The 144,179-nt window shown below is 35.4% G+C and overlaps 1 pseudogene across 1 annotated transcript; it reads right to left on the bottom strand.

Annotated features, from left to right (window-relative positions):
* Positions 1 to 34,811: 34,811 nt before the first annotated feature.
* Positions 34,812 to 80,506, bottom strand: LOC149568305 (uncharacterized; annotated as a pseudogene). The gene is made up of 3 exons (XR_016362538.1): positions 80,269 to 80,506; positions 35,518 to 35,823; positions 34,812 to 35,373 (listed from the first exon to the last, which is right to left on the bottom strand). The product of XR_016362538.1 is annotated as an uncharacterized LOC149568305 (transcript).
* Between the last annotated feature and the right edge of the window lie 63,673 nt (positions 80,507 to 144,179).

Here is a 144,179-nt window from a genome sequence, read left to right as displayed (position 1 = left end):
ATATATATATATATATATATATATATATATATATATATATATATATATATATATATATATATATAGTTAATAAATATTTATCAATAAATAAGATTAAGAATAATATAAGAATGAATATTCGACTCCTAAACAAATGAGCTAATCCGATAAGACATAATTTTGTTTGAGCTCTCCATTTATCCCTAAAATATACTAAACAAATATCTCTAAATAAATTATAACCAAAAATCAATGACCAATCATATCATTTATCAAAGAACGTGATTGATCTGACGATCTCATGTACTATAAATACAAGGCATCGTTAGGACAAAATATTATCGTATCAAAACAAGAGAAATAAAATGTAGTTGTAATAAGAATGCAATTTAACTTTCCACCTAGTAGAAACTTGGAAAGTAAAGAATATAAAAAAGAATAATTAAAAAGAAAAGTAGGCGGCCTTATTGGCTCAACCTATCCAAGACTCTCACACGGATTACACTACATCAATGGTGTGAATAACTGGTCACTTTTCAAGTCCTCAACCAAAATAACATGGAAGTACGTTTACATAGAGGAGAGGATCTAGTACTTGAACGTGTTCCAATAGTTGTGAAAGAAATTGTTGAATTGATACCTACACTTATTGACTTAATGCCCAATTTTATTGACAACATTGTACCAATACTTGTGACTTTAAAGTTGTTAGTACAATGTTGACTACCCAAAATTGAATAAAATGTACCCTTAGTTATAAAAATTAACTAATGATGTGATACCACATCAGTTGTTCAACTATGTGTACCCTTTATGCACGATTATTGGTCTCACTTTTTATTTGGGTTGTTTTGAACAACTTTGCAAAAAGCATGTTGATGTGGCATCATAATGGGTGATGTGGACTTGAAACCTTAGTTATAAGTAGGTGACTCACCAAGTAAGTTGTTGTCAAAAAATGGGAATAATTTGAAATTTTTTACGTAGGATTTTGATAAGCACAAAGTTAGGGTATTCAAGTACTCGGTCCTCTCCCCTGATGTCGTGGACCTCTAAGTGTTTGAAGGGAGTTATGGATATATGTATATTTAAGAATATAATAAATATAACCAATTAATACTTTAAGTATTGATCTAAATAACAATGACAAGTAATTTATACTACTTTCCATAACTCATCTTAAAATAGAACTACTTTATATATATTTCTAATAAAATATTATTACTTATCGACTTGATCTTTTCACATTATTAAAATATTTCCATTGTCATCATTATTTGATTTCTAACTAGAAGCATACAATGTTCCCAAGGAGGGGCTTGTGTAAGTCCAATCTAATTGATCTTATCCCAATAGAGGGTGGGGGTCAATGTCCTATTCGTGAAATGGTCTTTGACCTATAAACTTTGAGGGAGTCCATAGATGATGTCTAGGAAACTTGGATAACATCATCATTCTTCATTCTTAAATCCAAACAATAACATCATTTGAGAACTGAAATGACTATTATGAATATTACAATTTAATTAAAGATATAAATCATGATGGACAAAGAAAGGGGACTTTACAAGAAGTTAGGGTGGCGAGGTCCTTGGGAGAATTCGGTTAAAGATTTATTTTAAGGATGGCCAAGAATGATTGATAAATCTACTTTACCAAGTGTGTCGAGGATCAATCCATCCATTGTGGTGTGGGAGAATTGGAAACAAAGGAATAGGAGGACCTTCATGGATAAACATGAGTCTTTGAAGTCCTTTTTTGGGAGGATAAATCATTCAATTGAGGAGGTGTTAAGTGTTGTGGTTTCTAGAAATAGTTTGTGGGAATCAAAAGTAGTGAAAAGAGAGAGGTGGATTGCCCAAAAAAGGATTGGGTAAAGATAAATTTTGATGGTGCAAAAAGAGGGAATCGGGGACCATCAAACATGGGAGTAATTGTGAGAGATTATAATGGGGAGGCAATTGTAGTGAAGGCCAAAAAGCTAAGGGAACAAACAATATTACAAAGGAAAGTGGCATTATTAGCAATCAACATGGAAAAGAAAGTTGGGATAAACAAGCTCTACTTGGAAGATGACTTCTTTATAATTGTGGATGTCATAGAAAGGGAAAATAATTTAACTGTTTGGTGTTTGGGGAACTTCATTGTGTAGATTAGGAAGGAATTGGAAGGTATGGAAAATTTCATGGTAGCTCACATAAGGACGTAAGGAAATATAGAAGCATATGTGTTGTCAAAATGGGCATTAGGATTTGAAAATGAAGATGAGGTAAGAATGGAGGTTTTTAATGATAGATTTAGATAATTATTTTTTGTTGTTCTGTAGCCAATGGGTGGGTTTCGCTACTACTTTGGCTACTTTTATGTTAAGAAAATAAAAGATAAATGTATTTAAAAAGGATATCTATTTTTTAAAAATTCTTTGTAATTTTCAATGGAGGTAGTTGTTAACACTGCATGGAGTCCCCAATTATTATAAAGAGTGATAAAGTTTAGGAGTATTAAATATTAATTCAAAAAAAAACGTTGTGACCAAAAAATTAAATGCACTAAGAGAATGTCAAATTCAACAAGTAGTGGAGATTGGAAGCGTTAAGTGGAAATGATGGTTTAAGTGCAGGAAATGGCAACTTAAATCTTGTTTTTTTAATTTCCAACATTACCGCATTTACGAGATGAAACTATGGGTGTCAAGAAGTCTCTGTGGGGAGTCTATTTACATGTATCAAGGCTTTCCTTTAAATCTCTTCAAAGTAAAGTGTGAGTAGAGAAGTGTGGTGTAACAAGACTTATTTTTTGAAGAAAGGTTTAACAAAGGCCTTCTTCACCTTTGAAACTGAGACATATCAAAAAGACCTATTTGGCCTAGTGGAAAACAAGCATTCAAATCTCCTTTTACAATGCCCAACACAGGAGGTTGTAAGGGCACGTAAAAATACTTTGGAGCCTCTTTTTAAGGAAGCCAAACACAAATTCAAATTCATGTTGACATTGTCGCAATGTTCATGCCTTGGGGGCCCAAAATAGTGGAGAGCTCTCAAGAAGTATACTAGGTGATGAAATCTTTGTTCCCAGCAGACTTGCTACTAGGGATGGACTCTTAACTTGAATGAGCTTTCCCAAGGTTTAGGTTTTGACTAAAGAGAATTTTATGAAGATGATGCTAAGGGAAGAGAGCTTTTTCACTTTCCTTCTATCTGGTGGCCAAAGCAGGTGAATAGAGTGGCTTACAAGAACCAAATAGCGAAGGATCAGGCAAAGCCCAAAATGGAAATTCTAAGTTTTCATAAAAGTAAAGGGAAGAAAAGGCAATTGGACTTCCTCTGGCATTTCCTAGATGACAAGGAGAAGGAAAACTATGGTGAGTGTAGTTTATCCAAATAACATAGAAAAATTTACCATTGTAAGGAAATTTTTTGGGAAGAAGGGACTTACACAATGTTAGCGCATAGCAGAGATGACTCCTAAATTTTGATGGCGACAAATGAGATGCTTGAAGAATGTGGATGGAACATTTAATGATTGTGTGTGTCACAAAAATCTGAATATATTAGACCTTTTAATTTTGTATTATTAGTTTTTTCATGTCGAGATGGGCTTTGGGTGGCTTGGGTTTTTCTTGGGAAGAATTCTGTAGTGATTTAACATAAGTGAATTTTATGTAATTAATGAATATTTTTATTAATAAAAAAAATTATTTATTGATTAAAAAAAGGCTTTTTCATTTTGTTGGGTTTTTATCAAAGTTTAGCCGACTCACAATTTGTGTTAGCCTTGTCAAGTCATGAGTTGCGTCAGCCTTGCTGAGTTTGAGTTTGGGAACTCTAGTTTAGTGCCTAGCCCATGATCAAATGTGTTGTGTACCTTTTGTAATATGGTCAAGAAGTGAATGAGTGAGTTGGTTATCCATTCATTTAAAGGCAAAGTACTAATCAAACAACAAGAATGTAATGTCATGGTCTTCTTGAATAGGTGAAAATAACAACATAAATTTACATTTTTATGCAAAATATGGGAAGGGTGAAACACTTTGCTTTTGGAATTTAATGAACAAAGAGGAAAATAATAAGTTTTGTTTCAGTAAAAGGATAAATTTGTCTAACTTCAAGAAAAATAAAATACAATTGCCAAGGGAAACAACCTGCTTCTATTATCAAATACATGCTCCCCGAAATAGTTGATACAAAACTAGGCCATGTGCATATTATTGATTTTTGGAAGATGATGAACAAAGAAGAAAAGACACATTTGGCTTAGAAAATATTGGATAGTGATTTAACTTATGTCCCAAGGCACCCATTAGCAGTTTAGTGTCCCAAATTGGTTCTTGAATGCACAAAAGCATATAATCCAGACACTAGGGAGATCAAAACACCTAAAGGTAATGTTATAGAAAAGCTTGATCTCATATCCATTGCCATCTCTTTGAAGTTACTAATCAAAGAGGAGTTTATGGATATTTCTAAAGATTGTTGAGGATTATTTTGATCAAAACTAGAAAAGAGTCTCAATACTATAGCTATGGGTCAGTAGGATGCACTAAGGAAAGGCCAATCATGACTACCGAAGAGACTTTGCAAATCTCTCTTCGTGGAAGAAATTTTAGACATAATTATTCTTCTTAACCAATTGATTAGGAATGAAAATATTGAGAATAAAGTGGATGTTTTTATGTTTCAACATAATAAGTGAAAGTAGACAGTTCATAGATTGGTGAGAGATTGTCAGCACTATTCTTCATAATCAACTAACACAGTTTGAGATCAATCAGAGGTTTCATATGCCTTCTTACGTCGTGTAAGCTATTGCAAGCATGAAGGCAAGGCTTGGTCTTAACCCCTAGAGATAGTACAATGAGACGGCTCAAATTTATAATTATTACACCCATTTTTAATTGAAGCAAAGTAGTATGCATTTTCGTAGGGTAATTGATGATTTTATAATGTTAACTATTTAGGAATTCCAAGGAAGCATTGGTCTTACAATATTTCCTGAAGCAACTAGCCTAGTCTGAGAGTATGGGAGTTACTTCATAAAATTCCCCTACTTTACTTATATATGCATTGGACGTTTCCAAAATGCTCAGTCATGCTACCCTTTCATAGATGATAAACTTGTGTTGACAGAGGTTTACAAGAAAATTTGTCAAGTTAATAAGAAATATCAAAATAAGCGAGTGGACCCCATCCCTTTCCCAATTTGTAGAGGAAATTACAGATATAGTTCTTAATCCAATGCACAAAATAGAGGGATGTCTATTGTCAAAACTATTCTCTACTGCTATGATGCAAGGTTCCCACTTGATAGTAAAGGATATGCCAAGGATAGATTAGAACTTCACTCGGGATACCTTTACTTTCCAGCAATGTCCAAGATTAAGAGGAAGATTGTGAAGATGATTTTGAGGTTAGGAAAAGAGATTGGATGAGGTTTACTATTCAAAAAATCATAGCTTTCAAGCTAGGATGGGATTTGACAGGTACACATGTAGATGGATCAGAATAAATTGATCCATATTCCTTTGAAAAGATCCAATTATTGCAGTTGTCTTACATGAATTGGACCCTTCCATAAATTAGGAATTTAAGAGAGAACCCTCTATGTTATAGAAGGAACAAATAGGTTTCTTAGAGAGAAAGTCAAAGAAACCATGACTACAAAACTAGCAAGAGGAACTCTTCCTGGAGTAATAATGCACAAAAAGGTACATCTAAGTTAGCATTACCTCATATTGTATCTACCACTACTAACTTTCAACCATGTGAACAAGGCAGAGGTAATGATGAAGATCCTAGCAGGAGAGTAGACCTTGCTTCACTATGGGGAACCACTCCTATGGTCAAAAAGAAAAGGTCCAAAGCCAAAGGAATGACTCTAAAGTTGATACTAGACATGGTAGAAAAGGCTCGAAGATGACTTCTTTTCCAATCGTCATTTATGAATAAAATGATCCAATTGTAGACAATGAAGTTGTTCAAGTTATCTCATTTGTTCATTTAAATATTTCTACAACAATTCAACCATCTTTTCCCCCACGAGTTAGGCGAGTTGGTTTGAGGTTGTGGGTAGAACCCCATGGTCTTGGGTTTGAGTCCCTGCCCATCATTACCCCACCACGAAAACTTGGGAGAGGTATTAGTTATCCAGTGGCCGAATGGATTAGTCTTGCCCCAAGCTTACCCCATAAAGAGAACCCGTTGGGCTTGGGTCGCGAGGATACCCTCTAAGAACAAAAAAAAAACCAAAACAAAACAAAAAAACAATTCAACAATCTTTTTCAATGCTCTCAACTTCTTTGCTCAAGCAAAAAGCTTAGAGAGGAAAACAAAGAGAGTTATCCAATTGGAAACACTCAGCATGGATGTAGATGCTAATTTGGTACATAACGAGGTAAAGGTAAGAAAACTAAAGTGGATTCCAAACTAGTAGTGAATCAATCTATAGGAAACCTATTAGCTGAAATTGCACAACCTATTATAAAAAAATGTGTAAACAAAGCCAAAGAATTTGATTTTAACATATCACAATTGTTTCAAGATTCTCATTGTTATATCTTTCTTGTCCCTTTGTACAAGGTTCCAGGTCCTTTCAAAACCTATTTTTGCTTAATCAAAACAATCCTATGTAGTTATGAGATTGATGAATATATATATATATATATATATATATATATATATATATATATATATATATATATATATATAGTCATCCCCTGCTCTTGCAAAAAAAAGTCATCCCAGAACTGCCCCTCCTGGAAACTTGGGCTAGCATAATGTAATTGTAAAACACAAGATAAGATAAGATAATGATATTAATGTCCGACAAAAAACCATAGACTAGAAGATACAATAGGGCAAAAAAGCAACCTAGGGGAAGCACCAAACGATGTCTGAAAAAGAACAAGCAACAAAACAAAGAGAGGAAACAAGAATGAACAGAAGAGAGAAGGACTAGATATCCTTTCTCGGTACAAAGAAATACATCACTGAAGGATAAGACCCAGGGAGACCAGGGGCCCAAGCCTGAATACAAGTAGCATTGGGAGTAGAATGTTGTTGCATAATGAAAATGTGGTGTGGTATAATAGATCTAGTGTGTCCTGATGCAGGTATATCCAGCAGTCGCTTCTTACCCTTGGAGGGTGACAAGGGGGAGAAGAAGGTGGTGATGAGATGATCTCAGGCCTAACTCTAGCCCAAACCCCCATGTGGGTTAACCCTATTCATGGTGGTGTACTATTTGTATATGTCAAGTCTCACATACCCATTCAACTCAGCTTGTGAGGAGATCAAATGAGTGGGAGCATCCAATGAGAAATGGTATGGAGGGAGATGATCAATATCGATCCCAATTGAGCTAAGAGAGGCAATGGGTTGGGTATACCAATCACAAGCTCTAGGTCTCAAATCAAAGCTAGTGATATTAATGGAGGAGGAGCATGGGAGGTAGGAGTATTTGTGGCAGTCATCCACGGAGTCAACAAAGCCCCTGAGGCACTAGAGAAACTAGATCAACTTGAAGATAGCCTGAAGGGATGGGCCCCGAACTCAGCAAAGATAATACTATGCGAGGTGTACCGGTGACATTTGATGATCCTAAAGGTGTCCAAATTTTGGCATCCATTTTTAAGAACAGTAAAAGGCAACTTGAATTCAAAAAATAAGAATATGTGGACTTGGATGAGATGGTGTACAGTGCTCCATGTACAGGTGCAGCAGAAGAGAAAAGAGTCCAACATTTTTTTTTAAAAGGAATTGATGGAAATCATCCTCATAATTATTAAAATATTAATATCTAAATATACTAAAGGAGAAAACCTTCAGCAGTGCAAGATGATGTTGATGTCACAAAAATTGAAGAAAAATTTATATGTAAGGCATGTTCAAAATTGTTTCAAATAGCAGGCAGTCAAGGTTTCAGGTGCAACTCTTATTGTATTTCTTGCACCAATATTGCAACAATGGAAGACAAAGATTTCTCACCATACAAATAAATGATGAAGGAAAATTTTCGAAACTGATTCGTATTGCACTAGACACAGAAAGAAATAAAGAAATGTGATCAGAGTGAACAAATAAGTCATTGAAATATCCAAAAAAAAAAATAGGAGTGATGTCAGTCTTAAATACATGGCAGAGTATCTACCTAGCATAAACATGGAGCAATAGATCATGGGAAAAGGCCATTGGAAGTTATTGTTGTAGGAGAATATGTGTATAGTTCAAGATTATATCACCTGAATCTAAAAGCAATTAATATATCATTATTCTCACCCAGATGGAATGATAATACAAGTTTGAGTGGCACGTTCTTAGCCCACAGTGACCTACAAATATATATTTATATATATATATAATCACAGCATGTTGACAGAACTGGCTTGTGCAGGTATGGAGCACATGATGATGATATCTTCACACCTTATCGATTGCAATTCAAAGCCATAGGTGTGGGGAAGTACACACAAAATAATCTCGACAATGATATGTATGAAGTCAAATATGTTGAACCACTTCAAATACCAAAACAATAAAGAGCCCCGAATTGAGGACAAAGTATAAAGTTGATTGCAAAATGAATTACAACGATGTTACACAACAATAATTTGCAGATGGCACCAGCCCGAAAATACTTTGATGGAGTATGTGCGACTTCAAAACTATTCCACGGTATTCGACTGATGTCTATATCCGTTACGAAACACGGGGAATGTGATTATGTTCACTCGATAATAAAAGAGTGCTCACAAATTAAACATTTGGGTTTCTGGACTCAAATAAAAGTTAGGATTATATTATAAACTAAGTTTAAGAGCCCGCACTAATATAATTATCAATCAGTTATTTATTATGGAGCGGTATGTTTCTTAGAGGCAACCTTTCATCCTTTTTCCCTTTTATAAATAGGAGATTTTTTACTTCAAAATTCATTCACAGATCTGAACACATTCATACACTCTGAAGAAGTATTTTATATTTATTTATTGTATGGAGGAATAAGGGGCTCATTACGACTTTGTAATATAAATTCTATTATTTTATTTTAATAAATTAAAATGTTCTTTGTTTATTATTAAAGCCGTGGAGATTTAAACTACAAGTGAATCATCCTTCGTAATTATTTTCTGAAATTTTGTATACAATTTAAATTCAGATAAATGGACATGGTCATTTAGCATTTTAAATTGGATCATCACAAATATTGTGAAATATATAGTTGTTTCTGTACTTCTGTCCAGTTTGTCTCCCTACCAGAGGAGTTAAAATTCAATCTAGACTAATTTAAGATTGTGTATATATTTGATTTGTAGCATCTTGATTATTTAATTGTTGGCAGTAAAGTACGTAAAACATTATAAAGTTGTATGTGAAAATTCATTGAAGTTGCCTCTATTGCCCAGATGAGCAGAAGCACTGGTCTTTTTATTATTGAAGTCAAAAAATCTATAACTTCCTTCCTACAAGCATCGAATTAATTATTATTCAATTATAAAAAACATTCAACCATTATCCAACATCCAGTTTTCATTTTAATTGAGTTTGAGGACATTGCCAGCCGAAGAACTCCAAAGTTTAAATTCGCTTTAGAAAATCTTTGAACCAAGTGATCAGGTTCGAGGAGAAGGTCTACCCGACTATGTGTAGCGAAGCCTGAAGTGTAGGGGAATTAAGGTGATTCTCGTCCGTTAGCCAGAACTGATTGTGGAATCCTATCATAGAAGTGGCAAGCTCTTGGATTTCCAACCTGCGATTTTGGGAACTAACAGATCCAACAAAAGAGAAGGGTCTGGACCGACTCGATTGATGCCCAGTTAGAGTCCAGAAGCGAAGGTCCCCAAACCATCAAGCTATAAAAAATACTATCGGTTTGACCAGAGAGTCCAAAAGCGATAACTTGGACTCAGTGTCCTGAAAGTGATGCTGGAAGCACCGTCTCTCCAATAGGGTGAGGGAGCTCATCCCTTTGGCAACCTTGGGCAAGCAAGCTAGTCTCATGTTGAACTGGGGGCCAAAGAACTTAACCCCAAGCTAAGTGTATGATGAAAGAATCTCAATCTCTTGATTCTGAAAGGTAAAGCGAAGATGAGAGGTCTTCAAGCAATGGAAGACCATGACCTAAGTCTTTCGCAGGTTTACAACGAGCTGGAGACAGACACAGAAAGAGGCTAATCCATCAATAAATCTAGTGTAAGTAGCAACCATCTCTAGGGAGGGAGGTCTCCCTGAGAAAGGTCTCAAGCTCATCAACTTATATACCAAATAAAGTGGGGATAGAGGGCATCTTTGTTTCACCCCAATGGAACTGTGAATCGGATCAGAGAAACCCTTAGAAGTCTGAAATATGCCCACCATTATCTCATCTAATCTCATGATCATTGTCAAAAGAATGTTTGAAATACCAATGGCTCTGAGCCTTTGGAAAAGGGCTCCACGAGGAACAGAGTCGAAAGCCTTATGGAAGTCTACGAAATAGTAGTAGACTTTCATAGCACGATGTTGAACTTCCTCAATGATAGCTTGCAACGTCAAGATGTGATCCATAGTATGATAATTGGTACGAAACACGACATGTCATCTAGCACGATATTGCCTCCTGTTGAGGTATTCGGACAAGATAGTGTTCAAAACTATGGCATAGAACTTGGTAAAGGTATGCCCAATCATGATGGGTATGTAGTTGTCGGGGTTTGAAGCCAACCCGGACTAATAGATGGGATAAATCATGTGTCTGGACTAGGAGTTAGGAAATCCATTGCAAACCACTCTGTTGAGGAGTGTCGGAAGAAAAGAACAAAGGATTGAAGTACCAAGCTTCAAGAGCTCTACCTGAAAACCTTCCTTATCATAGCCCTAGTCCATCTTATGATTCTAATGGTCTCACTAATGGTGGAGGAAGTGAAAAGATGGCAATGTGTGGAAAAAAGGGTGAGTGGGTAGCTGGCCAAGGATATCATAGAGGGTGGAGCTATGGGATACTAATGAGTGCCAGTCGAGGGTAGAAGGCGGGGGAGTGTGGTGGGGGAACAAGGTACACCATAAGGTTTTTGGGTCACAAGCGAGAGTGTCACGAAGAGATCTGCACTGCAAGGCTGCAAAAACTCGCTTCTTGAAGCGAAGAGGGCAGTGGTAAGAAGAACGTAACAGAGTGTAAGAGGGGGAGTGTGTCGTGAAGGAAGCACGCAAGGAGCGGTGGAAAGATTTATAGTCCCCGTCGAACCATGAATTCATGGGGCAAGAATTCCAGCTAGTAGGGTTGTAGTGGGAGAAACTGCAATGGGGGATGGAAAGGAGGGCGAACTCCCATAAAGATGAGGAAATGAGGTCAAAAAGACAAGCATGGGAGATAACCAACAAGTTGTCAAAGGGGAGAAGTCGTATGAGGTGGAGGGTGAAGAGGTAGCAATTGTAATCCGAGAAATGAAAAGTGGTACTAAGGCCTAAGGATAAGGAATGGGGGTGAAGTGGGGGTTGGGTTCGGGGGGCAAAGCAGACTAGGAGACTGAGGACGATAATGAGGCCAATAGGTGAAGAGCTCAGATTCTGAGAAGCAAGAGAGGCCATTCAATATTAGCAAATTGACCAATTCACAAATCTAGAGGAGATGCAGCCACAACATGAGAGAGGCCCAAGCGAGTCCTAATAATCTCTCTGAAGACCAACGGTGGCTAAATCAGTTTCCCAAGTACAAGACAAGTGTGAGGAATGGTCCTGGAGAGGGGTCTAAAGATCTATAGTTCATGCATTGAAGTCTCCTAGGATGATGATGTCACTGAAGCCCAAAAACTTGGCGATATACTCGTGCAAATCAGAGAAGGGGTCTCCATCAACCGAGTCGTCTATGGCATAAGGAGAGGTGGTCTGAGGAAAATAGCAAACTGCAATAAACATGTCTCTAAGACGGTGACCAATATGAGCAGTATGGCTGATCTGGATCCACATAAACCTAGTTGCAATGTCAAAATGGACCACTGTCGTGACACTAGCAAGGTCATCTCTGATAAGACAGGCAACACCCTTGGAGCCCCGAACAACACCTAGCGTTCGAACCTCCTCTCTACAAGTAGATAGCCACTAATAGTCCAAGAACTCGGGGAGAGGGTGGACCGAACTCTCATGAGTCTCCATAACCACCAAAATATGTGTTGAGCCAACTGCATCTAAGAGCAAGTCAGGTAATGACCAAAGAGTTGCACTACCATTCTAGTGCTTAGTTGACATGGAGAGAAGTAGGGAAAGGTTCTCTCCCATGTGACTGCTAGTGTGACCATCATTTGGCTAGAGGATCTTGTCTCTATTCCTATCCACTGGGGGGGAATCTTTAATGATAGCCCTAAGGTTTCAGATCACTACCCACTTCTCATCTCCTCTAGCCTCTAAAACTAACCCCCTAGAATGTCTCAACTCTGCCATCTACGCTCTAGTAAGATCCTAATCCAAAAAGATCTTTGAAGGGAAAGGAAAAAGCTCCCTTCTCGACCAAAGAACCCATAATCTGTCAGAGAGTGAGAGGATCTACAGACAAAGATATCCATCTGGTCCCATCCAACAATTTTCCAAGGTGATATCTATGATGCTTAGCTACTCCATGAGAAAATATTGCCCAGTTGTCAACGGATCAGTGGTAAAACTAGGGAGACCATGAACCCTGAGGTTAAGTTTGCAAGACTGTCTCCAACACTCCTCGGTGAGCTACCCCTTGACAATCTTTTTGACCCCCGCAAGAGGGTTAGAATTGAGGGTGGTGCACACTGACGCCCATGACTTGACCTTCTGCTCAGTCTTGAATAGAAGTGTGTTTAGCCACTAGTTCCCTCTATTGTTCCCTGAAAGTGTCCAAGTCCCCAAGTTGTTCTATGACCATGTCGAACTAAGTCTTAATGACAGTAGCGTTTGAAATGAGAGTGGTTGAGAACGAATCAACCTAGGTTTTCAATGTAGCAATAGTCTCAATGAGTATGAGCATTATTTCATCGATTCAAGATTAAACACCCAATCGATTAATTTTTGAGAGCGATTAAATAGAGAGACAATTGTATATTTTAGTGCTATATTATCCTTCTCCACTTTTGTTAAATGGTCAATAATCTACTAAAGTACGACTCAATCAAGTGGGGGATTCATTCCATCAAACAGTCGACGAGCAAACCCCAACTACCTGTATGTAGATTTAGTACCTTGAATTTTCTCGGGATGGATGGAAACCCTTTTACACAGAGCGCCTGCAATTATTATGACTAGAGAGCACTACTACAATCCTTTAGTTCACTGTGGCTCCATTGTAGTGTGGGTCACAAAAATTCTTCACCTAAAGCTTGAGACGATATTGAAAACCAAATGCAATGCCCCTTCCAATCGCAGTCGCAGAGAAAACCTAAGATACCTGTTGGGAATTGTCTGGTCTTAGAAGTGGCGCAGAAACTATTGTGGATTGTTGCACCAAGCCACCTCAACCCATAGCACTCCTCATTAGACAAATATTCATTTTTTGCATGATATATTATCGTACAATGAATAAAAGTTTTTGTTTAACTAAGTAAACCCAACCAAAAAAGCTTTTAAAACATCTAAGGCTCTCATACCAAGTGATTCTATGTTCCAAAAAAATTTCATTCCTAGTTACCATTGTTAAGCACAGCATGATAGAAGCAAATGATACACATTGTCACTCTAGATATTCAAAGATAATAACTCCTAATAAATAACATCAAAATAAGCTTGATTGAAAACATGATCTCAATATCCAGTTACCATTGTAAAAACCATTGTCTCTTTGTTTCAAGCACGAGAAAGAAAAAGATTCACATTATTACTCTAGATATTCAAAAATAACAATTCCTAATAAATACCATCAAAATACGTTCAATGAAAGACATGGTCTTCATATTTACACAATTTTTAAAGAGAGAAATTATTTAGAGATCTACATATAAAGAATTTTTACTTTGTTCATATAAAAAGTATAGCCTAAAATAACATGATTTTTTATTTGTATCTATCATAACTAAACACACACACAAAAATTAAAAATCTAAATAAACTATATATCAATATATTAAAATAAAATCTATATTTATATTTATTATTTACTCTCATACTAGCTCAATGTATCACAAATCTAACTTCAAGAGATATGTACAATTCTAAGAGGTATTCATTTCATATTTATTCTTATATCAATTTTTACTCTTCATATGATATATTTTAAGACATTTATGAAGTATGTAGCTCATAAATAACCTAAACAATATGTATGGTTTCACAGAACATCGGGTTTATCTTTTGTAAGTATATATTGATTTATGTAGTATCACAAGGTCTAATATATTGTATAATTTCTAACAACCTTGTATATCTCTATTCAAGATTTCTCTATTGCCTGATATTACACAACCCTTTGCAACAAAGGATAACAATATATATATATATATATATATATATATATATATATATATATATATATATATATATATATATATATATATATATATATATATATATATATATATATATATATATATATATATATATATATATATATATATATATATATATATATATATATATATATATGGTAGTATAATTCTACTTTTTGTCCTACTAGCATTCGGTAAACACCCCTATATTATGTTCTGAAATTTCAAGGCCTTGGAAATTTCTCAACAATGTGGCTCATACACATGTGCCACAAGGTAGTCCTTCTCTGTTGAAAGCATATGATTCCCTAAATTGGGAATAGTATAATAATTGCATTCTATGATACTAGCATTCTAATGGGGTAGAATTCATAAATAAACTTGCTTACAAAAAATTACGGCCCTATCTACAATCTTGCATCTGATTCTTTTTTAAAGTGCCTAGAGCACATCATTTAGTTTACGTGAAACACATAAGATCCACATCAAACTAATAATACATGCACACCACTCAAAAGGTATATTTTTTCTTCGTCTAAATATAACTATACTTTAAATGATGATTTCGAGAGAAGAATTGTTTTCCAAACTTATACATTCTCATAATCAAAGTCCTCATAACATAAGAAACACTTTATTTTATAAGTCACAAGAAGAAACTTCCTAAATCAATCAACCATGCAACCTCATGCATACATAATATAGAGTACAACGATAATGTCACTACCATCATAATTAGAGGCTCCTAATTCTTAATCAATGTCAAATCTTTTTTTTTATTAATCTATAGTTAAAATACTCAACTTCTTCCCTTACTCTTAGTACACTTTCCCTTCATCCTTCCAAATACCTTATTCTTGAAACAACCTTTATAACCATTGAATCATACTAGATAGGTTCTAAAGTTTCTCATATCAACTCATTTGGGTGTACTGCATCCATCACCTCATCAACAATAATTTATAAGGGAATCTTAATTATTGCATTAATCATTTTTCTAAAAAACATTAGGCAAATAAAATAAGGTCCTCTTCTTCCATGTACAAATTCATAAATGTTAGTTGTCTTAACTCAAAATCACCTAATCTTTTCATATAGAATACACAAGAACAACCTAATCTCATCTTATAGAATACATAAGAACAGACCAAGAGTATTTCTTTTATGTATTTTTGACACTAAGAAGATATAATGCCTAAAGTATGCATACTAAAAATAATAATTTCTTTGGAATTAGAACTAGAACATCTTAATTTTCATTTTCTAGTTTCTTATATAATTGATTATAATCTAGAGTATATACTTTTCTGTCTATATGATCAAGATATTTTCTTTCTTCAAAAGTTTTCAAAATCTATACATATAGATATACTTCTAATAAAGGTGCTAACACTCTCCCATCACAATGAAACGAATGCAAAAACTAATATTCAAACAACAACATAAATTATAGAGAAAATTTTCACAAATCACAAATTTATCGTTAAAAAACACCAATGATCTCTTTATATGCACCAAATCATAGATCAATTGTAAGTGTATAGAAATTGTGATATTGCTATCAGGATTTAACTGTATGATTTCGAGTCAAACTCATTGACCCATGTTTCATGAGTAGTGATTCAACATGAATCCATCTCTCATGAGAATAAATGGAACACTTAGCACTCATTGGATCTAGGTGATGCTCACAAGGGGATCACCTAGATCCAATGAGTGCTAAGTGTTCCATTTATTCTCATGAGAGATGGATTCATGTTGAATCACTACTCATCAAACATGGATCAATGAGTTTGACTCGAAATCACACAGTTAAATCCTGATAGCAATATCACAATTTGACTTGCTGTGGAAATTATCTCCTACTTATCAGTATATAGAAAGACAAACTTAATGAATTCTAATCTTGAACAAAAAAATTCAACAAATATGAAGACCATTGATGAAGGTTTCACTAATTCAAAGAATAAGTCAAACAAACTATATAAATTCAAAGATCTACACAAGAAATGTCACAATTCAATGCACATAGGCAATCAATATTTTAGAATTTCCACAAAGTAATCTAATTGATCATCCAAATTTGATTGAGTGTCACTCCTATGCCAAAGCATACGGGGGACAAAAAATGCCAACCTTTCCCCATTCAGTTAATTACATACTCAGACTTCAATTTGGTGTGTGCAAGAAGTTGAGCACGCTTATAGAAGCACTTTTACACTTAGTTGTCCTTTTTACCCCCTGAAAATCAGCTCTACAAAATAGGATCACGAAAAATAGAACAAGTTCACATTTAGGTTTGGACTCCCAAGCCATAAAATTAGATCAAGGTCACGTTCTACAAAAATGAAATGTGACCCCATTATTAAAAATATAAAAAACATGAAAACATGAATGTGACCCCGCTCTACAAAATGTGGCCCCATTCCATAAATGTGGCCCTCTTTTATTAAATTTAAATTATTGCCCTAGGAATAGCTTCAAATTTTGGTTTGATAAAAGACTTGGTTAATTGAATCATATCTGTGAATATAGTTTAACATGCACCATGGAGGTCATTTTAATGTTTAAACAAAATACAAATTTTGGACAAATATCTTAATACATTTTCTACATAATTTTGACAAAAAAACACCCATTACAAATGAGACAATGCGGATTCAATATATGCAACTTGTTTTTAAATTTGAATGTATTCTATTTTTCAATTACTTCTACTAAAACAAGTGTACAAACTTCAAATAACTGACTTTCTTATTTTAATAACATTTTTGTTTCAACAATTTTTGAAAAAAAAACACTATGCGACTACAAACAATTTTATGGACGACTACAAACAATTTTATGGACATTTTAAAACAAAAACAAAAAGGGTAAGTTTAGGTCAAATTATGCTTGTCATACACGAGGAGTTTTAAAAACAACAATTATGCCCAATAAAAAGTTAATAAAAAATACGTATTTAGAAGTAAGTTACAAAATATATATAGTCATCAATCTTGACTAAGTTACATACCATTTCCCAAAAGGATTCAAAGAAATAATTTTTTTTAGGCCAAATGGAGCTCCTATTTGATGAGGTGGACCCTATTTAGTTTTATAATATCTTAGAGTTTTGGCAATGATCAATATCTCCTATATCTACACATGATGCTCATACTCCTTGACGTCAACCCCCACAAAGCTCTATAAAGTCTAATAGAATCAATTTTTGCAACAACAAAAAATATATGGCATAAATTGCACGCCATGTCAATGAGGAGTCAATTTTGGGTAGCTTACTCTCTGCTTCTTGATTTAAATTCTTAGGATCAAATATAGTGTTAATAAGAATCTCAAACTCTCCTATTGGCTCCTCCATGGCAGCATTCTACAATGATGTCACTTCTCTTAAAATGGCAACTAATATAAACAAATTCTTGTACAAGGTATCCTATTGTCTTGTTAGCATCTTATAATTTATCAAGTTCCTTAACGTATTGTTGCAGGACATTGTGCCTCCATATGAGGCTTTCAATCCATATGATATATTGATTGTCTTGGGCTTCTAAGAGTATATTTTTAGCCATGCTTGCAATCTCTTGGAGCTTACTGATGGTTCACTCATGAGTAATATATTCTTTCCATATAGCTTCACTCTTAGACCTTGCACCATTTCAAGCCAAGATGAGCCCTTAATATGCTTTGTGTGTACTATCAATTAAAGTACTTTTTCCTCAATCTTCTGAATCCAACCCTTGGTCACCTGACAACAGTGACAATCTTCTTGCATTTTCAAAATTGTTTCCATGTTGGCATCCCCTCTAGGATCAAGAATTGTGTTTGAGAAACTAGGTGCATGTGTTGTAAGCTTTTAGAGGCATATTAAGCAATCAACCAGTACCCCAACCATCATTTTCAATTAAGCTTATATACTTATTCCTCACTGTCATCTTCATCAATTTGGTGGCTATTACATTGAAATTATACAAATCTACAATATTTGTTGGTGGACCCATGTCAATACAAACCAAATTGAAGTACATTTAAATGGCTTGGCTTGGATCTTTTTGGACAGCAAGGGTTGCAACTTCCAAACACGAGATTAGAATTGTCATCATCCATTATCTTAGTGGTAGTCTTAAGCTTTTTTATCTTTGATCTTTGGTACACCAGCAAATTGCAAAAGTTGTTGAACAGCATTATCTAGTAGCACTTTGAAAAATTCTAACTACTACTTTTTAGACAGAGAATTTTCTAGCCTTGATGGTAAGGACAATGTTTGCATTGCATTCTTTGCAAAGTCAAATGCAAGAAATTGTTTGGTTTTAATGACAAGACTTCCTCTGGCCTTATGTGAATTGACTTACAATTCTTGACACTTTTATCTAGACCAGGGCTCAATAATGCATGTGATCCTCTAATCTCACTAACTATAGCATTTCCTTTATATTTATTCTCCTCCTTTTGGGGCTCGTATTCTCCTCCGCTTGCCACAATTATGTGGATTGGGGCTCACTACTACACCTAATTCTATAGTCTCACCAAATATAAAATTTCCTTTATTCTCCTCCCCTTAGGATCTCAATCAACTCTTCTCTCTGTTGTCTTGTTGTTGGTGAATTTGAAAGTTATGAATGGTTTATCCAACATAACAATGTCATCTATGCTAAGGTTTGTCATATACGTCAGTATAGTCTATAAAAGGTGAAATATGTACCATTAAGATTGTTTTCACTAGCGATCTTCCTAATCTCGCAGCAAAGACCCATATAGATTGCATTTGGGATCTCAACTCCATTAAAAAATTCAAAGGGGACTCATATTCTTCTCGTTTACTTGTCTTGTCTCTTTGAGTGTTCAGTTTGGAGAATTCTCCTTGCATCTTCTCGAGACGCCCATTTTTGTCATATGGTTTTATCCTCTAGTTTTTGTTTGTTGAACTATATTAGTAGTAGAAGCAACGACATTATGGAATCCTATGGGACTAGGATTACTTTTGATCCCCTTTATTTTTTGTTTTTTGAGTATGTGTTGTATTCTCTCCCCTTCTTTTTGGCAACCCAAATCTAGGTTATCTTCAATACTTTAACAACTTTGGCAAACGAGTCATCATCTTCAAGCAAACTCCAATCAATGGAGGCTAAAGGTTGTATTTTAACAAGAGTTGCATACACAAGGTCAACCAAGTCAGGTCCATCATCAACAATCCTTACTACATCACATCCCAACTTGAAATCAATTATCTATTTGACGCTCAACCTCATCCACACTCTTTGTGAACTGTGTAGTCATCTAAGAAAATGATTTCATACATAATTATCAAAATGCAACCTAAGTTAATCATATGTGGAAAATCAATATTTGATCGTGTCTTTAACAATGTTTAGCACTCCAGACTAACCTTTGCATTTATAAAACCCTAGTACTAGGAACTGGATGCAAGATTTCCTCTTCTTTGAATAGAACTTATTAACATTACTAGTTATCTGCACACTTCAATCCAAATGAATTTATCTTCCACATACTTGGGCATCTTCTCAAGGAAAACATTGTAGCCCCCTATCCTAAAATAGGTGAGTTTGAGGATAATGAATGAAATAACTATCATATATATCTACCAACACACTTGCTTTTGGAGATAATCTTCCCCATAAATCCCTATTAACTCTTGGGCTAGTTGCATAGTGAATGCATTATTCACTCTTCTACAATTGGCATCGCTTTTTTGCAATCAAAATATTGGATAAAAATAAAATATCTAGACATCATTGTCAAAATCCTCCATGTAACGAAGTCCAAGCAAGTACCTTGTCTAGGCCAAGGCATATAACAAAAACGAAGGCATGTATAAAGGCTTGTGGAAATATAAATGGGAGATCACCTTATGCAATTGGTTGTTAATCAATCCAACCCAATCTAACTATTGCTCCTCAAAGTAAATGATATTACGAGGTAATTGGTAAATACTTGTTTTTTATTAACAGAGATCAAGAGGTCAATTTATACAAAAGAATGATCGTAAAGAATAGAAACATTTTATTCTAGAGAAAGCAAAAAACGAAAGCAAACTGAAGCTTAAGATATTTACAAGATAATCATTAACTAATAATAGATGACTTATCTATTATTGTAACACCCTCCCTTAATGGTTAATCTATCGAACACACTAAGCTGTCCTTTGAATTTGACAAACTTATCAGGACCAACAGGTTTGGTGAGAATATCCGCAGTCTAATCTATGGTAGGAACATACTGAAAATCTATAGTCTCGTCTTCAACCAGTTGTCTTATGTAATGACAATGAACATCCACATGCTTGGTTCGTTCATGGAAGACTAGATTCTATGCTAACTTGACAACGCCTTTGTTATCAAAAAATAGAGTAGTCGGTCCTGCTAGTGACATCTGCATATCCCCAAGCATACGATGAAGCCAAACAACTTCACATCCTGCCTTAATAGTCCCTCTATATTTAGCCTCTGTAGAAGAGAGAGAAACTGCCTGCTGCTTCTTGCTGGTCCATGTGACTGCACCGAATCCCAAACTGAACACATATGCAGATGTTGACTTTTTATCATCAACAGAGCCTGCCCAATCTAAATCTGTGAACCCACTGAGTTTAGGATTAGAACTCCGAGAATACAGAAGTTCATAATCTGAAGTACCCTTCACATAATGAAGCACACGCTTTGCTGCCATCCAATGATCAGCCTTAGGAGCTATCATAAAGCGTGAAATATAGCTGACTGCGAAGCTGATATCAAGCCTAGTAGCAAAGAGGTAGATGAGGCTGCCTACTAGTTGCATGTATGTAGTATCATCAACAGAAGGACAATCAGACTTTGTTGATAACTTGAGACCTTTCTCCATAGGTGTAGATGCAAGTTCGCAATCCTGCATTCGGAATTTGTCTAACAACGCCCTGGCATATTTGGACTGAGAGATGAATATACTAGAAGATTGTTACCAAACTTCAACACCTAAGCAATAATGCATGAGCCCAAGGTCAGTCATATTTTTGTTTGATTCCTTTAATCAAAGATGTCAAACTGCCAATGATGATCAAATCATCCACATAGATAACTAGAAGGATGATGTCATTGTCAATAGCCTTGATGTACATATTTGAGTCTGAAGAACTCTTGAAGCCTTGATCACTGAGGTACTTATCAATCTTAATGTACCATGCCCGAGGGGCCTGCTTCAAGCCATAGAGAGCTTTTAGCAATCTCTGAACCTAGCGGTCTTTACCAGCAACCTTGAAACCAGGAGGTTGCATCATGTAGACCTCTTCATGGAGATCACCATTCAAGAAAGCACTCTTTACGTCCATCTGATGGACCTTCCAACCAAACTGTGATGCCATGGCTAGGACTAATCTGATGGTGTTCATCTTTGCAGTAGGAGCAAAGATCTCCTCATAATCAATGCCCTGACGCTAAGAAAAGCCCTTCACCACTAAACGAGCTTTGTACGTATCCAAAGTACCATCTGATTTGTATTTGATTTTGTAGACCTATTTGCAGCCAATGGGTTTCTTCCTTGGTGGAAGATCAGAATGGACCCAGGTGTTGTTCTTTAGCAGGCTCTGATGTTCAGATGTCATGGCTTGTTCCCACTCTGGAATTCCTTTAGCCCCGGAATATGTTTGAGGTTCAAACACATTGTGAATGTTGGCCATAAGAGCAAAGTTAACAAAATCTGTAGTTTTGCTCTTTTTTTGAGCAGCTCTCCCATCAATGAGCTCATCATCATGAAGATCAGCAAGTGTCTTAACCCACCAATTAGGCCGAATAGAAGAATGACCAACAGTAGTACTAGGAGATGCTTGATCAACAGGATCCTCATCAGAAGAAGTTAGATCAAACTTAGGTGAAGCATCTACAAAGCGAGGTGATCCTACAAGAGAAGTCGGAGGTGTCTGTACAGGTATCACTGGAATAACTGGAGCTGCAGGAGCTACTAGAGCCCTCCCATCAGGTGGACCTAATGGAAGCAGAACTCCCAAATCATGAGCCTGCATAGGCTGGTTTGTTGGATTAGGAACAGGAGAAACAGGCATGAATGGTCCTTGCTACTCATCAAAGACGACATCACGACTGTTTATGAGATGAGATGTCTCAACATCAATCAGGCAGTAGGCTTTGTGAAGACTACTATATCCAACAAGCATCAGTTTCTAACTCTTGGCATCCAACTTGGTGCATGAAGCATCAGGGATCCAAACAAAAGCAAGAAAGCCAAAAACATTCAAGTGATTGATTCTGGGCTTGCAAGCTGACCAGGCCTCTTCCGGAGTTTTACCTTTGACTGCCACTTTGGGTGATCGATTCAACAGATAAACTGCAGTGTTAATTGCTTCTACCCAAAACTGCTTTGGAACATGTCTGTGTTCGAGCATGGAACAAGCCATCTCAGTGATTGTCCTATTCCAACGTTCAACTACACTATTTTGTTGTGGCGTGTGGGGTGTGGTGAACTGACGTTGGATGCCATGTGTATCCAAAAAGCTGGAGAAAGCATTAGAGCAAAATTTCACCCCATTGTTTGATCTAAGAGTAATAATAGATTTCCCAGACTATTTTTCAACTAATGGTTTAAACTTCTAAAATACAGTAAATGCATTTGATTTCTTTTTAAGGAAATACACCTACATTTTTCTACTAAAATCATCTACAAACAACAAAAAATACTTCGACCCAAGAACAAAAGGAGTGGCCATAGGGCCACAGATATTGACATGAACAAGTTGAAGTACCTGAGAAGCTCGCCAAGAATCGCCACTGGGGAAAGGTGTGCGATGTTGCTTCCCAGCCTAACATGTGTCACAAACTCCAAGGTGTTGAGTCTGCATCTCTGGCAATCCAAGAACAAGCTCATCCCGAGCAAGTTGTGAGAGATAATGCACATTTAAGTGCTCATATCACTGATGCCAAAGTGAGCTGACAGAAGATTGTCGAGCAACCATTGCTAAGTCCTGAGAATCACCAGAATCAATAAGTCTGAAAAGACCATGATCCTCAAGACCTACTGCAACAGTAGACTTAGTCGCTCGATCAGTGATGGTGCACTGATGTAAACTGAAGGTGACTGCCAAGTGTGGAGAATGTCGCAGCAACTGACTGACTGAGAGTATATTTAGTTCCATCCCTGGAACGTAGTACACATCAAGGAATATGAGATTCCTCCCAAAAGACTAAATCTAAATGTTGCCTTTACCGATAACCATGTACTCTTCTCCACCACCAAAAATAACAGAATCTGAATAAGGTTGGTAGTCAGTAAACCAATATCTGTCATGAGTGAAATGTCGAGAGGCACTTGAATCAATGTACGATGCAAATGACTTCACATGATCTGTGGGTCTTTTAGCCATGAAGGCGTAAAAGGTAGATTTCGCCTACTCAGCATGCTCCACATTGTTTGCTTTGGGTTGCGAACCTGATTGCTTAGATTGGGTAGCTAAGCATTTTCGGCATTCAACCTTCATGTGACCAAACTTGTGGCAATAGTTGCATTGAACGTTCTTCTTTCTGGAACCATCAGATGGTGGAGTATAAGACTTCTGCTGAGATGGTTGTTGAAACTTGCCCTTATCCTTTTGAAAGGATTTCATAGCAAAGGCTTGCTCAGTGGAGGTGGAACTAAAGCTGCTATCGAAATGTTGTTTCCACCGATCTTGCTGAAGCAGAAGTGTGCAGAGATCAATGTACTTCAGATCAACACTAGTAGATGTGATGTTTAAAGTCTCGATAAAATGCTCGTAGGATTTTGCTAAATTCCGAAGAGTGATTACCACAATATCTTCTTCCTCCATCTTGCAACCGATGGCAAGTAGTTGATCACGAATTTCCTAAATCCGATTCAAGTGTGCTTGGAGCGTAGTGCGCTCATCCATAACAATAGAAAACAGAGTGTTTTTCAAAAAGAAGGCTCTGCTCTTGTCAGAAATCTCATGAAGACCTTTCAGATGTGTCTAGATTTCGGCAGTTGTCTTGCTAGATGGAATCTAAGAAAGTTGATCATCAACCACAGATAATTTGAAAAGCATCACTACCTCTTGATTATTTGAATCTCATGTATCTTTATCAGGGCCCAGAGAAGTCAGACATTGCGTAACACCCATAACAAGTTGATCGGTGTTCCAATTGTCAAAGATTGCGATGATGCGCTACTTCTAGGTTCCATAATTGCGGCCATTGAATTTGGAACTATGCTCGAGCAAAATATTTGTCAGAGATGCCATGGCACATTTTCCAATGAGAACTGTGAAAATTTGTGAAGGCATGTTCTTCTAGGCAAAAATACGAGAAAGACCCAAAAGAATCAGAGAGTGACCCAAAAGAGAGCTCGAAATACCCAAAAGGAATATGTTGTTATTTTTTGGAGCTCGAAATACCCAGTTGAACTCTCGCAAAACCCACCAAAAATCTACAATCAAAAAAAATTTCGAACTCAAAAATTAGGGTTTCGAACAAGATATCAGTTGGGGGCCAAGGGGGTCAAAAATAACAAAAAATGGTGTTTTGCAAGTCAAAAAATGCTCGTTTTTCTTCAGACCTAAGGCGTTTTTGCATGGACAATATAGACGAGGAAGAATGGACACTAAACAAGCAGATTTTGCACCCTTAAAATTGTGATTTGATAGCCTCTTGAAAAAAAAGGTGAACGGTTGCCACAATTTGTCAAAAACGGCCTCAACAACAGCAAAAGCTGATTAAAAAAAACTGTGATTGTGGAGATGGAAGTAGCAATTTTATAGAGGAGTTAAAAACTCGTGAGTTGCAGACGTGTCTAGTTTCGAACTAGACGAAAAAATGTGCGATTTGCAGAAAAGGTGAGTTTGAAACACAGTCTCAAAAACCCTAGCCCGAGGGTGTGATCAGATTCGAAGCTGGCAAGACAAAAAATCCTAGGCAAATTTTTAGAGAATTTAATTTTAAAAAAATTGAAAAAATTTAAACAAATAATTTCAAGAAGAAATTATAAATTTTTTCGAAAAAATTTAAGTATTAGCTCTGATACCATATTACAAGGTAATTGGTAGATGCTTGTTATTAACAGAGACCGAGAGGTCAATTTATACAAAAGAATGATTGTAAAGAATAGAAACATTCTATTCTAGAGAAAGCAAAAAACGAAAGCAAACTAAAGCTTAAGATATTTACAAGATAACCATTAACTAATAATAGACGACTTATCTATTATTGTAATAAATGATTTGCATAAAGAAAAGCATCCATTCATCCAAATTTAATGCACTGAATTCCTCATATAACATGTGCGACAATACAATAACATCGATAATCTCTCCCTTCAATTGTGACTTGTGTGTAGTCTTGGAAGTTAGGATTAGCTTCTTCTTCACACAGGGAACCATTCTTTTGCTATAATATCCCTACATAACTTTGCTCATACTAAATTCACATTGTGATAAAGAGGGTTGCCAATGTGAGCAACCCTCTCAATTAGGCAAACAAACGCAAGCATGGATCATTAAATTGCCACTAGAAAAGCATTCACTTCCAATAGTCCACTTTCTACCAATTTCAATGTAATAGGGTGTTGATTAGGGTTTTTTTTGCTTCTCCAAAATTCATCCAAATTTATATACCCTAGCCTCATGTCACCTACTTCTACAATGTACCATCTAGAATATTTAAATGTTTGCAACCCAAATATTTGAACTTAACTTTGTTGAAAGTTAATAACAATTTCATCTGCAACTAATCTTCAAGTGAAACAACCCTAACTCTCTTACAAGTAATACAACAAAAATCAATGGTACTTACTCCTCAATGTAGTGATGGTAGTGATTGTCGCTCAAAAATTTGAAGTAATTATTTTGTCTAGGGCTTTGCTTCGATCCACGCCTCATTCTTCTCAAGCAATCTTTCCATTGTGAACAATTAGGGAAATAAGTATCCTATTAATGCCTGCATTTTGTTCTCATGCTTTCGCTGTCATAAAATGTGTTGAACCCAAGAGTCACGTCACTACTTTTCTTTGAATGAGTTTGAATTGGTTCGTTGAAATCTACCTTTGATTTCAAAACCATATTACATTTTGGTTTGTCTCCACAAGCAATACTTCTTATACCTTTCATCAAACTTTTGCATTTTTACCATTAGTTCTTGAAAGGTAGTCAAACTCCAAAAAGGTTGAGTACTCTTTCACAATCCAAAAGCATCACCATAATTTTCCATCGTACACACTTGTTGCAATACAAACATTTTGAAAGTCTATTGGAGTTTAGGCGAGTTATGACAACCACTTCAAACTTTGGCACTACTTTGTACACTAGAGTGAAAGACCATTTGGAAGAGACTTAGGCATCACATAAAAAGTTCAAGTTTGCGTGTGGGGTTCCAAACGAAGACTAAGTACTAACCTGAAGATTTCACTTGGACCAAAAATAAAGTTTTGAAAGGGTTGTGCAAGTTGACGAGACTTTTAAAGAAAAAGATACACACCGACAATCTTTCAAAACTCGGGAAATGAAGACCATGACTTAGATGGATGGTATGAATAGACCCATTGGAACCCAAAACAATTTCCTAACTTAGGCTAAAATCCAACGACCTGAAGATAATTACATAAGTGTTGCAAAAAATTACTGCAATTGAAAACTTATACAATGGGGCATTCAGAACTTTCATAGAGGGGTAATTTTGGGAAGGAAATTCTCTAGCAATGGATTCCTTTTTTAAAAATGACCTTTGATGCTTTATTTACACCTTAACTTATATTATTTTTGCATCTTTAACATTTTACCAAATATCCATCATTTCCCTCTTCGTCTTTCTCTCAAAAGTATTCATATATTACAGGATTGTTATATAAATTTGATATAAAATGCATCATGTTATAAATCAATGATACTTTGTTACAATTCAAATATAATGTGTTATTTTTAAGCATTTATAAATATTTTTTATACCACTTATTTTAAACTATTCAAATGTTACAGAATTTGTATTAAATTATGTATATAAAGATCTTACATGGATAAACACTACGCTGAGTTTAGACTTTTCTTGGTGGGAAGTAAGTTTGCTAGCAAATATAATCATAACAGTTTGAAATATTTTCGAATCAAAAAGATCTTAATAAGAGGCAGGAAAAGTAGGTAAATAAGCTGCAAGCTTACATTTTTTACATTGAATAATACTGATTGGAAACATCAATTATTCTTGAATATGTAAAAGACTCCACCACTTTACAAGTAAGTATGAAGTGGCGAATCAGCCAATCTAGTATATAGAACTTTCATGATGCTCCCTTAACTGGTCACCAAGGATATTTAAGACAGGAAATTTTTGAGAAAGGTTCTCATGGGAAGGGCTTAAGGGTGATGTCCTTAAGCCTGTTACAGAATGGGAAGTATGTCAACAAAACAAGAATGAGCATACTTTTCCTATAGGTCTGGCGAAAGGAGCTGTGAAGAAAAAAGGGTTACCATTTTTCATATGTTTTTAATCTAAGCAGATTTGAGAGATATTATTTCTCACAGAATATAAACTTTTCAGAAATACCAATTTCGAGTATGAAAATGCTCCTAGCTGTATTTGATGATTTAATCTTGAACCTACAGTTGTGTCAGCAAATGAAGATTTTCCATATCACTACTTAAGATACATTTTGTTACATATTATGACACGCTTTAACATATTTTGGCAATGTTTGAATTTTCAGCAAGCATAACAGTGCTACCAAAGCTAGTCATGCTACCTTTTACAAGTCATACACCTGAAACTGTAAACTACATTAATTTGATGGGGTCGAATCTCATGTTTTTCCTTCACTGTATTATACCATTTACTGACTATACATTTTTTGGGAGTCTGTGAAGAGGTTGTATGCTTTGGAAGTTGGTCGCATGTCCACATAGGGGCGAGTGAACCCATCAAAGGGATCAAAGCAGTATGACTTGGTGGCATTTACAATTTAAGGATCATTAAACATTCCAAAATCATTCAGGCATGGAACATTTGTGCATTTAGTGTTGCAAGGAGGTCATACAGTGTTGTACTATGCCTTGGCAGTTCTGATTTTAAGCTGTTACTGCTGTTGGGTGTTGCTCAACGTCTTAAACTGTCTTTAAAATATGCTCTTCAGTGGATTTCAGTTTGTGCGGGGGGGGGGTGAAGGGTTGGGATTTGGGTGGAAAGGGATTGTATCAGCATTTTGGTGTGTTTGTGATTGTAACAGACCTTATCAGACCAAGTCATCAGCTATTAAGAGTGATATCAGTCTGTTATCAGCTGCATACTATTTCCCTTTTGAATCGTGTGCGCATGTGTAGTAAACCACAGACATTTTTATATTATATGTTAGACGGTTTACCACCAAAAGTTATAGAATTTTCCCATTCAGCCCATTTGGCATGAACAAGCTGGCATTAACAACAATTTTGGTCTCTGTCAAGCGTACAAATTCTATCAATGGCCTGCATTACATACACAGTCCGCAAAAGAGGTGTTGATAGCCTGGCCTTTCCACTTATGTGGCATTCTACATAATCTGCTGAAAAGGTATCAATCAGGTTGGCTCTTTCACCTATGTATTCCAGACTGATTGCTGCCATATCTTTGTAATTGCAATCATTTAGGTTGAATTGTGTGGTTAGAGGCACCGTACTCATCTCTGATAATAAACAAATAAATGAATAAAAGTATAGTGGGTTGGTACGTGAGATTCCCAGAAGTGAGGTGAGCAAGATACAGGAGACCAAAAGTGCTCAAATTAAATACATGCACAAATATTGGATCTGCTGCCACAGAGATCAATTCTCTTATTCCAGATATTATCCCAACAGTTGCAAATCGAAATGTTGAATCTGATATTAGCCATCTGGTAGGGTGTGAGCCTTAGTCACAACATCAAATTCAAAAATAGCATCCATCAGAGAATATTCAACTCTAAACCAGTGTTACCCCAAGTTTCCGGAATGGGCATGGCAGGGGATGGTGGGGACAAGCTTCCTGGACAAGATTTTACCAATTTTAGGGACGGAAAAGGGGACCGCAAAAGGGACGGCTATATAACAATAGGGAAAATTAAAATATATAGAGAAATTACAAATATTCATATGAAATCATGGATGAAGCATGTGCTTATACATAATAGAACCTTAAAAATATAAGAAATAACAGAATTTATATGCCAAATTTGTGTTACTTTGAGAATCAAAGTCAAATTTTCTCTAGAAATCAAAGTCCAAGTCCAGTAGCCATCCTTTGTCCAGTCCCTGGGTAACAGTGTTCTAAATATATGTGCTCTCATCCTTGAAGAAGAACATCCAATAAACTCAGAATCAGCAAAAACGGTATGCAGATCAGCACAAAGTAGAGAGGGATTTTGAGGTTGATGACTAGGTGTACTTGAGATTGCAGCCCTATAGGCAATCATCTCTTAAAAGAAGTGGTTTAGATAAGCTAATACCACGATTTTATGGTCCTTATCAGATTGTCAAGAGAGTTGGAGATGTAGCGTATGAGCTGTTATTACCAGCAAGTAGCAATGTACACAATGTTTTTCATGTCACCCGGATAAAGAAAGGTTTGGGACATATTGTTACTCCATCCACAATATCACAACCTTTGGATAAGGAAGGGAAGTTGATCTTAATTCTAAAGCCATTATTGAGACAAGGGAACGTACTATTAGGAAACATGTGATTAAAGAGACTTAGTGAAATGGAAGGACTTATCCATGGAAGATGCCACTTGGGAAAATGAGCAAATCTTGATGCATCCTTGATCTGAAATTGCTTAAGGGCAAGCAATTTTGAGACAGGAGGATTGTAATGTCCTGCCTAACCTATAACCTACATGTTACAAGACTTGATTAAATGCTAATCATCCTCTTAAGCATTTAATTGAATATCTCGTATTTATCTTACAAGTTATCAAATTTTACATCTAAAATGTAAAGGCGAATATTAACGTTGAATGTAAGAGGGAATAAAAATATATTAGAGGAATTCAAGAGACTCGGCAGTTATACTTGGGAAGGATGTTATCAGAAGGTTAGAGGAATCGTGGGACTCAAATGGGAGGAATACCAAACTTCTGAGTTTTTTGTAAGTTGTAGACCCATGGACTAGTTGTTTCCTCTAGAGGACTGAATACTTCAGCAGAGCATCATCTTCAAAGCTGAGAGATGTCTACAGAGTGGTTATTGAATGCATTCTTGTAAGGCGTGGGGGATTTCCAGCTAAGGAGTAGTGTTACATGTCTTATTGCTGCATATTGAACCTTATTACAAAGATTACCAGGTTCTTTATATTTAATTGTAATTTCCAATATTGTTGAAACAATAATGCTGTAATAAGATAGTTGGAAGTTGAAATTCAGTATTCGGCATTCCTAGTGGAAGTAATTCAATTGTTGCATTCCAGTATTTGGGATATTTAAAAAATAACAGAAATTGTATATGCTGAAAAAAAATTACAAGATTGCAAGACATTTCAAAACAAAAACAATATTATCCAGCATTACAATAGTGTGAGCCAGTTGGGTTCGTTGCAACAAAAGATCCAATTTATAGCAAAGGAACGTCAAACATGTTGGGCTGTAAGGCCTTCCCAGCTACAGCCAATACCAAGAATCCGGATTACAAACTAACTTCAATCACAGGCCTCAATCTAGCCTTCTTTTTCTTCCTAGCTACTTCTTCCTCACTACTCCCTCCACAAGACACACAGGTCAGCTTTAAGATCACAATTTCCTAATATAGAAAATGTGTTACACAATATAGGACTGCCCCCAAAGATTAAATGACTAAATACATAATAAAGCATAAGAACACCAGCGACTTTATATATAGGTCCGCACATGATCCAAAAATTCACATGTAAAGCCACAAAACCTTGCAATCAGCAATGAGCTTCGCATAAGCAAAATACCACGCATCGCCTAATGAGCCAATGAAGAATACACCACCCAAGAATAATGAATTAGATCTCCAAGCATACAAAACATAAAGACATACAACCTTGGGAAGATGATCCATAATAGGTCCTCATTAAGAAACCAATGTGATCTAATGATCGCCACCTCAAACACTTAGACTAGAACTGAAAAACATAAAATAAACAAACTATTTTTGTATAATGCAAGATTGCCAACAGCCCAAGGATCCTCCTACATCAACTGAGCAAATCGAGTTTGTCTATTATATCTTCATCGGTAGAAGACCCATAAACCATGTGAAATCTTTTGCCTGGTATATCAATTTAGGTGCCTCATGCCACTTCACTCATTGTTGGGATTGGTGCACAAACTTCCAGCCATTCATGGATTCTCTTATTTTTGAAGGGGAAGAGTACACTGTTGTCCAAAAGGGTAATATATAGATTCAATCTAATGGGAAGAAATTATGTTTCCTGAATGTGTATTGTGTTTTGGGAATGGAACTTGACATTCTCTCAGTAAGTCAAATTCTAAGACATTCTCCTAGGCTAGACATGACCTTTGTTCATATCAGTGCGATATCATTGATCGGGTGACTCAATCTATTGTTACCAGAGGTCTTGAGGATTATGGTCTATTCAAACTTGTTAACTCCACTGATTCTCAAGACCTAGCCATGGAAGCTAAGTCCCCCTCTGTTAGTACACTTTGGCATTAGAGAAATATGCACTATATTTCTCCCTTTGTTCAAGAATATCTTGAGATCCAGACCCAAAACCTCAGAGTTTGCATAGCATGTTAAGCTAGGAAGAAAAATCAAACTTTATTTTCAGATGGTGAATCCTAGAGAGCTTTAAGGTACTACAATTGGTCCATGCTGATATTTGTGGAACTATAGATACTCCTATTACTGGGCCTCATTATTTCTTACTTTTTGTTGATGATTTCAGTCATAACATATGGGTGCATTTACTTCATAAAAAATCAGAGGTGTTGGTTTTGTTTCAAAAGTTCGAAGCATCTATACAAAATGAATCTAGTCAAGATATTGTTACCCTTAGAATTGACAATAGGGGAGAATTTTATTCTTCCGCCTTCTTTCATTTTTGTGAACAGCATGGCATAAAGCACCAATTAACACCCTACACCCCTTAGCAAAATGGAGTCCTTCTGACTCGAATCCGTAACTCAAGACGACTAGAGATGGCATCATCCTTCTAGTTAAATATGTTAACGATTTGATGATCACTGACATTTTGGCATCTTCAATTCAAGGTATCAAATAGAATTTATGCTAGTCTTTTCACATGACCAACCTTGGTCGTCTCCAGTATTTCCTAGATGTTTAGGTTTGTCAGCAGTCTCATGACATCTTCATCTCTCAGTCTAAGCATGCACAAGCTCTACTAAACAAATCCATAATGCAGATCTACAAAACTGCATCTACACCTACACCTATGGAGTTTGGCCTACAGTTGTTAGCCAAATCTGGTTCTCCAATAGAGAATGAATTCGCATTTAGGAAACTAGTGATCAATTTAATCTATCTCAATGCCACTAGACTTGACCTTAACTTTTCTATAGGTTACATATCCCACATTATGATAGCTCCTACTTCAGATCATCGAGCTACAGGGAAGTGCATCCTGGACTATGTCAAGGGCACTTCAGACTTTGGTATTCTCTATGCATGAGCCAAATATCCCATACTCGTTAGTTACATAAAATTCAGATTAGGAAGGATCTTTTGATTACAGAGAGTCCACTTCCAGGTATGTTTTCAGTTTGAGCACAGGTGCTATCACTTAGACTACTAAGAAGCAACAGATTGTCTCTCTTTCCTCGATGGAAGATGAATATCGGGCAACAGTCAAAGCAGATTGTGAGGTAGTTTGTCTTCGAAGGATGCTTTCAAACATACATATGTCTCAAGCAGGCCCTTCCCCTTCTTTTGCGACAACCAAGGGGAACCCAAGCTTGCCAAAAATTAAGTCTTCCATGAGAAAACGAAGCATATTGACCTTCACTATCAATTCATCCGTAAGCTTGTTGAAGTTGGATCTATGGATTTGTAGTATGTTCCCACAACGGACCAGACTACAAATATTCTCATCACATTTTCTACTTCTAGATAATTTTGTTAAGTTCAGGGGGCTCCTTGGTGCAGTAGACAAATTGACCATTAAGGGAGGGTATTTCAAAAAATCTCCATAGATATTTCCTATTTTTATTTAATGGTCAATACTGTAAATCTTGCGCATATTAGAATGTTTATAATTCTTACGATTTCCTTGTAAACTATAAATGTACATTTGTTAGTTAATTAGTTCATTCAAATATTTTACCCGTTACCTGTGTAATAGGTCAAACGATCAAGAAATGGGATAAGAATTTTGAGTCTGAGTTTAATTTAGAAAGAGGCGAGGATTTGTTTAGGGAAAAACATCTCATTTATGAAATATGATCACCCTAGTAAGAGCCATGACTATTCATATTCTTTGACGGCTATAAAGGAAGAACTTAATTTAGTGAAATACGATAGTAAAGAACGGTTCAGATATACAAATCCAAAATCAGTAATCAGCGGACTGGTAATCAATCAGTTTTGGAATAAATATTATGACTCTTTCCTGTTGAATTACAGTAAACCCTCCAAGGTAAATTAAGAGTTTTATGGATGAAACCCCTTAAATTCTATTCGTAACTTACAAAACCCTTTATTGTCCATTCCTGAGTTAGGGATGACAACCCCTAATTCAGGTAAATCTGAAAGTACTTTCAGAGTAGACATGCATGAGGATTTGTCATAGTTTGAAGGAGAATTATAGCAGATAATCAAGATGTTGTTTACTTTCAGAATTATGTCATAAATTATGAATCTGAATATTATAATAAAATTCATAATTTTAGAAAAGCCATGAGAAAGGATTGTTGCTTTAGGGCAATAATTAGAAATGTTTTTAAAAGGGGCATTACAAAAGGGATGTGACCTATTTAACTCACCTTTTTACCAGCATAATATGTTGAAACACAAAGGTTGGCGTATAGATTATAACTTGTATAATGTATATGGTGTATACGATAGGAAACATAATCCAAGTATGCAAAGGAATATAGGTCACTCTTGCCACCTTGGAATTGAACTGCGATTATGGAATAAGCATTGCTATATAAAGCTGTATCTTGCAGTCTTTTTCAACCATGAGCGACAACAGAACCTCTGTTCATCCATTAGAATAAAGTTATAAACTCTTACAGATAGAATGAAATATATGCAAAAATTAAAATTTTTAAGGAAGCAAAATCTTAAGTTACCAATTTGAATTCGGATGTGGATGCGGGTATGAGAACCCGGTATATGGGTACATGAGATTTTTTTAGGGGATTTTGGGTGTGTTTGGGTACATAATGCAAGAAATATACAGAATTTAATCATTTGATATTACAATACTTCATTATTGAATATTGATCAATGCCAAATGCCTAAGATAAATATTAAATGTCAATTGATAGTTCACAAATATTCAAATAGGCCATTTCATATATGTCTATGTTCATGATTCCAATGGAAATCAGAAAAGTCACATTTAAAAGTTGTCATCAAAAAAATTGTGTTGGGCATCCAGGTGCATCTGGATGCTCACAGGTAGCATTTTTTCTGCCTGTGGATGCATCCGGATCCAAAACCAGATGTACCCACAGAGAAAAAGCTATCCCAGAGCGCATCCAAATGCACCCACACCAGGATCCGAATTCATACACACCAGCACCCAAACTCATGTGCAGGGTACACACACTCGATATCTAAGAGCAAAATAATTAGAAAAAGGAATTAAGAAGCTCTAAATTTGTGCAGATTACATGATTCAGATTTATATTCATTTTTTTAAATGCAATAGCCAAAGCATCTACCAAAAGCAAAGAAAACTCCTCAAGAGGACATTTACCAAACCCAAGTTGATCCTTGTATGAAGAGAAATATTCTGTGTCTTTCTTTAGTGTAATATCTTTAGCTAGGGCATCATATGCCTTCCTATCTGTCATTTCTTGGAGCCTTTTAAGGCGCTCTGTCAGCTCTTTACTCTGTAAAATTATATATTTATGAAACTTGTCAGCAGCTATACTGCATACATGGATCATAAACATGAAATAGCATTGTAAGAGCCAAACTATAAATGCATGTAACAATAATTAAATTATATATAGTTTTGAGTTTTGAGTTTTAACCTTCTCCCTAGGCTTTGGCCTTGGAAGAACAAAAGCGACGCCAACAAGCAGATTAGAAAATTTTGGTCTTTGAGATGGTTCCATTTGAGACCATGTCTCTGAGAACTATATATGGAATTTCGTCAAAACAGATATGTTTTTTTGCAGATAAGAGTATCGCACAAGACTTCGCATTTGAAGATGATGCTGCCTCTTCCAAGAACTTCTGAATAGCAGAATTATTTTTCAAAACAAGACCATAAGGCTGGAATACCTCACCCATACCTTCCAAATAATAGCATCCCCTTCATGCGATCATAAATGGCCCTACAAATAAATATAAGCATTAAATTTGTTAGAATCCATTCTCATAGTCAGCCGCACCAAGAAATTCATATACAAAGAAATTGTGAACATGGAAACCCCTAGAGAAATAGGAGCTTTGGAGTTTAAATGTAAAATATTTATCGAAGTTGTGGAGAATACACAAATTCAGGTTTTGATGACTTAAAAATATTCAAGCAACCAGAGCTAACATGCCACCTTCTCATAGACTTCAAAATGATGCAAACCAGCTTTACGTGAAAACCTTAGGGTTCGTTTGGATCACGGCTTTGAGCGGGAATTGGAATTCAGAATCCTCAAAAATTCCTAATCCACTTTTTGGGTCTGCAAAATAGGAATTGGAATTTGGGGATATGTGGATCCGGTATCCCCATTTGACCCCCAAAACAAGAATTTTGTCTCCCCTCAAAATACTTGTTATTTAGAATTCCTCTTTTAATTCCCATTTTAAATCTCATTTTTTCAAAATGAGGATTTCAACTAAAGTGAAATTGAATTGGGTTTGACATCTCGATGCCCATTTGGGAGCACCTATTTTTGCACATATTTTTGGAATTTTAATCGAGTTGTAACCAAGAGAGTGAGGCATTTCAATAAATAATACCCTTTGCATCTACTTCGAGCACCCTTTGAACATCATTTTGTAAAAATTAGCAGGTGTCGCTTGAATAATTCGAAAGATTATTGTAGAAATTTGTAGAAATACAATTTTTTCTTAATTGGGGGAAAAAATTCGGCTATTGTTGCACCTACTCATATGTTTGGATTAATTTAAATAACTAGTATCACACATATCTAATTTCTTTCGTCTTTCTTTTAACCTTTTCTTGAATTTTTATTTTGCAATGAACATCGACATTTTCAGCATGTGTGGAGTTGGAAGCACCATGAACAGGACCTTGAACAAATTGGAGATACGAATCGTCTTTCTCACTATCACTTTTATATTCATTTTTTGAACTTTATATTCATATTTTGAACCAAACAGGCTTGGAATAACAAATTCCAAATATCAAATATTTTTGGGTTTGAACCAAACAGTCCCTAATAAATTCCAAAATCCCTAATATGGATTTCAAGTTCCAGAATCCCAAATCAAGGATTTTAGATTCCAATTCCTAAATCATATTCTAGCAACCAAACGAGCCCTAAGATACTTGTGCGTCTGGGAAATTGACAGGTGCGGGTGTTGGTGCTTTTGGGTGTTGCACCAGTTAGCCTAAGAAGCTTGTCCAGCCACTGTGGGTGTGCCCATGATGCCTCCACGCGCACCCAAAAGGCATCCAAAGAGCACCTAAGCACACCTAGAAAGAACCTTTACCAATATGACCTTTTTTAACACCCATAGTCACTTAAGTGACTTAATTTGCATATGTCTAATTTTTTATTTTTTTTATTTTTTGTTCCTCTTTGCTCCTAAACCCTAAAATGGCTCTAAAAAAGGTCATTCATTGTTCATTCTTCTCATTTTGTTTGCAGTTGGGCTCTCTTCTCAATTGGTCTCCATTTTGGCATTTTGAAAGCAAGGTCATATTTGAAGACGATCATTGGTAGCGTGTCAAATAGCTTCTACAAAGGACTTCTAAGAATCTTTGATCTCATTCATGAGATCTTTTACTTATCTTTTTTGAGATGATGAATTTTTCAAGTTTTGGAAGAATTTGTACAAATTTTTTTTCCACATTTTTTTATGAAATGAAGGAACAAGTTTAGCTATCTTTTTTAATATTTTTGAATCATATTTTTGCACTTGTATGTTTGATGTTCATAGTTGATTTAATTATTTCTGATTTAATTTTTTTAATTTTCTTATTAGATTCATAGTTTGTATTGTGCAAGAATGGCCACTACTGGTAGTCAAAGTTCAGCAGTAGGGCAAGACGAACAAAGTAATAACTTCAATATTGATGATGCATCTCCATTATGGAGACATACCACAAGATTATCACAAGTTTCAAGAGGCAGGACATACATTTGGAAATGCAATGTATATCACAGTAAACCATTCAACAACTCATATTATCAAGTCAAAGCTCATTTAATGGGCCCTACAGGTAAAGGAATAGCAATGTGCAAAGGAAGAAAAGATGGAAAAAGGATAAGCGATGCACAATTAGCAAGATTTATAAAAGAACAAGTTGTTGATCATTTAGTTCACAAATCAAAAACAAGTTTTTATCAACCTTCATCCAAAAAGAGCAAAGTGAAATAGCCCAATGATGATGTTGTATCTTCTAACATCCATTCTTGCAAGTACCTATACAAGTAGAGGAAGAGGAAGAAGTAGAAGTTTTTACCCACGAAAGAGGTCCATTGGATCAAGCATTTAAAATGAAGGCAAGAGAGCTTGTTGAAGAAGCAATTGCATGTTGCCTTTATGCCAATGGTCTTCCTTTCAACTTGGTAAGATTGCCATATTGGAAGGAAATAGTTGCAACCATCCTTAAAGCGTCAGCTAATTACACTAGTCCTAGGTTTAAAAAGGTGAGTGCCACTCTTTTGCAACAAATTAAAGATTTCTATAAACAAAGCTCTTCAACCAATTAGAAGTTCTTGAAAAACTTGGAAAACTTTCAATATAACAATTGTGTTTGATGGATGGAAAGATACAAGAAACCAGCCATTGATTAATGTGATTGCAATGTCCCCCAAAGGGGCAATGTTTTTTAGGGCAGTAGATTGTGAAGAAGTTAAGGATATACAATTCATTTGTAGAACTCTCAATGAGGCAATAGAGATGGTGGGTAGTGAGAATGTGGTCCAAGTGGCCACAAATAATGCCAAAAATTGTCGGGGTTCAGGTGCTTTGATTGAGACTCGGTACAACCACATTTTTTGGACACCATGCACTGTACACTCTCAACTTGGTCATGCAACAAATTGACACCCAAATAGATTGGGTGAAGCAAATACACCAAGAGGGAGAGAAGATACAAATGTTTGAGACAAACCACCACATGTCACAATCCATGTTCAACTAATTCTCCAAGTTGGAGTTGTTGAAGGTAAATTTAAAATTGTACTTACTTAGTTTCATTTATTTATTTTAATTTTAATAAGTTTTATATTCATGTTCAATTATCAAATTGTTATTGTATATAACCTTGCTTAATATTTATTGTCATATTGTATACTTCGTTTCTGAGACCCGATTCGATCTCATATTTTTGTTATGAGACGACTCCTCAAGGTGCAAGGGGCATTTAGTCAAATGGTTATTTCTAGCCAATGGGGTATATGGAAGGCTTCAAATTCAAAGAGAGACCAAAAGGTCAAGGCTTTGGTCTTGGATGACAATTGGTGGGCTCATGTGCAATTTGTATTCGATTTCACTGAGCCTATCATGACTATGCTACACTTTGCTAATACAAATTTACCATGCTAGGGGGATGTGTACAATGCCATGGACACCATGGTAGAAAAGGTAAAGCTTTGCATACAAGCACATTATAATGACCCCACAGAATGTGAAGCCTTATGTAATAAGGTAGAAGCAATCATTCATCATTGTTGGGAGAAGATGACTACCCCATTACACCTCCTTGCATATGCCTTATCTCCAAGGTATTATGGCCAAGAAATACTTGTTATGACGGATAGAATTGTACCATATGGTAATGAAGAAGCTACTACTGGGTGTTGAAATCCATTTGCAAGACTCTTTCCAAATGATGAAATGCACAAAAACGTGTGGCTAGAATTTGGCTTATTTGCCTCAGGATCAAAACTTACTCCATATGCAATAGAGGACCAAAATGACATCGTGGTACATGTATAGTCAACCATTCAAGCATCTACAACCCCTTGCAATCAAGATCCTCTCACGGGTAATTTTTTTAATTTTCGTTTAACAATTGTATTCTACAGTTTAGTGTTTAACATTCTTTAATTTGTGTTTCCTTTGTAAGTTTTATTTTATGAACACTATCTAGGTTGCAAGTTCTTCTACTGCTGAACGGAATTCGAGTACATACTCCTATATCCATTTAGTGAAGTGCATTCAGTTTGGTTTAAAGAAAGTTGAGGACTTGGTTTATATACATACCAACTTGTGTCTTTTGTGACGTAAGGAGGAAGGGTACAAGGAAGGGTCAACCAAGCTTTGGGATGTAGCCCCTGAATGTGAAAACTTGGATGCAACATTGCAGGATCTTACTATGATCACAGATGATGATGTTGATAGCATCATGGCACGCGCATCTAGCACAAGTGGAACCATGTTTAGCTCAAATGAACTTGTAAGTCTTGCAGCAAAAGGAGATGATGAGAATGTGGATTTTTTTGAGAATCCTTATGATTCTAAATGACTAAATTTGATAAGTGAATGTTGAGTCTTGATTCTTAATTGATCAACATTGAATCATGAACTAAGTTTTGATTTTCCAATTCAGAAATGCATCGAAATCTTGAACTTGAGTAATTTACTAATTAGTTATTTCAATTTGTATATTTGTCACTTTGTGTTTGTGAAGTTTTAACTATCAATGGTCAAGTATCATGCTATGGAATGGTTTAATTTTGTATATTTCTTGCATTTCTTTGCATATATAAATTATTGTGTGTGTGTGTATTGTTGGTTAACAGTTTGTCCCTCTTGCTAACTTGGCTTTACCTTGACTCTAGATGCCCACAATGTGAGGAAACAAAAGGATGTTACCAACAACTGCATTAGTGTATGTGTTATATCACTGCCATCTAAATTATAAGGTACAGCTCCCTTGTATGCAAAATATGCAATGAATTGTGTTTTTAATAGATCATTGGGATGGGGGTATGCTCTTAACCTAAGAGTCGAAGAGGATAAACCAGGATGCTCATAGCTACAAACAACCCAGGCAAAAATAGATTTGGGCAACCTATAACACCCAGTGGAATCAATATCATAAATTACCTTAAAGCCCTTCTAATACTACTCCTACTCTAATCTAAATGTCGATTAGTCTTATTGAAATGCAATCTAGGGAAAGAGCAGAGATGCACATGAAAGATGAAACGGAATCCACCATGACTGATAACCCTCCACTAAAATGGAATCTAGTAAGATATCATCAGCTTCAAATACATTTGTTCTACAATCCTATAGAGATTACTCTGAAATGCATGGTCAACTCGGCCAAAGGAGACAACGAAAGACCTAGGCATGCTAGTCCTAAATGGAATCAAAACGTCACATTACCTAACTGCAAACATCATAGAAATCCTTCATTCCATCTAACTCTTTGATTCTCACTCAACATCTGGAAATGCAAGGGGAAAAGTTGGACAAAGTTGCCAATCCTTTCTATTAACTTAAAAAATTACATATATAGGCCCCCTCTTAGGGTTCTTGGCTAGTTACAGATTCATCAATTACATCAATAGAGCACTTGAAATGCTTAGAAATCCAATAGACATTGATTACAGTTCAATACATCAAAAACATACAGCAAAAATGATTAGAATTCCTCAAAATGGTTCATATTCTTCTCTGATCTGTAGCAGTCACATTGGCGCCAAATTCATATAATTCATATTCCAACGGTCACCACAGGTTTAAATCTCCACCATCGATCTAATATTCAACAATCATGATTAAAACATAACAAACCATCTCATCTTTACCTTGTCATTCCTTAGATATCTTTATTTGATGCGACGATGTGATCAAAGGATTTCGTAGCTTCACTGTGTTAACTCAGGATTACCTCTAATCACACGCGACTTTGCGAACAAAGGCTTTCGCAACTTCGCCAAGTTAACTCTAGGTTATCTTTAATCACTTGCAAATCTATGATACACGTTGATCTCTTAAGATCTAACAGCTAAGACTTGAAGATCTTAATTCTTTGTTCTGCTCTACAACGTGGGTCCCTATGTGTATACATGTCAGATTCTCGTATTCCCATGTCAGTTATCCTTCATAGATCTCTAAAAAATAGGTAAGCGAGCATCGTCAATCTTTTGAAATCAGACGGTTGAATGTATATCTTCTATTCATGTTGCATCTTTGCAATTGTCATTCATACGATGTCTTTTTCCGATACAATGATGCTATAGCTACTTCATTTGCAAGCTCGCAACTTAAAATGTCTTGAACATCTTCTAACAAGCGATCATGCGATCAATGACTTTTCACGGCTTCGCAACTATCATTCATTCGATATCTTCATTCAATGCAATGATGCGATGAGTAGCTTTCGCAGCTTCGCAACTTGGAAACCTTTAACTGACTATATAAATGTGTTGATGTGATGACTTCTTTTATGCTTTGTCACTCCTTCACAACTTCTCAGACTAACCTGGCACTTAATGCTGCAACAATGCGACAACTACTTCTAGGTTGCCCCTGACTTTGTTTTCACAACCTCGCAACTTTAAAAGTAACTGTCATTTTAGACCTACGATGTTGCGATGACTGTTTGAATTAACTGTCGATGCTTCTTGCATCTTCGCAAGATGAAATTGAACATTTGGCTAATTGCGTGCGATGTTGCGCTCTTTTTAAACTTAATTTTTCAGATTACCTTTCGCAGTTTTGCACCCTTAGCTTATGATTAACCCTAAGCATGTGATTATGTGAAAGCTTAAAACTTAAATGTTGGGCCCATCATTGTATCCTCGCAACTTTAAGGGATTTAACTGTTATATCACTTGCGATGGTGCGAGAACCTGTTTGATTTAACTATGGGTAGTATTCCACACTTTTGCAACTTAGAAACCCTAACTCGTCTTTAACCCTGCGATGATGCAATTAACATGCTTCGCATCTTTGTGACCTTGACTAAGAGATAACGTTAACCGCCTATGACCTTGCGAACATTGATTTTTCGCAGCTTTGCCATGTCAACTCTGGTTTACCTTAAATCAGTTGCAAACGTGCAGCGAGCGTTGATCTTTATGATCTAATGGTTGAGATTAGAGGACCTTAACTCTTTGTTCTGCTTTGCAATGTGGGTCCATCTTCTCCACATGTCGAATGCTTGTATTCCCGCATTGATTATCCTTCATGCATCTTCGAAAAGCGAGAAAGCGACAATCGATGATCTGTTAAGATCTGAAGACTAGGAAGATTCATCACTAAGGGGCATCATAATTCCATCTTAAAATATCATCCATCGATCTGGTCTTCATCTGACGATCCAAACTTAATCTCTGAGCCATTTGACTTGTCAACTTTGCAACGTAGACACGAGGATTAAATATAAGTCATCAATTGGATTTCAAAGAGAGTCATACCACCTTTGACTGGGTTATTTCACCATTTCTGAGATTTTATCTACTTTTGCATTCAATTCGTCTTCTCTGATTTCTATGATGTATCAGATGTATCAAGCACTCAATGAAGTACTTAATCATAGAGTTAGCGTTTCTGAACAACTTTCTTCTCATCTAGGAAATGCATAAACTTACCCTCCCTTCCCTAATCACCTAATATAAACGAATGCATTAGATTGCTTTTGAATGCCCACCTAGGTGTACACAAAGGAATAGATGAGAAGAGAAGTCCCTTAAAGGCAATCTAGACACAGACATGACATCACATTGACTCAATCCTATCTTAGAAGCTTGAAAAATATAGAGGACTGAAATCATGGCAACATATATATATATATATATAGACATCCAAATGCACCCAAAATCAAAACAAAAAAAAATGTGCATCCGCACATTAGAATTCCGCACCCGCATCAACATCCGAACTAGCATCAGTAACTTAGGTGAAAACTTCCCTCTTAGTTTAGATAGCGTATACCATGATGACACAAACATAGAAAATTGTAGTGATTCAATGGTTCATAAAAGATTTAGACTGAATTGGTATGACAAACAATGCACCCTAGATAGAATTAGTCATGAGTAGCCAAAGAGACAAGGAAGCAAAGTTGATATAAGCAATAAATATATGACAAATGATGCCCCTTAGCACAAAATTAGTCATGAGTAGCCAACAAGACAAGGAAACAAAATTGAAATAAGAAATTAATAAATCAAGATGTGAACCAACGCTCATTAACAAAGAACGAATTTTTCAATCGCATCAAAAAATCTTTCACTGATAGAAGACGTCAGTTTGTATTCCCAGCTAACTGTCCCCATGTTTCTCACCAATTATTTCATCATATTGTCAGTTTTTAAAATTATTTTTACACAATGCTATAGTGTAACTTCAAGCATAAGCAGCAATGCCCAAAAGAGAACTAGAATTGCATGCATAATTTATATGTGACCAAACGACAAGCTTATCATAAAAAGTGAAAGTAATAACTAGATAAAATAAGCTATTACCAACGCCTTTTTTGCCTTGAAAAAACAACAAAAGAACAAATTCCTACCCATTGGTCAACTTGAAAAATATATTGCAAATAACATTGAATTTTTGGTTTAAAATGTGTAATTTGTAACATCAATGTTCTAGATCAAATTAAGAGGGTTTTGAGGGTTTAAATGTTACATCCCAAATTTTTTCCCTAAATTTTAAATTGAACTTAGCCGTTGATTTAACGAATCATTATCATGTGAAGTGAGTTAGTTAATTATAGCCGTTGTATGAATTTATTTCTTCCTGATCATGTGAAGTGAGTTAGTTAATTATAGCCGTTGTACCAATTTATTTCTTCCTAATCATGTGAAGTGAGTTAGTTAATTATAGCCATTGTATCAATTTATTTCTTTCTGATCATGTGAAGTGAGTTAGTTAATTAAAGTCATTGTATCAATTTATTTCTTCCTGATCATGTGAAGTGAATTAGTTAATTATAGCCGTTGTATCAATTTATTTCTTCCAGATCATGTGAAGTGAGTTAGTTAATTATAGCCGTTGTATCAATTTATTTCTTTCTGATCATGTGAAGTGAGTTAGTTAATTAAAGCCGTTGTATCAATTTATTTCTTCCTGATCATGTGAAGTGAGTTAGTTAATTATAGCCGTTGTATCAATTTATTTCTTCCTGATCATGTGAAGTGAGTTAGTTAATTATAGCCGTTGTATCAATTTATTTCTTCCTAATCATGTGAAGTGAGTTAGTTAGTTATAGCCGTTGTATCAATTTATTTCTTCCTGATCATATTAATTATAGCCGTTGTATCAATTTATTTCTTCCTGATCATGTAAAATGAGTTAGTTGAAATATATATGTTGTATTAACTGATAATGAGATATTTTCATGAACATGTGAAATGAGTTAGTTATTCTGACGTTGATGAAATCTCTACGGTCATTAGATGATCAACAATGGTTTTGAATTAACAATTAATAAATTTTGAATTGATATCTTGGCGAGAATGTTGTTTTGAATGATTGCAAGAAGAAGACTGAAGAGAGGGGAAGCATTGCTAAATGGGATCATCAAAAGGGGATGGTCGAATAGTCCAGTCATCGGAATTGTCAGGTTTGACCTAAGACCACTCTAGCAAGGATACTAGGTTTTTTAACATGTTGCATTATGGAACCGCATGAGCTATTAAAAGAACAATATAATAATCAATTAAAAATTAAAACTATAATTCATATCTTTGAAGGAATTATTAATAAATTCATTATTTAATTATTATTATTCATACTTAAATACGAACATATGTACATAAATATAAGGTGACACCAATAAATTATAAGCTATAATCTAATGATGCCACTTTACCAATACATACACATGAACGTATTTAAAAAAGAACAATAATAATAAAATAATAAAACCAAACTTTTCAACTTATTCTTTCCCTCTATTTTCTTCCTTTTAAAAAATCCGAATCATTTTGCATTCGAAAGGTCTCTTGTAACCAATGGCAGCTGAAGAGCCAAACAAATTCTTGTATAGAGTCTCATGATCGTGTCTCAACTCGTCTTTGTCTTTTTCTTCCTTCATTGCGATCGAGCTCTCTGTTCTCTACCTTTACGTAGAGTAAAACCCAACTGAAAATCCTTTGCATTCTGTTTTTTATCTGCATTACCTTCAATTTCCATAACCGTGGGATACAGAACAAGGAGCGGAGACCAATATTTCCAACCACAGCAAATCTGAATCAAAACAAAAGTGTCATGTAAGGCTGCCAATCTATGTTCTTTATTTTCTTTATAATCTCTCTTAGTTCCAAGTCGATTGTGAATCAAGTTCAGGCCAAGTTCAGATGTTGTCTTGTATATTGCACCAGTCGTATAACCCTTTGTGCATAAATTTCATAATACTGATGTCTATTACAAACTGAACCTAGGGAACTGCAATTAGATTTTAGAACATGGAAACTGTCAATTATATCAATGATGTTATACATTCATGTTAGTGAATCATTCATGTATGAATAGGTATCTCAGCTCAGAATTTAGTCCTTTCATTTATATCACATGGAAATGAAATAATATCATGGAAATCCAACACCAAGGAATTCACCGGCAATAATGCCAATATAGGTGGAGAGGGGTGAATCAAATATGGTGGATATAACTCGTGTGCACCTAGGGATCACCGGCATGGTAGCCTAAGAAGGTGAGCAGGTGTAGAGAGTCTGCATATAAAAGAATGGAATCAATACAAAGGAATAATAATAAACAAAACTGAAATAGCTCATGCATGTTCCAATTATGTAATATGTTGTCAAGTCGAGTGGTGGAGATCGGATTTGTAGACCCAACTTGAAATCCTTGGCTAGGGTAGAAATTAGGCAGATGTGTCGAACATGTGATCTTTGTTGATTGTCCAGACATTTCAATTATTTTGGAGAATAACTATTGGGACTTCAACCGACCTAATTACTCAGATTGCTGGGCTTATGAACATCCCAAGCCTGATCCCGAGGTAGGGAGGGTCATTCTATTAATTTAGAATGTGTGGGAATAAGTAATGGTCCGTGGTTGGGAGGTTAAGCCTATGTCAATGCTTTCTCCTCTCACCAAAGCCGAGGCCTGGACAACAAGTTAAAGAGATTCTTTGTTATTACTGCATGTTCTTTTCACTTTTTACCTCTGTAAAATAGATAGATAATTTCATTTCAAGATAGAGAAAACTTTAACTTTTATGTTGAATAAGCGTTTCAATTGATAATTAGTCGTTACTTTATTTTTAGTTGAACAATTAAAGATAGTTAAATTGTTAGCAATACATAAATATCTCTTTTTGTTTCTCGTGAATTCAAATGAATATGTAAGATGGATTTTAAAGAGTTTCTTTCAGTTATAATTTGGTAGAAATCATTGTCATGTGAAATGAAAACAATTACTTGTGAAATTAGATTAATTTGAGATGAAATTTTGGTTATGAAAATTCGTATGTTACATTAAACTTGAGTTGTTTCTAAGGGCTTTGACAGTTTTGAAGATTGGGAAGTTAGGTGAGGGGCCCTTACAAAATCCTCCATCCATTGACAAAGACACTGGAAAAAGGCAAAACTCAAATTTCGTGGGCTAGGTCTGCTGATTCATATCCTGTTTTCCTCTCCATACAATATTGATTCTTTCCTTTCAAAGAAATATTCTGCTTAAAAATGTCCATAAGCTGCTACGTGGTAGATGAAATCGAAGGGATATAGAGGAGTTAAATATCCTACAAACCTCATGAATGGTTGATGCTCTCATGGTGGAGATCCCTGATGACCTAACAAGTGATGCAATAGCTGAATTGTGTGTTACATCCCAATTTTAAATGCTCCTTTATAATGTTTGTTAAAATTTCAAAAATTCATCGAGGACGATGAACCACAAGGGGGAGGGTATGTCACATCCCAATTTTGGCTCCATTTGAAATGTTTATATAGCCGTTGAAGTTTCATGTGAAGTCAGTTGACAGGTAAAATTAGTTACGATCATGTGAAATGGTAAGATGTTTAATCATTATAATCTCATATGAAGTTGGCATGTTGGTTAACCGTTATGATGATATTTTAATGTTATCTTGGAAAGTTTGTTACTCATCATGAACTCATGGGAAGTGAAATGGCTGTAAGTCGTTGTGATAGTTTATGATTAATAACTTCTTGTGGTAATTGCTATTATATTGAGGAATATGATATAATTGTGGAGAAATTCCTTGCAGGAGCACGTCAAGGGGTGGAAGCATTGTCAGAAAAGAATTGCGCACAGGGGCACCACCATCACTAGGCAAATAGGTACAAGTCTTGAACCACCATGGCTAAGGGTAAAAGACTTGGCAAGCAAGAGTGTACGTTGGACAATACCATGAGCTACGTGGTCAATTTTTATAACAAGAGAAATATTAAACATTTAATATGCCTTTTTGTTTTTACCATGGAAATATAATCTTTATAACTCCACATAGATGAGCGGTGGCCACCTCCATAACGGCACCATCTTTTTTTTAAAAAAACTTTCAAATTTGCGAAGCCATCTTGTAAGCGCACACGGGAGACCATATAATATCCCGAAACTGTTGAAGGAGGGGCATTCAAATCAAACATAATCGCCCTAATATGAGCACATTTCCTGAACTGCGAGCTTGGAAAGTTTCTTCCTCTTTCTATTGACATCTTGGTCTGTCTATTTTGTCACACGAGTGGAGACTTACTATGAAATCGATAGCCACCAAACAACCGCGAGCTTGGAAAGTTTCTTCCTCTTTCTATTGGCATCTTGGTCTGTCTATTTTGTCACATAGGTGGAGACTTACTGTGAAATCGATAGCCACCAAACCGACTGGTATTATTACAAGTTATGGATCATTCACGATCTATTCTTTTGTCTATTCCATGTTCTTATCAATGCAATTAAGTATCTGTTCTATCAAGTATGAAGATAGTCATGTTGAAGTTGCAGATACAAATGAAATACAATCATATTTCAGTATAAAAATAACTCAAATATGTTTCCAGCTCTATTACTCTGTTTATGTCTAAATCTCAGCTCTCTATATGTCGATCGCATAACCATAGGAACAACTTATAAGTCCCCTTAAAACATATTCGTGGCCATATTATGCATGAGCATTCTTGTATAGAATCTGAATCCAAAGTTATGACATTCTGACTCACTCACTGGTATTTGTTGTATAACAACTGTAGTAAGTATCAGAAAGGTATTCAAGGAAACCATATGTCAAAGATCTCATTATTAATAGCAGTCTCCTGGGATGCACCCAAGGCTAGTGAAGTTGTGTGAATGGGTGAAGAGGAGAGGAATCCTGCAAGGGAAAAACAAACTATGATCAAATTCTCAACTGCATGAACATCTTAAAAAGAAATTGTTAAAATCCAAGTCAGCTCATGATTGTCCAAATGTACTCAATTGTCAAGTTGAGTGGCAGAATTAACTACCAGGATGCTCGGTAGTTGGACAAGGTGTTCCATGTCTATTCCAGGGAGGAAGGGCCTTTCTTGGATGAGATTGTGTGGGGATAATTAAGGGCCCGCAATTGGGAGGTTAAGCCCCTGACAATGTTTCCCTTCTCCACCAAATGCCAAGACATGCACAAGACAGAGATAAGTTATGCATTCAACATCTATTGGTAACAAGTATCTTACTCTTATGATATTTGAAATTGCAAGTTGAAGATATGATAGATTAATCTATATTGTTGAATCAGTTAATCCCTTCAATGAAATCAACTTTATCGTCAATATAAATGGTAAGCAGTAAAATCAGTTGATTTTCTAGTTGAACATGAAATATATTTGTACGCATGAGATAGATTTATCTAGCAGTTGTCATTTATGTCTTTCACTTTTGTGAATAATGAATATGAACATATCTTCTAACTATATGTTATTGTCATAGTTAACAATAGAAAGAAAGGGGATGATACAATGGTATTTGATGCCCTAAATGTTATTTGTCTTTACGATATAGTGGTATAAGTACTGGTGCCCTAAGTGGTATATGTGGATTAACCTAGGTTTTGCAAATGTTGCCCTAGGCGGATTCCAGTTTCGAAATTTAGGGTATGTAAAACTTAAATTCTTTATTTAGATTTATTGATGATGCTATCAATTGTTAGTTAAAAGAATTCATTTAAATTGACTGTAACCATTAATCTCATTCACATGAACATAGCTATTATAATTGTCTTTCATGGATATGAAGTAGTAACTGTATTTTTATGATATGGTAATTGTCAGTTAAGGCCTGGAAAAAGGGGATGTTACACCATGGCTAACATTGGTGGGTAAGTTTCTTTACTTTCAGGCCTAATATTGATCAAAGTATGAGTTTGGCTGACTTGGAGTGGAAGTTGAAAGGGTGGCATTAAAATTAGCAAAATGGCCAATTGCCTATTTCTTGTTAGTTTTGTATAGTAAAGGTGTTTATGGGAGGTTCTTAGACTATTGGTAGTAATTTTAGGAACTTCATACCTAAGCATGGATTGACCCATCTACGAATTTGGGTTCAGTTGCTTTGACCTAGAACTACCTCCCTGGCCTGCCATTGGAATTTTGGCACCTTGGCATTTTTAAGATGATTGCTAATTCTTTTGGTCATCTTTCGGCGGTCAATAAAATGACTTGGTAGAAGTCCCATTTGACTTTTGCAAGATTATGTGTTAATGTTGTTGTTAATTTGATTCTCCCTATAAGTGTAACTCAAATCAAACTATGGATCATAGAATCAATCCATTGAATATGAGAATGATGTTGCATTACGTCAGACATACGGAAGGTTTGGGCATCTTAGTAGTTATTTTACGAAGCACCCTATAAGAAAAATCCAACAATGAAGGAAATCAATCCAAATGGTGATTCTTTGTTGGGCACTGGATAGATGGTGTACAAACATCACATTGAACCAAAGACCTACATGAAGGTCAATAAATGAAAACTTATTATCTTTATACTAATAAGGTCTAAAAGCACCACACTTAATGTAATAAGGCCATCAATAGCCAATTAAGTCCAATTATGGAATCATCAGTCCCATGGGTCCTGCAAGTTGCCACAAGCATATGAGATGTCACAATATGTCAAATGATCTATATTGAAAATGCAAAGGTGGAAATGGGCATTTTGGATCATATTTGATGTTGACACATGCAATGAATCCTTTTAGAGTCCTTAGATTGACAAAATAATCAAAAAATGGAAAAGATGCAAAACTACATAAAAAGATGTCAAGCAACTTTTCAAAGTTACTTGACAACTTTGTACGTCAATCCATTTTTGGGTAGTTAGAGGGGAGTTAGTCGGTTGGGAAGTGTCTAATAACTACAACTATGGTGCAAATGCTTCAAATTGTAATGAAATGGACGATGTTCAAGAATTTGGGCAATACAGATCAAAGGTTCTCTGGAATTACCCACGGTTTTCCTGTTCAACAGTCTGATCACAGTCCATCCTCAGGGTATAGACTTATTGCTGTGATCTCATAATTGTTTCACATTAATAAGGCATTAATACATCTCCATTTTGACATTTGTGTCATTCCAGTCCCTGTAATAAGGAAAATATTTAATTTTTGTTCAGACTGGTTATAATCCTTGCTAGTGTTTCCAGTACGCACAAGAAAATGTAGAACTCGCATATGTTTTGTCTAATAAATGTCCAACTTGGGAGGAAGGGACTAGAAACAATGTATTTTGATTTCTTCAAGTTATCAGAGAACCATGCAAAAGCTCACCTGGAACTGACACGGATAACACTAAATCTGTTGACTCAGAACTGTGCAGTACAGGGAACATCACCCTTGAAGATACTTCACCTACTCTGATGTGTTTGGAGGGGCAATGAGGCTATGGTGATTGACATCCTAATGAGTGGGTGGCCAAGGACCCAAAGACAAGAGTCTCAAAGATAACTGTCACAGAGAACTGTTACTGACTGTCCTAAATGACAGTATACGTGAGTTTACATTTGGAATGCCTGTTGGTGTTGGGATGGATAATACAACAGTCTGGTTGCAATAAGTGTCCTTAAGTAGGTAGAGTATTGAAGAAAATGCTCCTTGAGGAGAGATCAATTAGTTCAAGGAAGAAAGGAAGATGTTCATTAAAGGAGTAGTGGGATTTAAGGCAGTCAATAGTATTCTAATCACATAAGGTTTTGGAAGTTGTGAAGTGTTTAAGGGAAATTGGAGAGTCTCTAGTGAGTCAGGGAGTGGATTAGGAAATTGGGACAAGAGTTTGATCATTAAGAGAGTCTATGTTATGATTAAAGTAAAGACGGCATAAAGGTCTTGTGATCAGTAATGAGGAAGAATGTATCAACAATGTGCTTCTGAGTCAAGGAAGATTCAGTTGGACAATGGTACTGTGGTGAATGTGCTAAGGTCTTGAAACTTTTAGGAAGATCTTGAAAGGAAAGGGGTATCCAATTGACAAATTGGGATAGTGAATCCTTGTAAGGAGGTTTGAGTGGTGGATGCTTTGCATCATAGTGGTATCAGAGCTAGGGAGTAGGTCTTATTGAAGGTTTAAGTAAAGTTAGTCAAAGTGCCTCCTAAGAATGCAGGTACTGCTAGAGAGATTCAGGAATTGAAGGAGAAGAATCCCAAATTGCCAGAGTGTTATAATGCAGTCTTGGCTAGGCTTGAAGCCTTGGAGTCAAATCAAAGAAAGGATGTTGAATTCGGAGGTGTGAGTAGTGAAGAACCAGAAGAGGAAGAAGATGAAGAATTCCAAGAAGCAGAGGAAGCATTACCAGTGGATCATGAGGAACAAAGAACAATCAAGCTTATTAAGGCAGTAAAAGGAGATAAGGTAAGAGGGGACATACCAGTGTATGATTTAATTTGAAGGAGGAACAGTTGTTGGACTGGATGGCAGCCATGGATGCCTTTTTTGAAGGTGAAGAGGTACCTGATCATCAGAAAGTCAGATCGGCAAAGACGAAGCTCAAGGGACATGCACTTCTATGGTGGGACCATGAGGAGGCTGATAGAAGGAAGAGGGCGAAAAGCAAGATCACTTCTTGGGACTGAATGGTGGCTAAATTAAAAGGTAACTTTCTTCCTAAAGATTATGAGATTCAATTGTATAAATTATTACAAGGGTTAAAACAAAAAGATCTTGATGTTTATACTTATACTGATAAATTTTATAAGTTAAGCATAAGGGCAAGGGTAGAAGAGGATGAGATTAAGCAAGTTGCAAGGTACCTAGGAGGTCTGAGGTTTAACATACAAGATCAACTTGTTGTTGCTAACCCCAAGACAATCAAAGAGTGTTAGCAATTTGCCATCAGGATAGAAGAGAAGATAAAGAGAAGATAAGACAAGAATACAAGGCAAAGGGGCATTAGTTCAAGGGGAAGAGAGTCATCCTTCCCAAGACAAACTGGTGAAGGACAAGAAGTACAGGGACAAAGTTCTGATTTCCGAGGCAGAGGTCCAAGAGGAAGATTTGGTGGAGGTAGAGGCTCAGGAATCTTTATAGGGAGATGCAACAATTGTGATCAAGTTGGGCATTCATAAAATAGGTGCCCTTCGAAACAAACATCCAACTCTCAAGGAGGAGAGAAGAGGACCTATTTGGTTCCAGAAGAGGATGAAGATGGAATCCATCCAGTAGGGCCAATACTGGATGGAGAAAATGTTGATGTTGAGAAGACAAGTTTTGCAACCATTCAAACAGGACTTGAGTCAAAGAAGGAATTTATTCAAAATCTTGTGTAAGTGTAGGGGCAAACTTTGTAAAGTTGTTATTGATTCTGGTTCACAGGAAAATATGGCAGCTAGTAAAATGGTAGACAAGTTAAATTTGGCTAGTATACCTCATCCAAGACCCTATAAGGCATGTTGGGTTTCAGACAATCAGTCATTAGTTGCGAGGGTGCAGGCTTATGTAGATTTTCAGATTGGACAATACTGGGACAGGTTTTTTCGCATGGAGTGTTGCCATTTTCTATTAGGAAGGCATTAGCAATTTGATAGGCAAGTGTTGTTTGATGGTAAGAGGAACACCTATCTTGTTTACAAAGGTGGGGAGAAGTTTAACTTGTTCGCAGGAATCTGAGTCAGCAACTAATGAGTCAAAGGTCATCGTGTTTGGTCAGCAAGAGCCTCTCAAGAGAGAAAAAGTTCATGCCATTTCAAGGCTTGAGGAAACAACAACACCCAGATTGTTTGAAGGGGTCATGGTAGGGACAGTCATGTGTCCTATTATGCATAAGAAGGAGAACATTCACAATGCAAATGAAAATACCATAGGTCTAAACCAAATCTGAATGATGAGCCTCCTTTGGCCAAGATGGTGGTTCAAGTTCCCAAAACTACCTATGGGGGTAATGCAAAACCGGGCTTCTTTCTCTCTGCTTCTCCTTGTTTTTTGACTTCATGTGCAGGTATTTGTCCTTTTGTTGCAGGTATTCAAGGAATTCAGTGCCCAGTTATGGCTCATGGTACTCACAGGACATGAGTTCTTTTCTAGGGGAGAAGGGGGGGCAAGGGCGCCACATTGAACCAAGGACCTACATGAAGGTCAACAAATGAAACTTTTATATCTTTATGCTAATAAGGTCTAAAAGGACCATGTTTGATGTAATAAGGCTATCAAGAGCCAACTAAGTCCAATTATGGAGCCATTAGTCCCATGGGTCCTGAAAGTTCGTCAAGCGTATGAGTTGTCACAATAGGTCAAATGATCAATATTGTAAATGCAAAGGTGGAAATGGGCATTTTGGATCATGTTTAGTGTTGAAACATGTAATGTATCCTTCTACAGTCCTTAGATTGACAAAATAATCAAAAAAAATGGAAAAGTTGCAAAACTACACAAAAACCTGTCAAGCAACTTTCCAAAGTTGCTTGACAACTTTGTGCATCAATCGGTTTTTGGGTAGTTAGAGGGGAGTTGGTCGGTTGGGAAGTTTCTAATGACTACAAATATGATGTGAATGCTTCAAATTGTAATGAAATGGTCGATGTTCAAGAATTTGAGCAATACAAATCAAAGGTTCTCTAGAATTACCCCCGGTTTATTCTTAGGGTATAGACTTATTGCTATGACCTAATAATTGTTTCACATTGATAAGGCATTAATACATCTCCACTTTGGCATTTGTGTCATTCCACTACATTCTGTACTAAGGAAGATATTCAATTCTTTGTTTAGACTGGTTAAAACCCTTGCTAGGGTTTCCAATAAGCACTATAACTTTAGAACCCGGATGTATTTTGTCTAATAAACATCCAACTTGGGAAGAAGGAAGTAGAAACAATGTATTTTGATTTTTTATGTTATCAAAGAACCATGCAAAGCTCTCACATGAATCTGACACAGATAACACTAAATCCGTTGACTCAGAACGGTGCAGTACAGGGAACATCGCGCTTGAAGATACTTCTCCTACTCTGATGTGTTTGGAGGGGCAATGAGGCTATGGTGATTGACATCCCAATGACTGGGTGGCCAAGGACCCAAAGACAAGAATCTCAAAGATAACTGTCCCAAAGAACTGTTACTGATTGTCCTAAATGACAATAAATGTGATTTTACATTGGAATGCCTGTTGGTGTTGGGATGGATAAAATAGCAGCCTGGTTGCAATAAGTGTCCTTAAGTAGGTTGAGTATTGAAAAAAAGGCCCCTTGGGGAGAGACAAGAAAGGAAGATGCACATTGAAGGAGTAGTGGGATTTAGGGAAGTCAATAGTATTCCGATCACATAAGGGTTTGGAAGTTGTTAAGTGTTTAAGGGAAAATGGAGAGTATCTAGTGAGTCAGGGAATGGATTAGGATGTTGGGACAAGAGTTTGATTGTTACGAGAGTCTAAATGGTATGATTAAAGTAAAGAGATGAAAAAGGTCTTGTGATCAGTTATGAGGAAGAATGTGTCAACGGTGTGCTTATGAGTCAAGGAAGATTCAGTTGAACAAAGCTACTGTGGTAAATGTGCTAAGGTTTTAAAAGTTTTAGGAAGATCTTGAAAGGAAAGTAGCTTCCATTTGACAAGCTGGGATAGTGAATCCTTGTAAGGGGGTTCAAGTTGTGCATGCTTTGCATCAATAGATGCCCCTCTGTTTCCTGGGGTTAAAAAAAATGCAGATATGGTATTGGAGGAAAGGGCCAATGAGGTTCCTCATGAGATAAATAAAGCTTAGGAAGAACCGAACAATGGAGAAGTTGTTTCCAACTTTAATCGAAAAAAAATGAAGGTAAAGATCTAGCAAGCTTAGGAAAAATAAAAGGAGATGGTGATTCTGATGAAAACGAATTTGCTCTCGATTACGAATTTGAAATGCCCCCTTTTTGGGACATTAGGAATTCCAAAGTTAAATTTATAAAATATTAAATTTGGCTTATGAGAGTTTATAGCAAATTTATAAAATGAGTCAATTTAATATCGTAAAGGAGGTGAAAAAGTGACAAAAGAAGAAGAGGACAAAAGACAGAGAGGTGGAATCTGAAGAGTCACAGCTTGATGCATTAATACAAGGAAAGCAGACTCATTTTCGCATGATTGGTTTATGATTCCAAATTTCAGTTTCTCTCTTGGAAAGCTAATTGGAAAGCTTCAACTTTAATCCAGCCTAAGGACAAAAACCCTCATGCCAGTAGATCGGTGAATGTAACCCCATTGTCCATGGAGATGTCGCACCAAGTGTCTCACGTATGCTTATAGGTTCTTTCTCTGTTTCCAATCTGACTGTAAATTTGTGTTTAAGATTGGGATTTTTGAGAGCTGGTTATTGTATTGCTGATTTGTAATGCAATAACGTATTCTGAAGAGTTTAAATGAGTTTGCTTGTCATGCTATTATAACTGTTGAATATTAGAAGACAATAGAAATTACTGAGGTTTTCTACATGCATGTGTTGCTTAATTGCTGGTCAACTTTAAAAGTTTATTGCATAAGCGATCTTGTTGTATCCTGAATCGTATTTTTGAGACAAGTTTGAGAAAATATCCATTTGGGAAAATATCCATCTGGGAAATTCCAGTGGCATCAGAACAATGTATCCTGCCATGCTGGTGGGTACAAAATGCAATAAAACATCATATAGTGTTCTATCAGCCTGTGAAGTTGAGAAGGACAATATTGTGAAGTCTTGCTAGAGACAAATTTGGAGAAGTTAAAGATTTGCAGTTTATATGTTTTTACGGGTTTTGGAAAAAAAAAACAACTATTTCTTGATGCTTCTTTTTGGGATGAACGAAATATTATTGCCACAGTATAAAACTCTGATTTGTGGGAAGATTTATTGAAGCTGCAACCTAAGGGAAGCATTTGGACATAAACTTTCCAAAACTTGGAAACAGTTTGAATACAGAAACAAGGACTTGATGACTCATATCGAACATACCTTGAAGGCTGAAGGCTAAGAGTTTGTTATGCAACTGTTGAAGGAATCGAATGGCTATGAGGGTCTAGTGACAGTAAGGAAGGACAGCGATATCTACGAAGCATGAAGGCAGCTTAATATAATGTTTGAAAGCAAAGGTTGCAACAGAAGTTTATTTATCAAAGATGTATTAATACATCACTTCCCGTTGATATTATTGTCAGTTTGGCTGGAATGCATAAGCCGATGAAGCTGAGCAATGAGATCTTTGTTTGCGAGACTAATGTTTTAAGCCAAAATATTGGACTCGAATAAATTAAACTGACAGTGGTCCATTTTCACAATACTGTTATATCTGAGCTTTATCATGACACGCGAGCCATTACTAGAGGAGAATTGGCGATAACAGAATTTTAGTACACAGAATCCAGAAAATTTGAAATGGTTTCTAATTTGTGCAACCTGTGGAGTTGATTCATTTTGCAACTGTTTGGAGGTATCGAGATTGCAGACGAATGGAGGAACGATGAAGATGATATTTTCCTCGACTAAGATTAGTAGTGGAGCTATGGGAGTTAGAGGAATTGAGCTAATGTGAAAGGAGTATTGGGTCGTTTGACTGTTGTTGGATGTGTTACGTTGTGAAGTTAATGCCCATGTTTGTTTGCAGAGTCAATGTGATAGCATCTCTGTGAAGATTACATTCCAGTATGACAGATTTGCAAGTGTTTTGCCAACACTGTGTATGCATTCAGTTAAGTTGAAGCTGAAATATTTTAATATTGTGGAACAACTGTGTTTTGAAGAGAATTCAGAAACCGATGACAAGTGGAAAAGAAATATTATATTTCATGTTTTTCGTTAGAGGAACCGAGAGTTGGGAAGTTTATCGAGCAAGTTAAAATTGTGGGTGTGTGGAGAATTTTGCCCAGAGTCCAGCCTGAAGCTGAGCGCGTTTGGACACTAGTGCGTACCTCCAAATTTGAAGTGACCGGAAGCAACAAATCTTTCTATGATTGATTTTCGTGTCAAATCAGCATCATTGCCGTTTTTGGCTTCATGCAATATCACTTGTGAGACAGGGGAGTCAATAGCAATCTTCCATTATTATAAGTTCCCAGGAATTGCTACTGAGTATCTACCATAGCCAAACACGACATGAAGGAAAGAATTCATCGGTATGAGCTTTGAAGACAATTCACTGCAGTGTTCATCCCAGCTTTTATGTGCTTCTCCGGTAGGTGAAGATCACAATACATTCCCTATTGTGATCTCAGCCACTGACTCTAACAAAAAAATTGAATGGCCTAGTTGTGCATGCCGTGACTGGTGGAATAAGAAACTTGCATACTATTTACATCTACGGCAGGAGATATTGGTAAACGTCTTTCTACAAGGGGAATATTGCTGGAATTGGTTCAGTTCGAATAAAGAGCACAATTGGTTGTGAACTAGCTCTGCAGTGTAGATATCTTCTCACTCATTGCCGTTTTAAAAAAAGAAGTAATAACAGACATTTACTTATTTCATGTGTAGGAAGTTTGGCGCCTAAGACATTGAAAGTGAGGTAATTGATGCCAATGAATGAAGGATAAAACAACAATTTCCTTAAGAAAAGGTTGTCATGGCAGAAGCCAACTCAGTCTGGGCAGTTACGAATCTACATTGAAACTGGAGCCTTTTTTCTGTTCAATAAAACCATCTGTATGTCGTTTGAAGAGGGATTTTGTTGAAACGGTTTGCTATTGGCATATACTGGAAGAGCCTTAACAGCCAGTAATACTGGTGCATTTGTGAACATTGGGTGAGGTAGGGTATTTGGTGTTGTCAAGAGCATCTGTTGGAGTGTGTAAATATATAATAATATTTTCAGGCTGTTTCCAGGATACAGAACGTCTTCTTGGTCAAAGCTACTCTTGTGGTGATCTTCAAATATACTGTTTAGCCTGCCTGAAACATATAAAGTAATATATTTTGGTGGGGCAGACATTTCACTGCATTTATAACTGCCGACTCTGAAGGAGACTAATATTTCATTGAACATTTGAATTATATGTGTAACACGAAGTTATCAGGAATTCAACAGCAATGGTAATGATAATAATACTGGAATTAATAAAGTGCCTGATATTTGATTATCGCTGGATTTCTTTAGAGATGGAATTAGCATTACCGTGAAGAGATTGGTGACAACATTGACAGAGATATTTTGATTTCTTAACTGTTTTCATTTATCTACATAATATAGTTCTCTGTTTGAAGGAAGTTTGTCATCATACATTTGAACTTGGTGGGGACTAAGCCTAAAGCCAGTGCAACACCAGTTTACAGTCACTCTACTAGAACCTTTATCTGTCCCACAAACAGAGCACACATAAGCAGATATGTTCAAGGAAATTTCAGCTAAAATAGGCAAAAATTATCAATCAAATATTGCAATAGTCTGCTACAAGCCTTACATCAAGAAAGTTGCCCTCTTGTCCTTATTGTCGTGAGAGCTGAAGTTTCAAGATTTAGTTCAGTATCTGAAGCAAATTGTGGTTGGGCATTGACTTCTTGATTGACTTCATCAGCATATTCAACTATAGAAAATTTGAATGGCAACAAAGGACATATCAAATTTGGCCAAAGTACTCTATGAGACCAGTAGTAAGCTGGGCTTGGAATTGCAAACAAACAAACATACTCTCAGCACTTCGATTGAATTGGAGGGATGCTTAAGCATGGTCAAGCAATTGCCCTCTAAGTTATTGTAGATTGCTCTTGCTCCTATAGTGAGCGCTTTGAGTCCACACAAATGGCTGAAGCATTCAAACAAACATGTAAGTTTGTTGGTTACTTCTTGCTTGATGGAGATTACAAGGATTTTAGCACCTCAAGAACCTTACAAAGAAAATGTAATGAAAAAGGTACTTATGGTTGATAGCTTTCAAAATCTTGGAGACACCGGCAGTTATCATTTCTCAAGAAGGGTTGTCATACTAAAAGCATTTGCAAAAATCAGACTATGCAACCTTATGCTTGACATGGGATTTTATGCAAGCATACGATTGTATGATCTAATACATACCATGTTTCAAAATCTATTAGGGGCAATCAAGGAAGAACACAATGCAAATGTTATTGCAGTCATGCATGACATTATGGTCATAACAATTAATGAGAGTGATGCCCATTTCCAGCCACTTCTACAAATGCTGTTAACCCTTTCCAATGGTGAACAAAGGCATCACTAAGTGCTTATAAGCTGATCCACAAGGTGCTCAAACATTGTGATTGAAAAAATGAGAAGTACAAACAACTACAGGCTAAACAAGAACCCAAGGCAAGGGAATTACAGGATGTAGAATCTCAAAAGATGAGCAAGAACCAAATGAGGAAAGAGCATATTTGCTTCACTTGCAAACATTTTTGGTCACTTGGTCACATTTGTGGGGCTAACAAGCAGGAAGAGTCAGCTCAAGAAGTGCAGATAAGTGTTGAAGAGGTTAAGGACTCATTAGTTCAACTTCAACCTAATGAAGGCCATGAGAGCAAACCCACCATGGTTAACAGTACAGATTATTCTAGCATCCTATATGGTGAGTTGGAGGTTATTGTTAACAAAGATTATGGTGATCCTAAGGCTGAAAATGAGACTCTCAATGCGAATGAATTATTTGAAAGCAATGACATGATAGTTGATGAGACAATAATCTGGAGAGGAAGAAAGTTTATGAAAATGGTTCAGTTGAAAGTGAAAATGAATCTAGTATTCAAGAACAAGCGCAAGATGATGTTACCTTAGGGGCTGATTTGAAGGACCAATCAGACAATTCATTTGTAGATGATGATTTTGGAGCGTATTATTTAAAGGATAAGCTGAAAGTATCAAATGATATGATCATTGCAGCCTTACATTGGGGAAATTATGTGGGAAGTAAAAAATATTTAAAAGGAGAAGGGAATAATGAAGAGAATCAATAGTGCAAGTCATCACATTCTTAAGAGGGCATTGGAAAGAACGAAATCAGATTACTTAAAGTTGCTCAAAGATAGAGATATGGCTGTCAAACATGCTGAAGATAACGAGAAGGACATAGATGAGTTATATCTCCAGTTAAGTATGACACAATAGTCATTACGTTAGACTAAAAATCAGAATTATTTAATAGCTACTCGCATAGATGATGTGCACAATTATAGAGCCAAGGATATCATACACATTGTAGAAGGGATCAATACCCTTGGTGAGAATTAAGATTAACTTAGTTTCCCCACTTCACCGAATCTAGATGAGACTCATAATGATGAAGCAAGCTTCAAGGACCAGCAAGAAGTCAAACACATGAGTTCTGATTTTAACAACAACAGTTATATGATCTCACCTTATCATGAGGTAGAGGATGAACCAAGTAATCTTACTTCAAAAACTATGTGTGAAGATGATCATTTTGTTGAGGAAGATGTTGATTTTAGTGATGATACTTATGGTGAAGCAGAGAGTTCAGAGTTGTCCTTGGTGTGTCCTTGGTGTGCCCTAGGGGTTTTTACAGGTTATCTAGAGACTTACCATCACGTTCTTATGATACGGTAGCTGCCTAATTATTGATTGGTGATTTTATCTTCCTGCATACCCTAGTTATCAGTGGCTGCCTTGCTTGGAGTATTACTATATTTTCATATTTAGCTTAGCCTACAAGGAATAGTGAGTTGCAAGCAGACAAGTGGGAACATCACATGTTGCTAGATTTCTTATGAGATGTTTTCCTTCCCAGTTCAACAGCTTATTGGTGACAGTAGACATTCTTGATGCTGATTCAAGTTATGGCGGTGACATCCTGAGGCATGATGAGTTGGTTCCCCTTACAAATGGGCACTGTGTTTGGTTGGTTGATTCAAGAGGTCAGTGACTCGCCGATCATCTAATTCTACACCCAGGATCATGTTCACAGATTGACATGGGATCCAAGGATCTAGTTGATGGATGAGATGCATTTCGACACCTTGTTTCGCAATGTGGCAGGATGTGTTTTCAGAGCTACCTGCAGATTGATATGGGATCCTAGTGTCAGTTAATGGCTTTATGATTGCTTGAGGGAAAGCAATAACAAGGAGGGAGAACTACAGCCTCCCCCTTTTGGGACATTAGGAATTCCAAAGTTAAATTCATAAAATATTAAATTTGGCTTATGAAAGTTTTAAGCAACTTTATAAAATGGGTGAATTTAATATTATAAAGGAGGTTAAAAGGTGACAAAAGAAGAAAAGGATGAAAGACAGAGGTGGAAACTGAAGAGTCACAACTTGATGCATAAAAAGAAGGAAGACTCATTTTCGCATGCTTGGTTTATGATTTCAGATTTCAGTTTCTCTCTTGGAGAGCTTATTGAAAAGCTTCAACTTTCATCCAGCCTGAGGATGGAAACCCTCGTGTTGATAGACAGTGGATGCAACACCACTGTCTGTGGGATGTCACATTAGGTGTCTCACGTGTGCTTACAAGTTCTTTCTCAATTTCTAATGTGACTGAAAATCTGTGATTAAGATTGGAATTTTTGATAGCTGGTATGTATAATGCAATAATGTATCAGAAGAGTTTAACTGAGTTTGTTGGTCATGCTATTATAATTGTTGAATATTAGAAGACAACAGAAATTACTGAGGTTTTCCACATGCATGTGTTGTTTAATTGCTGGTCAAGTTTGAAAGTTTATTGCATAAGTGATTTGGTTGTATTCTCAATTGTATTTTGAGATAAGTTTGGGAAAATATCCATCTGGGATATTCCAGGAGTAGAAGATAAAAGTTAAAATCTGGTTAAAATTGTCTCTCATGCTGTTATTACTAAGGCTCAAAAACAACTAAGTTTGCTGCTGGTGAGTCTCATCCAAAGGAAATGATTTCTCCAAGTCATAAACAAAATTTATTGATTCAAAATTCTCCTACTAATGTAGTTGTTGCAAAGGTGTGTGAAGAGAAGAAAATTAGAGATGAGAGCCCCTAAGTTAAAGGCTGGATTCAAAAATCTTAAAGAGAACCTTGTGTTGCTTTGTTTTTCCTCTTCTCCTCCTCGAGCCAAATAGAAAAATGCCAAGGAGGCTAAGGTGCTTCAGGAGGAATTAACTCAAGTTGGTGGGAAACCAAAAAAGGAAGAAGGTAGATGTCAGAGGAGAGAGTAAACCAGATTGCACTTCTCAAAGAGAAACAAGAATTAGGGATGCAACAAAAGAATTGGCTAGGGATTTTGGATGGTCTCCGGGAATCAAAAAATAAAAAGATGTAAAACAAAGGATAAGCCTCCTCTATCAGAACTTAAAAGTTGTGCTCAACAGTAAAGATAACTGTCTACTCTTTTTAATATGAAGATTCTTTATGGAACATTTGAGAGCTGAATAGCCTTGCTAAACAGCATATTCTGAGATGTATGCTTGTGGAACAAAAAGTGGATATTTTATTACAACAAGAAACCAACATGAAAGAAGGGACTTATAAAAATACTGTTTAAAAAAACTAGCGTAATGCTGATTTTTTTGTTAGTGACAAGGAAGGTGCCTCTAGAGGTTTAGCTACTCTATGTAATTCTGCCAGACTCTCTCATGCTGAAGCACCTATTTCTAAAAACAGCCTTATTAATATGTGTGATTCAGTAACTAGTCAGAAGTGGAAGTTGTTGAACAACTATGCCCCTAATTCTATGACTTCTAGAGTTGCCTTAGATAATCTGGTCTCTTTGATTCTAAATCGTCACAACGACTGCTAGATGTTGGGGAAGATACTATTTCTCCATTGTTTCCTTCAAAGAAATAGGGTTTTGTTAATGATTTCTCTGATAGTATGCTGGATCTTGCTAATTTAATTTTTGTTGTTGGGTTAGTTGATATTAATCTTCAAGGAACTTTCTTTACTTGGTCTAGTAGGTGAAAAGTTATCTAGGTCAACTTGGACTGCTTTCTCTTATCTAAAAATTGGGACATTTTGGAAAATCTTTCCTTGTTTGCTCTCCCAAGGACTGGATCTGAACACAACCCTCTCCTTTTGAACTTCGATTTCAAAAACTTGATTGAAAATTGGGAGTACCCCTTGTGATGGAACTTCGATGTTTAGGGTAGTCCACAAACTTAAGACCATAATGGACACAAGGTGAAAGGATGAAATAAAATGTTCATTAACAATATCTTTCAAAGAAAACAGATTTTTTGCTACTAAAATTAAGGAAAATCACAATAAATTGGAAGGAGGCCAAAATGATGAGGAAATTTGTAATGAAGCCAACTTTTTGATAGAATTGTAATTACGAAGGGTTGTGAATTTTCAAATGGATTGAAATTATGAAGGGTTGTAACTTTTCAAATGGATTATGATTGTAAAGGAGAATATAAATATAATTGGCTTTCTTCAAAAGGAGGAGGAACTAAATAATCTTATATGATTGTCAGATATATTCTATCTAAATGGTATAAATATATATATATATATATATATAATATTGATCATAGATCGATAACTATGACTATTATACTATTAATATCATTTACAATAATGAGATTGTAATATCAAGTGTACTAGAAAAATCAGAAATATATATCCACGCTTCAATCCTACTACTATTTGGCTAAGAAGGGAACATTGAAGTGTTGTCAAGGAGGGGCTAGTGTAAATTCAAAGAAATGGATCTTTGTCCCAAAATAAGGTAGGGATCAGTGTTCTATAGGCTTTCGCGATATGGACTTGGACCTGTAAACTTTGAGGGAATCCATTGATAGTGGTATCTAGGCAACTTGGTTAACACCAACTGCTTTTGTCATGAGTTGGAATAACTAATAAGGTTGGACATAAGTGTTAAAGATAAATCCAAGCTAATGAATCATATCCCAATAGAGGGTAGGGGTGAGTGATACGTAAACTTTTGAGATGCGGACTTGGACTTGTAAACTTTGAGCGAGTCCATAGCTGGTTTCTAGGCCACGGAGGAGCTTGTATAAATCCAAGCTAATGAATCATATCCCAATAGAGGGTAGGGGTCAGCAATATGTAAACGTTTGAGATGCGGACTTGGACTCATAAACTTTGAGCGAGTCCATAGCTGGTTTCTAGGCAACTTGTAACATATATACCATCCATCCATAAGCTAAATCATAATATGATTGGGTAATTGGAATTATTATTATTATGGACATATTTTTAAGACATATATACATTATGATTGATTAAATAAGTATCAATCATGACCGACCCCAAAAAGGGGACATTACAATGGTATCAGAGCGTGGTCTTGCCATCATGTAGGGTAAAAGAGGATATAGGAAAATAATTCATATGAAAGAGTAATGCGGAATGCCAATGGAAGAGGTTCAATCATAGCCATGACAACAATTGAACAATTTGGACTAAAACACATACATCTTTCAAATTAGTAGACAAAATTATCTAATTGCTTGAGGACAAGCAATTTGAGGATGGGCAAACTGTCATGACCCAATTTAAGATAGAATTTTAATATTAATTAGATAATATGATTTTATTAAATAAATAATGATAATGAAATCATATATTAAAATTGATATTAAAATATAAAAACAAGAAATTATAATAAAATTATAATAGAAATGACAAGATACATAATCTATCATCAATAAAATAATATCAAGTAAGATTTAAAACGATTAAATAATAATAATTTTACAATCAATGAATAAATAAATAAAATTAACTTCAAGAGAGAATATTGTAAAAAGTATGTTAGCTTTCTAAGAAGGATTTAATAATATATAATAATAAACATAAAATAAATAAGTAAACAAATAATATAATATAGAATAATATATTTTTAGCTAAATCTAATGAAAAGTCAAGAGATATATAACAAAGAAATGTATCTCTTTCAAATTAATATGTAAAAGAGTGGAGAGTTCATTTGAAATGGGAAAAGATGAGAAAAAGAGAGAAGTTGAAGAAGAATTAATAGAAGAGGAAAGGAATGTGAAGAAAATAAGGAAGTGAATTTTTGAAAAGACAATAATGATGAAAAGATGTAACTTTTTCATAGGGTTGTAAGTATGAAGGGTTGTGAATTTTCACATGGATTGTAATTATGAAGTGTTGTAACTTTTCAAATGGATTATGATTATAAAGAAGAACGTAAATACAATGAACTTTCTTCAAAAGGAGGAGAAGGAAATAAAGAATCTTATATGATTCTTAGATATATTATATCTATATGATATACATATTTATATATATGAAAATTGGCCATATATCAATAAGTACAACTATTGTATTATTAATATCACTTACAATAATGAGACTGTCGTATCAATTATAACAGCAAAATCAGAAATATATATCCACATTTCAATCCTACTACTATTTGGTAAAGAAGGCAAAACTGAAGTGTTGCCAAGGAGGGGCGTGTATCAATTCCAAGCAATGGACCTTTGGCCCCAGATAAGGTAGATGTCAGCATTCTGTAGGCCTTTGTGATATGGACATAGATCTGTAAACTTTGAGGGAATCCATTGATAGTGGTATCTAGGCAACTTGGCTAACACCCACTGCTTCTATCATGAGATGGAATAACTAATAAGGTTGGACATAAGAGTTGAAGATAATTGTAGGAGTATGGCGTTACCAAGGAGGTACTTGTATAAATCCAAGCTAATGGATCATATCCCAATAGAGGGTAGGGGTCAACGATTCATAAACCTTTGAGATGCAAACTTTACCTTGTACACATTGAGAGAGTCCATAACTGGGGTCTAGGCAACTTGGATAACATCTATACCATCCATCCATAAACCAAATAATAATACGATTGGGTAATTGAAATTATTGTTCTGAAAATATTCTTAAGGCTTATATACATTATGATTGACTAAATAAGTATCAATCATAACCAACCCCAAAAAGGGGACATTACAGTGGTATCAAGGCATGATCCTACCATCTTGTATTGTAAAAGAGGATATAGGAAAATAATTCCTATGAAAGACTAATGTGGAATGATAATGCGAGAGGTCCAATCATAGCCATGACAACAACCGAACAATTTGGACTACAAGACATGCATCTTACAAATTAGTAGATGAAATTATCTAATTGCTTGAGGACAAGCAAATTCAGGAAAGGTAGGTTGTTATGTCCCCAATTTAAGATAGAATTTTAATAATAATTAGATAGTACAATATTATTAAATGAATAATGATAATGAAGTCATATATTAAAATCTAAAAACAAGAAATAAAAATGTAATCATAATATAAATAATAGCATACATAATCTCTCATCAACAAAATAATATCTAAAATAAGATTTAAAACAACTAAATAATGATAAATTTACAATCAATGAATAAATAAATAAAATTAACTTCAAGAGAGAATATTGTAGAAAGTATGTTAGCTTTCTAAAAAGGATTTAATAATAAATGATATTAAACATAAAATAAATAATATAATATAGAATAACATTTTTTTACTAAATTTAATGAAAAGTCACGAGATATGTCTCTTTCAAATAAATATATAAAAGAGACGAAAGTTCATTTGAAATAGGGGAAGAAGAGAAAGAGAGGAGTTAAAGAAAGATTAATATAAGAGGAAAGGAATGTGAAGAAAATAAGGAAGTGAATTTTTCAAAAGACAATAATGATGAAAGGATGTGACTTTTTGATAAGTCATAATCTAAGTCTCAAGGTTCGAATTCGAATTCAAGTTTGTCAAGCATAAAATTCAAATGCAATTCGGCAAGGTTGAAAATTCAAAAAAAAAATTGACATTAAATTTCGCTTGTATAAATTTATTTATTTTTAAAAATAAGTAATATATCCACAAAGTTGTCAAAATAGTTTGACATTGCTAAATAATTAAACTAAATAACTCAATTTTCCTTTAAAATAAAACAATATTATTATAAATAACAGTATTATATAATACTATGTGACTCTGGATGGTAGATTTTCAAGGATGTTCTCACACTACTTTGTTCTTTTTAATCATTTTAGGCACAGTACTAAGGTTTCCATTTCGTTTTATCTCTTATCCTCGGGAAGAAAACTCTGGCTAACCCTCCTCTCCATGAGGGCTTAATGTAATGAGGCCCATAGAATTGTAGGGACTGAGTAAGAGATTATTGTGCATACCAATCGCCCTATTCTTTTTGAATTGGAAAGATACATCCAAGGATGGATTGATCAATCAGCAAGCAGCCCACCTAGTGTCGTGCTAGGGCGGATCATTGAATTGAGTTTGGTCCCCAACCGAATAGTAGGCACTTATGAGTACATCAAAGCCCATTCCATTAGCAAATTCCCTGAGGTGAGAGAGACGGAGGATGTGGATGAGAGTGAGTCGGAGGAGTCTCGGGGCCTTTTCTAACCCTGAAGACAATGAAGGCTTGCACTCGGAGAAAGAGATAGTTCCAAAAGCTAAGGGGAAGGGTAAGGATTTTGTCCACAAAACCCCTGTGAAATCTTCGAAGAAGAATGTATTAACTGGGAAAAAGCAGAAAAAGTAAATGGAGTCGGATGAGGATTTGTATGAAGAGGAGTCTATGGAAACTAATGAGGATGTTGGTTATAGCAAGAAAAAGCAAGGTAAGGGGGTGCATAAGAAGAGGAAGGCTATGTAGACGGCTTGGACCCTTGTGCCCAAGAAACAAGCTAAGATTGTCATTTCGTCAAATGAGTCTAAGGAAGATAGGGATGAAATGGACACAGATGTTCAAGAAGATAGTACTAGCAAGAGTGCCAAGTCGACCATGAGTAAAGGTGAGATGAAAGATGGGTGAAGTTCAATTTCCTCACTAGATTTCATTAAAGATCGGTGTGGGGATGATTCCACTCCAAAGGAGTAGGACATTGTTTTGATGCCCACACAGACTACAAATACCAAGTCGGCTGATGAGAACCCTGCAACTTCAAGAGATAGGAAAATGGCATGGAAAACTATAAGTATGGATACGGTGAGGTTGGAGATTGCGAGGGAGAAGATAAACTTGAAGGTTGGAGAGGCTAAACCAGGTAAAGTGGAGATCCAAACACTCATTGATCCTTCTTTGATCATTCTCAGTGACAACAACGAGGAGATATCGATTTACTGAACAATGTTAGGAACAGTCTTTTGGATAACTTCAAGTCCATCAAGTGGTTGTTTCATTAGGTCATTGACTTGAAGTATAGGATGGGGACCATGGAATGGAGAATTGATGGTGAAAAGATTCAAGATGTTGATGAGAGGGAGAAACCTCCCACAAGTTCTCTAATTGACATGGCTACTTTCTACAGGTTGGAGGCCCGAGTGCTAGAGCTGGACAATAAAGTGAATGGTATTGAGAGCACCCTCAAGAGTATAGTGGATCAAAGCTATAAAATCCTCAAAACGTCCAATGAGCATGTCAAAATCCTCATTAGTAAATTGGAAGATAGTCTGAGGGAAAAAGCCATTGACACTGTTGTTGAAGACCAAGGAGTTGATCTTGATAACAAGGAAGGGACGAGGAGGAGGACCAAGGCCAACACTAGGAAAATGCATATTCGGGCCTCTTTAGATATTAGCCAGATTAAAGAAGCAGTTGAGAAGATGGACCAATTGGAGGAGCAGGCAGCTAAGCTGATCAAGAAAATGGGTTAAGTCCCATTTCTTGTCCCTCTTCCTTTTCCTTTGGTGTATTTTTGTTTTTGTGTTTTGTTAGTTTTGTTGTCCTTCTGTAGCTGGCTTTGTTCGGGTGTTGGCTCTATTTCTTTTTTATATAATGTATATCTAGACTTAGTGTTATATCTTTAGTATCTTTTGTACAAGGTTTCAAGGCCCCTTTACAACCTATTTTCCTAATCAAAAACAGCGTTATATTAGATATCATAAAATTTGGATGAAGTTCGTAAAGGGTAAAAATCACTGAAATTCAAACATCATGGATGAAATTCAGCATATCATGTGACTTAGGTCATAATTATGAAGGGTTGTGAATTTTCAAATGGATTGTAATTATGAAGGGTTGTAACTTTTCGAATGGATTATAATTATAAAGGACAACATGAATACAATGGGCTTTCTTCAAAAGGAGGAAGAAATAAAGAATCTTATATGATTCTCAGATATATTATATCTATATGATATACATATTGATGGGGAGCTTCTTCACTTAGAGCCTTTTTTGCTCTACCAAGGCTACTTCTTAGCCTTCTTAGGGTCCCTTCTCTAACCTTAACCTAGAGGACACTCTCCTAGTCCCCTTTCACCAAGAAACTCTCCAATCAATTCAAGTTTCACTCCTCTGACTCCAAACACCCTAACTGTGCACCTTTTGGCTTAACAAACCAAAACTCCACCAAATGCCACCAATAGGTCAAAATCAAGTTTGGACCTTCCTCTTGAGGTTCTTGACACATTTCATACCAATCTGCATCATCTTGCTGAGTTTCACACACTCACAATCCAATATTGCTTTGTTTGTCCTTGTAGCCCTTATTAGCCATCCTAGAAACAAGGAACCTACAATAACTCACGAAATCCCTTAACAAGGCCCATTGGAGCCTTTTAGACTTTGTTTCCTATTGACCTAGGCTTGAAGATTTTCTAGGTCTTAAGTCTCCATGGTGTCTATATAGTACAATTCCAGAAAACCCCTATTTTGAGGGTTTCAAGGGCAATGATGACAACTCAACTTACCAAATGGTTTAAACCTTGCACCAAGCCTTCTCCTTTGGTTTGTGGACACCTAACACTTTCCTCCTCCATTGCCCATTCAAGATTGGCATGTGCCAATCCATTGTTCATGCTAGAACCCACTTGCAAGCATCACTGCACCTTGCCAAGCTTCTACTAGCTTGCCTAGGGCTTGCTTGCAAAACTAGAAAACAACCTTTCCCAACCTCCAAAACTGATATTTACATAATAGACAGTGGCCATTACTTGATTCCTAAAGGCCATGGACTTTCAACTATAGGAAGTCAAGCTTTAGCCATGTTTGTGCTGATTGCTCAAAATTGGGCAGCAAGAGTGTAAAAACCAAATAATTTTGTAAACCCAATAAAATGGCAACTACTGATCAAAACAAACTTGCATAGAATCAATAAATGAACTCAAGCAACTATTCCATCAAGAACAATAGGCACACCAATCAAGCAAAACAAGAAATCCTTGCAAAACCCATTTTTCTGTCAACAAATCTTTATTGTTTCATTAACTGTTCGTACATGTGATTCAACAAACCCCTTCAAATGAGTTGGATCATGCTTATATAGCCTTCAACTAACTACTCGGACCCTTAGGTTGAGTTACAAACACCCATCTTGTCTTTTCCTAAAAAAGTGCAAAAATTGCCATTGCAACTTTGCAAAAATGTCAATGAGCAATTTGACAACTTTTTGCAATATGGCTTCTTGGCCTTCCAACCTGATCCAATTTGACTTCAAACCACCTAAAATGTTCTACGAACACCTAAAGACCTTTCCAAATCATTTCTTGCCCCATTTTAAGGTATTTTTCCATATTGTGCTCTTTAGCACAATTTGAGCATTTTTAGGCTTAATAGGACCTAAATTGCTAACAACATGACTCAACCCTAACTCCTTTCTTAATCACACCTCCTAAACCTACCTTGGGACTTTACACTTAGTTCTTATTCCCTAAATGGTTGGCTAGACCATTTACAAGCCAAAATTATCTTAGGGTTTTGCCTTACCCCAAGGTGCTCCTACACCACATATATATATGAATAGTGATCATAGATCGATAAGTACAACTATTGCATTATTAATATCATTTACAATGATGAGATTGTAATATCAATTATAATAGCAAAATCAGAAATATATCCACATTTCAATCCTAGTACTATTTGGCTAAGGGAAGACTGAAGCGTTGCCAAGGATGGGCTTGCATAAATTCCAAGCAATGGATCTTTGTCCCAAGACAAGGCAGGGATTAGTGTTCTATAGGCCTTCATGATATGGAGTTGGACCTGTAAACTTCAAGGGAATCCATTGATAGTGGTATATAGGCAACTTAGTTAATGCCCACTACTTCTATCATTAGTTGGATAACTAATTAAGGTTGGACATAAGTGTTAAAGATAACTTTAGTAGCATGGTGTTACCAAGGAAGTGCTTGTATAAATCCAAGCTAGTTGATCATATTCCATTAGAGGGTAGGGGCCAGCGATCCCTAAACCTTTGAGATGCAGACTTGGACCTTTGAACTTTGAAGGAGTCCATAATTGGTGTCTAGGCAACTTGGATAATATCTATACTATGCATCCATAAGCCAAATACTAATATGATTGGGTAATTGGAACTATTGATATGGACATATTCTTAATTTACATACATTACGATTGATAAAATAAGTATCAATCGTGAACAACCCCAAAAGGGGACATTACAATTACCTAGACAAAGATGAGCTTAAAAGGAATAACGTATGCTTCAAATGTCAAGAGCCATGGGAAAAAGGGCACAACTATCGTAAGATAGGGTTAGACATAAAGATATCATGCTATAGATGCAAGGAAAGATGGGAACCTGGCCATAAATGTAAAAGCCAAGCCCACCAATTAGAAGCACTTCTAAGGAAGAGGGTAAAGAAAATCCTAGCAAGAAGGCTAAGTATGATGATATCGAAGAACAAGCAACTTTGGCCACTATCACTCAAACTGCCAAACACCATCCCTTCCGCATAAAAGGCACCCTTAAGGGACCAAAAGTCATCACCTTGGTAGATAGTGGAGTTCTCATGATTTCAAAGATAGGAAATTGGTGACAAAAACAATATTGGAGACTAAAGATTTCAAAGGCTTTACAGTAGCAATTGTGATAGAAGCCATGGTCAAATGCACAAAGATAGTTCCCCAATTAGAAGTGTGTTTGGGGAAGCACCCTATTAAGGAAGACTTTTATGTGGTACCATTCGATGTTGACAAGATATTAGGCACTCCTTGGATATATTATTTAGGATGCTTTATGCTCGATCTACCAAACTTAACAATCTATTTACAGCATGAAGGGCAAGAAGTGACATTAAAAGGGACCCAAAATATTCCCTAAGGTAGTTGCTTGCAAGAGGATGGAAAGAAGTTTTAGGAAATGTCAAGGGGAGCGGGCAGCATAGTGCATGATCCTTGAAAAGTCTGCCCCACAAGGAAGACCATTCACATTGATAAAAGACCTATCCTAAAAAGGCATAAAAAGTCTTTGATGACATACCCCCAAGGTTACCCTGCAAAAGGGGATTTGAACACATCATACAGTTGGGAAACGGAGCACAACTTGTAATTACCACTCCATATAGGCAACTGCAAAACTTTAAAGACGAGATAGGAAAAATTATAAATGAATTGCTGAAGTTGGGCCACATTCAACAGAGTTCCGACCCTTTTGTATCATCGGTTGTACTGGTTAAAAAGAAGGGTGGGACAATGAGAATGTGTATAGAGTATAGAGCCTTGAATAAAAAGATTATCAAGAATCAATATCTTATCCCTAACACGGACAAACTCATTGATGAGCTCCATGGAGCCAAGTATTTCTCAACAATCGACTTAAGGTCACAGTATGACCAAACAAGAATGAGGGAGGAAGATATCCCAAAAACAACATTCAAATGCCACTATGGACATTCAAGTTTCTAGTCTTATCCATTAGTATAACAAATGACCCCACCACATTTTAGTCCTGTATGAATCACAGCTTCAGGAAGCAACTCACAAATTTTTTGTTAATATTCTTTGATAACTATTGACACAAAAGTTTGCACCCTTGCTTGAGGTTGACCCTCAAGCGACCTTGTGTAACATGGAAACAGCCTCCAAATATGGGACTTGCACTCTTAGGCTGAATCTTCAGAGAAGGCCAACTTCCTCACTGTCAAAGTGCACCTAAACTACTACTTGAGAGAAAAAGGGAGAAGGAGAACAGAAATTAAAATTTTGAAAGGGAAAGGTGATGCACCAAGATAGAACATGGTTACGACTTTGCCCACAACTGCATGAAACATCAATGAAACACTCCAATATACATAACTCCCCAACTCCAATTACCCCTCACAACTCATATGCAGATCAGGAACTAGATAAAATGCTACAAGGAAGAAGCTTCACAAGATAGCATTAACAATAAGCAAAGTAGATACAACATATAACTTGAAAAACAAAGAAGCAACACTAACAAAATGCAAGAAGGCATGCACAACATTAATGGTGGAAGAAGGTAAGAAATAGAGCTATTTCATTAATGGAAGGCAAGAGTTGCATAATGCTACTGCAAAATACAAACAGAGAAGAACCCCTAAGAAATATTTACAACTGCCTTTTAAAGAGTTTAGGCATAACTCTGATTTAACTATGGAGTTCAAAGCCCAACCAAGGTGGAGTTGAGTTGCAGAGGAGAGCAATAACTGAGAATCAGAAGAAGATTTTATCAAGGAGCGCAACTCGATGCTGGAAGTGACAGGCAAGGTAAAAACAATGCATCTAGCCGTAAAAGGGATCAAATCACCAAAGATTTGATCATTACATGCATTAAAGAGGCATGGAGGGCATTGGCGTCGTGGAAACCAAGCCCAAGAAGTCATTGGGCATTGAAGAACAAGCCCTGTTAACGTGTCATGGCCGCAAGAAGTCAGTCTGCTAACAAAATGTAGGGTTGACTGTGAGGGGGAATCTGATTTCCCCAAAATTGAATGGTGGTCATCGATGAAGGTCCTCTCTTTGAAAGGGACAGTCTAGATGCCGCAGGAAATCTCCCAACAAAAGATTAAGTCACCATCGTCAATGCAGATCTTCCCCTCGAGATGGACGGCCAAGATGCTAGAGAATCTCCCTTAACGAGAGATTAAAACATAGTCGTCGATCAAGATGATCTTTATTTCCAACAAACGGCTGAGATGCAGTGAGGAGACTCTAAGATGAGCCAGATACAACAATTGTCACACAATTCCGGGCTTCGAAGCCTTATGGAGACTCTGTAGCGTGAAGAAACACCGAAATGGTGACACGTGGTAGCGTGACACAATTTCAAGTTTCAGAGCGTTGAAGGAACAAGGCAGCGTGAGGAAACATCAAAATAGTGACATGCGGCAGCATCTCCTACCTTGCCATTTGACAGAACGGACGACAATTTATAATCCTCCGTTGAATCTCCGTTGTCGATCTACGCAATGCATGTTGTGTTAAAAACAAGTGCCAAAGATGGGATCCTCTACCAAGAATAAACCGAGTTCACTCGATCAACGAAGAAACTGAGCTAACACAAAATATTAGCCGCCAACCTTAGTGGGTTAACCCAAAACAAGAATCCAACCCATTGAAAGATTACTCTGATCGGATATCTGTGATGGGCTGAATGGAGGCAAAAATAGCCAACAATAACATCCTCATATATGGTAAAACATGATCATCTCAAGCATATTAATGAAGTAATTGAAATTCTTGAGCAAGGATCACTTTATGGCGAAGATTTAAAGTGTGAATTTGGAATTATAGGAAATTCTATACTTAAGCCACAAGATCAGTGAACGAGCTATGAACGTTGATGAAAAGAAAACTAAGGCTATTAAGGAATGGCCTAAACCCAAAACCTTTAACTCAGTCCAGAGGATTTGTGCGACCATGCAATTATTACAAAAGGTGTGTGAAGGGACTCTAAAAAATGACAGCCCCCTTACAAACTTAACCAAAAAGAGAGTTATTGGATGGAATAAACAAGCTCAACGAGCCTTTGAGAACATCAAAAAGGCCATCTGTTCATGTCCTATTCTGGCCATCCCTAACTTCTCTCTTCCATTTGAACTGCAATGTGATGCATCTGGAGAAGGCATTGGTGCAGACCTCATGCAGAACAGGGACCCAATTGCTTTTGAAAGTAGAAAACACAATGCTAACGAAAGGTCTTACTCTATCTATGCTAAAGAAATGTTGGCAATTATGCATGCCTTGGCAAAATTTAGGCAATACTTGTTAAGACAGATCACAATAGTTTGCAGTTCTTTTTAAAACAAAGGGATCTTGATGATCGCCAACAAAGCTGGGTGAGCAAATTGCAGGCTTTTAACTTTGATATAGAATATGTAAAAGGAAAGAATAATATAGTAGTTTATGTATTGTCCAAAAGGTCCCACTTGTATGTCATAACCAATATTACAGCAGACTGTCACTAATGAAGAAAATAGTCGTTTATAAACAAGAACATAAATATCGATACTCAATAAAGATACTCACTGACCTGGAAGCCTGCGATTCAAAATACTTGTCACATGAATCAACAAGAGTATCAACCATAATTAATAAATAAAATTAATGTTAAAGCAATGTCTTGGTAGGACAGCAATTATAATCCACATCCATTATATCATGAAGAGGCACATTAGAAAACAATTTCAATTAGTACACAATGGTCGATGTCACATGACAATTAAGTTATCAGGAAGCATGATAATAATGCTCTGATTATGCAGCAACTAGTATTGATAATGAAATTATACAATTTAAGAAGACACTTGGGTCATGTCTTTTACACATGACTCCTCGTCCCAAGCATAGGTTATAAGAAGACACTCCATCATCAATTCGGGCATTGGAAGAATTGGGTAAACAGATTATAAACTACATCTAGCTATCATCAAAGGACTGAAGATTATTAAATAATAAAGATTTAAGGATGTATTCAGTTCGGACTGATAGTCTGAGACATGGTGTCAGCAAGGATTGGTGCATTAAAACTATCAACTGTTACAGTAGCCTGGTATGTTCAGTATTCTAATATTTAGGAAGTATAGTTACAAATAAATAAGGAATATAAGGTATATCAAGAAAAGATTAATGGTTGAAATATATAAATATGTATGTCCATGATTGAATCCTGCTACTACTCAATACCTGAAGAGGAAGGGACTGAAGTGTTTCCAAGGAGGGGCAGTCTAAACCCAGCCAATACATTGATTCCCAAGATAGGGTAGGAATCAACATCCCTTAAACCTTGAGGGTATAGTCCTAGGATAGGATAAGGGCTTGGACCGGTAAACTTTGAGGGAGCCTGTTGTGCCTCATCTCTAAGCACTTTAGTTACATCCATATCTTCTTCCCTATCAAACTTAAGTAGTAGTAAGATCAGCATTGACATTTAAGAATTAAAATTAGTAAAAGAAGCCAAATTACTTAATATGTTTGACAAATGAACAATTTTTCCTCACCTTGAATCATGGAATAACATAGATCCGAATCATTATATCTTTGTCAACTCAGCTTGGGATAATTCTGGTTATAACAGGCCTGAACCTTGTAGGGGGCATTACAGACATAGAATGAATGATAAAGGGTGGAAGTAGATAATAACAGCATGGAGAATGGGACAGTTCCAACTGAGGAATGGTGTGCAAGGTATTAATATGGAGAACGAACAGTCTAATGAAACATCACAAGGTGTTTGCTGTGGCATGTAATAAAGATATAATGAAGACAACAAGGAAAGCATAAGCATTCCTTTTGACGGATGATGATGACAAGAGGCCACAAAGATATTTGTTGAAGATTGTGAAGACATGCAGGACAGAAGTATGGTTATATGCACAGTGGGCAACAAAATGCATGAGCACCATTTCAAAGTTTCAAACTATGAAATGGGCAGCAAGGTATGAATTAAGAATGCTATGACATTGATTTACAATTACAGAAGTATATATTTGAGACAACAGTAATGAAAACCTACAGAGATAGAAGAAGAGTGATAATGAGCATGGAACAGTCATACTGGGATAACCATCTTGTGAAAGAGGCAGTCAGAGAATTCTAAGGAAATGACAACATACGGGGGTAGTTTCAAGCTTTAAAGGCTTTGACAAGACTCCACATATGATGTAAGTGCAGTGCGAAATAGGACAGAAAGAACAAAGAGGAGAGTTGAATGTCATGAAAAGGGTGTAAAGGCAGTCCATGCATGAAATAGTCACAGTTTAGCAATAATTGGTGACAAGTCTAAAAGGGCAGATTATCATGGAGTAAAATGGCAGAGAAGCCAAGAAGGGAAATTTTGGAATAGGTTATGAACATTCATCAAAGCATAATGAAATGGAATTTCATCAGATATTGTAGTTATAAAGTATAAATACCTTGATAAACATAACGCATGGTGATACCATGAAAAGTAGAAACAAATGAGAGAGGTTAGGTACAAGGAAATGGCAATTGTTTTTTTTAATGAAAACATAAGGATAAAGCCAAAGATGAATCACAACGACACAGTATACCTAATGACAATGAGTTAAATGATGAATGGATAATGGAATATGAATATAACAAACTCTTACTAATGGTGGCATGTGCCATTTTCTTATCCTTAAAAATATCCCACGTCCCTAGAAGGTAATTATCATTTCAATGTTGTTTTTCACATGTTCTAAAAGCGTGGAACTGAGGCTCAAAGCAGGTTGAAAGATTTGAAAGACAATTATGAGGCAGTTGTAGCAATTTGAACAACAAATAATGACATATGGGACACCTGGGAGGCATATGCCAGGCATCCAAGGGATTCCAAAAAAAGTATGCAAGTTGAGACCAAGTCAACACTTCCCTCATCTAACACCACCCAAGGAGATTTCAAGAAATCAAAACAACAGAAGCTTCTTTCCGGAACAAAGATGGAACGCAACCAGGTCAATTGAAGTTGTTAATGACCCTAACCATGCCCTATTATCGCTCATATTTGTTGAGGTTGAAGATATAGTACAGCTAGGGAGGCTTTTTTGGGAGTTCTTGCTGGCTTTTGGCCAAGACTGTAACCTGGAATAAGGTTCTTTTGATCTGATTATGCGAAGAGACTCAATTTTTCAGATTGTGCACTGCTGCAAACCTTGTGGCTGCTTCAATGTGTGCATTATATTGATTGATGAGTGTTTCTGTGAAGTCATTTGTATTTTAAAAATTAAATTCCTTTAATATTTGTCTCTTTGGTGCCTTTAGGTAGTAAAATATACTTTTGCAGATTGTAAGTTGTGATGACTTTGTTATGGTGTAAGCTGTGAAACTGTAAGTTTCCTTCTAAAGACTAAAAACTGTTTTGAACTCAAACCTTCTTGCAAATCCCTGATGCATTGGTGAGTGAACACATTGAAGTTGTGTAAAACAATTTTGTCTAAAGAAAAAGCAGTATGGGTATGAATTCATTTTGGTGCATTGCCCCATGGTGTAGTTGTTATTTTCAAAGTTATTTCTATTCCCTTTTCCCAGAGAGCAAAAGTTCCAGTGACGTACTGAAGGGAACTGGCCCTCTCTGAAGGTTGACCTCTACTATCAAAGCCCACACTTTGTGAGTTAATCCAATGTTTCATTGCATGGTTGAACCAGGTTCAACAAGGGTGTGCATTCTAGTGACAACAGTGAGATGATAGGTCAAAAATTAGGAAAACATAAATTTCTACGATGATCCCTGGGTCCTCCCTCATCCCCCAGCTAAGATAGCAGACTTAGCATGATTCTCCAGCTTAAACAGGTCATTGGCAACATTGTGCAACCCAGGTCATTTCCCACATGAAACAGATCAATGGAAACAGCATACATAACTACTTTAACAAGGTTCCTGACAGGGTACCAGATAGAATGTGAAAAATTCTGCCGTTCCCGAATATGCCTCAACTCGTTCCCGGAAAAATGAAGTAAATGGAGTTCTGTCTTCTACCACATTTCCCATTTTAATGACAAAGATAATGTTTTATGTGGATTACTAAAATAGGAGTATAATGTCATCTTTGGATATAAATAGCTCAATTGACACATGGGGCAGGTACATAAGCCAAAAGCAAATCCAAATCTTGCGGTTGGCTGCCCATCCAAATATATTTTACCGAAAGGATAACAGGGAGCTCTCAATGTGTACACTATGGTATACATGTACGCTGTGAAATCTCTAAATATGTGATGCCCCCTACATGAAAAATTATCTGTGCAGACCATCCTACCGGGAAAAAAAATTGCTTGAAGAAACAGTAAAATTCTCGCCAACCAGCCTGCAAGCAGACAACTAATAACAAGCAAAGGTATATCTTTTATGAAAGCATAGCTGCTAACATAAATACAAAAATGGAAAGGCGTATTTGCAGTAAACCAAGTATGATAATTACCTTTTGTTCTCATTTAAACTGAGACAAGCCCAAATTCGGATTATGTTGTTTTCCGATAAATTAGACCCAGAAATTAAGATGATTTTTTTTAAAAATATCGAACCATCGGCATCAACAAGTCTTTCAGAGTATGAAGATAAAGAGAAAGCTTATATAGGCACAGGTTTTACAGGCTAACAACTGAACTCTTCTGATGTAACGGAAATATCATACCTTCCAAAACCCGGGAGATTGCTGCGAGCGAAGCGCGGATCCGCAACGAAATTGAAACGAATTTTGAACAATCGTCGTACAGATTGCGGCGGTAATGAGATTGAAACGAATTTTGAACAATCATCGTACAGATTGCGACGGTAACGAGATTGAGACGAATTTCCACTCTCCAAAGGTTTTCCCGCGTCGTTCACTTCTAAATCTATTTCAAACCTTCGTCGTATACCAAAAACATGGCTTCCTTTGGGGAGGTCATTAGTTCAAACTTGGCATTCTCAATAAATAAATAAATAAAATAGTAAATTTATATTTTAAAAATATGAAAAGATTTTTGGAATATATTAAATTAGTAAAATTACAATTGTCTTGTTAAAAATATGAAAATGTCAACACATTGGACATGTTAAATGTATTACTAACACTTGCATCATAAGAAGTGCAAGAGAATAACTAACAAACAATTTTGTACATGTTTTAACTTAACTACTTATATGTGTAACTATGTAAAATTAAACAAATTGTTCAAGTATTCCTATTACGTGTATCATTTGCCTCAATCAAAGAGATTTCTTAGCTCTTGTAGTCTTGGCATGAAGAATAGAGTTGCCCAATAGATAGGTTACTCGGACAAAATTCTTGTTATGGAAGATGGACCCAACAACTTAAGAAATAAGAAAGTGAAAGGTATCTCAATCTGCTCAACTAGTAAAAATTCTAGGGAAAACCACCATGCAAAATCTTGCTTCTCAAATTTATAGAGAGCATCAAGTCCATTCGCCTTCATTGTCATATTGAAGGTTGTCTCTAAGACAAAGTCTTCTTGTCTCCATTGTCATTTGTCATTGTTGTATCTAGGCAAGTGTGATTTTCTTTTTAAAGCTTCAATGCTCTTTACTTTGTTTATAGGAAGTCTGATGATTGGAAGTGACAAACTATTGGGTTAAAAAATTTGATATAGAGCATAACTTCAAGCATCCTTTCATGTTTTGTCATTGTCTACTTGATGGTTTAATATTTTGAGAACTGTCGAATCAACCCTTCCCACATGTTGATATCCAATCTTGAACATAAAACTCCCCTTCATCCCAAAGGAGGTATGAAAAATATTTTGATGATCGACTACCAGAATCTCTCTACATAATTGCAAACCTGCAAATGTAATAAGAAGGGAAAATTAGAGTGACACTATTTAAAGGCTCTCATTTGCAGGAAAATTTATTATTATCGAAGTGAGCTCAAATAAACAAAGTGTCTAGATCACAATATACTTTTGATAGCAATCATAGAGATGCTAATGAAACATTTTCCATACCAAGCCATTAAATCTTGATCAAAATGTTTGAAAAAGAAAGAAAGTAAAGGTTAGTAAACCCAAAAAAAATTATTCATGTAATAATTACTTACTAAAACTGAATTTGAAACAATTGCAAAATTTTTTAGAGGACTAATTTGAACCTAAAATCATACGACACAATAAAACAAAAAAATATTACAATCCAAAACATGTGTAGATATTACCAAGCGACAAGTTGTATCTAACAAAATATCTTGCATCTATTCAAAGGGCCTTGAAACACAAACTCACAAATCCTTAATATCAATGCTTGTAGGAGTTGTTCAATTTTAGCAATAATCAATATGTTGAATAGACAATTAATACTTAACACTATACAAAATAGACAACTACCAAAATATTGACAATTAAAAATACAATTTAAATTTCATTCATACGAGTGTCAAATACCTTTCAACATGTGAGCCTTCTCAAATTTGTGGTTATTTGAAAAATCTAACCCTATATTTATAAGCATGAGTTCAAAACATGATAAAATTTATGCATAGTTTTAAGAAAAAAGTTAAAATAATATAACAAAATAGATGATTTTATGTTTTATATGTTATTTTAGAGATTTATGAGTCAATTTGTTATTTGTTCTAATTTTTGTATTTTAATTTAATAAAATAGATAATTTATATTCATTACTTTAATTATTGAAAAAACATATTAAAAAAATTAGTTGTATTGCCAGAATTAGAATATAAAATATATGTTTTCAATTAATACAAATATGTGTTATTTCATACGAATCTATATTTTTTTATCGATAATAGGTTTTTTGTATTAATTTAAAAAGCATTACATCGAGTGCAAATCCAAATAACATCTACCCCTACCTCTCTACCTCCCCACAATCCTTTCTCCCCCATACTTGCTTATCCTCCTTATAAGCCAATCATCTATGCTAACTATTAACTATTAAAGTTGTGAAGTCTATACATTTTACAATGATGCATAATCGAAAAACCTTACGAGCTTTTATATTTTCACAAAATCAAGCTTAGTCACTTTGTTGTTCGCGGCTTCTTCCTTTTTCCACACTTTCACTAGATAGTGTCAAAAAACCAAAATCTTCCACCTCGCATCTCCTCCATTCCAAAGCCCCAAAAAAATTGTTTTCATCTATCACCTAGCCATCATACTCAATCACCGCCCGAGCCAAACCAAGACCCAACACTACTTCTTCAATGATGAGGGACATTTCTCCAAGGTCCTAAGCTAGCTATATTTTTTGTCTGTTCCACTCTCCCCAATTCTCTTGCAACCCTCAACCACGCCTCCTCATCTTTATGAAACGGTAATGGTTTATCCACTTGTGTTTTCCAACACAGGAAGGGCACATATCCATAATGGCGAGCATCATCTTCATCCTTAAAGCACTTGCTTATGTCTTGCCCTATTCTAGAGATTGACCACTTCATGATTGATCCCAACCCATCTAGTATATCGTCTACAAACAAGCAATCCCAAGAAGAAAAAATCCTATTCACTTGTCCCCTATAAGTGATAACTTACAGAGTTTTACCTATTGATCTATGAATTTGATTCCAAACTCTCTCCATCGATTCTATTTTATCTTGAAAAATCTGCTTGTTTCTCTCCTTCCACACCTCCCATATAACTATTGATGGGCTTATAATCCAAACCTTTGAAAAGGTAGTTTTTTAAAGTCTTTTGGCCATCCTTGGAACAGAGGCCATAACTTATTTGGCAATGGGCTAGACCAATTTAGATTTCTTAATTTTTGCCAGCACTCCTCTGCAAATTCACATTAGACCAATAAAGGATATGTATAGGATACATCGAGTTGGTCTAATTAACCCATATTTCTTTCTTCTTTCACAAGTTAAAATTCTTCTTTGAATTTCTAACCAAGTGAAGGCCCCTGCCTTCTACAAATAGTCTTTATCGCAACCTAATTTTGATGGCCATTCTTCTATGCATTATGCTCTACTGAGCATTTGATATCCCATTTTTGTTGAGTAAGCCCCACTTTTTGTTGCACACCAAATGATCCTATCATCTTTCTCTCTATGAATCACACGTCTATCACTAAAGATCCTCTACATCACTCTATTATGATCTATTGTTAGTTCCAAGGGAGTCTAGTCTTTCTGGCCTCAGTAAGAGCCTACAAAACCTCATCTAACTTTGTGAGAACCAGTGCTCCATTCCAGGAGTCATTCCAAAAGGAGGCCATTTTACCATCCCTTGTCTGCCAGGATAAGTGATCTATAATAATCTGTCTGTAATCCAGAATGAAATTTTAGACAATAGAGCCTTTTGGTGGATTTCTAACCATCAAAATTCTTGATGCCTACCTAGAATCAAGATACTTAGCTTGTAAAATCTACACCCACAATTGAGAAGGGTTTGTATACATCTCTCACACCAATTTATCTCCAAGTGCTTTGTTTACCACATGCCCTTTTTTGAGGCATGCCCCCCTTGCTTCTTTGGGTTACAAATCCTATCCCAAGCTATAAATGGAATCTCCTCCTCCTGCTGAGCCCTATTCCAAACAAATTTCATAATCCTTTATTCAATATACCTTGACTCTTTAAGGTGGGTCTTTAAGCAACTCATTACAAAGACTGGGATTGTCGAGATAATTGATTGTAGCAGTAATATTCTACCAACATATGTTAACCATTTTCCTTTCTAACTATCCAATCTTTTAATACAGGCATATAACATATCTTTCCATAGATTAGCTTTGTTACACTATAATATTTGGGTTCAAATTGTGATGACAGTATAATTTGTGGTCATTTTCATGCTTTTTTTTTGCAATTGTCTCTGACGTTGTCGCAATACTAATGTTGGCATCGTAATCACAATTCCCTTGCGAGCAAAAAAAAACCAAAAAAAAAAATGAGAATCATTTTCTATTTGTTTTGATTTTGGAGAGTTGTGCGTGAAAGAGGTGGAGAGCTCCAAATGAGGGTGGAGAGTTGTGAACATTGTCATGGCCCTTGCGACTAGTGCATTTGATTGTTGTGCCCTCGTGATCTCTATATTTTGTTTCTATGCCCTTGCTCTATGATTTCATTATCATATCATGCCCTTGCTTTGCAATTTCATTGTTGTGTCGTGCCCTTGCTCTATGATTTCACCGTCGTGTCATGCCCTTGCTCTACGATTTCATTTTCATGTTGTGCCCTTATGATCTACATGCCCTAGCTCTGCGATTTTCTTCAAGGGCAAGAAGAGGTATGTATGTAAATATTTTTTTCCTTTTCCTTGTAAACATGTATGTCTTTATATTTCCTTCTAAACATGTATCTCTTTATATATTCAAAGAGATCTTTTTCAAGGTGCTTATTACATATATGATCTAGCTGCATACATATTCCAAAATCCAAATAATAAAATAATAAAACTCACTCAACCCTTGCTAAGTGACTTACCTCAAGATCTTGCACAAAAATAATGCAAACCACAAAAAATGGGTCCAAAAGAAATTTTACAAAAACATATCATAGTAGATATTTTTAGAAAGAAACAAGCCATAACTAGTTAAATGGGTCTAGTTGTTGATTAGTTGGGTTGATATATACGTATATTTAACTAGTTTATGGCTTATGCAAGGGTACGAGCCTCGTGATGATGCATATGTGCTTTGTGCATTTCGTTCCTATGATATATCTCTTCATTTCATTGTGGTGCCCTTGCTCTGTGATTTGGTTGTCATGCCCTAGTGATCTTTGTCCTTCGTTGTCGTGCACTTGCTTTGCGATTTTAGTGTCATGCCCTTGCTTTGCGATTTTGTTGCCATGTTGTGCCCTTGCTATGTGATTTCATAGTCATGTTGTGTCTTTGCTCTGTGATTTTATTTCCATGCCCTGGCTTTGTAATTTTCAAGGGCATGTAAATTTTGGTTTCTTTTCCTTCTAAACAAGTATCTCTTTATATCTCCTTTTGAACATATATATTTAGAGATATTTTTTAAGGTGTTTATTACATCTTAGCTACACAATAGAAAAATTGATCTAGCTACATACATATTCTAAAATCCAAATAAAAATAAATAAAGCTCACTCAACTTGTGCTAAGTGACTTACCTCAAGATCCTCCACAAAAATAATGTAGACTAGGAAAAATGGGCAAAGTTTGCAAGAAATTTTACAAAAATATATCATAGCAGATATTTTTAGAAAGAAACTAGCCATAACCAGTTAAATGGATCTAGTTGTTGATTAATTGGGTTGATTACAAATTCCTTTAGAGCTATCATCAGATTAGGTACAATAAAATGAACAATCAGTTGTTCCCATCTAGCAAGATCAAATACAATTTTCCAAGGTGATAAAATTGCATATGCAAGGAATTGAAGAATAACTTCAGCAAAGAGTTGAGTGTAAGGAGTTGAAGAAGAAAGTTTTGCTTTTGTGTAAATGTCATAATCACGAGGCTCATTCCCTTGTAGAAGCCTCTACCACAATGGCATTACCTCTAAACCATGCAAAGGATGTTGTAGTGGTTCCCAACCTTGAAACACTCTTATAAGCATTTGGTACTTGGGATCATCGCAAGGAGACTGTGTCAATACTTGAAACACTCTTACAAGTATTTGATAGTTTGATCGTAAATTCTCAAAGACACTTGCAAGGGATTCCAATGTCATAGTACCTACCGCAACACTTTCCTAGATTCTATCCAGTGGCTCCCATAATATCCTCTATGTTGTCTATTTGTTGTTTCCATCGTGTTGTCTCTTTCTAAAGCCACTCCTTCTCCTTTGCTCTCGTGCCTTAAATTTTGATTATCAAACTTCTAAATATCTACCTCTACCTTATCTAAAATCAAATTCACATTGTGTTGTGACTTTGGCATAGGTGTTTGATCATTGATAGCTTTCATTTTAGCATTCAAGTTTTCAAGATTGGTCAACACCCTTACTTGCGAACCTCTCACGTCAAGCACTTTTTGTACTATTTCAACACCATGTTCTTGTTTCCGAGCTAACAATTCTTCAAATGCATTTTCTTGTAAAACATTAAATTTGTTGAACAATTGTAAACTCTTAGAAAGTGCATTGTTATTTTCATGTACGTATGTATATATGTATAGATGTGTGTGTGTGTGTGTGTGTGTGTGTGTGTGTGTGTGTGTGTGTGTGTGTGTGTGTGTGTGCGTGCATGTGTGTGTGTGTGCATGCATGGTTGCATATATGCAGAGAGATCTTGTAGATTGTGGATTGTGGATTATAAACAAAAAAGAAAAGAAAATACAACATTAATCATCCCCATTTAATTTTGACTGATTGTGGAGACCTGCGCATGAAAGATGATGGAAAGCTTCGAATGAGGGTGGAGAGCTCTAAGCATTGGTGGAGATCAGTGGAGATCTAGGATTTTGTTGATGTTCCCTTGTGATCTCTGTGCCCTTGCTCTATGATTTTCTTTGAGGGGAGAAGAGGTACCTACGTAAATGTTCTTTTCTTTTCTTTCTAAACATGCATCTCTTGTTCATATATAATAGCTTTGGTCAGATTGAAGGATAATTGATTATGATGATTGTATGTATATGTGCATGTATGTATGTAAATCAGTTCACTGTGTGAACTACTTTAGATGCATACATATACACTTGCATAGTCACTGTGCTAAATTAAATTAATCATTCATGTCTTTAATTCACACAAGCAATTATTCTTACATTCAATTGAATTTATTCATACCAAACTAAGTATGTAGAAATATGTACTTGTAGATTATATTATCTCTTGGTGATTGAGTAAAGATCTCATGCATAATATCATCTAGGTAATGATCATATGCATTCACATCAAGTCATAATTGTATCGAGAAGATGATCCATTTATGTTACTTCATACTTGTTTTATCGAACATTTTGTTTAACATAATCAATAATACTAGAATTATACAACTACAACTAGTACTCTAGTTTATTTTATTTAATCGTATACATTTAAGACTATTATATTTCTTAAAATTAGATTGTATATTTTTTATCACTAAAACACAAATATAGATCTTTGATAATTATCTTTTTCAATTTCAAGATCTTCATATTTAACGTGAAGAGTTTCCACTACTGGACAATGAAATAGCCACAATGTGGAGCCACATAGCTCATGGATTTTTCCACCAAATTATATTTTTATTATATTTTTGTCCTTCAAAAATATTATAGGTGAATTTTCTTCTGATTTTCCATATATTTAATAATTTGTCGCTTGTCATTTGAGGTAATTTTCTATTATGAGATAGAGACATCTATCAGAAGGATGGACAAGCCAATTTTGATCATCCCACTTTCAAAGTTGATTCCCTTATCTAATTAATGAAACTACTTGCAATTGACACCCTAATTTCTACAACTTGCCCGATCAACCATTCACACAAATGAATCATCCTATATCCTTTAACAACATCTAATCTTTTGTAAGTCTCTCTCCTCTAAAGACCTAATACATGGAGCCATTATCATCATGAGTAGACTCACGATCCTCAAATTTTCAATTGAAACTATTCAACCAAACTAAGTATGCAGAAACTTGTACTTACAAATTATATTATCTCTTGGTGATTGAGTAAAGATCAAATATAGTTTTCCAAGGTGATAAAATTATATATGCAGATGTATGTATGTATGTATGTATGTATGTATGCATGTATGTATGTATGTATATATGTATCTTTGTATCTCGTTGTCATGCCTTTGTGATCTTTGTATATGTATGTTTGTATGTATATATATGTATATATACATACATATACACATGTGTATGTATGTATATATGCACATATATATACATAAAGAGAAGCTTCTCTAATAACTTGTTGGGGGAAACATAAAGAGATACATGTTTAGAAGGAAAAGAAAGGAAAATTTACATAGGTACATCTTCTCCCCTTGAAGAAAATCATAGAGTAAGCACTACTACATTTGGGTCCAAACACCATAAATTACACCACCGTCATAATTTGACCCCAAATGTTGTAGTGTTGTAAAAGGCATAGAGATCACAAGGGCACAAAAATACAAAGATCACAAGGGCACACTAATGAAATCCTAGATCTCCACTGATCTCCACCAAGGGCATGACAACAAAATGCAAAGAATCATAAGGGCACGACAATAAAATACAGTGATCACAAGGGAACGAAAATGAAATCTCCACCAACGTTTGGAGCTCTCCACCCTCTTTCGCACGTAGCTCTCCACAATCAAAATAAATGGGGAATAATTTATGTTGTGTTTTCTATTTTTTGTTTATATCTAAAATCAAATTTACATTGCATTGTAACTTTGCCATGGGTGTTTGATCCTCAATAGCTTTCATTTCAGCATTTCAACATTCAAGTTTTCAAGTTTCTTCTTCATTATATAGTCCTTTTAACATAGTGCAAGGTAGGAGAATCCCAAAAGGAGATGTCCTAGCCCTCAAAAAATAACCACACAATGAAAACACAACACAAGATACATGATCTAATACCAAATGCAACTCTTTATTTATAAAATAACTGTTTACATGCAATATGCCCGGTTGTAAGGCCTTTCGAGTTACAACCAAATACAACAACAATTATTTTAAAAAAATCTACAAGATCCCTCAAGATCCAACTCAACCTCTAGCTAGCCCAAATCTAAAATATAATAACAATCTAATAGAAACCTCCAAGGTCTCAAATTGTGCTTGCAAGTTGCCAAGCAACCTCCTTGTTTCTAAACTATAGCCATTAGCCCTTCTCACAAACTCGCAATTCCACCACAATCTTGTTGTGAACTGCCTCACATTCATTGCTCTGTCCATAGACTCAAGAAAACTCACCCTTCAACTACTCCACACTAAACTCAGGATCCACTCCATCTGAATGAATGAATTCCTAAAGACTCCACAAAACCCCCTACTTATACCCAACTAAGCCACAAGTCAGCCTATCAATTACAAATTAAATAAACCCCTTGCATTAGATGCATATTTAAGACACAAGTCAACTCACAACAAACATTAAATACAAAACATTAACCCTTACGTTAACCCACAGTTAATACGTGATAGCCACATGAAAATACTTAGGACAAGCCCCGAGCTTACAACCATGATTAAATGCACATGGGAGAGATAATCAAGACCATAAATAGGTCCACACAAACTCCTAGATCAATCCATGTCATGATCACATGCTACATGTATTAAATTAACCAAGAAATCTAGTTGGCACCAACATATTATCGAGTGTTGGAAAACTCCCAAGTATCTCCAAGCTCCCAGAAGCATTGCCAAGTTCCAACACATGCCTAGCAACCAATACATGCTGAGAAGCCAACACATGTGAAGCAACCAATACATGTCAAGCACAATAGTATCTATCAAGCTCCTTCAGCAATCAAGCCCCCTTTAATGATCAAGCACCTTGACCATCACTAAACTCAATAACGACCTAGCACTACTCCAAAAAAACTACTAAGCCTCCTCCCACATACTCTAAAGTAGCCACCAAGCAAACCCAAGATTCTCCTACATCAGACTCCCCATGTAAATAGAAAAGTGTGTCCCATAGTTTGATGCCCAAAGAAAGATCAACAACCAACTTTATCTTGACCAAAGGCTTCCACTCCAACAAGAGCAAGAAAACCAACATGCAAATCATCCACATCCACATCATTTTGTCAAACACTAGAATCTTAACCATCCAATCAACATGCTCACTCCTAGGAATAAACTAAACATAATGCTTCATCAACAAATTCTCACCCACATCAACAACTAGTGAATCCATACTAGTAGCACCAAAATGCCTGTCAGCAACCATATGTAACCCCTTAGCAACATATGCCAAACTCACAATACCAACAATTACATTGCTGTCAATAAGATGCTCTAAATATACAACTCACCACCAACAACAACTATATCATCGACGATCAAGTGCTCTGCAATCTCCATGTCAGACCCAACGAACTAAATATAAAAACCAACCTCCATCCTAGTATCAACAAGGTTGGGAATATCCTCAGCAACAACCTCAAGTTGCTATGTAGGTTCCACATCAAACTCCACAAACTGGTCAAAAAAACCAACCTCTTCCACCTCAACCTTGTCATGCCCTCTTCTCTCTCGAACAAGTCTTATAACCGGCTAGACAACTCTCTTTCAGATCAATAGACTCCAACTCCACAAACATATACAAAATACCTTCCTCATCCCATCTTAACTTGATCAACCAAACTAGCTTCAAATCGAGCAGACAACTCCTTAGCTCGATCAACCAAACTAGCTTTAAACCAAGCAGGCATCTCAAAAAACCTCCTCTCCACCACATCACGAAGATTTACAATCATCCCAGGGTTCAATCCTCTTGGAGTCATCTTCCAAGATCTTCGCAAACCCTTTGCAACAAATCCTTCCAATGCTCCTTGTGAAAACTTTAATTATTTGCAAGTCAGATCGCAACTTGCCACTTCATACAAAAATCTAGGAACCAAATCACAAGTCCAGGAACATAGATTTTGAATATATAGACTCTCTACGATCATGCCTCAATAAGATCAACCTTCCATCTTCGCATCCATCAATGCATCTACAAGTCCTTTGCAATTACAAGTTAGAACCAAAATCTTCCACCTCACAACCAAGAGATCTAGGACTCCAGAAAGAATAATCCACCACCAAATCAAGATCTTCTCATATCAACTTCTCTCAACCCAAGTCCTGGTGCAAACTACCTCAAATTCAGTAATCTATCGACACACTTAGGAACAATATTCACCCTGATACCACTTGATGCAATGAAAGGATGTAGAATCCCCAAAGGAGATGTCCTAGCCCCCAACAAATAACCACACAATAGAAAGACAACACAAGATATATGATCTAATATCAAATGCAAGTCTTTATTCATAAAAATAATTGTTTACATGCAATATGTTTGGTTGTAAGGCCTTCTAGGTTATGACCAAATACAACAACAATTACAAAAATAGTTCTACAAGATCCCTCAAGATCCAAATCAACCCCTAGCTAGCCCAGATCTGAAACATAATAACAATCTGGTAGAAACCTCCAAGATCTCAACTTGTGCTCACAAGCCACCAAGCAACCTCCTTGTTTCTAAACTGTAGCCACTAGCCCTTCTCACAAACTCACAACTCCACCACAATCCTGTTGTAAACTACCTTACATTTGGCGCTCTATCCATAGGCTTAGGAAAACTTTCCCTTTAGCTACTCCACACTAAACTCAGGATCCACTCCCTCTCAATGAATGAATACCTAAAGACTTTGCAAGACCCCCTACTTATACCTAACTAAGCCACAAGTCACCCTAGCAATTATAAATTAAATAAACCACTTGCATTAAATGTATATATAAGCCACAAGTTGACTCACAACAAACATTAAATACAAAATGTTAACCCTTGCATTAACCTGCAGTTAACACATGATAACCACACAAAAATACTCAAGACAAGCCCCAAGTTTAGAACCATGATTAAATGCACATAGGAGAGATAATCAAGACCACAAATAGGTCCACATAAACTCCCAAATTGATCCATGTCATGATCACATGCTACATGCATTAAATGCACCAAGAAATTTGGTCAACACCAACATATTATCGAGTGTCAGCGAACTCCCAAGCATCACCAAGCTCCCACAAGAATTGTCAACTTCCAACACATTCCAAGAAACCAATACATGTCAAGCAACCAACACATGTCGAGCAACCAATAAATGTTGAGCACAACAATACTTGTCGAGCTCCTTCAATGATAGAGAACCTTGACCATCGCTAAACTCAATAGTGACCGAGCACCACTCCAAAGAAACTACTGAACCTCCTCCCATGAACTCCAAAGTAGCCACTAAGAAAACCCAAGATGCTTCTACATCACCTTTCCACCCTAAAAACCACTTTGTTACTTCATTAAAATTAGAACTTGAACAAAGCCAATGATAAAACAAAGACCACATTCTAGTTGTTGATTAGTTGGATTGATTAAAAATTCACGTATAACTATCATCAAATTAGGTACAATAAAATGAACAATCAGTTTTTTCCAGCTAGTAGGATCAAATATAGCTTTCCAAGGCAATAAAATTGCATATGCAGATGTATGTATCTTAATATATATGTATGTATGTATATATAGTGATCTTGTGGATTGTGGAGATCAATGAAGATCTAGGATTTTGTTGCCATGCCCTTATGATCGTTGCATTTTGTTATCATGCCCTTGTGATCTTTGCATCTCGTTGTCGTGCCCTTGTGGTCTCTATATATGTATGTCTATACATTTATACATATGTATATGTATATATATGTGTGTGTATATGCATGCATGCATGTATGTATGTATATAAATAGAGAGATCTTGGCACAAAAAAAAAAACAATAAAGCTTACTCAACAGGTAGCATGGCCACGGGTATTGTCACAAGCTTTTAAACATAACTATATAAGGAGTGAGTTGGGATGTATATAGCTTAACCTTAGATTAATTGTAAACTACAACACAAAGGTTGCACCAGGATATTACAATATTGTAATTATAGAAAATTGCCTAATTTTCCTGAGTGGGTGTACGATGGCAAAGAGTTGTATTAGGTGAGTAAAGCTCACTAGTGGTTATAGGAATACAACTACATCAAAACAATTAGAAACCATAACTAAATATTTGTTAGAATGAGTAGTTCAAGGGTCTTGATCTTGTGGATACGGGTATGTAGGTAGCCTAGTAGGCATAGTATGCCTCTAGTGTGCAAATGCCTTGGACATAGTTAGGTAGCACTTAACCATGTATGTATGTATGTATGTAACTATTCTCTACTTAACAATGTCATCTACATGGGAAGGGGGGGCAGTTGAGCTTGCACCTTCTGCAATACTTCATTTCTATTATTTGCTCTCTCTGAATCAAAGGTATATAACTTTATCACTTGTAACTATAATTTTCAAATAGTACAAACCACAATAGTTTCTTATAATTCTATGGTTCTATTTGTAAGTTTATAAAATAGAAGTTTAAAATTTAATTGCATTTATGTACATCTTTTTCAAGTTTGATATTTCCTTTTTTCCTGGCTCACAGTCCAACAATAATTTTTCAAAACATATATTGACCAGTTGGAGATTGAGCCAAAAAATTGTAAGAACGATTGTTCCAAAAGAGCTAAAAAACATGATTGGTGCACAATAATCACCTTTTTACACTCTTTTTGGCACAATTGTTCTTACACGTTATGATTTTGGGTGAGAACAAAATTCCAAACTAATCAAGTAGGTGATCCAAAATTAAATCATAATTGGTTGAGGCATATTTAAATACCTTATTTTAACGTGTTATTAAATGTTATGTGTTTATTGTGCTATTGTTAATGAATGTTAAAGGATGAACTAATGTTAGATGTTAGCTTTGGACATTATGAGATTATTTTATGGATACTCATAATTGTTTTTTACTTCATGTGATAATGAATGAATTCTATATTTTATTAATGAATGAATGTGAGATCCATTTCTTCTTAGGTACTCTTTCTAGGTTGTTGTACCATTTCTTAAGCACATTCCCTCTATCTAGATGTTTCAACAAGGGGAAAGGTAAGTCTTTGGGAGCTATAAAATTTATAGGTAGTAATTATAGAAACATCATGAATATCAACATCCTTGGAAATTCAAAACAAATCCTTTGTAAGGAGTTTCTAGATAGCAAGTCTGTTAGGATTCCCTAATTATGAAATTTACTCCCTTGTCCATAGATAACTGAGCCTTCATCTTGTCTTGTGATAAGACCTATTTCTTTATTTAATAATAATTATATAAAAACATAGATTGTAATTCTACATTTATTTTTTAATTATTAAATGCAAGTATATCGCATAGATAATTCTTGCATGTAATCTTTCTTGACCCAAGTGCATTATAAAATCTTCTAGAAGTGTTTGACATTGTGACCAAAGAGATTCCTGAATTTTTTTGACAATGTAGGAAGAAATGATATTTTCAATGGTGTGGAAAAATTGAGTTGATTTTTATTTGGTTTTGGCTAATACAAACTTTATTTCAAATCTATGTTTTTTTTTTTTCCAAACATGATTTCTCACGAGAAAATCTAGCTGAAATATCATATAGAAATCGTAGAATATATCTAATTTTGTTAGAAGAAAATTTGTTCATCTTTTTAAAGAGTATCTATATTTAATGATTTCTTTCTTTTGCAATGGGGTTTGAAATATATTTACTTGTTTGTGCCTCTTAATTATAATTACATTTTCTATGTGCTCAAGAAATAAAAGTTTTTGAAATTCCAGTTTGACTTCAATTAGATTAAGGAAAATTAGCTAAGATAAGGTATTAACAATGTAGGAACATGTTAAAAAAATTAGTGGACTATGTTATTATTTGTTCTATGTTTGCCAGTAAATTTAACTGGAATCTGGGATTTAACAGACTTGGTTTTTTATGTCTATCTTATTAAAGGTTTAAAAGAATTACAGATAAATAACTTGATTTGAATTATGCGAGTTTTGGATTGTAATGGCACACTCTCCCTATGAGGATCCCAAGTATCTACTGTTGCTGATAATTTGGTCTAGTTGTTGATTAGTTGGGTTGATTCCAAATTCTTGTAGATTTGTCATCAAATTAGGTACAATAAAATGAACAATCAACTATTCCCGACTAGTAGGATCAAATACAATTTTCCAAGGTGATAAAATTGCATATGCAAATGCATCACTTGAATGCTAGGCATGAAGTGCATTCCCCAATTTATAATGAATGGTTGGATATAAAGCCTATATACAATGGCCCAACAATGGAAGCTAAGGATGTAACCATGCATCTATTGGCATGCCCTCCCTGCGAGGATCCCAAGTATATAATGTTGTTAATTTGGGCATCACTATATGATCTAGAATGTAATGAAGTACTAAAGCTAGTAGTAACTTCTCTCATGTCTCCAGAAAATGTAGCATAGGTTTAGGGTCCCTTGGCTCCCAGGAATTTGTAGCGGTTATTCTCACTGTTAGAAGAATAACTTCAATTAAGAGTTGAGTGTAAGGAGTTGAAGAAGCAAGTTTTGCTTCTATGTAAATGTCATAATCATGAGGCTCATTCCCTTGCAGAAGCCGTAACCTAGTTACACACGCACGCACGCACGCACGCACGCACGCACGCACACACACACACACACACACACACACACACACACACACACACACACACACACACCCAATTAAATGGGTCTAGTTGCTAATTACTTGGGTTGATTACAAATTCCTATAGAATTATCATCAGATTAGGTACAATAAAAGGAACAATCAATATTATTTTTGTGTAGGATCTCGAGCTAAGTCACTTAGCACGGGTTGAGTGAGTTTTATTATTTAATTATTTGGATTCTGGAATATGTATGAAATTGGATCAATTTTTTTGTTGTGCTAAGATGTAATAAGCACCTTTAAAAAGATCTCTTTGTATACATACATACATACATACATACATGCATGCATGTATATGTATGTATGTATGTATGTGTGTGTGTGTATATATATATATATACATACGTATGTATGTATCTATATATCATGCAGAGATCTAGGATTTTGTTGTCATGCCCTTGTGATCTTTGCATCCCAAGTATCTACTATAGTTGTTAATTTGGACATCACTACATGATCCAGAATGCTATGAAGTACTAAAGCCAGTAGTAAATTCTCCCATGTCTCCAAAAAATGTAGCATCGGTTCAGGGTCCCTTAGCTTCCAAGAATTTGTAGCAACTATTCTCACTGCTAGAAGGATAATTTTAGTGAAGAGTTGAGTGTAAGGAGTTGAAGAAGCAATTATTGCTTCTGTGTAAATGCCATAATCATGAGGCCCATTCCCTTGAAAAAGCCATAACCCAATTAAATATACATATATATAGCAACCCAAGTAATTAACAACTAGACCCATTTAACTAGGTTATGGTTTGTTTCTTTCTAAAAATATCTACTATTGTGAACTCTGCCCATTTTTCCTAGTCTACATCATTTCTGTTGAGGATCTTGAGGTAAGTCACTTAACACCTTAAAAAGATCTCTATGTATATATGTATGTATGTATGTTCCCTTGTGATCACTGTATTTTGTTGTCATGCCCTTGTGATCTTTGGATCTTGTTGTCATGCCTTTGTGATCTCTATATATGTATGTATGTATGTATGTACATATATATACATTTATATGTGTATTTATGTGTATATGTATGCATGTATGTATATAAATAGAGAGATCTTGGTGCAACAGAAAAAATAATAAAACTCACTCAACAGGTAGCATGGCCACATATGCAATGGCAACACCTATTGGTAAGTAGATTCCTCTTTCTTTCTCTCATTTTTCATATGTTTATTTCACTTGAACTATTATTTCTTAGGGGGAATTTTGTAATATTGGATTCATTTTATGTAGGAGGTGATGAGGACATTCTTGGATGTACCCATGTGATGAATTTCTCATGAGCAATGAAGATGGACTTCCCCTGAGAGTAGTAGGAGGCAATGAGGAAATTCCAAGTACTTTAAAGATTGATCCTTTCTTAAAGATTTTAGATGTTAACAAGGAATTTAGATGTTGGGCAGGGGGGGAATGAGCTTCCACCTTCACGTGATTAGCCTTGATTAGTAGAGAATATTAAACTATTCTCGAAACCAAGTGAAGCTCAATAATAACCTATGTTTGTATGACAACTAATTGTGTGAATCTCTTGGTTTCAGGCATTATGGAAGGATGCCATAGTTCAATATGCAATGCCAATTCATATGCATACAACATCAGGTGGAGCTAAAAAATGCAACATGTTTGCATTTTTGCCAGAGGTCTTTAATTAGGTATTTTAAGTTATAGATCATCACAAACAGTGTTCATGATGATAGTCTATAATTTTAAAAACTTAATAGACCTATTAAATAAATGTAATCGTGTTTTGTTTTATCAACTTCACCTGCTATCCATGCATTTGAACATAGCTGCACGTACATTCTTGATTTAGAGTGACATAATTTTATTTTAGATGCGACAGAAAAATGACATGGACCAAAAGATGGGAAAATGATGTCACTTTTGCAGGTTTGGAATGTTTTTACTTTAAACATTGATCATTTCTTAAAGATTTTAGATGTTAATGTGAAATTTAGATGTTGGGGGGGGTGAGGCCAAATGAGCTTCCACCTTCACGTGGTTGGCCTTGATTAGTAGAGAATATTAAACTATTCTTACAACCAAGTGAAGCTCAATATTAACCTATGATTGCATATAGCTATTCAATATTTGCCGCCAATTTTTATTTATTAATACAACACATTGTTGAAATTGTGATGGCCGGTTTCCAATCCCACAACATTCTTGCCATATGCCCACCCCAATTGTGATGGAGGTTTTCGATGGCTTGCTGTGGGACCCATAGTATTTCTATTGCATAGATGTCACAATTGCGACGATGTCTTCGATAGATTTCCATTGCAATTCTTATGGTGAGAATGAACAGTTTTCCATAATGGTAGCCCAATTTACAACACTTATAGTCATCTCAATTGCAACGATAACCCTTGCCATCACACCTTGCAACAGGAAAAGTTTGACACTTGTCCAACAGGAGCCAATTTTGACTGATGTTGATTGGGCAATGAGTTGCTGTCATAATTGCGATGGCCTATCATCATAATTCAGGCCCAAATGTAGTAGTGTTAGCTCCATTGAAAAGAGGAATCCCAAGATATTTATTTGGTAATGAACCTTACTTCATACCCAAAATTATACTAGTATGTTCTTGGGTGGGGATAGGGGTGTTAAAGAAAAAGATTTTAGATTTAGTCCAATTAATGAACTATCCTGACACTTTACTATACTTCTCCAAAATTGATTTAATACACCTTGCTTCTAGAATAGAAGCTTCCCCCATAAAAGTTGTATCATCGATAAAATATAAATGTGTAATTAGGTCAAACCTCCTAGCTATCTTTAAGCCTTTCCACACTCTATTTAGATTAGCACTTTTGATAGACTGCCCCAAAACCTCCACCATAATAATAAAAAGAAAAGGGGAGAGAGGGTCCCCTTTTCTACTACTAGTAGTAGTCTCAAAAAACCTTGTGGACTACCATTGATCAATATAGATAGCCTTGGTGTAGAAATACAACTACATATCCAATTGCACCAAATAGGAGCAAACCCAAACCGATTAAGAACTTGAAGAAAGAAGGCTCTATCTACATGTCATATGATTTCTTAATGTCCAATTTGATCATCATTCTTATATCTCTAGCCAATTTTAGAGAGTGAATTGCTTCATGCACCACAATAATCCCTTCATATATAGATCTACCTAGAGCAAACCCGCTTTGCTCCCCTGAAATAATAGTTGGCATAATTTTTTTCAATCTATGACTTTATATGTAGTATTGCAGAGGGCAATTGGTCTAAAATCCTCACATGAATCCTTGGAACCTTTTTTTGGAATCAAAGTTAAGAAGGTGTTATTAAAGTCTTTAAAAATAAAGCCTCCTCTTTAAGATTCTTCCACCACCTCCCAAAGGTCCTTTCCAATCACATTCCAAGTTTTTTGAAAAAAAAGTGTCGGGAACCCATCTGACCCTGGGGATTTATTACTTCCCATACTAAAAGCAACATTTTAAACCTCCTCCTCGAAAATAGGCTTCATTAACATAGCATTGTGTTCCTTACTGATTAGTTTGGGGATTCCATCCAATAAATTCATCATTTCATTTTTCTCTTGAGTTTTTGTAGCAAATATCTCTGAGAAGAAATTTATAGCTTCCTTATTAATATCATCTGTATCCTCTAGCAATCTACCATGTCTGTCCTTGATAGTAAAAATCTTATTGACTACTCTTCTACCTTTAATTGAACTATGAAAAAACTTCGTATTTCTGTCACCTTCTCTAAGCCAAAGCTCTCGAGATTTTTGTTGCCAAAAGGATTCCTCTCTATGTAGAACCTCATTATACTTCGTTATCAAGCTCACCTCTTGATTATAAAGGGATTCATCCATTCCCCAATTCATTACTATGTCATTAACCTCTGCCAACTCATTTTCTAATTTCACCTTTTCATCAAAAATATTTTTGAAAACTACTCTATTCCAAATTTTTAATTGATCCTTCAAAAATTGAAGTTTCTTGAAGAAAATGAAGGCTAAGTTCCTTGATCTTTTTGGAGCCTTATTCCACCAGTTTTGAATTAAGTCTACCAACCGCTCTTCTCTTAGTCACATTTTTTCAAACCTGAAGGGAGTTCTCTCCAGAGAAGAGTCATCCCAAATTTGAAGACATATAGGAAAAATCTCTAACCACTTAAAGGCATTACGTCTACTTGGCATAATCATTTTGTATCACACATTGTCCCCCCTAGGAGAAACCTATCTATCCTTTTTGTTATATTTGTAAAACCTTTACGAAGGTTTGTCCATGTGAATTTCCTATTATTTAAATCCACATTCTACAAACCATTTGCAGATACAAAAATTCTACAAATTCCAAGTGACTTTGGTTGAGACATCCTTTTCCTCCTAGTTTTTTTCAATTGGGGATAAGATAGCATTGAAGTCACCACCTAAAATAAACAATTTTTTCTTCACATTATTACATTTATCAATTAGAGTTTCCCATACCTGAGATTTTAAAGTTTGATTGCAAGGTCCATACACATTTAAAGCAAAGAATTCTATACGAAACTATTTAATTTAATATTCTAGAGATTTAGATATCTTATTATTTTTAATTTTAATTTTGATATTTTTATTTAATATAAATTATACTTAATTTTGATTATTTTATTTATTAAAAAATAAAGAAAATAATTATATATTAAGAAAGTAATTTATTGTTATTTTTAAATATTATTTTTATAAGCAAGAGGCCGAAGCCATAGTTATACAACCCCACGCAGGGGATACCGAGAGGACAAAGATGGGCATTACTCCATTAGTATTGCCCTTTTCCATCTAAATCATTGGAGATTCCTTAATTCCTTAGTTATCCCTTTTGTTTGTGTGACCGAAAATAGCACAGATAAACATCCAAAAAATGCTATACTACTTGTTAGGAGGTTAGAGAAGCCTAAGAAAGACATAAATTTGCTAAAGACATTGAGATCCTAAAAAGATAGACATCAAGGAAACACCAAATATTAAATTAAAAATAGAAAGAAACACAAAATAAACATAAGAAAGTGATTATAGAGCTTTCAAAGGGAATCAATTACTGAAAAAAGGAAAATAATTTAAACACTTCCGAGGATATTGAAAGTATGTCAAGTTATCATTAAATATATTTTAGATAAACTGAAGTCAAGATTAATACTTTATTTAATTTTTTTTTATCAATCCTTATATTAGCTAGCTACCTGTTCTCTTATTCTCTTCCCAATAAATGTGGTTAATTATTATTTTGTTGAAGGCTTTGCATAGTTCTAAAGTTATCAAGAGCTTTGCATCTAGCTTCCAATTAGAAAGAGCTCCCTTCCTAAGAGCATTTATAATCATGGCCAAGTCTACTTCTATTTCTAACTTATTTATTCCCAAATGTTTCCATAACAAGAGTCCTTCTACTAAAGCATAAATCTCTGCCTAGTTATTAGTAGCTTCTCCAATGCACCTTGCTATAGTGGTAATTTCTTCTCTTTTGTCATTGTGAATGCAACATCTTATGCCAACTTTACTTGGGTTGCCTCTCGATGCTCCATCAAAATTTAACTTGAACCATCCCTTTTTTGTAATCTTACCTTCATCAACCTCTTGTTCATATAAAAATTAATCTTAAATTTTGTATATAAAGTTTTTTCAAATATTATTATAATTTTTTTAAATGTGAAGATATTATTATTGTATTTAAATTTTTTCTATTTTATTCATTCAAGAATATTATTTTAATTAGAACATTTATTTTTTACAATTATAATACTTTATTTGATTAATACATATCGTTTTTACCCAAAAAAAAAGGTTTTAAGTTATATATAGTTATTATCTTATACAATATAATTGTTTATTTTAATTTTTGAAATGACTAATAAAAGAGATAATTAAAAACAACGACATACGTTTTCTATTAATAATATTTTTTTATACAATATGTTTAATTAATTAAATACACAATATTTATTTTTTATGATAATAAAAATATTTATTAAATTTTTAATAAAAAAATAGTTTTAACTTTAGTATATAAGTTTGTTTAAATTAATTAAGTAGATGATAGTTTTTTTAATAAGAATAAAAATATAGAAAAAGTATTTATTTAATTTTTAATATAAAAAATAATCTTAAATTTACTATTTAAAGTTTGGAATATATTATTACAATTTATTTTCTTTAAATGTTATCATTGAATTTATATATTTTTATTTTATCCACTCAAGAATTTTATTGTTTTAAATTAATTTTTAAAAAAAGTTATTTTAATTAATCATTTTCTTTTTTACTTTTATTCCTAGAAGAATAATTAAATTAAAGAAGAAAAATAATAATAATAAGATTCGACGAAAATGTCGAGCAAAATTGCAAAAAAAAAAGATAGAAACCCAACGATTTTTTTAAAACATATGACAAAAGGTAGTAATCAAAGTTATCAATGGGTTAATTCGAGAAACCCTTCGACAACCCCCTCATCCAAAGCACATGCAGTGGTAAACTCTACCCAAAATCTCTATTGCTTCGAAAGGAGGAAGATTCAGCCACAAAATACTCAAAGCTACGATCCACCTCTGAAACCTAAACCACCCAATAGATATTCGGTAGAAACCTTGAATCACTTCGAGGTCCTCGACGAGCATCATGGACAGGAGTATCCCAAAACAAAGCAAGCAAACCATTATAAGGCTCTTCTAGTTTCTCCTGCTAGAATAGGAGCCAAGATGGTCCATATTAAGAATGGAAGTGGTAATAAGCAATCGGTCACCGGGTTTCAAAATCTGCAGCCACAAGCCCCTCGAAGGATAGACCAGAAACCATCAAATAATTCTCATCTCAGGTCTTTACTCCCCCACCCCATTATTTTTTCTACGATCAACCTAGATAACCAAATTAGGATTTTCAATCTTACCAAATATTTAGGCAACAAAAAGTTTTATCCACCTCCATAGCAAATAGGGCTCCATAACACTTCGAACCTCGATTGCAAAAGCCAACCTAGGAAGATAGATCATTCTATTTTGACATCCCCCAATAGATCTCCCTGTTCCTATGTTCCCCCCATTGTAGATCCCCTATTGCCAAGCCTTCAGGGGTCAATCACATAGTTTCTAGACTCCCTTCTATTGCTCACTCCCCTAAACCTATAGATAAGTTTGTTACAATTAGTATCCAAGCAAGTGAAGAGTGATGGCAAGAGTGTCAAAAAGTGGGTATTTTTGCATATTGGAATGGGCCAAAATGGAAACTGTTGAACCTCAAAAATTGGTTAGAAGATTATTGCAAGAAGTAGGTAAGTATTTCTCACCATTTTGATAGATTAATATACATTCATTGTACTGATGAATTTGTTAAAAAGGATTTTCTTTATGTATCTCATTGCTTTTTTAAAGGATATGCAGTAAGATTTTTTGATTGGTCTCTAGATTGCAAGGAAGAGATGCTAGACTTTGTTATCCCAACCTAGTTTAGCATCCAATCCCTTCCTCTGGAACTCCTTCACCTAAACATTATTAAGGAAATAGGGTTGTCTTTGGCTGAATTGATAGGATTGGACTCCTACTTTTAATTTTGTAACAATATCAAGCTACTAATCAAATTTAAAGCTAACAATCTAGAAATTGACAAGGTTAAAATTAAAACCAACAGAGCTATGTATAGTTTGAAACTTCACAGATATAAAGGCAAAATTTTAGAGACCATCAGATTCGATAATGATAATAAAATCACATTTACAACACTACAGCTTACTACGAATCTCAAAAGTAGATTTCCTATGATGAACTTCAAAAACCAAAAAGAGAAACTAAAGGATTCTGTGCAAAAGAAGGATCTACTTCAGCCTCACCAGGAGACTTAAAAAAATATTGATCAGACACAAGAACAGGGGATAGCAACTTCTATAAAACCTGCTAGGGTATCTTCACTATCAGATCTTAGACATGCAAAAGAAAGTGACAGAGTAAGGCGAAAGAAAGTGTTAGAGGAAAAGCAATTAATCAAAATAATGAGCAGTCGGCATACTAAAGAAGGAAAATATACAACTCCAAGACCCAACAAAGGAAAAGCGATATTGGGGAAAGTATAGATACAAATCCTCCTTTAAATTTGCAAAGGATAGATTAGAATCACAGTGCCAAAGATCTCTGTATATATGGTAGAAATTGCCAGTAAAATTTGATTAACTCAACATCATATGGATCAACAACCATCAGTAGGAAAGCTATGGACAACTTAGAGGAAACCAAAAAGAATAAGAGAAGTTGTGCTCCAATCATAGAGGTGAAATCATCAAAGAAAATGGAAACATGGCCTACTAAGAAGCCATTAGATTTGGAAGTCAAAAGAATAGAAGAAACATAAAATTTCCTACTATTTGGTGGGGAAGAACCAAAAAAAGGGATGACTATGAGTTAAGTTGAGAAGATGGAACCTCCCCAGGACAATATAATAAAAATTGGGGAAGAAGAAACAACTTCCAATGAAGAACCAATCAGCTAGTGTTCTAAATTTTGGCAAACACCACCAGCAAAATCAGACTCAGTAGCTCACTTTGGCAGAAATGATAAGGAGAATAACATATATCAATCTAAAGCAAATAGACAATTAACACAAAATATGACCAAGGCTCAAAAGATTGAAGACTCCCCCTTTTGTGGAAGTCACTAAAAGAAGAAAGAAAGGCTTCTGATAAACAGTCCACATCACACCATAATGGATACAAAAGCACCTTTCAAAAGGGAGGTGATATACCTAATTGTTTCAAGATTTCTTGCACAGAGACTAGGTCAGGGAGGAAGAACTAGAAAATTTGCATCTAGAAAAAATAGAAGAAGATAATATAGAAGCCTTAACAGAGAAGCCAAGTGAAGTCTTCAGCTTCAAAAATATTGATAAGAGTAGTGAAGCAGAAAAAGAAAGTTTGATTCATAAAGTTCTAAACCTAGGAGGAGATAACTATACCTATGAAGATCTAAAAAGAGATTTATTAAAAATTGAAGGTGAAGATAAAAATATATAATTTCTACAACCAATTGAGGCACTTCCAAAGATTATGCAAGCCAAGGATTTTGAGGAAATTAAGCTAAGAAAGTACACACCTATAGAGGACAGAGTCACAAAGGACCACCTAAACTTAGCAGAGCAGTTAATACAGGAAATGGAAAGCAAAGAAAAGGAAGGGAAATAAGGTAATCAATTTGAAATTTCCTTAAGTACACAAAATAATATAGAATAGTTTGGCATCTAGATGAATTAGGAAGGACTTAAATCCCCTAACTATGGTAAGGTGAAATCTAGAAGAGGCAGGAAATCCCTCAAGGAGCTCAAATAAGTAGATGATTAGGCCAGAGAATAGCAAAAGATCAGTCAACTATTTAAATTAGGGAATGGGAAGAGCCTTCCTAAGGAACTATGAAGATAACTACTTGGAATGCTAGGGGCTTAAATGCCCCTAGCAAAAAAAGACTAGTAAAAAAAATTTAAAACTTTTCGAATCAAAAATCATGCTAATTCAGGAAACTAAGTTAAATATGGAAGAAGGAAATAAGTTAGAAAATAATATAGGGAGCTGGAACACTATCTTACATGCATCAAGAGGGGCTTTCGGAGGTTTAGGTTTCATATGGAACCCCAGGAAAGTTACTTTAGAAATTTAAATTCCAATAACAACTGGTTAGGTAGTAGAGTCAAAAGTACTAAATCTGACCTTTAGTTTATTCTCATTAATGTATATGGTCCAACCTATAATATAGGCAAGATTCACTTATGGGAAGAAATCACCTTATTCATAAATAATCATAAGAATGATCTCATCCTTCTAGGAGGATACTTTAATACCATATTAAATATCGATGAGAAAGTAGGAGGTATTCAACGAGCCTCCTAAGCTTCTAAAGACTTCAAATATTGGTGTGATACCAATAATTTGATTGATATTCTGCTCAATAATGGAAATTATGCTTGGAACAATAGAAGGAAAAACTAAACATATATTGCTGAAAAGCTAGATTGATTTCTCCTCAAAGGAGATATGAGTGGAATTAATGCTAATATCCAATGTTCAATCTTACCAATAGCTTGATCTGATCACTTTTTGGTTAGACTATTTCTTTCAGAACCTTCCAAACCAGCTATAAACCCTTTCAAGTGCAAAAAAAAGTGGTTTTTAGACCCAAACTTCTTGAAACTCATAAAAGACTAGTGGAATATAGGTAGCTTCAAAGGATATAAAATGTATATCTTTGTCTCAAAAATGAAAATGCTAAAAGAAAATATCCTTAAATGGAACAAAGGCCATTTCAATAATATTTTTTGAGAGAAACTAGAAATTAAAGAAAGCCTAAAAGAACTAAAGACAAAAGTAATTAAGAAAGGTATGAACAATGATAGTTATATGTTGGAAAAATAACTTTTAGCCAAACAAGAAAATATATTGGCTAAGGAGGAGACTTTCTAGAGACAAAAGTCAAGAGAAATTTGGCTTGATGAAGGAGATCGGAACACTAAGTATTTTCATAAGTCCACACTTTTTAACAGAGCTAAAAGAAAAATATTTAAAATTAAAGATCATACAGGTACTACTAGTGAGGATCTAGGTAAAATATCAGAGGTCTTAGTGAGTCATTTTAAAAACTTATTAAATCAGGACTACTCCAACAAATTAGCCCAATCGAAAATGTTGGATGGTATTCCTAAAGTATTATCACTCAAAGATAACAAACTTTTAAACAAACCCATCACCTTGGAAGAAGTCAGATTGGTAGTATTTAATATGAACCCAGACAAATCACTTGGTCCTAATAGTTTCTAGACATTTTTCTATAAGAAATGCTAGGATATCTTGGGTGAAGACCTCTGGAAAGCCATCAAAGCTTCTATAAATGGAGGATTATTGTTGTCTGAAATCAACCACGCCTTCCTTACTCTGATCCCTAAAAAAGAGGACCCCGAAAGTCCTGGGGGTTTTGGTATGTAACACCATTTATAAAATATTAGCTAAAATTTTACCTAATAGACTCAAAACAATTTCTTCCAAATATTATTTCTGAAGAAAAAATTGGGTTTGTTCTAGGTAGATCAATTCTAGATGGTATACTTATTATTCAAGAAACAATTCATTGAACACATAAGAACAGAAGGGAAAGCATGTTCATGAAATTAGATATCCAAAAGGCAGATGATATGGTGGATTGGAGTTTCCTATGTAAAACCCTTGAAGCTTTTGGCTTCTCCAACTAATGGATCAACCTCATTTATCAATGCATTTCTACCACCAAGTTCTTTGTCCTTATTAATGGCACCCTAGAAGGCTTTTTTGAAAGCTCAAGAGGAATCAGACAAGGAGGTCCTCTCTCCCCATTCCTATTGATCATTATGACAGAAAACTTTGGGAGATCAATCACCAAATCTTGCAATAAAGGGGATATCAAGGGAATTAATGTAACAAATAACATCCCAAATATTACTCATCAACAATTTGCAGATGACACTATTTTGCCAAATGAAAGCACCTCAAAGGAAGCACTAAACATTAGGACTATCATTTGATTATATATGACAGCCTCGGGTCAAAAATTTAATGCAGGGAAATCTAAAATCTTCTTCATTAACACATGTCCAAATATAGAAAAATAGATCTGTCATATCATGGGCTACAAGAAGGGTATATTTCCTTGTAAGTATTTGGTAATTGATCTAGAAAAAGCAAGCAAATCCAACAAAGTATGGCATAACATTTTGGACAAATTAGAGACTAAAATAAGTGGATGGAAGGATAAATGACTCACTAAAGTAGGAAAAATTACCAAGATTAAATTTGTCCTGTCTGCCATCCCTAGTTATCCTTTATCCTGTCTCTCGCTTCCTAAGAACATCAACAAGAAGCTGGAAACAACTCTTAGAAGTTTTCTCTAGAATAACAGTGACGACTCCAATAATCTAGCACTTATAAGATGGAATAGCATTTGTAAACCTAAGGAATCTGGAGGCCTAGGCATAAAAAATTTACTTTGGCAAAATGAAACATTTCGGCCCAAACTTCTTTGGCGTCTCTACATAGAAAACAACAACAAATGGACAAAAATTATATATAAAAAGTATCTAAATGTGATGGATCCCTTGTCCATTTTTAGGATGAAGATCCTCCCTAAAGGATCAGAGAGTTGGAATTTTGTTGCTAGATGCACACCCCTAATTAGTAAATATCTCACATGGGATATTGGTAAAGGAGACAAAGCCTTTTTTGGGAGGACTCATGGGATGGACTCCCTCCTATAGACAAAGTGGAGATTCCTGTAGAGCTCAAAGAGAAGTTAATCTTATTGTGAGGTTGCAAGGTCAGTGACTATAAAACTAAGATCTCAACAAATGGAACTAACTGTTGGGTGTGGAAATCTGTGGATAATTTAAATTTGGAACCTTCAACAAAAGAGATATATGGTAAGATCATCAAAAGTAGGAAAATCAAACAAGTAGAGAGGAATAAAAAATAGTTTGGGCAGCTTCTAAAGATGGAAAGTATAGTGTGAAAAATAGATATAAAGCACTTAGTATCTCCCAAAACTGGGATGAAGTGGACCTCCCACTCAATCTATGTTGGGACTTGTCCTGTCTACCAAAGGCTGGGTTCTTTTTATGGTTGGTTTACCAAAATAGGATCCTTATGGCTGAAAGATTCTACAAACTTGGATATGAAGGTCCCTCTAGATGTGTGCTATGTAGACTAAATAGTGAAGGTACAAGCCACATCTTACTTAGTTGCGTTTACACCCAACATTGTTGGGAGTGGCTAAGATTCAAATTGGGTTGGCATGCCCCATTGCCAAAATCTCTAGTGGACCTTCTTAAAGGATGGCCTACTTATATCTACAAAGGTGTTTATAATAAGATCTGGAATATTTGCACATCTATCCTCATATGGGAGGTATGAAAAGAAAGAAATAGAAGATTGTTTAGGGACTAGGCAATGCAACCAGAAGAGATAGTTAAAAAGATAGAAGTAAGCATAGTCAAGACACTAAACTCCCACCTCAAAAAATCCTAGAAAGAAGAAGGATCTTTCTCTTGCTAGGATGGTTTCATTAAGAAAAACTGGTCTAATCTCATTAACCCCCTTCTCAATTACAAAAAGATGAATAAGGATGCTAGGGAAAGTTGTAGATGGTCTCCCCCTCCTAACGGATGGTCAAAGTTAAATTTTGACAGTGCCTCAAGAGGAAACCTCGACCTAACAAGCATCGGCTGCATTGTTACTAATGATTCAGGTAATTGGATAGCTAAAAGGGCCAAATCAATTAATCCCACTACTAATAATTTAGCAAAGCTGAAAGCTCTTCAAGAAGGGCTCAAACTTTGTCAAGATCTAAATCTATCCAAAATTATCATTGAAGGAGATTCCTAGATCATTTTAAATTCTATAAGAAGGCGAGCAATGCCCAATTGGGTTTTGAACTCAAAATTAGAAGAGGTTCTTAATATTCTAGAAAAGTTTGAAGACACTTAGACTTATCATACCTTTCAGGAAGGAAACAAGAAGGCTGATCTATTGGCAAACATGGGGGCTGATGGTAAAAATTTCTTGGTAATCAAAGGTAGGTAATAACACTTAAAATTTATCGCAAGGATTCTAATTATTTTCTTTTTTTCCCCTCCTTTTCTTAGATTTTTAACCCCCTCCTCCTTTGTTCTCCCCCTATTAACCATGATAGTATAATTTTTGGGGGGTTGAGAGTTCGAAGTTTTTGGTCTTATCTATAGTTTTGATTAGTTGTCTAGATTTAAGCCTAACAAAGGTCATTTTCGAAGGTGCCTAGTAACGAAAAGTTCTTCACTCTCTCCCAAATCTATATTTCTAATTAGTATAATATTACCACCCTTAATAATAATATTTTAATTTTCTCCTAGATTTTATTTTGTTCTCTTTTTCTTTTTGTTGATTTTATGTCGCAACCCTAGAAATCATTGGTGTCTTATTTATCACAATCAGGTGTGTAGACTAATTTTCTAGGGGTTAGGAGATTTAGCTTTTAGGTACGTATTTTAGTTATTTTATAGTGTCCTTTGTATACTCATTTGGTGGTTATTCTTGACCATTACACTTATATATTATTAATTAATGTAATATTTAATAATTTAGTAGCATTTGAATTAGTTAAATGTTAAATATTTATAGTGTAGGATATTCGGCAACATATAGCCACTTAACCTAAGGTACAATTGGAGTGAATCTTCTATTTAATCATAGCTTAGGTCAAGGAAATCAGTCTTAGATCTCTTTAAATGTTTCCCATCAAATTTTCCTTACGAAGTCATGATTTTCATATCAACCACATATTCAGGCTCTCGCATTTGAGCATGTTGTCAATCCTTTCCTAGTTCCAAGTATCCCTTTAATCATGAAATCGAGCAAGGTAATCTTGCAAATTTAGGGAGATGGTGTCATCGTATGTGGTTCTAGATTCTTCTTCTTGAGATCTATAAAAATGCAAGTCTAGGTCTCAGATTTCCTACCCTTCCTTTCCACTTTGTCTCTGGTAAAACATCTCCCCATGGACACTAAAATATGTTTCTATCATGCCCATGAAAATTGTACTATGGCATTTTGTGGCCCTGTCAAACTAGAGAGATGGAATAGGATTTGTAAGCAGATAGATGACATGAGTTGTGTTGTAGTTAGTAGGCAATGGGGGAAGGGGTTTTTAATTATGAATATTCATGGCATACAAACAGTGACATCTTGGGTCTTTGGGTAGAATGTCTTGCCAGGGCAGGTGTAGAGAAGGGGGATATTGTTAGATTGAGCCATAATTTGTTTGATTCAAGCTAGTTGCTAGGTCTTGAGATTTTTGTGGCTAACATAGATGCCAAGCTTAAAATTCCTCTACTAAAAGCTTATATGGAAAATGAAATTGGTAGCCCTGAACTTGAAACATGCCCTAGGCACCCATGTTTGGTTTGTAGAGACAATATTCTCTTTTATAGAGAATGGCCAAGGATGGAAGCGAGTATTCAATTCCTGCTAAGATGGAGAGGAATCATAGGAGATCATGGTAGAGAATGGCTCTTGAATTATCTTTGAGATTTTGATGCATACATCCATCCGAGGCAGATCTTACGAACCTAGAAGATGTGGAGTTTTGCCTCCCTAATTATGAGAAATCTAGTAGAGGAAGGACTGCTTATTAATTTCTGCTAGGTTCAAAGGCCAAAAACCTCCATGAAGCCTCAAAAATTATAATGGTTTACAAAAAGCAGTACTAAGGAACAGTGCCTAGAAATGGGAACAATTTTTTGGTCACGAATATAGCTCCTCGATAATTAGGTTAAGTTTGCTCAAGTTTTATCTAGGTTGCATTTTCCTTAAGCGGCATATAACTTATATATGAATGATGTATGGTTGCATTCTTCTAAGAACTCACTATAGTTTTTTGGTTTATTCCTAGAGATCTACATTTCCCTTGATAGCGTTTTATATGTATATAGTCCTAGATTAGTCTCGGTTGTATTTTCCTTGGAAACATATTCCATGCTTAAGATGTATAGATTTTGTATCGCTATGCTCTTCAAAGACAACCAAGATAGTTATTTTTGAGCTTACAGGACTGGTCAGGTTGGTTTGTATAAATTTGAAGATATTAATATAAAATCCTTATTTAGTTTATCTTGGTTCTGTATTAAGGCGGTTTTGGCTCTCAGCTGGTGGCCCTCTGTCAGTATGATTTTTGTCATGTATTTTCATGTTTGGATTTCTTAACTCACATTCTCTGAATTATCTACCAGGTTAAAAATTGGCACAAGTAGACTAGATCTTTTAATCATTTTCAGAGATCATAGTATTATAATGTAATATGGGTAACACTTTAATAAAACCATCAATTGACACAAATATTACTAGTAAGAGTACTCGTTAAATCTTTAAAAAAAATTCACCCTTATGTCACTATAGTTCAACATATCATTCAACCTAGATATATTCTAGTATTTATCCTAGTATGATATAAATTTGGAGACTGATTCTTGGCATTATAATTTTTGTGCCAATCACTCTTTTTCCATTAAAGGATTACACCGATTGGCTCTTAAGTTGCTTTTTCCTCCTTGGATTATATTGATATGGTCTATGTTTATCTCTTATCATAGATTAACAATTAACAAGGTTCTATGGTTTGTTTATGGTGTTTTTGTTATATTCAGGGCTCTTATTCTAAACCCAAGGCTGCATCACTCAGCGCTTTATTGATTTCCCATCCCCTTATAACCAAAGTAATAATATATGCAAAACGTTATGAAAATTTTGATCAGTTTCTTACTAGGGTATGCCCCTTTTATTTTTGTAAAATAAAAGACTTTGGTCTCAAGCTAGACTGGAGGTTTTCTTCTCTGTTCTTTCCTACCAGTGACCATTAGAATGGAGAATCTTGTAAATTTTTATTATTCCATTAATATAGTACAAGGCTTCGGCCATTTACTGATCAAAAACAAAAAATTAAAGAAGAAATAAACTTGTTATAATATAATTTATCAAAAAAATATACATTTCTTTTTTACCTAAAAACATAAATTTTAGGTTTTATTCAATTAATTTTATTATTATTTTATACAATGTTATTATTTATTTTAATTTACAAATTGATTAATAAAAAAAGATAATTAGTAATAATTATTTTACTCATTGAAAAATAGATAAGAAGAGTTTTTTCAGATTAAAATAAAAATATATAATGGTTGACATTCTTAACGTGAACATATTTTTTGACTATTGCAAAATAGTTTTACACGTTTCTAAAGGTTGTTTTGTGGCTTTTAAAGTAGTTTCACTACGTGAGTCAAATGTTTCAGGTAAAAAGTACAAGGGCAATCACACATTAAAAGCCTATTGACTAAAAATCAATGGAAGAAAACATTCAATTCATAAAAGAATAATTCTAAACTAGAAAGAATTTTTTTTTGATCGGTAAATGGCCAAAGCCTAAAAACTAGCAAGAAAATTTAAGTAATAGTGAGGTAAATTAATTAAACATAAAAATTCACACTCTTTTTCATTTTAATATTGTACAAATATTTAAGTACCTTAAAACTTTGATATTCTTAAATATTTAGAATTGATTATAAAATGTAGGAAGAATAGAACTAACTAAATTTAAAATTAGTAACTTAGAAGAAATGTTGTAACAATAATCTTGAAAGTGTCAATGAATTAGTAAATAGATTACAAAGTGATACAAGCAACTTATAATAAGTTAATTATTAATTAAAAATAAAATTATAATTTTTTATTTTTTAAGTTTCTACAAACGTATGTATAATATCAAAGTTGTACTTAATGTGAACCACACCATTCACTTTTTAATTAAGACCAGTTCTAAAAGCCACGCATTTTAAAATCATAAATATATGATCAATATAGTTATTTTTTTATGTATATTAATATGCGAAGAGTAGAAAAGGATATTGATTATTATACATAGAATAGTAATTTTTGGTTGTTTTTCTTCTAGCTATAATGAAAGATTTTTTTTATAATAAAAGAGGTTAAAACTGTTAGAATATTCACAATAATCAAGAGGTGGTGGGGAAGGTGAATTAGTTATCCTTAGGTCCAGATGTACCAACTCAACTTTTAACAACTTATTCAAACTCATAAAATAACTTGGCCAATATAGCAACTCACTAGCAACTTAACTTATTCATTCATCACTAACTCTCTATTCAATTTATGTCGACTAACATAAATAAACAATAGAAAATAACATGCATCACAAAACAACATTCACACATATATTACACAAGAATTTAATGTGGAAATCCAATTTGGGAAAACCATCAAGTAACATGCTACCACTTTTCACTCTTCTAAAGTGAGCTTGATTAAGAGCCAACCCTGCTAAAAGTTACAAAACACATTGTTAGGTGTGACCTAGTTAAAGGATTTAATCACCTTGCTAGGGGTGGCTTGGTTAGAGAACATTGGATCATTCCATTAGAATGTCACTTTCATTAAAGGATTTACAAATGATTGTTAGATCAACCTTGATTAAAGGATTTTTTTGTCACAATGGTTAGAAACTAACAAGTAAGTATGATCTGTCAAGATACAAATCACTTTGCAAATTCAAATATCCATTTAGCTCATTTTTTGGTTCATTAAGTGGACTTCATTATACTCTCAATCTCTGATATGCTTGGCAACCCTTCAAGCAATCACACTTCACCAATCTTCTCACTTTTCCTCTGCTACTTCGTTATTCATAGTTTCTCCATAAAATCACCAATAAAAAAAAAACCAACCTTAATACACATCCCTTATGCCTCCTTAAATAGGTATCATTAGTCTTTTTTTGTTCAAACATCAACGTATATCTTAGGGTTTGATGAGATTCATTGAATTTGTCCATCATTTTATCCTTCTTCTCATTTCTTGACACTTCTAGAAACTTCACTTTGAATCCTTGCCTCTGATTGCTTAACAAACTCAATTCATGCATTAAATACATCATCTCATCAATCCTTATCATCCATGTGCTTTGACTAATCCAAAAATTCAACTTTGTTGGCCTCAAAACTCGATTATTCACAAACTGTTAAAATGCTAACACTCGGTCATTATTATGTTCTCCTGCTCAGTCATCACTGGTAGCTTGGTTTCTACTGTTCTATCTTGCTCAACTTACACTAGCTTGCTCGACTATTCTTGGTCACTACTATATTTTATTTCTTCATCTTGCTTGGCCATAACTAACACTCAATTAATACTATTTTTTTGGCTATCTCTTAAGTTCCTTAATCTTCCACTTCATTGACTTAGTAAAACTGTCACTCGATCAAGCTTAGTGTTTTACTCAACTTCTTATCTTCTCTTATATACATTAGCTCATCTATCTTCTTCACTCCATATAATAATTAAACAACACATTATCTTTTCAAAGACTAATTGATCAAGTGGCCATTGTAATTCCAACATACTTACTCCTATTTACTCAACAACTTCATGAGTTCATCTAGTTATCTCTCTCTTCAAATCTTCTTTATCAATCAACTGATATGACACTCTACACTATTAGAAAATGTCTCAGTAGTAAGGTTTGACATCAGTGACAATATCAAAATTGTTCCAATTGTAGTTTCTAACAATATCCACCTTTGGCATCGATGACAACACCTCTAGTTACCATGCAAATCCAAAAGACTTTGTCATGATTTATCACTATCAACCAGTATCAACTCCCCCTATAATTTGTATCAGATCTTCATTAATATCCTTAGTTTCATTATAATTCTTATGTTTGCACTCTCTTACACTTCCCCCTCTATGATAAATGTACACTAAAAAAGTGCACTCCTCTAAACCCTTTTATCCAAGATATCTCATGGATTGGAATACTTGAATGGTGGCTTATAGCTCCCTATCCATGGAGTGCAAAGGTGCATAAACAAGTATAAAATGAGCTATCAAATGAGCCTTGAAGATGTAGCCCTTTCTAGTAAACCATGCAATGGGAGGTTACTTAGACAAGAACAAGAATGTAAGTGTCCAAAAGGAGTCCTCAAATGTGCAATGCAAGTATGATCTATGCTAAAATGAGATGTACAATGCAACTAGATTAAGAAAATAAGAGTGTTACAAAAGCTATTCTAATTAAACTAGGTAATTTAAGCTATTGCAAAGAGAACTACACTACCTGCAAATGAATCTAAACTAGTATGAGAGTGATGATGAGAGAATTTAGACAAGTAGAAGTTGTACACAAGCTCTAAGAAGATCTATTGAGAAACCTGCAGCATAACAATACTCAAGAAGTGGATCCTTTATGAAGGAGAGAGCTCTCTCTTTTAAAGGTAGATGAACGGTTGAGATAAAGATCAAGGAAGTGGGTAATCAAGGGTGTGGGTTGACTTTTGGCATAATCTATGTGTAAGAGGAAATCAACCAATGAAAAGGAGTTGACTTTTCATGTGAAACAAAACCCTTTTCTTTTAATTTGTAAATGAAAAGAGGACTTTATGTATGCACATTGAGTGGGTTAGAGGAATGGGGCCTTTTATTTAATTAAAAGAGAACATGTTCTTATTGAGATAATGGATGTTGTACACATTGCATAATATTTTTATATTGTATTATTTTATTTTATTATGTAATGTTGCACCTAGATGAACGTACAACATGTAGAGATTCCCATGGGATATACTTGATAAGTTGTATTGTAACATTGTGATAATGTTTCATGTAATTATTTAATATTGGGGAAAAGAATTAAATTTCCAATACTAAATGGGGGGTCAATGGGTTAGGTAGCCTTGGTTTTAGCACATGGTTTATGTAATACCACTTGGTGGTTTTGTGGGACTTGCTACTATATAAGCAACCATAAGGGTAGTTGTTGGTGTGAGAAGGAGAAGAGAAAAGGTGAAAAGGAAAGAGTCGAGCAGGACAAGGCTTGACAAGTTAACCAAGGGAGCATTTGTAAAGGTTGGAAGCATGAAATGGGATGTGTAGATTCATGCTTGTTCACATGGATTGCTTGGTACTGGCTATGGCTTTGAAGGCTTCCATGGTTGTATTGCAATGGTATTTTTGCTAAATAATACATGGTGATGGATGCTTTTGGAGGTTGGGTTTTTTTGCTCAATGAGGATTTTCCAAGGTATATCTTGTGTCACATTTTTTGTGGGTATGTTTTCTATTCTCTTGCGTGTGGATTTCAATTATATATTTATTTTAGATCTATTATGGGTTATGTGAAAATAGTTATATTATTCTTTCTTGGAAGTTCCTTACATGTGGTATCAGAACTATGGTTTTATTATTGTAACCCTAGATTGAATCCATGAGAATGTATGAGAGGATAAAAGAGAGGGCAAGATATATGGATTTTGTAGGTTATTTATTGCAAATCTGAGGATTTTTTGAGTTTGTTGTTATGATGGGTTATTGGTAGATTTTGGGCATGTGAAATTATTGGTCAAATGGATTTTTTGGATGTTTCATTTAAATGAGGGTTATATGGGGAGCTTGCAAAAATGACTCTTAGGAAAAAACAAACCTCGCCATTGGATCCAAGTCAATGTTTCCATAAATTTTGATACATAATATGCCCTAGTTTGCCATGTTCAGAGGAAATGAAAGAGTTTTTTATTTTCAGCCCACTATGGCCGTCAAATTTAATCCCATCAGAATTTTTGTCACAAAAAAAAATTGCAGTGAAAATGGTAAAAAGTTTGTCTTAGTAAAATGACAATAACTTTCTCTCAAGATATCAGATTTCAGACTTCTTATAGGCATTGGAGAGATAATTTAGAGCACCACAACTTGGTTTAGGTTTGGTTCTATGATTTTGACATTTTCTTAGGTTTTAAGAGCCCAAAAGTTAGATGTTGTTTATTTTGAGCACAAATTAGGTTATAACTTGGGCATACGAAGTTGGATTTTGGACTTCGAGTAGTCAACAAAAAGCTCTTGAAGAAATCTACATATTGGTTCAGATTTGGTGTACGTTTGGCATGATTTATTTGGTGATATATTAATTTGAACAATTTATGATATATATTAACTATGGTAGCATTCTGAGTTTATGACATTGTATGTTTTAGAGATTTAAGATTTGATGTCATTGTATACTTAGTTTATATTTCAGATTGGTCTTATTATGATATGGTTATCAGTGTTTGGTTTGGATATGCATGATGATTTGTCTGGTCTACAAGTTGCGTAGCGTTGTAAGTGGACTATACTTACAGGTTACATTTATGGCTTGATTATGGGTTGTCTTTGCTTATTGATTTTTCATTATTGATGCATATTTAGATTGGTGGCTTGAATTTGGGTTGGCTATGCCCAAAGTCATGTGATTTGCTAATTTTGTCTTCATGTAGAAGGGATGAGATGTTGTTACCAGGTACAATCATGGTGAAGGACTATAGTTGACTATTTTATGTCGATAGGTTGGACACTTTTGAGAGTTAGATGCTCAGTTCATGGATGTGATCATGGTCCCATGGATTTTGGCATGACATGATTGGATATATAGGTACATCCTTGACATTCATTAGTTTGGATTCTTGATTTGGTTATGGTGGTATATCTTCTTAGTTGAGGATCATGGTGTGCACTTTGAATTTTTTAATGGTTTGATGCCTTGGTTGATTCTCATGGTTAGAGGATGGTTTTTACATCATGATGTCATGGATATCTTGGATACATGATTTAGTGGGAGCTTGTGATATTGATGAGGTGATAGTGCAGGATTAGTTCTTAGTCTGGTTTGTATCTTCTTGGTTTGGAGATCTTGATTTCACTTGGTATTGACACTTTAGTTGTATGTAGACATAGAGAGTCTTCATGTAGGAGATGGATTTTATGATGTCATAGGTGAGTTGGTACCACAGTTGAGTGGGATTTTTTGGCATTGATATATTTATTGAGTGTTTGCAAATGTTGGAGATTTTTCTTAGATCCTATTGCTGCTTAAGCATCTTTAACATTTGCATGGTGCACTTGTTATCTTCACAATGTGTGGAGATGGTTCTTCATGGTGTATGGAGATAGTTAAGATCTTGAGGACTCATGGGGTTCTTGGTTATCTTCATGGTGTGTGGAGATGGTTCTTCATGGTATGTGGAGATAGTTATCTTCATGGTGTGTGGAGATGGTTGCATCTCGAGGACTAATGGGGTTCTTGCTAAAGGTGTGGTTTACACTCTCATTTGGCATGTTATCCTTGGTGTGAGGATGGTTTTATTATTATGTTATGGTATACTATTGATACATGTTTAAAATTTTAACATGTTATAGTATGGTAATATGGAGCATGTTATCTCTCTTTGTTTGAGATGGTAAGATCATGTTGTCATGTTTATGTTGCAGAGGCCATGGTTGGAACTTTGACATTGATCTTGGTTTAGTTTCTTGGTATTGAGTACATTGATCATAAGTTGTATACTTCATGATATTGCTATGTTGTATTTGGAGTTTGCATGGATTGATTGGTTACAGGTGCTCATGGATACTTAGAGACAATGGTGATGTTGATTTCTCTTGGATTAGAGATATGTTTGTTGGGATAGTTGATGATTTTAGTAGGAAGTCCAAGGGGCATTCATCTAATATGGACTTGAGAGGAGACTATTCTTGGGTGGGTCTTGGTATGAGATGTGGATATCTTGATGAGCATCCTCATTCCCCACTCTTGGTCTACTCGACAGTTTGCTACTTGAGAAGTATAGCCCATTGTTTCTCTCAGGTGCATTATGTTTATTCTTGTCTTTCATGGATATGGACCTTGAGCTATGGTAAATGAGTTAGTTTTGGAGGGTCCATTTGAGAGATGGTTTAGCATTGGTTATCTCCATTTGCATATATTTTTATGCTTGTTGAGTTTGAGAGATGGCTTTATATTGGGCATATTCCTTAGATTAGGAATGGTTTATGAGTTTGATCTTCTTGTGAGAGGCTTACATCCATGATTAGTTATATGGTATGGTTTGGGTTTTGTTGAGGCTTCTTGGTTTGGGTTTTATGGAGGAGATCATACTTGCATAATTTACATCTAGAGGTGCGTGTAGAAGGATATGATATAGGTTATGATTTGCATGGTTTCTCTTTGGTCTTGGTTATCTTCCTAGATGTTCAGTTTCACTTACATTAGATTTGAAATTGGTTAGAGATTATGATCACTAGTTTGTACTCATGTATGTCATGTGAGAGATGACATGGTTATTTCTTTATCTCTTTCCTTTGTTGGTTTTGGAGAACATGTGAGAGCATTGGAGATTGGTTATGAGAGTTGCTCTTGCAGGTTATTAGTTTATGTGTTGTGGATGTCCTTGAGACTACGTGGATTCACTTCTTTGAGATGTTGTGAGTGGATTGGTTATATATTTGACATTATCTTTTATAGTGGGAGCTTCTTGGTATATATGTGGCAGGTATTTCTCTTGAGACTTGTGATTGGAGGTTATAGATTGGATATGTTGATTTTGTGAGATTCACTTGGTATACCTTTGGACGTATGGATAGTTGAATGGGTTTGGTGCTTTCTGTGGGTGCTATTTCAGCTATGGATATTTTGACAACTATGAATACATGTGATTACCTTTGGATCAGGTTTTTTTATGCTCAAAATTTTAGTTGGTACAGGATTTCATGATCTTCTAATGCGACAAGTTGGGTGGCTTTCTCTTTGGATGGCTTTTATGTATGTTCAGTGGCAGTGTCATAATAAGAGGTGAGATCATTCATGATTGAGATGCTAGAAATTTTGATTTTGTTGCGGGTACCAGGATGGAGCACTTTATCTACTTTGATTTAGGATAGTGGATGTGCTAGGAGTGATTGTTCCCTTGCTCATATATGTGGCTACAGATTGACCCTATGCAATGTATACAACAAGTGGGAGATTGTTGAGATAATGGGTGTTGCACACATTGCATAATATCATTATATTGTATTATTTTATTTTATTATGTAATGTTGCACCTAGATGGATGTGCAACATGTAGAGATTCCCATGGGATATACTTGATGAGTTGTATTGTAACATTGTGATAATATTTCATGAAATTATTTAATATTGGAGAAAATAATCAAATTTTCAATTCTAAATGTGGGGTCAATGGGTTAGGTAGCACATGGTTTATGTAATACCACTTGGTAGTTTTGTGGGACTTGCTACTATATAAGTAGCCACAAGGGTAGTTGTTGGTGTGAGAAGGAGAAGAGAAAAGGCAAAAAAGAAAGAGTCGAGTAGGACAAGGCTTGACAAGTTAGCCAAGGGAGCATTTGTGAAGGTTGGAAGCATGGCATGGGATGTGTGGATTCATGATTCTTCACATGGATTGCTTGGTAGTGGCCATGGATTTGAAGGCCTCCATGGTTGTATTGCAATGATATTTTTGTTAAATAATACATGGTGATGGATGCTTTTGGAGGCTGGGTTTTTTTTTTTCCCTCAATGAGGGTTTCCCAGGGTATATCTTGTGTCACATTTTTTTTTGTGGGTATGTTGTCTATTCTCTTGCATGTGGATTTCAATTGCATATTTATTTCAAATCTATTATGGGTTATGTGGAAATGGTTATATTATTTTTATGCAAGTTTTCTTACAGTTCTTTTAATCAAATATGGACTTAGGATAATATAGTCAAACTATAGGTTAAAATCAAATAAATTGATTTTTAGCAATTTGGTTTAGGAAAATGATTAAATAATTTAGCGAAAATGCTGAGAAGGGGGCTAATAGTCTAGATGAACATTTCCCCCCTCTTTGACTGATGTGTGATCTATCTAGGAAGACATGACATCAAAGCATACAAAAGCCAAGTAGGCAACAATAAATAGAGAGATCTAATTTTGAAGAATGAAATGCAGAAAGAGATAGGGAGTCCTGATAGTGATAGAACTGAACACTAGGAAAGAGATGATATTAGAACTCAAGAAGAGTACTAACACCAAGAAATATAGATGTATCAAGAGCAAATGAAAAGATCAAACATATGCTCTTGAGAAATAGATAGGTGCAACAAGCGATGATAAAGTATTTATGCCCCCTTGGGATCGAAATTGAAATGAGGTAAAGGGAATCTAGAAATGAGAAAGATATCATAAAATCGAGATATATCAAAGTACATGATGACATATTAGTGTTAGAACCAAAGAGTGACCATATGAAAGTGATAGAATGCCCCAATTTGACTAGAGTTGACCAAGAAGGATGTAGTATGAAAATTAGGTCAAATCAAGTAGAAAGATGGTTTAGAAGAGAAAGATGTGAATTGAAGTGGGTATGGAATGTAGAAATGGTGAAGATATGGAGAAATGAATATGCTCCAGTTAAGATTTAAAGATTAGGCCTCAAAAGGTTTGCTAACTACATAGAAGAAGGTAGAATTTTGAAATGCACTTTTAACTATCAAGATGAACTTGGATTTTGATTTCAATCCTGAAAATGGATCCAAGATTTTGAAATTAGCCAGGGGTGCAATTTTCATGGAATTTCGAGGAGTTTGGAAAATGAGGTTGGAGGACTATATAAGGGGTCCAAGGGTCATTTTCAATTCATTTGTCTTTTGTGATTTGGAGAGCTCTTGAGTGATTTTGAGAGAGATCATGGTGCTAGTTGGCATTCTGACCCACATACACCATTTTGAGCATAGCTGATTTCACAATCGGCCACCTGAGTATGAGGCACCAATAAGCCATTGAAATTTTTTCACTTTTTTGAGCATTCAACATGTTTTTATTTGGTTTTATAGGGCTTTTGAAAAAAATATCATGCGTACTTTAAAAGTATTGCACAAATACTTTAAGAAGTATCATGCGTTAGAGTATCCATATGATACTTCTGTCACACAAAGCATATCACATGTTTTAGAAAACTCTATCACCTCAACCCTACCCAAACATCATATGGCATGGTGCAAGCTATCATCCAGGCGGAAAGTATCACCTTGGTAGTATAAAAAATATCACATGATACTAGATCAACAAAAAATATCACATTCCTATAATGAAAAGTGTTGTGTGAGTCATTTTTGAGTTGTTTAGTGTTAAATTTTGCATGTATGAGCACTTTTTTTGGTCATTTCAATGTATTGATGATTTTTTTGGTCTTGTTTATAGCTGATACTAATGTTTTTGATGTTTGTGTGATCTAATTTTGTAGATTGTCTTTCCCAACCTTTGGATCAAAGCCACCAACATTATGGCATTGCACATCTTTCCTCATCTAGATGATGATAAGAAGGCTACCATAGGGAATATGGGATTGAGATGGTTGACACACATGCCCCATATATGGGTGAACCATAGGTTATTGACTACTTTAGTTGAGCGGTGGCACAACACGCACAACACCTTCCATCTACCTATTGGAGAGGCTACCATCACTTTAGAGGATGTATATCACATCCTTCAGGTACCATGCCATGGAGACCCTGTGAGGATGATCATCAGGTTTTGATGCTCATTTGTTTTAAGTTTATGACATCCATATGAGGTGTATGGATGTGAGTTTTGTCCTATCATAGGTTTATTACGATCAAACCCCTACAGAGGGGAGACTAGTGATTCAATTACTATTTTAGGATGTCACTATCCTAGATCACCACTTGAGCTGGGAGAGGCTCATAAATGAGTATGGAGATGAGTATCCATTACCTTTCCTTCTTTTTTTGCTAGTTTCCCAAGCTCTAGTCATTGATAGGGGCTAGAAGGGCTTCCCACTAGAATGGTTTGATTGGTAGCATACGTGATTGCATGGCCTAGGAGGATGGCATGGGGACCCACTATCCTTGTGAACATGTATCATGAGATCCATGAGATAGTCTATCGATCTGGGTGGATGTGGGCATGTGATATAGTGCTGACCCAAATATGGGCTTCAGAGCACATTGCAGTGATCTGAGCACTGGTGCAACCGTGAGAGCACAATGAGCCCTTCATTTTTAGATACACAAGGTTCATCCCACAGAGTCATAGTGGGGATGTGACTTACCATCAATGTATTTTTGATGAGCTTACCTCTTTTTTCTAGTGGCCATACCATTAGTGTCACAGATGGTCTAACACATGGGAGCTTGAGTACATGTGCTACAGTCGGCCACTAGTTGGGAGACATTTAGAGATTGTAGAGTGATTTGTGAGAAGCTGAGTATGGCGACAATTCAGTCAATGATAGGTGATCTCAATGGAGACCACCATCTATGCGCACTTCCATGGTGAGGAGACACAGTGTTGGCTACCCATGTTGGAGTACCATACCAAATTGAGGGACATGAAAAAATTGATGAGGGAGCCTTGGGATTACTGCCTGAAATTGGCTGATGCAAGGGTAGATCTGACATATTTGTATGAGATGCAGAGGTATCCTTTCCTAAGGTTCATATGTGATCCAGGAGGATCTTTAGGACCAAAAATTGAAGTGTTCCAATTTGTCTTGAAAGTAGTGCCATCGCGTAGAGCACATAATTATGAATTTGGCATAATTTGGACAGGCAAAAATAGAGTCCGTTTGTGCAAGATATTGCCACTCAAAGCCTGGTCAAAGGTTGGTCAACTTAGCTATCAGGGATGAGAAAAAAAAAGGTGGAAAAATTCATCATCACCAAATTGGTTAAGTTGGCATCATCAAAAAGGTCTCGTTGTCATGATTCCTACGGCATTCGTTTCGTCAAAAAAGGAGTTCGTATGCAAAAGTTATGAGCGGTCAAAGTTTGCTCTAGGAAAAGTTGACCAGTGACATGTCATGTCCATACAATGATGTTAGCATGGTGTTTTGGCAGTTTAAAATGATGACACATGGCATGTATAGTCATCATATGATGTGGCTGATATGGCAAGTACCATCAACAGGATCTAATCATCTGATGACACGTGTCATGGTTTGGCAAGTAACATTGTGCCACATGGCACCTACGTGGCAAGGGCAAGTTTGTCTTTTCAAGAAAAATTTAGATATGAGATTTGAACATATGACCTCCAAGCTACAAGCTTCCTGCCGATGGTCGTTGCACCATAGGCTCTCTTCAAAACTATACTAGCGTGATTTTTTATTTAACCTTTGCCCGCCTAAAATGGGCCTTTAAAAGGTCACCGACGGGGTTTGAACCCCTGACCAGGCGAGCCGTTGCACTATTGTAGTGCTTGAGCATATGTTTGGTGCAGGTTATTTTTAAATTTTAGTAATCCACCAACTACCTATGTAAAAATAGTTTATTTGTTAATTCACCCCAAAATTTGTGATAAGGCTAATCCCCTAAAATGGCCAAGGGGGGATTTTGGATATGGGGTTAATTAATAAGCCCTATATTTAACACAATTTGTTTTAGCCCAATTTTGGCTTATTTTTATGTATAAAAGGGGACTAGGAGGGTCTTCCTAATGAGGCAATCAATGGATCATCCAATGCTTTGGATCCAATTCTTCCCAACTCTTCTTGTAGCAATTCTTCTTGTAAGCCAAGCATTCTTTGGAGGAATTTTGTAACTTGGCAAAGAATCTACGTTTTGTAAAACCTTTTTGCAAAGCTTCTTCATGTTCTTCTAGAAGGACATCTTGCTGACGTGGGAGCTGTTGTCATAGGTGAAGCTACTTTCTTGAAGCCTCTTGTAAGGTGAAAGCTAACTTCTTTTTGTAGCTTGTGGCATTTCCAAGTCTTGAAGGCAATAGATCGATTCATTTTCTGGCAAATTCAGAGACGTAGCCAATTTTCGATGAACTTCATTATCATCTCAGTTCTATTCTTTTTTATTTTCTTACAGTCATTTCTTTGAGCTTAGTAGATTAGAGATTTGAATTTACATGTTGGATTTAGATCGATAATTAAAAGATCCTAATGTTAGATTGACCAATGTAGTCTTTGTAAATCTAACTTGTGAACTATTCTGAGCAAGTGCTCGATTAGTTTTACGAATCAAGTGGTATCAGAGATAGAACCACTAGTCTTTAATTAGATCAAGTTTGGTATTAGAGCCAAGTTTGGCAAATTGTATACAAGTGATTGCAGGTGTATAATGACATCAGAAAGGGAGGAAGTAACTCCATCTATGATGGCAAGTATTCATTCCATCACAGAGAAAGTGGAATTGCTCATTCAATACTGTCGAGAAGAAGATGATAGAATCCAGGAATTGGAAGAAGCCTATCATCAACTTTGATTGGAGAATGCAAATCTCTGAAGGCTTTTAGAAGCTAATCGAGAAAAGCAGAGCTTGCATGAGATGTTTCTAAGAGAGAACATTGAAAGGAGTCCTCTTCATTCAGAGAGTGTGGGCACGTATGCACCAAGCCCACAAGTAGAAGGAAGTTCCTCATACTCTCTGCTCACCCCACCTAGAAGTTCCTCATACTCTCCACTCACTCCACCAAGAAGTATGACAAAATTGTCAGCTGTGAAGTCTTTGCCAAAGCAAGGATTCCCTTGTGGCCATGGCAGATGGGCTAATTATGGCTCAAAGGAGGATGCAAGCCACTATGCTTTTTGCGAACAACTAGAGTACCTGAGACAGTTTCAAGGCCCTACCAACCACAGTGGTTGGATAGAGGCATCTTCTGTATCAGAACAGAAGCAAGAACCTGAACATCACTCCATTGGAAGCTTTGAGAAGTATACAAAGGGCATTGGTGAGAAACTAATGTCCAAGATGGGATACAGTGGCAAAGGCTTGGGCATCCAGGAACAAGGAATGACCCATCCTATTGAGGCAAAGCAGAGGCCTTGAAAGCTAGGATTGGGATTTAGAAAAATTGACAAGAACTTTGAAGCCTTGTCGAAGATAAATTCTCTAGATCATGTTGAGGCTGAGTCTTCTATGAAGACAACGCATTAAAAGATCTAGAACTTCTGTAGCCATTTCCAAATAAGTGGTCATTGTATAGAGAAGTGTTGGAAGTTGCACCTAGAACTTCGAAACTTGCCTAAGTTTCTTGTAGAATCTAGTCAGCCTAGAGCAGGTAAGGAAGGGATCAAGGTGGCACCTAATACCACTAGGCAAGAGACTAGGGCATAGTCAACACCAGTAGTCTCCACCACTCCTGAAGCAATCCTAGTGGAAGAGAAACAAAGGAGTGAGAAACCAAAGAATGAAGGTTTTGTTGAACAACTCCTTAAGAGTTGGGAATGTCACTTGTCAAACTAAATATATCAACTTGTGTGTGTTTATTATGTGTTTTTAGTATAATAAATATGTTCATAAGCTAGTGTGGTTTATTCAGAATAAAACTCATTAAAATTATTTGTAACAATTATTTATGAAGTTGTATTTCTTCCTGATTGAGAATTTGTCAGGCTCTTGGAAGCCATGTCTCTTGTAATCAATGGAAAGAGATACTTGATAACTTCTTACTATATGATAGCAATTTGTAGTTTCTTTCAGTGCGAAGCTTCAGTTGAAGAGCACTTTTTAGATAGAGTTGTTGAGAATGGTCAATGATGATCTTGTATGTTCTTAACTTGAAGACTCAGTGATGGTCAATTTTAGGATAAGTCTGAACTCGGTTGGAGTTCTTGAAGGATCTATTGATGACCTTGTTGCTTCAGATGGACAAGACCCAAGCTGTATGTTGGAGCCTTGAATTAGCTATTTTGAAGGAAAAAGGTGAAGGAATATTTCAGGCTGAGGCACAGATACCATGCTCGAGTAGTTGGAGAAGCAACAAAAATAAGTCAAAAGAAGGTGAGAGATGCAGAATGCAAACTACCTATGAGAAACATTGAGGAATAGGTTTATCATACTCAATTTTTCCTTCTTGCTTTGGGTATTTTAAGTTCCATTTTTGAATTGCATCATGAGGAGTTGTGAATTCCTAAATTGTTGAAGTGTAAGGCCACACCAAGTAGATGTGGTAGTGTGTTTGTGAGATTTAGATTGTGGCAAGTGGTAAAATGCTAAATGTGAGATGTTTTGAAGGAATTATACACTTTTGGAGGACCAAAAGTTCTTCAGTGGGGAGGTTTGATCCAGGAGGATCTTCAGGACCAAAAATTGAAATATTCCAGTTTGTCTTAGAAGTAGTGCCATCGCGTAGAGCACATAATTTTGAATTTGGCACAATTTGAATGGGCAAAAAATGAGTCTATTTGTGCAAGATATTGCTAGTCAAAGCTTGGTCAAAGGTTGGTCAACTCAACTATCAGGGATGAGAAAAAAAGGTGGAAAAATTCATCAACACCAAATTGGTTGAAGTTGGCATCATCGAAAGGGTCTTGTCATCACGGTTCCAACGGTGTTGATTTCGTCGAAAAAGGAGTTTGTATGCAAAAGTTATGAGTGGTCAAAGTTTGCCCTAGGAAAAGTTGGCCAGTGATGTGTCATGTCCGTACAATGATGTCAGCATGGTGTTGTGGCAGTTTAAAATGATGACACATGGCATGTACAGTTAGCATATGTGGCAAGTACCATCAACAGGATCTAATTGTTTGATGACACGTGTCATGGTTTGGCAAGTAACATTATGCCACGTGGCACCTACATGGCAAGGGCAAGTTTGTCTTTTCTTGTATTTTTTGATTTTTAATATTTAATTTTTGGTTATACATCAAAGTGCCTATTACTAGGTTTTCGCTAAGATGATCATTTTTTTTAGGACATTTTATGATTTTTAGACTTTTTTCAAGATTAATAGATATATAAAGATAACTAAGATGTGAGCCTTAAACATATAATTTCTTTAGATGTAGAATGTTGATAGGCTCAAAAATTTGTTCCCCTTTAGATGTAGAAAGTTGATAGGCACTAGATTCAAATATTGCTGTGACAATATAAGGACCCAACCAATTAGGCTCAAATTTCCCTTTTTGCTCTCTATTTTGTTGATTTTTGGGGTTTTCTTGAAGCACAAGCTCAACCACTTGGAATTCATGGGGATGGACCTTTTTGTTGTAGCCCTCATGTAATAAAAAAAAGCCTTGTAGCACTCATTGAGGGTTTCTAGCTCTTAAATTCTCATGACCCTATGGTCTTCATTAGTTATCAACCCATGTAGGGAGACTCATAGTGAGGGAATCTCAACTTATAAGGGCAAGACAACCTTAGAACCATAGACTAAAGAAAAAGGTGTAGACCCTGTAGGAGTACGTATGGTGATCTTGTAGGCCAATAGTGTTAGATTGATCGGTAGGTGCCAATCTCTACATAATTTGTGGATCATTTTATGTAGGATTTTGAGCAATGCATTATTAAAGGCCTCATCTTGGTCGTTCCCTTGAGGATAGTAGATTGAGGACCATTGTTACTTGATCTTGAATTTCTTGCAAAGTTGTTTTAGGTCCTTATTTTTGAATTGTCCTCCATTATCAGCAAAAATGAAGGATGGGATGCCATAAAAAAATAAAATGTGATTGAGAATAAATAAGGAAACATGCTTTCTTGTAGTAGTAAATAAAGGTACAACTTCAACCCACTTCATGAAATATTTTGTCGCTGTAATAACAAACTTGTGACCACTAGACAAACTTGGGTGAATCTTTCTCATTGGATCAAAGGCCCACCACTAAAAAGACCAATATGTAATAGAAGTTATAAGCTCACGTCCAAGAGCATGAATCAAGTTACCGTGAAGTTGACATTTCTTACAAAATTTAGCATATTGAATAGTGTCATCTTGCATGGTTGGCCAATAGTAGCCCTCCCTAAGTAGTTTTCAAGTGTGTGTAAGGCCATTGGAGAGTAGCCTACAAATGTTGTTGCAAACTTTAGCTAATTCCTTTTCAAACTCTTCTAGTTCTAGACACCTAAGGAATGTTCTGTCTAGATCGTTCCCATACAAGTCATTAGAGACCAAGGTGTAGTGTGAGGCATTGTGAAGGAGTTGGCATTTTTAGTTTTGTGTGAAATCTTTAGGAATGATTTGATCATGTAGGTAGGAGAAAATGGTGGAGTAATGTGAGTCATGACCAACAACAGTTCATATCACATGGTCAGAGGATTCATATGTACGATGACGTAATTCTTCCACTAGGAACTCAAAATGTGATTCATGTTCTTGTAGCTGAAGAATATATGCTAGGGTGGCCATAGTATCTACTACCTTATTTTGTACTCTAGTAATTTGTTGAAATATCACAAATATGAAGTCATTTCATAGAGCATCAATCAATTTCTTATTAGTACCAACTTGTCATCTTTGGTCTAATAATTATTGTTAACTTGGTTAATAAATAGCTGGGAATATCCATAGATACATAGCTTTGTGATCCTCCATTCTAAAGCCATTTTAATCTTGTTTGTTAAGACCTCATACTCTACTATATTATTTTCGCAAGGAAACAAGAGTTTGTAGGACTTAGGGATTGTGTAACCATGAGGTGTGATAAACAAAATGCCTGCACCAACTCCATTCTGGTTGTGAGAACTGTCAAAGAACATCTTCCAAGTTATTCCAGTGATATACATAATGGAAGCATTAGAAAATTCAATCTGCATAGGAGTTACAACTTGCAACAAAAAATCAACAAGATGATTAGCTATGGCTTTCCCCTTGATAGCTCCGTGTTTGACATACTAGATGTCAAATTTGGAGAGAATCATCATCCTTTTAGTCATATATCTGGTAAGCATAGTTTTACTCAATATATATTTGAGGGTATCTATTTTTGGAATGAGATGCATGGTATGAGCCAACATGTAGTGTTGAAGCTTTTGGGAGGCAAATACCACTACAACACAAGCCTTCTCAATGTTGTTGTAGTTCATCTCATAGGCTACCAAAGTGTGACTGATGTAGTAAATAGCACACTCTTTTCTAGTCTCATCACTTTGTGCTAAAATTGCTCCTAGGGAAGAATCTATAACTGAGATGTATAGTACCAAAGGTTTTCCTAGTATGGGTGGCATCAATACCGGATACAGGTGGAGCCTTTGTGCAAGTTCTTGTTGAAGGAATGAGCTTTATTAGCCAACTAGGATATGAATCTCCTAATGGATTACATACATCTCTGAAAACTTCTTAATTGATTGATATTCCTAAGAGGAGGTATTTCCATGATGGCTTGTACCTTTTTGGGATCAAATTCAATTTCTTTCACTGATATGATATAACTTAACAATTTGCCTAACGTGACACCAAATGCATACTTTTGGGGATTTAATCTAAGTTGGAATTGTTCCATACAATCCAATATCAAACTAAGGGCATCCATGTGTATCTTATTTTTTAGATTTTTCCAATGTGTCATCAATATAATCTTCCATATATTTGTGCATCATGTTATGGAAGATGGTGGTCATGGCTAGTTGATAGGTAGCTCCTACATTTTTAAGCCCAAAGAGCATAAAATTTTAAAAAAAGGTACCCCATGCACATGTAAAGGCTATTTTTTCTTGATCTCCAAGGGAAATTTTTATTTAGTTGTACCCAGAGAAGCCATCTATTAAAGAGTACATTTCATAGCCTGTAATCATGTCCACTATCATGTCTATGTTAGGTAGTGGAAATTCATCCTTAGGGAATGCTTTGTTTAGGTCTCTAAAAGTGGTGCACACTTGAATGGGTTTATCGTGTTTGGACATAGGTACAATATTGCAGATCCACTCTACATAATCAATATCTCTAATGAAGTTTGTGTTGGAATGTCTTAATGAGAAGAGATCTTCTGAAGGGGGGGGGGGGGGGGTGAATTAGAAGTACTGACTTTTTATCCACTTGTAAACCCTTAATAACATATAACTGAAATTAACATGCATGTATATAAACATTAAACAATCATAAGAGACAAACATGCATCATCACATAACACTTGAGATTTTGGTGACCCAAAAACCCTCCAAGAATAAGAAGGTAAAACTGGGGTGGGGATGATACCCACAAAATTACTACAACAATTGATTTCAACCACTTCTAATGGTTTTCCCTATTAAAGGCTTGCCCTGTTAAAGGCTACAACACACTATTAATATGTGACCCTGTTAAAGGATTTCTACACCCTGTCAGGAGTGTGCCTTGTTAGAGGACTTAAGAACATTCAACTTAGAATGCCACCCTGTTAAAGGATTTACATAAGGTTGTTAAACCTACATAACTCAATAGGATTTCCAAATTCCTAATACAATTGTGAGAGAGTATTAGAATAATACACTTGAACTAATGCAATCTCTAATGCTGATCTGAGGCTCTTGATCTGCTCGTCTATCCCTGATCTCTACTAGATTTGATCTGTTGATTGTGTTCCTTGTTCTGTTATGATCAACTAGATGTGTAAATGTTGTCCTTTCCACTAAATCTTTGACACCAATGCTTTGCAACGACCTCAATAAAAGGATTTTCTGTTCCTTCTTCTCTCCAACTCTCATTCAATGGCGTCAAGACTCCCTTATAAAGATTAGTGGATCATTATGCATCCTTGGATAAAATGTTCCCACTCAAACTCTTGAAATTCACCCATTGGCTGCATGCAATTCCAATTTTTTGATTGGCTGCATATGGATTGCATAGGTAAATGAGAGGATTTGATCTTATCTCCTTATCTTGTCATGAGTCATGCATAACTGTTTTACATATTGGTTTGTATTGGCACAAACTCTTATGCTAATCCTGCTTTGCTCAACACATGAAGTAATACTAATGCTCAACACCATCTATTCTGGATTGCTTGGCATCCACTGTGTTTCCTACATTACTCAGCTCATGTTAGTTTTCCTGCATTGCTCGGCTTCTATTGATTATTGAATCACTAGGCTCCTATTAACTTTGCAATGCTCGGCACAAATTGTCTTCTAATCTACTTGGTACATGTTGAATTCTGTATAGCTCGGCATATACTGTAATGTGTTATGCTCGGCATCAACTATAGTTTTCTTGGCACTATCTATGACTTAGCATATACTTCCATTATGTACTCATCATGTATAGTAAAAATGGTTAAGTGTGTTGACACTCATTTGTCAATCTTATTTATTGGATCAACAATCTCCCCCTTTGACATGAGTGTCAAAAATACTTAACTGATCATTCATGATCTAAATCTTATTTGTACATTCTTCACTTTCAAAATTTCAAAAAAAATATTGTGAACAACAATATACCTTATGACTCCCCCTGAGTTGATTATGCCTTGTCATATCATGAATTATGTTGTCTTGTGCCATTGTGCCTATTGTATTTTATTTTCTCCTTTAATAAATCTCCCCCCTTATGATGTTATCTCCCCCTTAGAATATTAATATTATCTCCTCCTTTTTGATACTGATGTCAAAGGGTCCTAAATGGTAATGCCATGCTTGGCGAAAAATGTCTTATTTACCTCAAGGAGTATCTTGAGAGTTGCATCCCAGTTATTTAATGCAATATCCAATGACTTTTTTTGGATTGTAAGCTCTGCTACTAGATCAAAAAGTCCTTCATGAGTAGAAATATTTGGATCTTTCTTCAAGACTATTTCTGCATACATTTTCTCCTTATGTAATATCTCTAAGTGAGGAGTGATAGAGGCTTGTATTTGCATCAACTTTTCTTTAATAGTGTCCTCTTCTGCTGATAATGCAACTAATTCCCTCTAAGTGTGAAGTGTTTGAGCAAATTTCTTTTCACTCTATGCAAGATTTGAGGGTAGCTGCATGCTGGAGAGCTTAAGTTTTTTGTCCAGGCTCAAAACTTTCAGATTTATTTCTTGTGTGAACCTAGAAAAATCACAAAATTTGCTATAAAGGGAAAAGATATTCCCTAATACAATCTTTACATTATCCAATTTCTTAGCTAGGTCAACCCGTCCCAAAATTATGTTATTAGCTATCTTTTGGTTGACCTTGCCTTCAAACTTCTTTTCTGACCATTCCAAAAGTTTTGCATTTGTATCATGGTCTTCATTATTCACTCGATCAACTATAACAGATAGTTGCTCAAGGATTGGCTTGCTTGAATCTGGAGGTTGTAGGCTGAAGGCATCCATAAATATATCTTTGATCTCATTCATTGCCTCTTGCCTCCTTCTCTTATCCAATGCACTTTGTATCTTATTCATCTTTCCTTCAGTTAAAGTGCTTGAATCATAATAGGGTATTTTTATTTCTTCATCAAGCTCAGGAATGCCATAATGAATGGTCCTGGCTACCCTGGTAGAACTTGAGCTTGGTGTACTAACATGTAAGGTCATCATTTCAGTACTCAGCTTTTGATTGGGTTTGGTAGGAGTACCTATTTTGGGCAATTCAACCAAGGTTTGTATTGCAGACTCCTCCTTATCCTGTGTTTCTTCCCTATCTTCTTCTTGTACCACTGTTGCTGGAGGTGTACTTGTTATCTGTATTGTTATGCTTGTGACTTCCTCTACTATTATACTCAACTCCTAATGAGCTTGTATGGCTATTCTTGGTGGTGATGGAGGTGGTAGATATGAAAGTCCAATAGTTTGAGTGATTTGAGGTGGTTCTTGTGGTGACACCTTGACTTCTTTAAGTTTATCTACTGACTTTTGGAGATCATCCACACTGACCAATATGGGACTTGTACACAATTGTGCTTGAAGAGTTGTTTGGTCAAGGATCTTAGTGAGATCCTCTGTAGTTAATGGTTGATGTTTTGACAAGAGGTGTCAACAACATCCTTAATCTTTATGATTTCTGCAGGTGTGGTAGTAGAGTGAGGAGGACTAGGAGGTGGAAGTTGTGTGTTTTACACACTTTGCTGCTCATTAGTACCCTTGTCTTTATCTTTTCCTTCCTCCTCTCTTTCTTCCTTGTTTTCCTCTTCTTAAACCTTTTTCTCTACTTCTATCTTCTCTTCTCTCCTCTTCCTTCTTTCCTCTGGTTTAGCAGTAGCTTCTTTGTATTCCTCTTCAAGGACATCTTTAGTTTTCTTATACAAGTTCTTCCATGCTCTTGTGGTTCTCTGTACAACTTCTTCAATTTTGTTTTGGAGAATGGAGAATGCCCTATACTTAGGTGTAAACCTAGTGTAATGCCTTTTGTAATGCCCCGCCAAGGAATCCAAAGAATTTCACTAAGTTTGCCAAACCATTTTTTTTTAAAACATGAAAGTAAAACCATACACAACACTTGCGAAAGTAACAGTAACATTCAACTGAAAATAACATAACATAACAGATTACATTCTTTAAAGATCCCTTCACATTGAATTACTTCTAATCATAACTTATTCATCTAACATTACATCCTTAACAATGAAATAACAAGGATACATCCAATGTTCTTAAAACCATATACAAGTGTACATTTTAAATTGCTCAATCATTCACTATACATGTTGCAAGATATGAAAAGCTTAAAAGAATAAACATCCGTACAAATAAAGTACAACATCATCCAATATTAATCCATGATGTAATTAAAGTAAATAAAACCATAAACCATACATGATACATCATCATCATAAAGATGTAAACATCCAACCTAAAAGATAACCATATATCACAAACATAACTAACTAAATGCACAGTTCCTCCCAATCATTAATAGCATCATTAGACCATTGTGGATCCTAGCCATCCCTCCGTGCGTAACATTCCAAAGCACCGAAGAGATTATCGGTATTAACATAGTAGGAATGTCACTCCTAAAACATCCTACTAACATGCAAAGCAAAACATAATATATCATCAACTAACATATGCAAATCATCAATACAAGAACATACCAGTAAATAAATCCATCATAAGGTATATTGTCTATCATAATGCTCCAAGAATAGAATGAAGATAAATACCAACCAAAAATACTCCAGCCACGGTGTCTCAAACGGATCTCAAATGATAAGAGTGATAAGACACTACCACCCGACCGCGTGGTACCTAAGTGGTCCACTCCCATTGTGCTGAGGAGATAATCTCAAGTCCCAAATAGGATATCAAAACCACAAAGCACAAATCTCTATAAATCCAAGAATCCTAAAAGTATACTAACTCAAAGGTTCCAACGCACACAAAACAGACATCTACTTCCCAGAGGCACACAATGACATGTAGGAAACCTACTCTGCAAGCAGGAAAGTATCATCGCATTTATCTCGTACAAGTTACCCTGGCAGTTAGCTAAACTCCATGGGTCCATACAGATCTCATGCGATCACTAGTATCCTCTCATACTGACGAGGCATACTACGAAATGCAAGTTCGCAACCATGCGTCTCACTACTCCCATCCTAGCTTGTACAAGCACTCAAGGCATGGGCGAGAACCAAAACAATTATCTTTTTAGGTTCATTTAATCCCCATTTAGTGTGTAAATGTTATCACTTATTAACCAAACTTACAATGAGTTACCCTGGCAGCCACTTAGGGCCCTGGCCCCCATTGCAAGCCACTTCTCGACACTACAAGTAGATTACCTACCCTAAGGCTCATGGAATCATAAATCACCACAGTCCTGTACAAGCGACTGTAAAGAAAATCCAAAAGATAATCCATAAAAAGAATCATCAAATATCCACAATATAAGCATCAAATATCCATAATAAGAATCATCAAATCTTTAAGATAAGAATCATCAAATCTCCATGAGCATCCGAAAATCATCCATAGAAAATCATGACCACAACAGTTCTCTATTGGCAACTGAAGGCATCACTAATAATCATAAGTATCCATTGGTTCTCAATAACCAAAATATATCTCAAAATAAATCATTATATCCATTGGTTCTCTACAAGCAACCAAGAATATCTCAAAATCATATTGATCGAAGACTCCAAAATGGTTGAGTCAAAACATGTCACAACATGATATCATTAAGAAATAAATCAACATTTTAGTCCCATCATGGCGACTAGAAAATAAACCAAGGATAACTGATCGATGACTCAAAAATGATTAGCTCAAGTGTCTCAGATACATATACATCTCAGCTTCACACATGAAGACTGATGAACAATAACAAACATATCATAGAGCATACGATCACATAACCATGGTTGGGCTTATAAAGATTGAGACCAAATAAGATCAACATGCCAACACATCTCATAACCCCCGAGCCTCTGGTAACAACCTAGGACTGGTCAACACTAGTCAACCCAAAACCCAAAACAAGAAGCATATAGAATACACGATGCAGACAGATGTTTTGGTTTTGCTATTATCTCATAGTTGAATTAAGTGTAGAGCTTCGGTTTTCATTTCAAGTGTAGGGGTTTCAGTTTCCATTTTCAAGTATACTCAAGTGTCTAAGTTTCATCATTTTCCCTACAAGTCAACCCATTTGTTCCCCGATAGCATTATCCTTCTATTATTAAGAATTACATTCTAAGAATAACTTAAGGATAAATATTCACTAAACTGATCATCATTGACCTTAATTAAATTTGTTCTCTATTTTAACCATGATCCATATTCTAATTGATTAACTTTCCTATAATGTTACTTCAACTTTTCACATAAATCAAAGATCATTATTCGTCAAAATGTAAGAAAGCCAATTATCAATCTTCGAGTAAGAAGATTATAGCTTTATTAAAATGATCAATTAATATCGGTTCACAATCTTTGAATTTTTATCATTCTAATAATTTTCAATTATATATCACTAAATCTTCACCATTAAAATATCTAAAGTCATTATTCAAGTCATAAGAATAAGACCTATCAACTTTGATATCAATATTTCTACAATCTCGTTAAAATAATTATATCAAATAAATCTCTATTACATAACTTAATTATTAATTAAATCTAATTAACTCTCATTAATTGATTTGATAAATAATTTCAAACCATCAACCCAATGAATATTAATTAACTAATAAGTTCAATAATAATAACTTGTTAATATTTAATGACAAGCTATAATGGGAATCTTATTAAAGATCACATTCATCATTCCTTATGAATACTAATGTTTCCTTAATTAATCCACATTATCAATAATAATTTAGATCATTAAACTATTATTTATTAATAATTTGCTAAACCTCAACAAACATTAATAAATAATAAACTCATCAAAACTATTATTACTCGTTCTAGAGATCCTTACACAATCTTCATTAGTTAATATTCAACTAACCTTTATGGTATAACGTATTAACAAATTTAGATCATGACTAGGTTATTAAATATTATAACAATGATTTTGACCTTGTCAATTAAATCCAATATCATTTAAAGTCTTTAAATCAACCTAAAAATTATCATCTCACAACTAAATAATATTAAATAAAATCAATATTAAAAGTCAACTATATTATCAACTCAATTATTTCAAGCGAGAAGACTCTATTCAGAGGCATTAATATTCCAGATGATCACTCTATATCATTATCCAATATCCAAGGTTGATTGATCCAATTAAAATTATTACATTGAATAATTTGATATATCAACCCTTAATCTTCATCTTATTAATGAACCTTGATAAACTAATTATTAGATTCTGATAACGTCTCTTAATTTAAAATCAACTCCATTAAACAACTATATTCCAACTCATTTGAATTAATAATTTAATTACAAATTCTCCATAACCCAAATCCCCCAATAAATTCAAGCAACTTAGTTTTCCATTTAATTTAATAGCAAATGAACTATTATTAAATTGATGTTCCTTATTCATCATTTAAAATAAAAATAATAACAAAAATATATATATATATATATATATATATATATATATATATATATATATATATATATATATATATATATATATATAAAATAACATATCAAAAAATTTATATACTTTAATAAATGATATAACTTAATATATATATATATAAAATTTAAAACAAACAAAATGCGATTTATAATCGCGTCGGCTGATGAAAGATATTGACCGTAGGTACTCTGCGGATTGCAGGTACCCTGCGATGATGCAGGTACTTTGCGATCACGCAGAGCCTGCATTTCATACGGTTGGAAGTAAAAGGGAATGGGGGGTGTGGTGGTTAAAACCCCGCCCGCCCAAAAGATATATGTATATATTTTGCTGTTATAACATTTTGCGATTCACATTTTAAATGCGATTCGGATTTGATAAATAAAGTTTTCCATTTTGACTTTACACAAATATATATACATATATGTATATATGTATATACGTACATGTATGTATATATATATGTGTATATATATATGTGTGTGTGTATATATATATATATATATATATATACACACACACACACACACACACACAATTTGCTATCAATTATTACTGCATTTAAAATATATATATAATTATTTATATGCAGATTTATAAAGGAAAATATATACTCAAATTTAGAGGCTTGAACAAGAATTCTTCCCTTTAAATAATTGTTTTCTAAACATATCCATTAATTTATCGAATGGGTTTAACTATAAATTTGAAATCACTTTTCTCAATTTAATTCTAATTCGAACCCAAACCCATTTAGATCTAATGTCTCTTTAATTGGATCTAGGGTTTTCTAATGTTTTCTTCTCAACCAATTAACATACATATCTAGATTCCAATTTAATTGTAGATTCAATCACAAAGAGTATTCAGACACATATAACAGATATGATGAAGACAGGAAGATAAATAGTGCAAAGAGAATATGCGATTATCACGAGTGCACCTGGACACTGATGCTAATTTTGCCATGCCTCAGAAGTCCATAGAAAATCCTTTCCTTCTCCATCATTTGCAATCCCTCCGAGATCCAAGCCAATCAAATCCTCCAAGTGACCAGAAATGCTAGAAGAAGCATAGAAGCATGTAGAAGCATATGAGCATATGAGCTTCTCCAATACATGTAAGCTTTGAAGCTTCCATTTAAAGCTTGTAGCTTGTAGCTTCCATTAAGATTTCGTTTAAGCTTTCATTAAGCTTTTTACTTCAACTTTCATTTTTGCTTCCCCAAACACACTAGGAGAGCCTCAATTTAAAGGCCTCTAAGATGCATCTAGAGTGTCTCTAGAAACAACTAGAAGATAAGTATGACAACCAAGCATGAGCCTTCTCCAACCTTCTAGATAAGTCTTAAGGTTGTAGACACCATGTGCTCAAATAAAATGCTAACTCCTAAGTGTAGACAACTTATGCATTCTTAGAGTGCAAACTCCAGTGTTGTCTACATGACAACTCTCGAGAATTTGCCAACTCCTATGTGAGCAAATATTAAAAATAATGCACATTAATTAATATAATATTTAATTTATTCTTCCTAATTTAATTAATTAATTTATTAAATCTCATGCACTAACTTTAATAATTCTACTTTTCAATTTTAATATATTTATATTTTAATCACATGAGATCTAGAATCTTTTAATAATTTTAAATATATTTTCCACTTTTAAATTTCATTTTCCAAAACTTAATTGCTAAAATATTTATTAGCTTTAATAATATTATTATTTAGTCGTTTATTTAAAAATGAACTCCAAATATATTATTATAAATATTGTCACATTGCAACTTTTAAACTTTTAACTTTTATCTTCAAATTTAATTATTTTATTTAATTAATTTCCCAATTAATTAAATAAAATAAATATTAAAATATCATATTAATTTTTCATTTAATTAAACCATTAATTAAATCTTTTAATTAGGCTTAATTAATAGAAAATACATCAAAGACTCACAAGGTAAAAATACGAAAACCCATCATAGCCAAAATACATACAAAATCAAACCAAAGGTTTATATCACGAATTACGTTATCCAACGTATTCAAAGGGTACTCAACTCAGATACTTGTCCTAATTTTCCAATTAGAACAAATGGATCAAAAGAGTTGGGATTTGGACTTGAGAATTTATCTCCCCTCTCTTATCATTGAGATAGTGTGATAGGGTACGCTCATCCTGGCAATTCAAGGAAGTCGATACCCGGTACCTGCAACCTGCATAAAAACCACACATGTACAAGCACAATATATACTAAACTAAACAGGCAATGGCAGGAAGTGGTGTATCGTGTAGATCCTGACTAGCAGGTGACTACGACTCCCTTCCTTACCACATCAGACACGCCATACAAAAGCAAACATGCAAAGCAAACACGCACACCATACACATTCAAGTATGGGGTAAAGTATCCATAATAAAACACATATGATAATAAATCATCTTACTAATCATCATTAATAACTGAAAGCAATGTAATAATCACCATCAATAATTGCGAACACTAAAAATAATCATCATACATACATGAAATGTAGAGTCTAAGTAATCTTATCACATAATAAATTGAATCCATAGCAGAATATCTGATAATCTCAAAACAATGTTGCTAACCATCAACATAAAACTAGCCCTAAAAGAGTTCAACAATGATAACAAAATGCGAACTAGGGGCAGGCACTACACCTTTTGACTGCTTGAATTACCTGTTCCTTTGTCAAATCAGGCAGTATGCTTGCTAGGATTGATTCCCTCATCTCCTTTTCCATCATTAGACAGAAATGCCATCTATCTTCTACAATTTTAGACAATTCCTTTGGCAATTGTCCATCTAGTTCAAGAGGTGTGTGCTTGAACTATGCCATTAATGCATAGACTAATTCTTCTATGCCACTCTGTTCCTCTTTATTGAACTTATTGAAATAAATCTTTTTCATTTCACTTAAGTCTCCATTCCTAATCTTTTCACATAATATATCAACTGAAGACTTAGGAGGATGACTTACCTTTTCAGTCTAATCTTCCTCATTAGTATGAGGTTGAGCCACATATCTTTTTCTTTTCCTTGGCTCTTCCTATGTCTTCTTCTTCTTTGTAGCTTCCTCTTTGGTCTTTTGTGTAATGGCCCTTGTTGTAGCTCTGGTTTTTGGATTTTTGGGTGTTTGCATGACATATTTCTTTGGTGAGGGTTGAGAAGTAGGAGGTGTCTTTGCCTTCCTTTTGATGACTTTGCCTTTGATGGGTGCCTCCTTGGTTTTTGCTTCCTCGACACTCTCATCTTTGTCTTCACCTTAGCCTTGTGACAATTCAAGTGGCCCTTGTTCTGGTTCATCCTCATCATTCTCATCATCACCTTCTTCTTCTCCTTCACTAATCTCCTTTGCTTCACCTGCTGCACTTGTTTCTCCAACACCAAACTTCTTCTTTATTTTCTTTACTAACTTTTCTTTTTTCTTTACTGCTGTGTCTGTCTTGAGTTCTGTAACAACTCTTGATTTGACAATATCATATGTTCCAAGTGCTTTTGCAGATTTGTCCATTTCTTCTGTAAGTAATGCTGTGATGGCTGCACAAGCTTGGTCAACATCAAGCTCATATCCCAATGGTCTGAGCCATCTTACTCTTGGAAGGACTGTTTGAATGTAAGTATAATCAATGTCAACCAAAAAGCATATGTTGTTTACATGCTTTTCCACTAGTGAGACTGGTATCCTCATTCTTTTCTTCATTGCAATCTTGAAATCATAAAAATAGATAGACATTTGATCATTAAAGCTATCTCCCATTTGTGCAATGAAATCATTTATTTGATCAATAATAGTTTTATTTTGACTCCAGTTGACTTTACCAAATGAAGGGAATTCCTTCATCACAAAAAAGAACATACAAACTAGCATTGACCCAAATTTACATTGTGCTCCCTTGGAATTTTTAATAGCTCCAAAATTTTCATTAATCTGCTGCAACATGAGCTCTGCAAGGTCATAGGTGTGGTCTTTCTTTACAAGCTTATATGCCACATCCACTGCTATGTAGGGTACACTATTCAACCTACCAGACTGATAAAATTTATGTGATATGATCCTCATAGAAAAGTCTAGAAGGGAATCTTTTACTGTGTCAATTGTCATTCACCTGTTATTCTATTTTGCACTTGTGTTCTTCTCTATTGTTTCCTTCTTTTCACTTCTCAGTGTCTTGGGCTGATCTAGGGTTGGAAATCTTGTAACCCTATGAACCATCTTCTTGGTAATCTTGACTGGTCCTTGCTCTAGCCAGAATGATCCATCATGGATTTTGCCAAGTATTATGTGTATCCACTCAGTTTTGAATACGATTGGAAAAATTAGGGCTTTGGTTAAACCCTTCTTCTCTATGATAGAAAACTCATCTTTCAATATACCATTATCACAGAGTTTGTCAAAGGCATTAAAGATTTCCAAGTCTCGTATGGCTCCTATTTTGTAGTTATAACACTTTCACACATCCTGAACCATAACAACTTTTTTAGGGATGGCAGATAGGACACTAGCGGGATCATTTTTATATGCAACTTCTGGTATGGGCCTAAACTCAGGTTGCTTAACCTCATTGCTGACAAGTTGAATCTCATGGCTCTCTTTCCCTTGGGTCATCTTTGAACTAGATGCCATTTTTAACTAAAATAAGGTTTGATGATTAAAGCAAACTTCATAAACTATAAAACTTGGCACTTGAAGGAAATACCTGGTTAAATGCTTAGATCGCTTGGGTAGATGTTGAATCACTATAAATCGCTGGATGAAAGCTTGAAAATTGCTCAGTCGTGCTCCTGGTAATCGCTCTTCATTTGAATGGCTCAAAAATGAATCAATTTTCACCTTTAAGCAACTCAAAAACCTTTCATTTAATGCATTTTTGTACCTTTACTTGTCACTCAACTTCCAAAGGTTTTTCAACTTGGCATCCACTCGACAGCTATTCTCACTCGACATCTACTAACTCTGTTAATAACTCAGCCACCACTATAGTTTCACTCGACATCCAAAGATAGCTCGACATCATCATTCAAATTTTTTGTCTTGGCATCTTGTCTTATGCAGATTTATACTTTGCAGTGCTTCTTCATGGTTTAGGGCGAGATGCACATCTATGACCTGGTTCTCAATGATCTTCCCAAGTTTGAAGAATTCCATCTTTAGATCTTTTCCTCCAAGCTGTTAGGCTTCTCCTTGAGAGAACTTAGCTCTGAAACCAATTGTTGGAATGTCTTAATGAGAAGAGATCTTCTGAGGCAGGGAGGGGGGGGGGGGGGGGGTGTGAATCAGAAGTACTGACTTTTTCTCCACTTTTAAACCCTTACTAACATATAACTAAAATCAACATGCATGCATATAAACATTAAACAATCATTAGAGACAAACATGCATCATCACATAACACTTGAGATTTTGGTGATCCAGAAACCCTCTAGGAATAAGAAGGTGAAACTGGGGTGGGGATGATACCCACGAAATTACTATAGCAATTGATTTCAACCACTTTTGATGGTTTGCCCTATTAAAGGCTACAACACACTGTTAAATATGTGACCCTGTTAAAGGATTTCTACACCTTGTTAGGAGTGTGCCTTGTTAGAGGACTTAAGAACATTCAACTTAGAATGCCACCCTATTAAAGGATTTACGTAAGGCTATTAAACCTACCTAACTCAATAGGATTTCCAAATTCCTAATACAATTGTGAGAGAGTATTAGAATAATACACCTGAACTAATGCAATCTCTAATGCTAATCTTAGGCTCTTGATCTGTTCATCTATCCCTAATCTCTGCTAGATCTGATCTGTTGATTATGTTCCTTGTTCTGTTCTGATCAACTAGATGTGTAAATGCTGTCCTTTCCACTAAATCTTTGACACCAATGCTTTGCATCTACCTCAATAAAAGGCTCTACTATTCCTTCTTCTCTCCAACTCTCGTTCAATGGTGTCAGGACTCCCTTATAAAGATTAGTGGATCATTATGCATCCTTGGATAAAATGTTCCCGCTCAAACCCTTGAAATTCACCCATTGGTTGCATGCAATTCCAATTTTTTGATTGGCTGCATATGGATTGCATAGGTAAATGGGAGGATTTGATTTTATCTCCTTATCTTGTCATGAGTCATGCATAACCGTTTTACATCTTGGTTTGTATTGGCACAAACTCTTATGCTAATTCTGCATTGCTCGACACATGAAGTAATACCGATGCTCGACACCATCTATTTTGGATTGCTTGGCATCCATTGTGTTTCCTGCTTTACTCAGCTCCTGTTAGTTTTCCTGCATTGCTTAGCTTCTATTGATTCCTAAATCACTCGGCTCCTATTAAGTTTGCAATGCTCGGCACACACAG

The sequence above is a fragment of the Cupressus sempervirens genome, chromosome 3 (assembly GCF_028749045.1).
Source record: "Cupressus sempervirens isolate cs-2001-9-10 chromosome 3, ASM2874904v1, whole genome shotgun sequence".
Classification (NCBI taxonomy): Eukaryota; Viridiplantae; Streptophyta; class Pinopsida; order Cupressales; family Cupressaceae; genus Cupressus; species Cupressus sempervirens.
This window is presented reverse-complemented; position numbering and strand designations above follow the sequence as displayed.